We start from the raw sequence: 130,463 nt of genomic DNA on the forward strand, positions 1-130,463 counted from the left end.
CTGCCATGGAGTTATCTAAGATTGGACATATGAGACCGGGGGGGGGGGGTGCATTCTCGCAGATGTTGTGCATCAGCAAGAGATCCTCAGTGTCATCCTTGATTGGAATTGCAGGTCAGAGTGGGGGTGTGGGGTGACTGGACTCAGCCAATGCTGGGAAGCCTGTGGGCTCACATTTGGCCACAGATTAATTCTCTTTTCTGTAAAACTGATGGACCTTTTTAAACTTCACAGTTTCGGGATGTCTATTCCAGCTTGCTCACAACATGTTCAGAAGCAAATGTTTATTGTGAATTTTGACAAATGGTGCTTCTTCACAGTGAAGTTTTTAAACTAACCGGAGGGAGCTAATTGGTAATAGCAGAGTGACCAGCTATTTGCATGCTTGAGCATTAAGTCATAATTAAGTCACATGTATCAGGAAGATGATACAGACGAGTTAACTGACTGGCTTTTAGATGGAAACTAACTGTGCATTATGGTTTCTTGATCAGCATATATATGTTGATGCATGTTGTGATTCCTGCAGGATTAGCAACAACAGAAGAGCACAAAATGGTATGGAAAGGGAGCAGAACAAAACAAAAACCCTCTGTAGTAGAAAAACTAAACTTCTGATGCTGTTTCTCTTTAACTGCAGACCCTGCAACATGGAAACATTCAAGGCACCTTTCTAAAGGTTTCCTATTCACTTCTTCTCCCTGCCCCACACAGAATCTGCATGCCTGTGTATTCTAGCCACCAGCATTTCACGCCACTGTTGCTGCTGCCTGCTGTCCTTATTTGCACATTTATGCACTGGCTGCTGTGCTAAATTGCTGGTTTTTGTGGGCCTGCTAGCTTAGTTTGCTATTTTGCTTCTTTCTGCCTTTGCGTCAAATTAGAATGCAAAGTAAAAATGTAATCTTTTTTTTTGAAAGACGTGGTATAGTTTTTATAATAATTGCCATTGTTCTTTTCTTACTGAACTGAATTTGTAAATCTTTTGGTAGTGTTAGTTCTCTTAAAAATATTGCACTGTAATCGGAGAGTGACTGATATTATGTATGTTGTCTTTAACAGTAACTGGAACTGGAAAACTGCACAGTGGTGAAATAATGCAGCAATGATTTCACTGATAAGATTGAAGGCTTCCTTGTTACTTAGCTATTGCAAAGAATGTGGGCTTTAGTTGCTCTCCTGCCTTGCAGCCTTCCAAGGGTGGGCAGCTTGTGCCCTCCAGATGTTGGTCTGTAACTCTCATCAGCCCCAGCCAGCATAGCCAGAGGTGAAAGGAGATGGAGTTTCCCACTTTTGTTGTACTGGGAAGGAGTCTACCCCATTTAATATCTGGGGCAGTCTTAGTGGAGGCAGTATAAGAGGCAGTAGTAAGTACTTCCTGTGCTTCTGTGATGCACTTGACCACAGCTCTGCTGTGGTGCTGCACGGTTGAAAGATGTCAGAGCCTACATGGGCAGTGGGAGTCCAGCACATAGGTCCTGCATGGCAGCGCACTTTCCTGCCTGCAGCAAGCTGCCTGTGATCTGACAGCGATCCAGAAGAAGGTGCTTGGACTTGATCCAAGTGATTGGTCCCAAGCTGAGATTGCTTTAAAATAAAGTCATACTTCTGGAGTTATGTGTTTTCCTTATGGGGTTTGTTGCCCTGAAATTGGAGGTCCACCTGAGAATGAGCACCATGAACATTCACAGTAGCTAGTATACATGATTTCCCAGTTGAAGTCAAGAGTTGTGACCTTCTGTTTTTAGGAAGAGGCGATCCCTGAGCAATATCTGGGATGGTGCGGAAAAAAGGAGGATGGGTCTCCCATGCCTGAAGTGGTAGTGTGGAAGTGGGCATTTCAGCAAGTGTCATTTGTTATGCATACCTGATGAAATGCCTATGTCAGCACAACTTCTAGTGGTACAAGGAGCCCTGTCTTCTTTTGTATCCAGCCATGCTACCCATATGCATAACAATGGTATGGCTAATATAGGGAACAAAATTGGATGTACTGCTGAAATTGGTCTGAATAGCTTATCCCTTGGCATGAGAACTGGACCTTCTTAGCTGTCTGATTTGGCCTTTCACATGAACAGAACATTCTGAGCTACAGATTACCTTAAAAAGGCTTTTCTTGAGTGGCTAATGTTATAATACAGAGCGGCCCATATTTCACTTCAGTCCAGTCATGGCAAATTCCCATTTAGAAGCAATAAAAGTGATGTTCATTCTGCATGAAAGGCCCCTAGCACTACCAATCAAAGGGCATTATTTATTTGTGTTATTTATTTGTTACATTTATATCCCACCTTGTGCAGCTATTCCATATTTTCCTCAATGGATTTTTTCTGGTAAGAAAAATGACCAGCAGAAGCAGTGGGGAAATATGGGAGGGGCGGCAAATTGGACATCTGGACTCCCTATAGCATTCTGTGAATGAGACGAGAGGATTGTACAATAACAAGTGTGTGTGTGGAAGCACTGTAGACACAGTTAGTTCCAGGTATTTCAGTGGAATGCAAATTGGATTATAACCACTGTATTCATTGAAGGGTATGTGCAACGTACTCACGTTGTGACTGCTCAAATATAGGAGGGAAATATAATAAGCAGGCCCCAAATTTAGACAACATTGTGTTGTTGGTAGAAGCAGCAATAGAACAGGAGTTTTAAAAATTGAGGTGCATTTAAGTGCTGGGAAAAGAGCTAGACTCATTGAACTTGTGTTGCTTAATGCTTTGTTTCTGGTTTTCATCATGAAATGTTGAGGATAGAAAAACTCAATGAAGAAATGGCACTTGATACTGAGAAAATTTGTTCGAGTTGAACTTATTGTCTCATAACTATTTTTTACAGGGATCGATACTGAGGAATGGGGGAAATTTTTACATACAAAAAACAAGGTAACTTTTTTTACAATAACGCTATTAAAATGTATACATATGATTGAGAGAAGTAGGCAGTGGGGCAGAGTTGCTGTCAGCCTACTTGGGAACACAGTGTGCAAACTTGCCTCAAGCTATTTCTGATTCTGGCTGATTGCAATTGATGCTTCAGAGACTTCATGAAACTATATTTTAAGCTTTATTAAAAGTGGTTTGGGGTAATATCTGCATTGAGCCTGGGTGTATTCATCCAACCATTCTCCTTTGGCTTTTTGTTAGAAGTGGCCACCTTTCCTACTGATAGCAACATTTTGGAAGCAAGAAGAGCTTCTAGAAATCAAGTCCTTTCTCCAAAGTTTGACAGGATTTGTACATAAATCAGTGTGGGTCACAGCTTGAGATCTTCTTGTACCAAAATATGCAGATAGGACTCTCAGGTTGCTCCTTCTGGGGCTGTAGAGAAGCTGGACCAAGGAGAAGTGAGGCAGGGATCTATAATCGTGCCTTTATGGAAGTTCATGGATGCCTACTGAGCCCTGCACAGAAATGTATGGTGGGGACATGTAATGGCCCGGGCACATTTCGGGGGGGATGCATTTTAGGTTGCATGGCTGTCTCTGCATAACATATTTAAACTGGAGTTCCATTTATCTCTCCACCCATAGCCAGCAACCATAGTATGCCCCTGGTGGAGCCAGCAGAAACAAAAAAAGCTACATTACAGGGTCTAGCAATCTTCCTGCATATGGATCAGCCATTTTCGGCATCCAGAAAGCGGAAAAGAGCATTTTGCATGAAGAAATCTAAGCTGTATCTTGAGAAACTGCATCCGGAGAAATGTGTCCCATGCTGCTACATTATGCATCAGTGCATAGACCTATAAGGGCATTCTACTCTTAAAGATGGTGGAAAAATAAATTCCCTCTGCTCACATGGCCTTTTTGTTCATAGAAGGAAAAATTGCTGTCTGGATGTTTTGTGTGAGTATGGCCACTCATGGTAGGTTTTCTTTTAACATTGCAGCTCTATACTGACTTCGATGAAATTAGACAAGAAATAGAAAGTGAAACTGAAAGGATTTCTGGAAATAATAAGGTAGGTCTCTCTGCTTGGTAAATTTTTCAGATTATTATTTCTGTATAGAACCTGAAGACCATAATTGGAAAATAGTCATATTATTGACACTATTCATTAAGTCATGCTTATCTAAATTGCCTGGGTCTAAAGTTTTCTAGTCCAGGGACAGAATCTACTGCAGCTATTTCTGTTCATAATATCCAAGGTTACATCAAAGGAAAATCTTGCACAGATGATACAGAGTCATGTGAAATAATGTACATTGTTGCGCATGTTCTGACTTAAAGCTCATTTTTGCCAACCACATTTAGGGGAAAGTAGCTGAAATCTCTGAGCTGTGGAAGGCATCACATACACAAACCTGATCTGAGCCCAGACAGTTAAAGACACACCCAGTCTTCATAGCCTAGATTCAATGGTTGCTTGCTTTCTAAATGTTGTGTTTGACTCCCCCCCCCCAAAAAAAAGCCCAGTAGAAATTAATTTTGGTTACTTTTTTATGGCTTTCTAGGGTATCAGCCCTGAACCTATTCATCTAAAGATTTTTTCACCAAATGTTGTCAACCTGACCCTTGTAGATCTTCCTGGAATGACCAAGGTAAGGAAGAATATCTATCTGTCTATCATTTCTATATAACGAAAGGTTTTGTTTTACAGAAGGTGACAGTATATAAGATAGTGATCTGTAAGGGTCCAATTCACACAGCATGCTAAACTCATTGGAGATTGGTTAACCCATGATGAGATCACCAAGGGTTATTCATGGTTTAATAACCCTTGCATAATCCTCTGTTACAGGGTTATGAAATGCTTGTTTAACTATGATTGTATGGTATACAAACTCTGCTCAGGGACTACATATGTAAAGCATTGTCAGCATGCACCATGGGTAATTCCTGAATTAAAGAACTTATGGTGAGTCAGCCTTGTCTTGTGAACTGACCCAGCAGCCAGTTAGCAGAGCGTTTCAGATGTTTCTTACCAAAGTTCCCAACTGTCCTTCCTTCAGTCTCCAGCCTGCTACTGCCACATCACCTTGCACTATTTTCTGTTAATTTGTTTTGTCTGTCTTTGTTGCTAATTGGCTGTCCTTGTTAAGTAGTAGCTGAAAGTAGGAAACTCGAAGAGCTACATTTCTCCCCAAGTAATTTGAATTCCCTTATCCCTTCCTGTTTCCTTTCTCCTGGGAGTAATTTTAGATGCCGTACTTTCAGAAGCCTGACTGCTTATGAATTGCTATTATTGTATTTTAAAGAAGTTCATCCAGATTTTACTTGCTTATTTTCTTGTAGGTACCTGTGGGTGATCAACCAAAGGATATTGAACTTCAGATCCGAGAACTCATCCTTAGATTCATTAGTAATCCAAATTCCATTATTTTGGCAGTCACTGCTGCCAATACGGACATGGCCACCTCCGAGTCACTTAAAATAGCACGGGAAGTAGACCCAGATGGTAAGGAGCAAAAGCAGCTCATCAGTCTTCTCTCCCTGTCCAGGAAACATTCCCTTATCACAGCTGATGCTGTAACTATTAATCCTGAGGTGGCACCTATTCTTAGATGTTGAAGCCATTGTATCTGAAAAAAATGTACCTTGTGTAATTAAAATGGAAAGATGCCTCTAAATGACTTTCCTAATTGAAGGCAAATCTGAGCCATCTCCTAATAATCACTAAAAACAGCTCTGCAAGTCATTGGCACAATTTGGACAGTGATTAGCTTCTTCCTGAAGCATAATTTGTGGTGCATTGGGCCAAACACTCCTCTGTTTCCTCCCCAGCTTATTATTCTGGTTTGATATTAAGCCCTACCTAACCCAAACACTTAGCTAGAGTTCCAAATTAACCTGATTTGCACATCATGGTGGCAGTGGCAGTTCCTGGGATGTTTAACCTAGGAGTTGCAGGGATAATTAGAGTGCGAGCTGCACACTCATAGTTTCTGCTATTAACTAATATTTCAGGAAATTCCCCATTCCTGGTTTCTTCCATGGTGTTTGAACCCAGAAGGTCTGGGATGTTTAGTCATGGTTAACCCAACAACAAACCATGGACCTGAGAACAAAGAAGGGAAGTGAACTTCTCTTTGCTTTGATGTCCTTGTTCCATGGGTAATCTTTCTCCTAGCTATGAAAAGTTATACCAATTTAATGTCAAGTGACTAATTCCCTGTCACTGTGCTAGGGAGGCGTACCCTTGCTGTTATCACAAAGCTAGATCTCATGGATGCGGGCACTGATGCAATGGATGTCCTTATGGGAAGAGTGATCCCTGTTAAGCTCGGCATCATTGGTGTGGTCAATAGGTGAGATTTCAAACACATTCCTTTTGTGAAATACGCAGGTTAACTCTTATGCATTGTGTATGAGAGGGAGAATTACTGCAGTTTCTGGAATATTTAACATGGTTAACCTCGGTTTGTTACAGGGTTGTACGAGTCTTTTCTAGCCATGTTTGGATGGGCATGTCAAGTACTGCTAATGGATGACATATTTAAAATGTTGCTGGGCATGCACCAACACTCATCCTGGATTAACTAACTCACAGTGAGCCAGCTGTGTCGTGTGAACCGAACGGTTCTGCAATCTTTCTTGGACTTTAACTGGCATGCCTCTAAGGCTACTGCAACAGATGGGCCTGGGCTGGTGGAAACAACAGGTGAAATTGGGGAGAGCATGGAGCTGGGGCTGTGTGCCTCCTCCTAATCTGTAAATCACACTTGCACACTTAATCTTTCAGACACTTGGTGTATAATTGGCTGGCCAGCCTTATGTGCTCAGAGTGTTCTCCACATGTTCCCATAATCCCAGATCCCAGACCCGGATACAGGGTCACCTGGATGGCACTAGGTGGCATGTGATAGCAGTGGATTCAGAAAAAAGACTGACATTTTCAAAGCAGCAATGGTATATTGGGATTGCATTCGCCAAGCTGGAAGAACAGGGTGAACCAAATTTTAGCAGCAAAAGAAGAATATGAAATGGAATGGCAAATAGGACTTTCTCCATGGCTGCCTCCCACTTATGGAATATGCTCCCCAGAGAAATTCACTTGGCACCAACATTATTTCCTTTCCAGTGCCAGGCAAAAACATTTCTCTTTTCCTAGCTATTTTAAGCAATAAAATTTTTTAACAGCTAGTTTATTGTTGTTGTGATATTAATTATGTAATGCTTTTATTGTATTGGATTATTTTATTGTTTCAATGAGTGTGTTATTTTAAATATTGTAAGACTCCTGGGGGAGGCATGGAAATGCAAAAATAAATAAATCTACAGTAAACTGCCCAGATAGCTTTTTTTTTGGGGGGGGGGAGATAATGGGTGGTATAGAAATTAATTAAACACCACCACCTTGATGCCTGGTGTTACTTCTTCAGCATATAAAGTGGATGTGTAAAAGTTAATAATTAAGTTAAAAAGTATTGGCTGCTATCTGATGGAATTTTTTTGAATAAAGTGTGAAGTATAAAATACTGTATTGCAACACGCATAATCATTTGCTAATTTTCACTCTTAACTTTTAGGAGTCAGTTAGATATTAATAACAAGAAGAGTGTGGCTGATTCGATTCGTGATGAGTATGCTTTCCTTCAGAAGAAGTATCCCTCTCTAGCCAATCGGAATGGAACAAAGTACCTCGCTAGAACACTCAACAGGTACAAGAATTTGCTGAGATTCTGAATGGCAACTTTCTGACCCATCCCATTTGTGTTGCAGTAGCTTGCATTTGCTGGTGAACCTGATAAATAAGAGAGAGAAACTTCCAGATTTCTCGATTTTATTTGCAGTTAAACCTTTCATATGCACAGGAAATGAATGGGAAGCCAGCAATTACATGTTCAACTTTTCTGCTAATCAGGTGGTTCGCTTTCATTTGATTCATTCTAGAGATGCCAAGTGTAAAAGGGAAGGCTTATCGGAGTAGAGTTTACATCGGGAAGTATCCAACAATGTCCTTTGCCAAAGAGCCTCTCGCACAGTGGTGGCGAACCTATGGCACGCGTGCCACAGTGGACATGCGGAGCCCTCTGTGTTGGCACGAAAGCCAAGTCACCCCAGCATCGCCCCAGCAACCAAGCATCGGATAACAGCATTACATAGGGGCCATGCGCATGCTAGGAAAGGAGTAGTGGCACCAGGCGATAATGTCAAAAGCTGTTATTCAGTAGCCGTGACTCGTCTGAGCTTTTGCATGGCTGGTCAGTGCACTGCCAAGGACATATATATGTATTTGCTTGGACTGGCTGTGTGTGTTTTTTTCTAAACTGAAACCTCCGTTTTCAGGTTTTATTGCAGTGTTGGCACTTTGCGATAAGTGGGTTGTGGGTTGCAGTTCGGGCACTTGGTCTCTAAAAGGTTCACCAACGCCGCTTCAGCACAACACAAATAGAATTAGCTTGTGAGATGAGATTCCCCAGAAAACCCATCGCATGAGCTCATGCTATTGGTGGTGTGCTAGAGGTGCCTTATTCTGGCATAATATAATTTATCTCCCCGCCCCAACCTCTGCAGTTAACACCATATAACAGGGTGGCTGGACATTTTGGCTAGCATTTTCAGGAGTCTGAGCTGTTTGAAGGGGGATGAGGTAGCAGGAACCTCAACTTTCGGCAGAAATTTGGATCCAGCCCAATTCTAAGAATGAAGTTATGTGCCCAAGCACACATTTCACTAGTCATCGCTTAAGCCTTGAAGTATATGAACCAAATTAGATGTGATGTGGCTAATTGGCAATTAGACTGTCCTGTTGGTATATTACTAATACTCATAAAAAATAGTGCACCTGGTTGCTTTTGAAAAATGGAAGGGGGTGCTCTGGGGGAATATGTTAAACCTTGCCCTATTCTTTCTTTGATCTAAATTGCACCCTGTCTCAAGATGTTAGCTTTGCAAGCAGCTAATACCTGATTTGGAAAAGTCGCAGGGAATAAATTGGACTGGGATGCGGGGGCGGGGGAGGAAACAGTCCTCCCCTCCAAAGGAACCAGGTGCAGCTGCTCAATAAAGTAATTAACACAAGCACATACGTTCCTAATTGCACATATTCTGTATCATATTAAGTCTAGCTCTAATTTGCAAACATTGCTGCTTTTCAGGTATTGTTTGATTAGTTTACCTCTCTATAGAATGGTTTATATGACAGTTATATATATTGTAGTATACTTTTAGTTATGATTTCTTGTGCTCTGTACACAGCCCCAGAATCCATTTGAAATAAATGTGGTCTAGAAATTGTTAAAACAAGTAATATATTTGTTTTTTCCTGAAATCTGTAAAAAAACTTCTTTGTTTGGCTTTTTCAGCCAGCCAGCAGGAACACAGTAATCCTGATGGCTTTTAGGCTGACAAAATGTTAGCCAGTGAAATTTATATTAAGTTATTTCTGTGAAAGAATCCCACGTGTTTACCTGAAAACAATTACTGATGAACATTGAAAATGTGTGAATGAAAATTGTGTCGATTATATGTTTAAATTGTCCTGCCAAATGTACTCCTTGTTCCCAAACTCTGCGTTTAGGCTGCTCATGCATCATATCAGAGACTGCTTGCCAGAACTGAAAACCAGAATCAATGTGCTAGCAGCTCAGTACCAGTCTCTGCTGAACAGCTATGGAGAGCCTGTAGATGACAAGAGTGCCACTTTACTACAGCTAATTACCAAATTTGCCACCGAATATTGCAACACCATTGAAGGGACAGCCAAATACATAGAGACTTCAGAATTGTAAGCACAACTTCTGTTTTTGATTATGACTGTCACTGAGAATGGAGGAAAATCTATGTGATAACAATGCTTCTACAAGTCAAATTGAAATTTTCTGCCTTTAAATTAATCAGGACTCAAATAGAGGAAATATTATTTTGATCTTCTCTTTTCCTCCTGTGAGGAAGATTGAGAGGATGGCAACAGGGGAGAGGGCCTTCTTAGTGGAGGGTTCCTGATTGTGGAACAGCTTTCTTGGCGAAGTTCATCCAGCACTAGCATTGCTATCTTTTCGACCATAGGTTAAAACTTTCCTCTACTCCAAGGCTTGTGGCAGCATAGGTTGATCCAGTGTGGTGCAGTGGTTAAGATCGTGGACTGGGACTCAGCAGATCTGGGTTCTAGTCCCCATCCAGCCCTGGAGCTCACCAGGTGATTTTGTGCCTGTCAAAGTCTCAGCCCAACCTACGTCACAGGAATGTTGTGAGCATAAGATGGAGAGGGCGAGGAGAACTATGTAAGCCACCTTGAGTTCCTTGAAAAAAAATGAATAAAATATAACAACTATATAAATAGAATAACATAAGGTTTTCTTGGGTCCTGTGGTTTTATTGTTGAAAATTGATTTATATTGTTTTGAATGTAAATAGCTCTATATTATGTTGTTACACTGTATTTTAGGGTTTTAATCTTTGTACACTACCCAGAGAGGCTGGCTGTGGGGCAGTACAGAAATGAAATGAATGAATGAAACTCAATTCCCTTTTCTCATTCCCTAGGTGCGGTGGAGCTAGGATTTGCTATATTTTTCATGAAACCTTTGGACGGACCTTAGAATCTGTTGACCCTCTAGGTGGCCTTAATACCATTGATATCTTGACGGCCATTAGAAATGCTACTGTAGGTATTATCCTTTATCTCTCTGTTAAGATGCCGTGTCCATTTCTTAACCTGTGCCCCGTGGGGGATACAGTTGAATTACTTGTTGAATTTACTAGTTGGTGCTGCCCTGAGGAATGACGTTATGCCCTGGTGGACATGGTGATTTTCATTACAATGAAGTAAAGATGGGTCTGTTTCCTTGTGGTCTGACTAGGGTCCCCGTCCTGCCTTGTTTGTGCCTGAAGTTTCCTTTGAGCTGCTAGTAAAGAGGCAGATCAAACGTTTGGAAGAGCCCAGCTTGCGATGCGTGGAGCTTGTCCATGAAGAAATGCAGCGGATTATTCAGCATTGTAGCAATTACAGTACACAGGTGAAAGGAGGCGCTAATGTGCAAAATGTGTATATATGTCATGGGGTGTGCATTTATCCTGGAGGATAGGAAACATGGCGCTGAGACTATTAAGGTATGTTTGGAGTGTCCTTATGAATAGAGGACCTCTTCTGTTTAGAGGACAGCCTGAAAAGTTTAAATAGCACAGTTGTCTGAATACTAATGGGGACTCATGGGATTTGATGTGCACTTGCACACATGTGCATTGTATTAGAGGTGTACAAGCAAAGTGCCTTTTATAGCTTAGTTGTATGTATATGCAAGCATGTATGTGTCCTAGTTTGTTCACTCTGAGATAGACTTTGCAGAACCGTTTCCTTTATCCACTTCTGCCCAAGAGAAGACTCCCTGTTTGGGTCCCTGAAAAATCCCACAGCTAGCAGCGCAGAGCAGAAATGGGAGGAAGGGAACCTGAACTTCTGAAGGCCCCATCTTTTAATATCCTATCTGGGAGTTACTGTTGCAAGGAAAAATGGCCACTGTAATAAAAATCTGTATAATAAGAGGGTCTCTCTGAGAAGAGCACCAAGGTGCTGACTTCTGCAGTTCTTGTATCAATGCTGTAGTGCACAAACAGGAGCAAGGAGAGTGCCTTGAATCAAGAAAGACTCCTAAGGGGCCATCTGGTTCCATGGCACACTTGTCTCTGGGTCCTTGCCTGTTGGTTGTGAACACTAGCATGCTGTGGGAACACCTTACAGAAGCCTGTAATAACATTTGCTGTTTACTGTCTGCAAACGTCATGATTAGGCCTCCTTGGAAGACAGCACACAGTGCTCTGATGGCCATTGATTTGATTGAGAAGGATTGCTCAGTTTTGCAGATGCTTTTGTTCTCCCAACAGAATGACATTCAGCTATAGCTTTGAAAAGCTTTATACCTTTCAAAATACCAAACCAGAATTCTATTTGAATAATATGTATAGTCTGAGACTGTAAATTAGACAGAACATTCACTAGTTCTTGAGGAAAAAGAGTTCTTGCCCATCCCCATTGTTTGTCTTTTTGCATAGATTGTTCTTATAAGACACTCTCGTCTATTCAGTTTGATAATGTATTTTTTTCCTTGTAGCTTCAGAAGACAAACCTTTCCCTTGTTTTGTTTGTATTCAGGAATTGCTGAGGTTTCCTAAACTCCATGATGCCATTGTTGAGGTTGTGACCAGTCTTTTGCGTCGAAGGCTGCCAGTTACAAATGACATGGTAATTCTTGTGCAGGTTGCCATGTGCAGTTGTGTGTTGCTTTGAATGGGCAGTGAGATGATACTAATGACAATAGTACTGGTAAAATCTTAGAGAGGACCAAGGTGAAGCTTAGCTGGAGCATTAAGGAGCAGAAGCTGGAATTCTACCCACACTTACTTTGAAACGAGCACCACTGGAATCAGTGGTGCTTGCTTCTGAGTGAACATGTCTTTTTCATTTATTTAGAAAAACTTTCCTTTATCACTCCACAGTCCCTATAAGGGTTCCCACGATAGTTAATAACATTCAAAACGAAATCTGCTTCAGTAAAAATTGAGAACAGTATAAACCACTATAAAAACAAACCAAACTAAACCAAGTTAGTGTTCAAATAAAACTCATTAAAAGTTTGTTCTCTATCTGCCTGAATTACTATTGCACTGTTGTTTCTTTACAACCAATGGTCTTGAGTCTCTCTTGTCAGTTCTGCATGTTAACCCCTCAAAAGGAAGCAGTATACATACTAATGTATCATCATCTTTGTATCCCATCTTTCTTCCTTTTGAAAGGAACCCAAGGTGGCTCACATACTCCTTGTTTTCTCCTCACAACAACCCTGTGGGGTAGATTAAGCTAAGGCAGTGAGCTTCCTGGCCAAATGGGGACTAGCTCTCCTGAGCCCCAGTCCAGCACCGGACAGCTTGTGGCCCTGCCAATGTTTTGTATTACATCTCCCAGCCCTATCCAGTGGGTGAGGTGTGATGGAAGATACAGGCCAAAACTGAAGTGTTCACCCCTTCTTCAAGAGAGGTCAAATGAGTTGCCTTCAGCTGCACTAGACTTGTCACTTTTAAGGAATGACTTCTTTGCCTTCTTACCTAGCACTGGATTTAATGGAATAAAACATGAAGCTCTGAATCATTCTCTCGGTTTTTCTTATAGGTTCACAATCTGGTAGCCATTGAGTTGGCCTATATCAATACCAAACACCCAGATTTTGCAGATGCTTGTGGGCTAATAAACAATAACATAGAGGTAAGGGAAGAAATTTATGCTCTTTAAGTATTTTTCGCTGTTAATTATGAATGGGTCTTTCTCCTTGTGCACAGATATATTCTATTTCACAGTCTTATTTTACTGAAATAATCAGATTTTCACATCAACAGCTTAGCATGAATTAAAACTCCTAGTTCTGCACTTAATGAGAGTCCCAACTCAAAACCAAAAGAATTACTTAACTTGATATAAGCCAGAGATTTATTTAGCATTGTACATTCTCAAAGAAGTTGATAAGCATGGCAGTACTAAATTGCTCACTACTGGCAGTTGGAGCAGAAGGGTCACATCAGAGGATTGGGAGATGGGCCATCTCTCCATGTGCCAGCTGGTCTGCTCTTGTGAGGACTAAAGACGGGGGAACTGAGAAGCTCATTGTTCCTCTTTGGGAATTCCAACTGCCAGTGCTAAAGATTCTTGTGACTCCTTGCATGTCACCAAAATTTAGAAGGTAGATATTCTGTGTCTAGTGTAGAAGAGGGTTAGCTTTCTTCTTGCATCACTTGGAGCCAAAAAACAAGACCCTAGGATTGGGGTGGGGGGTGTTTGGTTGGCTTTGATTTGTAAACTGCTATCCCTTCCCCCAGTTTTACTCTATTTTATCCTTTTTAGACCTAGTGTCTTATCTTCCCTTCACTCCTATGTTTTACCCTTTCAATAAACTTTATTTCCCATACTTGCGTAGTTGTGTGCTAAATCTGGAATGGAAGGGCCAGGGGATTTCTGGGCGGTATCGAGCCCAGTTGGACAAGGAGAGCATGGGATCTCCATCGGCTTTACCATTACATCTACTAACTTCCCTGGATATAGAAGCATGCATACCTGAGCATGTACTGTTTGTTCCAGTAAAGATATCTGGGGACCAGCACCTGCCACTGTTATCATCTGAGTACAGATGTAGCAAAAAGCAAATTAATCACTTTGCTAAAAGAGCCAAATGGGCATCTTTGGAAAGAGGGGGGATCCCAGCTGTCTTTTTAAAGGCTTGAATATATACCTTTATGCTAGTTAATGCATAACACTAACCATTGATAGAGGTAGTTGCATTCTGGGTTGTTGGGAGGTAAGCCATGAGTTTCTAGGCTGTAAACTCTTGGTGATTTAAATCATGGGATGCCATTACATACAAACCCAAAAAATTAGGTTGTTTATGGGTTCCTAGGCTGGCTACAGTTGTGGTGGGCAAGAGCAGTAAAGAAATTCAGGCACTGTGTTCACCAGTACTACAGTGCCAGAATAGTATTTAGGATATGGGAGGGAGCAGACAAAGGTGGAAGGAAACAATCAGTCTAGGGAATGAGAAAACAAAATTTTTTAATGATCTGCCAGATAAATCCTGAGTAGGACAACAAACCATAGGTTAAATAAACAATAGAGTACAGGTAGTCCCTGGATTACAAATGTCTGGGTTGTGAACAACTTGTACTTATGAACATGTGGACAGCCAGAAACCCTATAGAAAAACTGTGAATATTTCTAGGGAACTATGCGATGCACTTGGCAATGTAGCTCAATAAAGATATCCATGGCTGTTTGTTTATTTAAATACCATTTGACTAGCATAAAGCGAAATATAAACAATAACATTTATTAGAGATATTCATGGCTTTTTACTAGAGACAGTTAAGGCTATCTCTAGGGAACTACATGACACATTTGGCAATGTGTCTTTCAGTGGCTGCATAGTTCCCTAGAGATACAGTAATCATGGCTTTTTGTTCCATGGCGTCTGGACCCTACACTTCAGTGGCAACCCCTCTTTTAGCACCAGGTCCATCTCCATCATCAGTCAATGTCAGGCTTAACGTTACTTCAACAATGCTCTAAATTGTTTTAAGAATGAGTCCACCTAGTTTAGTGCTATCTGCTCCATTTGGCAGCAGCTTTCCAACATCCTGAGAGGAAACATTTCTTAGTTATGTTCCAAGATCCACTGAGGCTGGAGATGCAGGGACACCTGCTACATATGTTATCTGCCCATAGCCTGCAGTCTTCTATAGGAGAGGAGGAGACCATGCACCAGCATTGCTTAACACTGGATCCCAGGAAGTCATTATTGTCTTGGTTTTTCAAAACTCACTGACAAAACTCATTCTCATCCATTGTAGTAGTTGTGCATCAGTGTAATGATGATCAGTTTGCCAATGAGGAGTGCCTACTTAACTTTTCACAGAAATTTACTCTCAGTGACTGACAGTATCAGTCTCTATGGTCTAAGTTACTGTTTGTGAAGCAGTAAAATTTGAATATATCCTAAAAGTCTTTTCCTAATCAAAGCTATAATTTGCTTGTTTTGTTTTTAATTTAGGAGCAAAGGCGGAACAAGCTAGCTAGAGAGATGCCTTTCAGTGGCTCACGAGACAAGGTGAGTGTATGTGTCTGATGTTCTATGTAAAACTGAAGGTATGCTTGGAAGGATTAGAAAAAACCCAAGCAGGTCTTATTGTTACTGCAGTAATTATAAAAAATCCCTTGATCAGAGGTGTTTGGAGGCTCTGTTAAAAAATGCAAGTGCATGCCATCTTCTGAAAGGCAACCACTGAGGGGAATCCAAGAGGTTGAGCTGAAATAAATGGACATGCAACGCTGATGTCATTTTCTGACCATCTTGCTTTCTTTAGTCAGCGAAGCCTCCTGGTGCTTCGGCACCATCTTCCCAGGAGAACTCTGCTGCTGGTTCTGCTGAGGTTGATGGCAAGGTCTGTCTCCGTTTCTTCCTCTAAGCACTGCATGCTCAGTTGTTTTGTGGTCCACCTTGATAATGATTGAACGCTGTTTGTATCAGCTGCTGGTATGCTTGTCTGAACATGTGGCCAGATGTTGAAGGGTTCATTTCATTTCATTTGATTACTGAAGGGTGGTGGGCTTGAAGTTAGATTCTGAGATGCTAGGGCTCCTACACAAGGGAAGGTACTTCAGTGGAAATTTCAGTAATGATAAGTAAGCCTTTCTGGGAGGTGGCTTTATTTCCCATAACCAGTCATTTGCAATTATAGGTGTCTTTGGTAAGTTCCCCAGCTTTCTTTCAGCTTGTACAACACAACTGTGCGGTTGGCAGGCCCATGACCAGTGCTCTGAAAGAGCTGACATTACGCCATAAGACTGATTCCCCATGCTGAGATACTGTGATAGATGTTTGGGGGTCCCCTAGCAGGGACTCAGTGTGGAAAAGTTCCATAAAAGAAGAAACATTGAAAACCATGGGTCTGTAGAGCCTGAGAACAATGAAGTAAAAATATACCACTGGCTATCTATTTGCTTTCAACCACAAAGCCCTACTTTACAATTTCCTACTTAAGCATGTTAAACATATGTGTAAAGCTGCATGTTTTGTGGTCTTATCACAGGGGTGGACAGCCTGAAAGTTGCAAGTGGCCCAGTTCTCCTGGCTCTAGTGCAGACTTAAGATTCCTGAAAGTCTTGTCTCTCTCCACTCACCCACATCAAAAAATATATAAAAATAAAGTGTAGATGGCTAGTTCTGTGCAAGAAGTTGGAAAACATGACAATAAAACGTTCTTGAGGTACATTGCAGATCAACATAAAAGAACACAAATTTACTAGCCTGTCTGCTTCATCTGTGTGTGGAGTCTACAAACTGGTCTTCACAAAGGAATCCTTTCATGTCGAGCAAGTGGCCAACTGAAAGCCTGCAAGCATGGGGCTAAGTTTTCTAATCAAGGCAGGAATTCTGGTGTGCTAAAAAATATCCTGCATTCTGAAACAAAAGAATTCTGCATTTGTACTATTTTTAAATCAGATTTCCTAAATATCCCATAGACCATGGATGTAAAATATGTGACCTCCAGATATTGTACTCCAACTCCTAACAGACCCGCCAACATGGCCATTGGGCAGGTATGAAGGGAGTAACTGTTCAACAATATCCAGAATGCTACCTGTTACCTATACCTGTTGCAGAATATTCTCCATAGATATTTTATAGACTAAAACACAAATACGCTGCACAATTAAAAACCAGTGACACACAAGATTTAATTCCAGGGGGTTGGAGCCTTAGATGGAAGGCTCTGTGTATGAAACTTGCCTCTGTCCAATTTCAGGGATTTCCCTCTCCCCCAGCTTGCTCAATTCAGTAGGGTCCACAGCCACATGTAGCCTTTTCTGGTTGCTGCTGGGGGCATGGAGGGCTTCTATCAGCCTAGTTGCACTCACCTAGCCATTATTTATAATCAGTTCTACAGTTTTAACTACTTGTTGGATGTGCACTAAATAAGCTTAGATCTTTAAGAAGAACCCAAATTGTATGTTCATAAGTTTGGGTATTACGACATGGTACTATTGAATACTCCCCCCCCCCCCGATTTATATCCTGCCTTTTTCCTACAATGGGCTCAAGGCAGCTTACATCTCCTCCTCCATCTTATCCCCACAACAACAATCCTGTGAGGTAGGTTGGGCTGAGAGTCTGGGACTGGACCAAAGTCACCCAGTTGGCTCCATGGTTGAGCGGGGACTAGAACCCAGTTCGCCTGAGTCCCAGTTCCATGCTCTTAACCACTACACCACACTGGCTCTCCAGTGTATACTTGCATACACATCACAGCTTTTATTCAGAAAGAATTTGTGCAGCACACTATAAGCCTCTGTATTTTACACACATTATCTGCTTGAGCATTTTATCTGAATGGGTAGTACTCAGAATGTCAAATCCTACTTTTTGAACGTGGGGAACTTTTTACAGACAGCTTGTCATTTTCAAACACATTCCTGTAGCTGGAGCAGCAATTCTGTCATTCTCTGGTTTTAGTACAGAAGGTCACTTGTAAGGATAAGTGAACAGCTGTATCAAGGAAAAGGAACAAGACAACCACTGTTGGATGATCATTTTATGGCTTAAGAAGCTGAGGTGTGGATCAGCCTTTTAGCTGTGCCCGAAGTGCCTTTAGGTGAATACACCAACAAGCCAGGAAGTGTTCTATTTATTGTAGTCTCCCATTTCACCTGAACGAATAGACTTTGCTTATAAGCTTTGGAGCGAACAAGACTATTGAGACAACTTCAAAACACAGCTTGCTCTGAAGCTGCTAACTGTAATTTCCTAGTTCAAATGAAAAAAAAGGCTTTCCACATGTGAGGCACCACTAGTTTAGCACCTAATTGGATTGGAAGAAAAGAAGCATGTATGCTTGAGCTACTTGGAGGCAGGAAGGGATAAAGAAGCAGTAAACAAAATGAAAATATTTGGAACAGGTGGGTACTGGTTGAAGGACCATGCAGATAATTCATTTGAGTATTGTATTGCTGATTTTTTTTTCCCTTTAGGTAGCCCCTGCGATGGGAGATGGAGCCCCAGAGTCTGGAACAGGCAACTGGAGGGGAATGCTGAAAACCTCAAGAACAGAGGAGGTACCAGCTGAGGAAAAACCAAAACCAGTAACCATCTTACCTGCCAGCCCTCAAAAAGGCCATGCTGTAAATTTGCTGGATGTGGTGAGTTTCAACTGAAGCACAGTTCAATATGACTGAACAAAATTGGACTTTCATTCACATAAAAAAGCAGATTTAGCATCACAAGCATACCTTTGTGTCAGATAATTTTTCTTCTGAGTTACTTTGCCTTTTCTGTGACCATAGCTGCTAGTTAAAAGTTTATCATAGCTAACTATCATTACATTCTTTAAAAATACATTGAGTGACCATTTTACCATTCTGGAGTCATAAGTTGTACAATTTACTTCTTTGAGCAAGTACTTTCTTTTGTTTATTACTCTATTGATATATACAGATGTCAGGCTAAAGCATTACATACCACTAATAGTGTTTTTCAGTTACAATATTTTGTATGAATTAGCACAAGATCTTGCATACTAGGAAGTAAAAATTGTGAATTTCTCTAGATTATTTGTCCAGAGAGCCAAAACACATGAGTGAGGCTGGCTAGTATCAAGACAAAGAGCATGGCATTCCCAAATAGTGTCTAGTCCCCTAGAGATATTTGCAGTTTTTCGCTAGAGATATTCACAGCTTTTCTGCTTTCATGGGGGTCCTGCACCCATAACCCTGTGAATATGGCGTTCTGATCATCAACTGCAGCTAAGTGAAACTGCAGTAACTGAGACAGTGGATATAGGGGTCCTGCTGTATATTGTGAATTCCACATACATGTTTAGGTGATATAGAAATTCATTTCCCCAATATGTAGCAGATTTAAATATTCAAGATGCAGCTGGACAGCCATCTCAGAGGAATGGTTTAACCTGGAATTCTGCACTGAGTGGCGGTTGGACCCAATGGCCTTCTTGGTGTTTTTCAACTTCACTATTCTATGATTCCATAACTGCTATCCTTAATGTATCTTTTTTTCTGGTAGTACATTCAACAGAATAGCATTTTTGGCAGCTGGGTAGGGAAAGAGGTAAGACAAATGAGATTTTGGTAAGCAAATATATGCACCTTGCAGGTTATTGGCTATGCAGGGAAGATGTAGAGTAAAGCGGTTTAACAACACCTCCAAGTCTGTTTGTGGGCTTTTAATGGGAGCTGTCTTTACATCTGAAAGCTTAACTTTCTGTCTATGAAGGTTCGAAAGACTCTTCTAAAAGAAATCATTTTGAAAACCTGTGTTCTGAGATTGTGATGTTTTCTGAATGAGAACAATAACATTAATGCCAACAAAGGAAAATATTTTTGTTAAGATTTGTCAGGAACTAGGACCTATTGCAAGTTGCTCATATTATTGAGAGTGCAAGTAATGAAATGATGCTGTAAGTATTTTCTCCAAGGCCCTCCTCCAGGAAAATTTGGAACTACCTCCCAGGGTTTAAACTTTAAGATCTCTTACTGCAACAACCTATAAAAGAAACTTCAAATCATGCTTACTCATAATTACTTGATGCCACCTTTCTATTTTCTAGCCTGTTCCTGTGTCACGCAAGCTTTCTGCTCGGGAGCAACGAGACTGTGAGGTGATTGAGCGCCTAATTAAATCCTACTTTCTAATTGTGAGAAAGAACATTCAGGACAGGTTTGTTCAACTAAAGCATTGAAATCCTTGGTTTATATCAGTGATAATTACAACTTGCTTATTACTTGAATTTTTACTGCAGAAATCTAAATACGATGAATAGCCCTTTGTGGTTAGATATGAGAGAATGGCTTGCACAAGACAAGTGAAGAAGCTTGTCACTCGATTCTTATGTTGTAAAATGACCCACATGGGAGGTGTTAACTGTGGGTTGTTTTGAACAAGCAGGAGCAAGCATGCTGTCTTATAGCTGTTTTTCCACTGCACTAAACATCCCTGAGATGCTTGACTAAACAACCCAAAGGCTTGAAAAACTAGGTTTTCAGTGAAGATGCATTTCTGGATTGCTGAGCAATGATATGAAATCCTAGTTTTTCAACCCAGACATCATCTCTGGGTTGTTGAGTGCAGCAGGAAAAGCAGAGTGGTCAAGAGCAAGCACATTCACTCTTGGACAACCCACAGTTTGTTTAACCATGGACTGTTATGTTATCTGAACTGAGCCACTGGCTCTTTTTCCTCCACTTTATCGAATGAAAACTGCCCAGAACGCCCTCTGGGCTATGGGGCAGTAAATAAATGTAATAAATATTTGCTACCCCCCGTTAGGTTTTGAAGTGACACATTACATACAGAGAGAAAATAAATAACATGATTGTAGCTTTTGCTATCTGTGCCCAATTTTGTCCTCCCCTTGCCTTCACATTTTAGCTTGTGGGACAGGTTTTTTAAATTGCTATCTGTAGTCTCTGCTAAAGGTGGTTGTCTCCTACTTGAAGCTGACAGACACTTGATTATATAAACTCAGAGGCATACATGATTCCAGAGGATGGAGGGAGGTGGTCTGGCAGCCATTTTTGGCACATTTTGGCCTTCTAGATGAAGTGATACAGTGGGGGAAGGAAGGAAGCTGGAGTACTGTCTGGATACAGCCTAAACCATCAATCTCCTTCCCACTGCCTGACCATGTCCCTTTTCCTCCTCTCGAAGTCCAATTCATAACCCCAAAGAGACAGCCAGTGTAGCTGTGAGGAGTTAGACCTTTGGAGTACCAGCACAGAGGTTACAAGAACTTGATGCTGGGACTTGGTATAATCCTTTGCCTCCCTGCTCAGATGCTGTTGGGAGCTATATGATTATTCCCGTAGTTGCTTAGAAAAGTGTGGGTTTTTTGCTTCTTAATCAGCTACTCTTTAGTACTATTTGGTGTGCTTGAACCATGGTTGCTTGTTTGCAGTGTACCAAAGGCAGTTATGCATTTTCTGGTCAACCACGTGAAAGACACTCTTCAGAGTGAACTAGTAGGACAGCTGTACAAAGCCTTATTGCTGGATGACCTTTTGACTGAATCAGAGGACATGGCTCAGCGCAGGAAGGAGGCGGCTGACATGCTACAGGTAGAGCAGATCTTTTTGTTATAGTAGGAAAGATTACAATATTCAAATGTGAAGAATTATGGATTCAAAGTTTTATACTGTATAGTTTATTTTTATTATGATACAAAGTATGGTTAGATGGGATGTAGTATGACTGACAAACACGTAAGAAACTTGTTTTAATCATTTTATATCCTGCTTTTTTCCTTCAAGGAACTGGCTTACACAATCTTTTCCTCTCTCCAATCTATCGTCACCACAACCCTGTGAGCCAGGCTAGGTTGAGAGTTGGTGACTGGCCCAAAACCATCCAGTGAGCTTTATGGCCATGTAGGGACTTGGATCTCCCAGATCCCAGTCTAACACTGTAACTACACTTTTATGGGTTGCAATGCTTTCAAATTAAGAGGCTTCGTTGCCTATCTCTGAAGCAAGGGCTAGTGCTGGGGAGAATTTGGCTTCTTCTGAAAAACTGCTGAACATTCATTGTAAAGGATTGTCATGTATTATGACTCTCAGGATTCTGTTGAATTTGAATTGTAAAGCTTAAATGATCTCTTCATTTCCATAGGCATTGCAACGAGCCAGTCAGATTATTGCTGAGATCCGAGAGACACACCTTTGGTGAAGAAACCAACGACTTGAGATTGCTAGGCATTATATACTTATGAACTCCTTATGTGTACTGCTGTGTATAAACCCGCTCATGTAAAGACAGTTTGGTCTGGCTTTTTATGGACAGAAGAGCATGCTGTACTTTACAAAACAAGTCATATTTAATCAACATTTTCCCTGCCAGCTTCCCAGTGCAGAGAACAAGATCATTCTCCTAAGAGAGACTGAACTTAATTGAATATGATTCTATGAAGATAGGGAAAGAACCATGTAAAAATTCCAGTGCCTGCCTTGCTAAATGAGTTGCCTGTGAATAGGATGAACAGTGTGTAGTATTGTGATGTAGCTGTTCAGCTGCTTTTGCAGTATCAGTTTTTTAGCCATGAAGAAAGGATAACACAACTCTTATGAATTAAATTGCATGCACTCAAGTCTCATTTAAACGGCACAGTAGCCTTATAATTGTGTAACATGTGGCCTCATTTTTTAGAACTTTAAATGAAATAGTTGGTTAACTTCCAAATTCCATTGGTTAACTTCTCCTTTAACAAGAAAGAGATTCTGCTTAGGGACAGTTTCAACCAAAGAACAATACAAGAGTTGGTAAGAATCTCACTGGTTAGAAACTGCAGTCTAAAAAATGCCAGATTAAAAGGTTCTATGGCAGATCAATTTCTCTATCTTCACAAACATTGAAAAAAGGCAGCTGTATGTCAGATTAACTTGAAAGACCACAACACTTTCCTGTGTTGTCAGGGGTTACTGCCACTACAAGACAGAGTCTATTTCATTGCTTAATTATCATAACCTGTAAAATCCATAGCAATGATACACTTTTCCCTGAAGCATTTTATCATTTTACCCTTGTGCTTAAAGCACACCATATATATGGCACTCATACTATATAGGAAAACAGGTATATGGTCAGGACTGAAGTAGGCGTGAGTATGTTTAGTTTGCTTTGTGCTGCTTATGCTAGAGAATAGATACACTATCTTCTTCAACCAATACTTGTTTAAAAATAAAATCCTTGGGCGTCATACATAGTGTACAGAACTTCTTCCACTCAGCCCTTACACAACAAAGTAAAAAAACAATTTGCTCTAAAACATTAAAAACAAGAATTTTGAAATTTAGTAAGAACATATAATAGTTTGAAAATATTCTAGATTTCTCAAGTATGTCGAAACTTATGTGTCTGCAGTTGGCATCCTCCAAATCTATACCCACAACTAACATAATCTTATATGCTAATAAAACTGTATCTGAGTATTTCTGGGACTTTGGTAAATCTGTTGTGCAAGATGGGTACTGAACTCAATGACCTTGTTTGCAAATAGGCACTCCTACAACAGATTGTGGATTATGTGAGTGTTGTTTAGTTCTCATCTGCCCCCTGCTGACCAGGCTTGCATGACATTTGTTGGGAGCTGTGTATTTTGTAATGGTGGCTAGTACATGCTGCAGCTACTTGAGAGTAAATTGCACAAATTTGTTGTGCAAACCAGGTCAGAGTATGGATTGAATCATGAATTGTTGTGACATGCAAACCCTGCACTATAGTTAAACTATAGCTTAACCACGAACGACCCAGGAAGAGAACTGATGGTTAAACTGTTGAATCATGAACTTTGGGTTGGTCATACTTAACCTAGGTTAACCCATAGTGCAGGGTCTGGCCATAACAAACAGCCCGTACTCTAAGCTTTTATGTATTCAGATCATAAAGAAATGCTACTATCTTTCTGAGTGGTAAGTTATTAATTTCTGTCACTGAGTTTGGTGAATCTTCATGAATGCTTGCTGCTAACTCAGAATCACCTATTTCTTTGAATTCAGCTTTCTACTAGTTATACTTCCCTGATTTCGCCATCTTACCTCCCTCCCTTCACCCTGACAAACCCTTCACCGATGTACGTGGTGTACTGGCCAAACCAGTTGCATCTGTCACATTTGTACCTGCATTTGCTCCACCACTACACACACTTCTGTGGTAAGAGTCCAATGATAGTTGCTCAACTGCTGAGGCAAAGGGTGCTAATGTTTGATTACACTTTAGTCAAAGATGGAATAGTCTAAAAGCTACTGGTTTTTCTGCTTTCCTTTAAACTAACACTACAGACTGTTTAACTGAAGGCTTAATCTGTAAGTGTTAAGAGTCCTTTCCAGAACTGCTTTGATGGAAATACATGGATTTTTGCTGCCTAAAATTTTAAATGTAGTTCATTAATTAATCCTATCTTTAAAGGGATAAAAAGTATACATTGTCAAATATTACTAAATGTACAAGTTTTAATTTAATCTGCTTAAAAGGTGGCAGTTCTTTCAGTGACTTTTATATGTATATTTTGCAGATCTCAGGTGAGTATCCAACTATAGCAATATCATCTATCTGCTCCTGTGATTTTAAAGGGACACAAGCAAATATACAATTGTATTCCCATTCTGGTGCCAGTAGACATGAACTGAAGCAGAACTAGATATGAATGTGTGGGGTAACTGTTATCCTCTAGCATAGATCTCTCTCTCTCTCAGCACATTACTAATGTCCCAACCATGGGCTGCATCACAAAGGCCAAGTATTATCAGTATGAATCAGAGACCAGCTTGCCCTGCAAAAGCTTTAGTTAAATTTTGCTCTTCTAGCTTTTGAAGGGGAAGCCAATATTTACTAACCGAATTCATTCTTAGGCTAGGATTAGACTTGGTAAAGTAGCCAGTTTCAAATTATGTAGCTGCAAATTGTTCAAGTATTAGGAACAGCTGAGAGTAAATTTAAAATGGCAGCTGCTAATGTCAATTCTGTGTAAGCACTTTCATTATTGCTTGGACAGGACAAAAAGCACAACCTTTTTACAAGTTTAGCATGTGATGTACATAGTATGCAATTTGGGGTCATCAAGATTTTCATTTGGAGCAGTTTTTCTTCCTGTCTTCGGTAGACTTCTGCATCTAAGGCAATGGAAGCCTCATCTGACATAGCTGTACATCATGTTTATTTCAAAAATCATTGTCTACGTTTATGATAAAAAAATATAAAGTTGCTGAAGACCTTTAACCTATACAGACAGAAGATCAGATCTCTAATAACAGTACCGTATGTATGTAGTTACTATTGTAAATAAAGCTGATTGTGTGAAAGTTGCAGTTTTACATCAATAAATCACCTTTTGAAGTATGGTCAGTTTTAAACTTCACTTGTCAAAACAACTTCAATGGTCCAACAGTGAGTGAATACCAGGCCACAATTCCAATTCCAATTCTTGCACTTTATAGACTTACAGCAACTACAAAACTGGTTGACTACTAATCAAAAGTCAAAGCAGTTTCTGAATAGGCTACCTTAAAACTTAATTCAAACGTACAAATCCTTGGTGTAAATAGTGTTTTGGAATACATGTTTCTTGAAGTGTTTCTGTCACCCTCTTAAAGGATCTAACCAAAATAAGCTTAGAGTAGTTACAGTTAAAATTGAAAATATCTTGAGAGGGCAGAAAAATCTTAAAATATGCCTGGAAAGGGCCAGGGCTGTTAACTATTTTTCTTGCTGCATTATAGTCCTAGTTTGGTGCTAATCATGACGCTGAAGTCTGCAATATCAGTGATTCTCTAACTGCCAGTACACCTTTGTATGTTTAAACTCTTCCATAAACACAGTTTTACTGTTGTCGCCTTTGCTATCTACCACGACTAGCCAAAAACTGATCAGTACAGAAGCTGACTGGCAGAATGTGCCATATACTACCTAACCCTAGCCTGGCTCTAGCAAACAACATTCAGCCATTGATTTGAAGATAGGTCAACTCAGAAGTAACATCTATTAGTAGCAAGGAAAGCTTCAATCTTATTTGCAAATCTCATGCTCCTGGTCCTAGCTCCTATAATAGTGGCTATACTTGGCTTAAGGAATGAAATACTCCTACAGCAAGGCTTCAGAATGAATCTTGGAATAAAAAGATCGACCACGCTCACTTTCTTTCCTCTAAGTTCTTGCCAATATAAGAATGCAGGAAGTTCAACAGAGCTGATGTGAAGATTCCAGGTTCCAAGATTCCTAGTATAAAAGCTTTATTCTTATACATACATTAGCAGTTAGAGAATTGTACATTGATACAAAATAATTTTGAAGTTTTGTTTTAATGTATAGACCAGGTAAATTTATACAGACATCTTCAATAGTTACGTTCTTTGAATAGAATTAGATTGCAAGCTTGAGCCTGCAAATATTTCATGACTGAAGTATGAAATAAAATACCATCTGTCTTCTGAATACCATACTTAAGCGAATCTCACACAGTGAGCAAAAGTAATTCACATCACAAGAATACTGCCATTCTTGGGAGTTAATAATTCCACATATGTACTTAAGTTTGCCTTTCCAAACATACCTGAAAACCTTTAATATGTTCATTCTTCATGAGACAATTGAAGCCATTTTACAATATAGTAGTTTCTCTTTCCAACCCTCAGGAGTGATAAGCCATTACTGAGTATATGTTGTCCAATTATAAGAACAGCCTCAGGATTATTTACTTCAACATGGTTTATAGTAACTGCACCAACTGTTATGTCACGATACCTTGAAAAAGAAATTGTACAGACCATTATTTCAAATAGACCACAACAGTTCAATCTAGAAGCAGCACACTTCTGTTGGGATACCAAATGGGTTAAACAACTTCCAAAAGGACCTGACTTACACAGGGAAAGGAGCTAACTCACTTTCTGGGATTAGAAAGCTACATGTAAGCGTAACTTGACATACCCTGCTACTGATTTTGCTTCCTGCAAAACATGTACTAAAGCAAGAGAAAGGCAACCCTTCTTGTACTAAAACCTGCAATAGTCTTTCATAATCAAGTTTATCTGATTTTGTACACTGGTTTTCAATGAAGAAAACGGGATTCAAGTTGGCCAACAATTTACCTACAACCACCCCCAAATATTTTTCTGACCCTAGTCATTACATTACCCATGTCTTGGGTACATGTGGTTATTAGGTAATATTAATTGTATAATTAACAAGCTGGCAAATACGCAAATCTGAGTTTGTGATAACACCTGACTAGATACATATGGAAAGCTTGCTTCTGTGGTTTAAAAATCTCACTGAGTTAAGGATACTACCATTTCATAAATAATTTAAAAAAATCAAATTAAGCAATTATTTTCGATGGATAAATATCTAGTGCAAGTTAAATGAAAATAAGCTGTACTTTTCAGAGATGGAGAAAATGCAGCATGGTGCTGTGTGCCTCTTACATTTGTACATTCTTGTGCTGTAGGTTACACATTCCCACAAGATAAGCAGTTCTTCAAGCTTAAGCTTTTGACTTGGCTTGTCAAAAAAACTGTCCCACTTCTTTCCAGCTGTAATCTCAATGGAGCCAGCATAGTGTAGTCATGGTATAATAGCAACAAATGCTCTTTTATAGTAAATGTTTGAGCTTTTAACACAGTACTGTACAGTTCTTCAAATTTGCTCAAGAGTGTAAGACAGAGAGTGTCAGCCTAGCTTTAATCTGAACTATACCTCTGTTACACAAGCATGTTGAATACCTCAGCAGCAATGCTGCTATAACTATATCATTGGAAAGTACTGCAAGAGGCTGAGCACCAACATGTGCATTTTCCAGTGAACTACCCAGTATGACAATCAACTTTCTCAGTCCTGCCTCTCAGCTGCTGAACTTCTTGTTTATTCAACTTTCTGCAGGAACAAACCCAGTATCGGCCACCCCACTTGCAATGACTGAAAAACTGACACTGAAGTATTTGTCACTTAGCTGCTGGTGGCTAGCTTGTTGCAAGTTCATTTTATTAGCTGAAGATGTTCCTAAGTAAACTATCTGGATGGGATGGGAATATTGGATGGTGTATTGGGACTGATAGATTTTAAGGCAATATGGTGTGGATGTGCTTAGTCACTCAAATCACAGACCGTGTAAACTGCAGCTGGATTAAGAGAAACACCAAAGCTGTATAAGGCCCAAAAGGCAAATGAAATTCTTTGTGGAAGAGGAGATCATCATTTTGGTTTATGATCTTGTGCCACCAAGCCCTTCACTGGTAGGCAAAGCTGCAACAAAACCAGTGACACTCATTCTGATTGTGCAATGACCACAAACTTTCTGCATGTATGAATTTTTATTCCAATATTTTTACTGTTTTTTAAAAATGTAAATATGTTCTATAAGCAAAATGTGGCAAAAAGATAAAAAATACTGCTTCAGAAAAGTAACTATTAACTTACCCCTTTGGCCCATCTGCAATAGCATTAGCTTTGCGACACAAATCGAGCACTGTTGTTCCAGGTTCTAGCAGCAATTCAATATATGGTGCTTCAGTAAAAAGTTCCTTTAGTTCTTCATCAGACATATTCTCCAGTGCTGTAATATCACTGTAATAAAGGGCCCTTGTACATCTGGTTAAAAATAGAAGCAAGCAATATTAATATTACAACCAAGACTTGCAAAACTTCCTTCTCCCAATTTAAGCAGAGAAATACTTTCCACTTAAAGAGAATTTGCCTCATATTTATGAAGATGAAAGCTACTACCTGCATTTCAGTTAACATAATTATGATGCAAAAACATCGTCATCTTTACCAAATCAATATTCTTGTACCTCTTGGCAACTTCCAGACCTTCCTTGCCATGAACAAGCTTTGTTACTTCAGCAGCAAGTCGTTTCTGTGGTCCCCACTTCTCAGGCTCTTGAGCATGCATTTCCATTATGTGATTGATTTCCGGAAGAGGAAGGAAAGTGAAAAGTTTCAAATACCTTAAAGGGAAGATAGAAACATTTTACTTCTGTACCAGATAGTATTGATATACACTTATTTCTGCCCCTCAGCCTAAGTTCTTTTGTTAGATTTCCTTAAAACACCATCTTTGAATTTTTTTTAATAATTGGCATATGCTATTACTTAGGAATTTAAAAAAATAAGATGAAAATGACTTTTATTTACTTGATTTATATCCCATTTTTTCCTTACAACAAATGCAAAGTGGCTCACATAATTCTCTTCTTCTTGCTCTTAATCTTATTCCCACAACAGCAAACCTGTGAGATAGGTTTGCCTAAAAATCTGTGACTGGCCCAAAGTCACCCAGCTGGCTCCATGGCTGAGCGGGCACTAGAACCCAGATTGCCCGAGTCCTAGTCCCATGCTTTTAACTACTATACCACACTGGCCCTCTTTTTACAATGTTTTGCTGCAAATACTGGATCTAAACATTTCTGCACTAGTAATAAGCCTTTAGGGTGTAATAAGATTACTGCTACAACAGCAGCATGATCTGGCTTAAGCACAAAGCCAACGCATGGTTTAACTCAGTTTATGTTCCACGTTTCCACCAAAAATGGCACTCAAGGTAGCTTACAGAACCAATTAAAACTGATTGAAATTAACCTGCATTTTGCAGCCTTATCCAGAGTTTGTCTGGCAGATGATCAGACCATCTACAGTTGATAAAATCCCTAAGGCATTTCCCTCCTCTTTCACCCATTCTCTTCATGTGAGCCACATGCTTTTACAACACCACAATACTGCAGGATGGAATGGCTGCTGTTCTGTTTCTTTTACCACTCTGACCTGTAACTTTTGTCGTCTGGTGAAACAATGCACAGTTCTCAGTTCAAACATAACTGTCCATGCTTAAGCAACCCAAAGTTTGCAATTCAACAACAGACCATGGGCTGTACATGTTTAACAAACTATGCTTTGTTCACATGGCTAGGTTAATAACAACCAAGAATTCAACAAGACATATTACAGGTTAGTGTTATGTGCAAACCAATCCAACATGACAAACCCTTTATGCAATACATTCTGAACAAAGTTTCTGCAGAACATAAGAGTATATGGGGACTCCTTAGAGAATATATATGTATCTTTTAGGTACAGTTCATATGGCATGCGAAGAAAATGTTAATTTTAAAAATTGTATGCCAACAAACCCATAAAACGTAGGGCACGTTTAATGTGCTACATGAATAATTCTTCAATTTTAGTTTATTAGAGTATCTGGCTTCTCACATGGAACAGACTGGACAGGACCTTTGGGTATACACAAATATATTCTCATTTATATTCCACCTTTCATCCAAAGAGCTCAAGATAGTATACATAGCTCTTACTCCAATCTGCTCATGACAACAACTCTGCAGGATAGCTTTGGCTGATAAAGAATAACTAACTGAAGGGCACTCAGCTTCATAGCTGAGTAATCATTTCAACTGGATTTCCCCATCCTAGTCTGACAAGCTAATTACTGCAAAACAACTAGTAAAATAGTTCCCTTTCCTTTAACATACTGCATTTTTCTAGAACAGCAAATCCTGCGATGGTGTGGGGGTTGTTTATAAGCATACTTGCCTTTCTATAACTTTATCTGGCTGTCTGACAAAAAACTGGTATAATGCAAATGGAGAGGTCTTATTTCTGTTAAGCCAAACTGCATTACCAGCAGATTTCCCCAATTTATTTCCAGTAGTACTTGTAATGAGAGGCACAGTTATTCCAAACACATCTTCACCTGTCACCCTAACAGAAAAGAAAGATTAAGGTTATGTTATTTGTTAACAGGACACTGAATACATATAGTCAATCTCAGAGTTACAAACACTTCTGTAAGAAGACTCAAAATTATGCAAGTACTCAAAGCTAAGTATTTCTTCACTTCAGCTGTTAAAATCTTTGCTGCCCTGCTCACTCTGCAAAACCTGTTTGTGCCCAGTTCCTTAAGAATCTCTTCACAAGGCATGTGCTGATTACATACCTCCTTATTAAGGAGCTGTATGACATGACTGTAACTCAAGCCAAAGCTTTAAATTTATTGACAGTTTAATTTATTTGATACACACAGGGCTTTAGTGCTATTTATAACCTATTGAAGTTACTATTTCCACACTGCCAAAATATTAATATAAATTGTCATTGATTAATGTAACATGTAACATGATACTTCAAGTCAAATCAATTACTCTGGCCACTCTCTTTCAGTGATGGCAAAAATAGAGGTGGCCATCTCCAGACAGTTACATCTCTGCAGATAGATTGGGCTTGAGACTTGTAGTTGTTGCTGCTTTATTGTATGGCCCATTACAAAGCAGACAAAAAACTACAAATGCAAGTGTTGTGTGTGTGCTGCGACTGGGATGGGATGGGAGGGGAGGGGAGGGGAAACAATCCTTAGGCAGAAGTGGATGAAGTGGCTCTCTTCTTACTTGGAGACAAGCTCGTATCCAGACATGATATTACCCATCTGGTCCGCGCCACCCAGCTGGATGCGACAGCCGTGATGCAGGTGCAAGTGCAAGAAATCGTAAGCCTGCAGGACCGGATACAGGAATTCGGTGAGACCCATGCCCGCGGGGCTGTTGAGGCGGGCCTTGCAGGTCTGCCGGCTCAGCAGGGTGCCCATGCGCAGGTGGCCGCCCACGCTGCACAGGAAGTCCACCACGGGCTGGTGCTGCAGCCAACTGGCGTTGTCTAAAACGATAGCTCGGCCGAGGCGCGCGCCGCTGGAAGGCCAGAAGAGCTCGCGGTGGTGGGCGAACAGCCGCTCGAGCCCCTCGCGCAGCCCCCGCGCATGCTCGCGGACGCGCTCCTCGAGCAGTAGCTCGCGCTCCTTGGTGCGGCCGCTGGGGTCGCCCAGGCGCGCCGTGGCGCTGCCCACCAGGGCGATGACGTCGTGGCCCGCGCGCTGGAAGTGCAGCAAGCCCATGACCGTCAGCAGGTGCCCGACGTGAAGCGAGTCGGCCGTCGGGTCGAAACCGCAGTAGACGGCCACGGGCGGGCGGCCCGCCTCGAGGAGGTCAACGAGCTGCTCCTCAGCGACCTGAGGCGGGAACACCTCCTGGAACAGACCCCGCTCGCACTGGTCGGCCAAGAGGTTCTTGGCCGGCTTCGCCCGCGGCTGGGGTTCCGGCCCTTCTGCATGGAACTGCCGGCTCTCCTCAGAGGCCCAAAGTCGGGGCAGCGTCGTCCTCAGGCCCACAAGAAGCCGGCGATGGCAAGCGAAGAGCGTGGGAGCCGCCATCTTGCTTACGCAAAGATGCGGGAGTGTACAGCGCAAAGCTTCCTGGGAAAGGGGGTGGAGAGGAAGGTCGCTCTAGGAGCATCACAGGGCGTGTCTATGGAAGTCACGCTCCGTGGAGCCTGAAGTTTTCCCTGTGCTTTGGCTGCTGCGTTAAGCGTTGCACTGTTATCGCTGGTGACGGCTGCTGCTGCTGCTTTCTTTTAACCCTGCAGTGTATTTATTTATTCTGTTCTATTATGCATACAGTCCCTCCTTTTTTTCCTGCAAGGTACCTCTTCCTTCCCTCCGTTTTATCCTCTCATCACGGTGAAGTAGGTTGGGCTGAGCGTCAGTGAGTGCTTAGATGTCCCAGTGAAGGACTAGAACCAGGATCGCCTGTGACCCGATCCAACACTGTAAGCAGTACACCACAGTGGTCCTTATTCTATTTCTAGATGGAAGTGAGCATTTACATAATAACACTGGTCTACGAGTTTTGGGAAATTATCGGCCTCTGAGATAAAATGTGCTAATTCTTACCTATTTTGATTAGATGAATTAGAAAACAGGTGATAAAGAAGCTGGTTGGCTAAAGCTTTAAAGATATTTCACAAAGATTTATACACAGATGAGTATATTTGTCTACCAGGAAGGGAGGTCTCGGATTATCATGATGCCTCATAACTTCCCGACGAAGTATGATAGAACAGTGAAAATGGTACCACATGGAAGTGTATAAATTTATCTTCACTTTGAGACTAAAGATTATTACCTAACTGTAATTTATTGTTCTTTTATTGCAAGGTACAGTTTTCTTGGTCAGATCTACTCATCATACAGTTACATCTGGTGGCTTGTGAAAGTGTAATTGCCTAACATTTCCAAGGAACAGGTGCATATTTTTCCTCAGAAGCCAAGATACCTCAAAACTGTGTAAACAATGCCGATAACGTCTAACTTCTAATTCCTAACTAAGCCTTCCTATCCAGAAACATTGTCATCAGACCACCCTGTCAGGGATCCCTTCTCTTGCTATGCCAAAGTTGCTTGCAATAAAGCTGGGTCAGTTCAATGAAGCCATGCATTTGCTTCCTGTCTTCTACCTTTTCCACTGTCTTGGTCTCCAATTCAGGAACAAACAAAATTTCCTTTAAAGCTAGTCATGAAACATGTCTTCTATCATCAGTTGCAAGCAATTAAATATTTATTTAGAAGGAAAGATGCCTATATAAAAAATGTCTTTTAATTTCCCAGTATTTTAATGCTTAATTGGTTTTATCCTTGTTTTTATCATTATTTATTGGATGCAGTGTGTTGTTTTTATTGTTCCTTTGTTCTTTGGTTTTTTTTGTTCTTTGTAAGCCATCCAGAGACTTTTAGTAATGGGACAGCATATAAAAACTTTAAGTAAATAAATAAATCTATGTGCAAACTAAGCCTGTCTCAGCTGCAGCTGTCTGCAGCTTCTTTTATGTGTACCTGAAACTATTATAGGCATATTGGCTCGAACCCTAAGATAGCTCAACTGAAGGAAATTCATGGAAGGAAAGTCTTCCACTCTACTGAGGCTACCTGTGCCCCGAAAAACCTCTCCAGAAGGCAGATAACCTTCTGAACAATGTGGGATGGAACATGGGGGTGGGAATTACCCCAGATTGGGCAACAGTCTAACTGATTCTGTACAGGAAGGATCCCAACCCTCCTAAGAAGGTTGAGGCGGCACAGGTGGCTGCAGTGAGAGGAAGGATGAAAAGCTTTCCTCTTGTGAATGTCCTTCTGTTAACTTCTCTTAGACTCCAGTCTGTTGCACTGAAGCTCTAATCTCTCTCTCTCTCTCTCTCTCTCTCTCTCTCTCTCTCTCTCTCTCTCTCACACGCGCGCGCGCGCGCGCGCGACATAAATTTACCTCTGAATCACTAATTTTGCTGTGTGCTTTCAGCTTTCCAGAAGATGGCACTGTTGCACTTGACCTATAATAATTCCAACCTGCTTTCTCTGTGTGCTGTGCAAATTGAGAATTTATTACACATATTTGCTGAACTTTGGGGAAAGGCTACAAGTGAAATAAAACAAACCTGCCGACATTCTTTTAGTACTCTACCCGTGTTGCAGCATGCTGTTGAGTTGTTCATTCCATGAAGACATGTGTACAATATACAGAGGCTGGGGATTAATATTAGTATTAAAGAATTAATACTTCCTTTTAAACTGCAAATTAGGTCAATGGGCCCTTCCTGGACCACAGTGCAAGTACAGAATGAGGCTCCATTGCTGAAAGTTGGCCCTTTGATGGGGTATGCTTCCCTGCCTTCTGGAATGAGCGGCTGCGGTGTAGTTGTGCGGTCAGGGTCAAGTATGGGAACTCTTTTATTAGAAGGACCAGTGATGTCACCTACACCTGCTCCTCAGTCCAAATTCCCTCTAAGCTTATTTATTTTTTTATTTATTAAAACATTTCTATGCCGCCCCATTTGCCGAAGCCTCGGGGCGGCTCACAACATTAAGTTAAAATACAAACATTAAGTTAAAACATTAACTTAACATTAAGTTAAAATGTTTGTAAAATACAAACATTAAGTTAAAATACAAAAAATAACAATATAAAATAAGTCGTCCTGGCCAGATAAAATCAAATAATATTAACAATTAAAATGACGCTTAAATAAATAAATGACGCTTATTTGCAGTTCTCGTGGTGTGGTCTGGGAAATAGCTTTGCTTGCTTTATAGTTTATTCAAACGTAAAAGTATATGCAAACAGACTAATTAATAATACAGTGACATGTATTACTAATCTAACCAAGAATATGGAGATCGTAATACACTACTATATTAAAGTGCAGTATGGAACCTTTGTTTAGCTCCATTTCCAGCTAATTGGAGGGAAGCCTTAACATCCCTGTTGAGCTTTAGTGCAGAGTGGAAGGAACCATAGAAAAGTTCATGGATTTTTAATGACTAGCTGTGATCATTCCTGGGGGACTCAAGTGGTGGTGGAAAAGTCTGATCTTCTGTTTTCCCATAATTATATTTCAGCATGCATTGATTCAGCTGACATTCAGGTGACTGTCTTACTCATGCAGACATTTGAGTCTGGAAATGGCTCTGTATCATCTCTGACCCCAGGCAATCAAAGTATCTGAGAATTTAGGGATACCACCTGAGCCCAGAGAGCAGCAGTACAGTCCTAGTGCATTTGAGTACATACACAAATAAGACAGTTGTATTGCACCAACTCTATATTGGCAACTGAGCTCAGTTAAGAAATCATTCATAGGATATTGTGCTGGGCTTTCATATTGTTTTTGCATGAATAGTGAGCTTTCCACAAATTAACAGGATTTAAAATCAGATTAATGACAGAAAAAGATACTGAATGATGACAACAAAATACTAAATTATTCAAATAAAGCTCTTCACGCCTGTAGAATAAGTCAGTAGGAATCATTTTTCTACCTTAGATCAGTTGCTAATATAAAATGGTTTTCATTTATTTCATTTTTATACTACTCAATAGTTGAGGCTCTTGGGGCAGTTAACAAAAGTTAAAAAGGCATGTAAAAATTCATTTAAAAGAATGAAACCACAATAGCAATAGCAATTACGGTTTGCACAAAACAGCACAAAAGCATAGCAGCAATACAGAATAACCTGTATTTTGCCTTTGGATTGCTAATCTTTTTTCTTGATTGTGTACCACACTGGCATTTTCTTCAAGGGCCAGACTGGATGCAGTGATGGCAGACCTGCTATGGCATTTTTTGTGGTTTTGAGAAAGCTTGCCCAGCCCATCATTTTAGATCAGGAATACAACACTCAGGGAAAAGGGTCTAACACTTGTTCCCAGCACCATACTATTCCCTCCAACTATTTGCCCTGTGGGGTAAAACTGAGATGCCGTACATGAAAGCAAGAAATGAAAGCTGAAGTCCTACATTTACCTGGTAGTAAATCTGATTTAATCTTAGAGAACTTAACTTCTAAGTCAATCCAATTATGGGTGTTACTTTTAAGTGCAAACAACCACATTATCCTTTACACAATTTATGTTTTTATTGTGTAATAGTTAGCAGACTACATGAATGGATCTGGTTCCTAGCATTTGTGGAATGAGCTAATCTCACTGTAACCAGTGTTAAGGTCAAGATGTCAAGGTTGTAAAACTGCAGTAAATACATCAGATATTTTGTTTAAACGACATGTCAAAACTGATAGCAGTTTTCCTCTGAGCAAAAAAAAAAAAAAAATAATTCCTTGTTTATGGTGCTCTCCCACTTTTAAATGCAAATATTAGTGCAGTATGGTCACGCAAACCTCATCTTGGACTCCTTGCAGATTTCATAAGATAAGTGTAATGAGGCCTGGTCAATGTATTAGTGCTAAATGTCTACAGATGCATTCCAGAAAGATAACACGATACGATGTATGGGAGTAGACAGTAAATTATTTAAGTCAGCACTCACACATGGTGGGAATGGCATATTCTTACACTCACCCTCGAAAATGCATTTTCAGGGGATGGTTGTCTCATCCTTTCCTTCCTTTCTCCATACACCTAGGCTTGGTTTGCACATAACATCAACAACCAGTATAGTTTGTTGTATTCTGGGTTGTTGCAATGTGCAAAAGTGGCTGCAGTAAGAAACCTTTGGTTGTTAACCATGATTAATCCAGAAAGAGAACACATGTATTTATTTATTTATTTAAAACATTTCTATGCCGCCCCCATCGCAACAAAGCCTCGGGGCAGCTCACAAAGAATACATAAAAACTTACATAAATAATAATAATAATAATATAACAATTTTTAAAAAAAAACATCATTTGTTGTTGCCTTGTGAACTCTGGTTTGTTTAAACCACAGGTTGCTGATACATGTGAGGCCACAACTGTGGGCTGCCAATCTACAGAGACAGTGGATAAGAGTGGTAAAAACAAGCAAGCAAACAAGCCCACGTGCTTTACATGTCAACAGTAAAGCACTGCAGAAGCATTTGGAAAGGAATTGAACTGGTGAAAAGGGATGGAAACAAGGAAACTATATTTCTTCTCTTTGTCAACTGCACCTCTTTACTAGTTCTCCACACTTATTTCAAGTCTTACACACTCCCAAACTGCAAAGTGTAATGCTGCATTGTACTATTTGAATTGCTGATCTAGTAACTATTTCTGAATAACCTAAGAGAGGTCTTCCCACTGAATCAGCTTAAAGGACCAGCCAGATTCAGAGCACATGCAGGAATGCAGCCTTCACTGAGGAAAAGTAATGATAAAGAAACATTCATGATGGATTGCAAAGGAGCTGAGTAATCCAAGGCCATGCAGAGCAGATAATTGAATTAGAGAGCGTTAAGTGGGCACCCTGTCATCTCACACTCCTTCAGCACCATGTCCTCCCGTATCTAAAGGTTACAGAGATAGATTAAACCCCATTGCATTGGAGATTGTTTATGCTTGGGTGTGACTTTAAGACTAGTAAAATATTGGTCCAAGATACTATTCACTATTCGTTCTAACCAGATTGTCCACATCAGAAAGGGAGCATTAACAGATATTTATTATGGAGGGAATTTTGTGAAAACTGAATGGAAGTAATTCTAAGGAACTTCTTTTCAGATGAAAGCATGACAAAACAGCTGAGGCCATATTACTTGGATTCCTGTGTGGAGACTCATTTTAATATCAGAATGAAGCCAAGCTGATCCTGACATCTGGCTGCCCCAAGAAGCTTAAGCTTTGCTCTACTGATTTTTGAAAAGTATGTGAGAGAATTGGGTACTTATAAAACCAGGCCAAGTCCACCTTGTGCAAAAGTCAACCCAAGCTGCTCTCACCTTCTTGGAAAGGAGTCAAGGGCTTAATCTTCAGAAGTCGAAGACTTATTTGCATCCACTGTATGGAATGTGATGCAGCAGTGGTATCTTTGCACTGCAAGGCCAATCTTTCATCCACAATTGGATGGCTATTTTCCAGATGAAGTATCACAGAGGTGGAAGAAAGTGGACTGGGCTGCATTTTGAAAACATAAGCCATCTTCCTCACACTGCCTTCCCATCATGCTTGTTTACCTCCTCTCTTATCTGAGATGAGACCTCACAGAGTCAGTCCATGATTTTTTGTACCTTTCCTCTGAGCAGAGCAAGGGAGGACTACAGCTCCTGATTCCCTCCCCCTCCCCATGTTTTAATTTTGTAGATAATACAGGGTTGCCTCAGATGCCTGCATTTGGAGAGGGTCCTGAACTGCAGTACAAAGAGACTTGGATTCCTGCTATGGGTCTTGCCTGAAGTACATGGACAGCTCCATGAAAAGGCCATGTAATGCAGTGGTTAGTACATTGGACCAGGAATCTCCATTATGTGCTGTAGCTTTGGGCCAATTCCTGACAACAGGAGAACCCACTCAACCAGTACTGCGTATGGTTTGAATGTGAGTTATCAATGAATTGTGTGTTACTGTTGAAATGTGGATCTTCATGTCATCTGACCCCAGTTGAGGTAATAATCCACAATTCACATTTCACAACCCACCATGGGTTTTCTTCATAGATTGTTCGTGGTTAACAAGCCATGGCTTATTAGCACAGCTGAGTTCAGACAACAACTCACATTTCAGCAAGGACCAATGCTTTAATGACAACCCATATTCAACTCAATACTGAGCTCTTGAATGTGGGTTATCATACTGTCTGAACTCAATCAATTTCTCTCCGCCTAAAGTATTTCATAGTGTTGCTATGATAACACAGTGGGGGTGAGAAATTTGATCAACTCTGTGGAAAAGCACAATAAAATATAGTGATAACAACAAATATTAGAAAGAGGAAGAAGGAGAAAAGAAGAATGCTATTTTGGAAATAATAAAAATCTAATTTTGTTGTGCCCAGTCCCATACCAGTTTCAACAATTTAAAGCCAATGAGTTTGAGTCAAAAATGGAATGTATAAAGAGTATTCCTGGGGAACTACTGCTTCCTAAATAAAAACAAGCAGAATGGATTTGGAAGTAGTCCTTTTGGTGCTGATTTCGTGAACTGAGGTACAGCTGTGTAAACAGCTGCCATTGTTAGAAGTCAAGTCAACAGGCTTAGTTGGGAACTACTAAGTCTGGATAAGCTCATCTGGAGAGTGCTCTAAATAGGAATTCCTCTTTCAAGAAAAATACTGCTACTTAAGGGAGCCCTTCCATACCCAAGGTTATCTAAAGCAAAAAGCACAATCCAGCAAAGTTCTACTAGTAACAGAAAGTCAGACATGTTGTACTACAATGCCAATCACCCCCAGCTTGCATGGTCTAGTTGTTGGTCACAAACTCATCTTAAGACATTCTTTTGGAAAAAGAAGTCATTGGCTGAATTCAGACAAAACAATTCCTGGTTGCTTTTTAAAGCATTGCTCGTCTGCCACATTGCCCAAACCCAGTCACGGGCTGTGTTCGTACAACCCAGCCAGCAACCCTGCCTGGTAGGCAAGGTTCAGAATTTTTTGCCTAGATCTCCCTGACAGATGATCAAGTGGTGTCTGTGTTATTGTGGTTTCCATGCTCCCTGATCAGTTATTCCAGTGCTGGGATGTATCCCATCAGATACTGTGCCTGAAATTCAGTCCCAAGGTGCATTGCACCCTGCCTATGCCACACACCACTTCCTCATTATTCTGCACATAGAGGCTGGATAGCTGGAGCGGTTCCTGCAGTTGCTGTTCTTTCCAAGGGAATCTGTGGAAGTTGTATACGAAGACCATGGAAACCATGATCCTAGGTTCAGACAACATGACAAGCCATGGTGGTACAGAGAAATCATAGAATAAACCATTGTTTCTTATTGTTCTGAAGTCCAAAGTTAGCACGGTAAAATTCCATAACTGGGATCAGACAGAACAAAAGACCAGCAATGGTAAAAAATTCACCCTGGCTTTTCATGTTGTCTGAATACAACCACTGTGAATGTGATAGTTATAATATTGGTCTGGGGACTTGGGAGATGTGGTTTCTAATTCCCACTCAGCCATGGAGCTCACTGAATGACTTTGGTCCAGTCACTCATTTTCAGCCCAACCTACCTCACAGGGTTGTTGCTGTGAGAATAACATGGAGCTGAGTTCTCACAAGAGGAAAAAAGCAGGATGTAAATGCAGTGTAAGAATAATTGGAAGTTTTGCAGTGGTGGAACAAATGTGATGAGTTTTGCACCAGCCGAATAATGAAGCATCTGCTTGGCTTCTCTGCCACAGAGTTGGCTGCTACTTTGATCTACTCAGTCTTGTTACTCAACATGCATCAGCTTGAATGTGTGAACTGGATTGTCTTGTGTGTTCAGGAGTTCTGAGAGTCACCAGAAGGCATCTCACTGCACAAAGAACGGTGCTTTTAAACTATTCATCTGTATCACCTGATCCCCTGCATCAAGGGTCACAAAATGGTGCCAGTTTTCTTGGCCTACGTGCCCATGCTTTCCCTTGAAATGTTTGCTTGCTGTCAGGGTTTCAAAGCTCTGGGCACCATGTCAAGGCGTTTTATTAATTGCCCCCATGCTTTTAACTGAACACCAATCAAACTTTCTTCCCGCGTCAGAGCTTTATGACTCTATCAGGTTCCTGAGAAGAAGAGAAATCAGGAAGTACAGCCTGTATTGGCCCTGAGATGCCAAAAGCTGCCTCTTTTAGAGTCCTGCCTTTCCATGTACAGCACCTCTGGCAGGGAGAAGGTGACAGTCCAGTTGTGGAGGCTGGAGATGCAGCACCACTTACCAGAGAGGTCTGCAAAGATTACTAGCCTGCAAAAGCCCAACTCTTTTCATTGAGAAAAAAGAGATAACTCTCTTGCCCCCTTGGTCTCCTGGAGGCAACCCTCCTTTACCAGGAACAGTGGTGTAGTGGAGGCAGGAATGCAGCCACAGCCCCTTTGATTAGCAGGGGTGTACTTTGCGCCACGTCAGAAATTCCTTGTTCCCTCCCAGCTTAGCTGAAATGCACATGGTTGCTAGAGAGGAATGAGTTTTCCCAGGAACAGAATTGCCTGCTGTAATATTCCTGTTGTAATGCCCATCCCCAGAAGTAGTAGCAGTAATTATCAGCCATTTCTAACCCCTGCTTTCCTACCTGAGTCCAAGGTCACAGGATGTAATATAGTCGAATGAAGGGAAGGAGCTACTGATTGATGAAAGAGCTCTGCTGGATCAGACCAAAGGCCTATCCCAAAGTAGCTAACCAGTTTATTTAATTTATGCATTTAAAATATTTATATGCCTCCTGTTCTACTTAGGGCATCTCTAGATGGCTACAGCATATCTAGGCTTCTGGGACTCATGTGCCACAAAGAGCACATGAGGGCAATAGTATCCTCGTCTCTCTGTTTCTGAGCAACTGGTATCCAGAATCATGCTGGCTGTGGGACTAGAGGTCGTAAACAGCCATTATGACTAGCAGCCATTGATAGCTTTATCCTCATGGATGCAGAAGGACCAAGCTCAGACCCTGACATTTCCAGTTGGAGAACCACTGGTCCAGTTTGTATGTCATGAGAAGCCACAGTGGGTGAGTTTTCCCATGGAGCTGCTTGTTGCAGTGGTGGCCGCCATTTTGAATATTCAAGCCATGGTGGAGGCATGCTTGGCATTACATGTAAGCCCAGTGAGAGCAAGTTATTTGGAAGGTTGATAAGCTACCCAGAATCCATCGCTGTTTTAGGTGCCTTGCAAGCACTCCAACTCACCCTCACTGGGTTCACACATCATGACAAACTATGGCGCATCACTGCAGAAGCTCAAATAATCAAAATGGCAGCCACTGCTACAATAACAAGCCCCAAGGGGAAATTCACGCAGAATGGCTTCTTGTTACAAATGAAACAGGGCACTGAGGCACTGGGAGAGCCACTGCTCTTCAGCACGCACATTAACAGAAGAGATGGGCAAATATTTTGGCTTGTTGCAAGGCAGCTTCCTATGATCCCAGACAGGAATACGTCCCTTTTCCTGGAAATGTCCAGTTACCATTTCCTGCAAATTGCATGTGTGTGTCCTGAAGGCACTCCCCTCCCCAAGATGCTGCAGTTTGACATTAAAAGTAAGCCTGATTGTAGCTAATTAACAGGGGCAGGAAGCAGAGAATACTGTGTTGCTGCAATCTCCCCTCAACCCAAGCACAAAGAGTTAAACACAGGTAAATACATTCAGGTGACAGAATATTAGACTGAAGACCTTCTGCTATTGTGAAGAATGCCAATTAAATTACAGATCTGTTCATGCAAGTCTGCCATTTGTTCTGGCAGGGTGGTAATTTGTCAGATCCAGATTTCAGAACTACAGGATGCTCTTTACCTTAGCAACATGTTTGCAAAGTTACATGGAACATTTTCAGGAAATGTTCAGCCTGAGGCAGAGATATTGTTAAATGCGGGCTGTCCCTTACCTTTCTCAGGCTCAGTGAAGAAAGGGGCTTTTACTTCAGACAAAAGCTTAAGGGCTCCCATATCCCCACCCCTATGTAATTTAGTGCAGAAAGCTGCAGCGCAGTGCCAGCCTTTCTTTGACAGCTGGTTAACGTCTGCCTAATACTGTTTGAAGTGAGTTTTCTGAAACGATTGTTAGCAGTGGAGGTGGGTGTTTTGTGTGTGTGTTTACACACACTGCACCCCCACCGCCAGATATCAGGATTTGTTGCAGTCACTCCTTATCTCCCTTTTCCTTGCAACAATTTTATGAGATTGGTTAGGTGGAAGATGCAAGTTGACACGCTGCCAAGAAGGTCAGTGACCAGGTATTTTAAAGACGTGTAATGGTGGTCTGCTTGAGAGTGGGAGTGGTTGTACTCAAGAGGAGCTGATAGGGAAAGCAGAACTCTTGCCCATTGCTGCTCGTTTCCTATTGAAATGTCTCCCAAAGTAGCTGTTTGTCCCACAAGACAAACACACAGGCCCTGAGCCCCTCCTTATTAAGATGCCAAGGGTCAGCTAAACTGCAGGCCAGGAGCTAGCCTAAAAGTCCTGAGGGTGGGGGTCCCCAAATTTTTTCATCAGGTCTGCAAGGCTCTTAAAGACAGAATTGTGAATGGTTTTAAATTACTTGTTTGAAAGGGGCAAAAATCAAGGGGCAGAGAAAATTTAAAGGGGAGGCCCCTCCCAGCCCATGGGGGAAGTGTAGCTGAAGGGGGCAATGAGCTGAGCTCGGTGCATCAGCGCTTGCTGCATGTAGGGCTTGTGATGGATGAAGTAGAAAGAAACATTAAACGTTTCTCCAAAATTCTGCATTTTTTTCTGGATATTAACTACAAAAATAGACTTCCCTTGTTTAGGGCACAATTTGGGGCAGGGATGCCCATCACTCTCTGACCTCAGAGGATTATGGGAACCCGATGCAGAGCAGGGGAACATGGAGGTGAAGGTGGCCTCGTGTTCCTCTTGCTCTGCAAAGCAGCCGAAGGGTGTAGTGCTTTCGGGGGAGAGACTGAGGTGCCCCAAGAATCCGTCCTGCCTTCGTGCTGCCAGTCTCCTCCCTTCCCCTCCCCGTGGAAATTACTGCTGAACTGCATGGCTACTCAGAAGTAAAGCAGATTATTTCCCCATGGCTTTTACTCACACCTAAATCACCTTGACTTCAGTGGGAAAGTCCAAGCAGGAGGTGGCTGTATTTGCCTGCATCCCAGTGGAGGGAATGGGGGTGCTGGCCCCACTGGCTTCGCCCCATGGCATTTGGGGGGAGCAGAGCAAGCAGCAGCACCCCTTCTACATCTTCATGGTATTTTTGGGAGAGACAAGAGAAGCTGTCAGTTTTCCTCCTCCTTAAAACATCCCTGCTCTTTTACCTCTTTGTGCCTGTACCTACCTAACTGACTTCAACAAACATACAACAGCAAGGGAAACTCAGAGGCCATCTCCATGTAAGTCACTTTTCCCACTTCCGTGTAAAACAAACACATTTTCTGATATGGCGGATTCAGCAAGTACTCCAGGTGTGATAAATGCCTTTGCATCCATACTGCATACTCATAAATAGAAGGGTTTATTATTTATTTATTTCTATACCGTCCATTACTAAAAAGTCTCTGGACAGCTTAAAAGGAAGAGAAAACTAAGAACAAAACCATAACAACACACAGCATACTTCATCTAAAATAGTAATAAAAACAAGGATAAAACCAACTAATTGTTAAAATACCAGGAGAATAAAAAGGCAGGTTTGCCTGACACCAGAAAGAATAGAGAGACAGTGCCTGGGGAGCATATTCCACAGTCAGGGTGCCACCACTGAAAAGGCCCTTCTCTGAGTAACTACCCTCCTAATTTCCTTCAAAGAGGGTTCTAGTGTAGATCCCTAGGATATACCCATGCACAAATGTGTTTGTTCAGCATGAAAATGTGTGAAGCAGCTCTAACCGTGGGGTAATTTGCCACATGAACAAAAAGCCAAACAACACAACCTTCAAGTTCTCAAGAGCCCATTCCTTCCAATCTGGGGAATTCTCAGAATCTTTGGCAGGGGTATATTGCTTGTTCTCTCAAAGCATAACTCCGCAGGGAGACATAGTCATTCCTTGGAAAAGTCATATCTCTCTCACACAGAAAGAGTCTATTCAGCTTTACCTTTCCCACAGAAAAGACAACTAGGACTTTCCCCTCTTATCAGGCCATTTCCACTTTCTGTTGTTCTAAGGAGTGAATAATGAATTTTGTTCAAACATTTCAGTGAAACCTTATGCAAAACAGCTGGATCCAATTTAAACCCAGCCTGTGCATGGGTGCGGCTCTCCTTGTGTGAAATTTAGCAGGTCATTGTAGTGAAAGCCTTCATGGAAAGCCTCATATGCAGGAATCAGCTATGACTGAGCAACCCCAGATGAATAGTCTATACAATTGCACTTCCCAGTGCAAAATTGACCCTGAAGACAAGTGCAGGGCTATTCCGCCCCAATCCCCTGAAAACCCCAGTGCACAAAGACCTGGCGCTCAGCCCTGCAGTGGGCATGTGCATAAGTGCACACACACAGAAACACATATTTTCATATGCAGATTTCTGTATGCTCTAAAGTTTCCCTCCTTCCCTCAGCCCATGTGTGTCTGTGTGTGTGTGTTTAAAGAACCATGAAAACTCCCAAGAGCATCCTTATTTGTAGAAAAGAGTAGGAGAGGCATTTGATTTCAGGGATTTGGGGGGGATCTTCTGGCAGAAGATTAAATTGTGGGAGTGGGCGGCAGTAGGAAGTGAAGTGCATGTGGGCAAAACGGCAGTCAATCCAGGTGATCAGGTGCAGTGGGGCCCATCAGGGCCTTTGTACCTTTATTTCAGCAGGGGCCCATGGCCAGCCAGGGGCTGGGGCAGGTGAGTCAGGGCTCCAGGTGAGCGGCTTGGGCCCCGGTCCTGCTGGGCTTCTCCTCATGCTTCTCCTGTGGCGTGGCAAAGGCAGGGCTTCACAAAAGAGGCCTCTGAGCTCCATGAGCAAACTTACACCCAGCATAGTTTCTGGTGTCTCCCCACCTAGAGTGGGGACAGATGGAACATTTCAAGTGCAAGGGGGGTAGTGTGCCATGTTCTGGAATGGCAAAGCTCAGGGTGTGATTTAAGCGTATAAATTAATTTTATGAAAAAAGTTGATATGCTCATTTATTTTTATCCGTGTAAGCTCAGAATAGTTGAAATAACTAAAGGGATGAAAAATGTCCATGACTAATAAGATTTCATGAACTATCATATATATATATATATATATGTATGTATGTATGTATGTGGGAGGGTGAGAGAGAGAAAGGGAGAGAATGAATGTGCCCCCTTATGGGGATGTTGGGAAAATTCAGATAAATTTTGGGAGAAAAGGGTTGCTTATGTGCCTTTGTGTTATAAAATACCTGTACCCCTTTCTCAGGAAGCACCCAAAAATTCCAAGCCAGGTTACAGTTTGGCATTTGCTGTTACTTTAAGAAGTGGGACTTGATGGCTCCCCAAGAAGGTGCCAGGGCTATTGTTTTGCTGATCAGTAAGAACTGGCCAGGCTGCCAGGTTAACCCTCATTTGCATGCCAAGACTCACAATAATCCCTGTGCCTCAGTGATCATTATGTTAATCTCCTGCAATCAAATGCCATTGTGCTGAGCCCCCTCTGCAGACCTCCTTATTTTGTTCACCTTATTTTGTCATCAGCTGCCCAACTGCTGGACCCACGTGACTATAAAACACTCTGTGTATGTTCTAAAAGCTTGTAGCTGTGGTGGAGACCCCATGCTACCCAATAGCATGCTGTCGAAAGTAACTGCAGGGGGGCTGGGTGACCTCACCATTAAAAATGCTGGGTTCAAGGCGATTCTGTCTTCCCTGCTGACCCGGGTCATTCTTTTCGCCATTGGTAAAGAGCCTGAAATGGATGAAGAGTGGGCTACACAGATTTAAAAAACAAAAACAAAACAGGTGCGAGTTGGTACAGGAATGCTAGAATCATGTGATCAAAACTTGATTGTTTTTCCAGAGGGCCAGGGGGGTGATTAATGCCTCCTTGTGAGAGGAAGTGGTCCAGGCTACCTGGAAGAGGGAATAGTGAGACTAGTTCTGAAGAGATCTTGCTGGTTTTAGCTTGTGAAGCTACATGGCTTGGGATCATAATACATGACACAGTGCCTGTCCTAAGCTAAATCTACCCATAGGTTAAGATCAGCATCTGAGATCTCCCTCCAAAGGAGACTCGAAGGACAGAAACAAGCAAGAGAACATTCATAGTGGTGGTCTCCCATGTATGGAATCATCTCCCTCTGAGTCCTACCTGGAGCAATGCTGAAATCTTCTGTACCAGGCTTAGGCTGACCTTTATTCCCAGGTTTTTAATGGTATTTAGTGGCATATGATGGAGCATTTATGTCAGCTGTTTTTTAAATCATATTTAGTATTAAAATTATTTTTAGCTTCTTGAAATGTTTAAACTTTGTACATTGACATGTTATGTGGTATTTTACTATTTGTACTTGTGGTTTGTAGAGCTTTGGCAATTGAGCAGTACTGAAATAAGATAATGAATAAATATTTCCTTATTTATTTTCCCTTTGACTTCAAGACAAGGTCAGCTCCCAAGGCAGCTTAGAACCACTGAAATCCAATCCGGAATTATTGCATTAGTGTTGTGTGTGTATGGACTGCAGCAAATCTCTTCTGGCTCGTGCTGCTCTATGAGTTAAGTTGTACTTTATTTAGCCATAGGCCATTACAAAATTTACAAAAGACGTAGTGAAAAGTTAGGAAAATGTGTTAATAGGATGTTAAAGTTGAAAAAATATAAAAGTAAAAGAAAAGCTAATTTAATTGCTATCAATTAGCTATCCCCTTGGATGCCACATTTGATCTTCATAGCTGTCAAAGCAAACAGAGACACTTTATAGGTTACATAAGAATTGTTATCTGATAACATAAAAACCAACTTCTTGGATTCCAAATGTGCATCAATGACAGATAAAATTCTAGCTAAAATTTTATCTCATGGAGCTCTATATAGCGGACTGGATATCACATAATGGGAAAGATTCCCTACTACAGGAGAGCCACAATTACATAGACAATGTTCTATTGGAGTATGAGAATAATGACCCACCAATAGACCCGTTTGCATGGTTGGAAAATATATAGCAGTGAAGGAACATTTGAGTTTATAATCGAGGTTATTGGCTAAATAGCTGGATCTAGAGTGCCTGGCTGCTTTATGATAGAGCCTATAATTGGGGATCTTGATCCCTCCAGGACGTATGGTGGGATGGTGTAACTGGCGTCCTGTGCCAGCAGGGATTGGATTTGATGGCTTTCTTGGCCCCTTCCGACCCTACTATTTTATGGTTCAATGATATGTGGCTGGTCCTTGGGCTGCTGATGGGTCTCTCTGGCGCACATCATTTTGTTAAGTCACCCAAAGAAACTGTGTTATGGGGCAGCATCAAAGTGGAATAGAATAAATACTTCCATTCTAAAATTGTGACGATAAGAGGGCAGGAATCAGACACAAATATGAAGTTGGAGTGGATGCAAAGTCAACGTAATTTGCTCCCTCGCCTTAGGTAGGAGAACCATAAATGGGCCATAAAAGAGAGGAAAAGGGTGGAGTAGGGTAAAGTTTTGCTGAGACCAAACAAAACCTAATCAAGAATTTAGCTACAGAATTTAGGAACCTTCCTTTTCCTGCCCTGCCTGAGTCAGCTTAACACGCCATAGGAATCTAGGAAACTCCTGAGTTTGGGGGTTTCTGAACAGTGATGGTGCAATCAATGGGAATGTGCCCTAAATAAAGATATTTTAAGGAATAGAAATTGTATGGATATAGAAAGAAAATTAACTTTGGATTTTGCATAAGAAACATATCATGCCTATACAAATGAGCTTGAAAGAGTATATATCTTATTTAAGGGATTCAGAGAAGGAATATTTTATTCATTTCTGTAATGTTGCTGCTGCTGTTGCTGTTATGATTATATTACACTTATACCCTGCCTTCCCTCCTCATACAAGGAAGTTTCTCCTCTCCATTTTACCTACACAACAAACTTGTGATGGACATTAGGCTGAGAGTCTGTGATTGACCCAAAGTCACCAGTGGGCTTCATTCCAGAACCTGGAACTCCACAGTCTCAGCCCAAGGCTCTAACCATTATATCAAATAATGATGAGGATGCTAATGATAATAATTTTCATTTCTGTATAACTTACAGGCAAAGCTCTCTGAGCAAATACTGCTATTGTATGTGGAAAGAGAAATTCAGCATGCTTGCACTAGCAGAAACACAACTTAACCGCATTGTTGTTGTTGTTGTTGTTGTTGTATGTAATACACCATGTATCTATTGGAGTGGGGTTATGCCAGGATAAATTTGTTAAGTCTTCAAGCTGCCACAAGACTCTTCACTGTTTTTAAAGAATACAGTCTCCTCCCAGTCCACCCCAACTCTGGGCATATGATACAAATTGGATCTGACTTGGGTCCAAAATCACATATTAATATAAACACAGTAATTGAAAATGGATTATGATTTGGGTGTGGACAGATTCAGGACACTGCAGTAGTTCCAGGACAGGTAGAACAGGTTCACTCTTTCTGTGGTTGGCACTAAAACATAACAGTATTGTTAGCACAAGGATCAGGGCTTTCATGCTGCAGAAAAATAAGCTGTTTTTTCATCAGTGCTGTGTCAAAGACAGACTCAAACCAGCATTAGGGTAGAGGATGGAATGATATGCCCACCAGAAATGCCTTGTGTAGAAAAGCCCACAACCTTGAGAGGAACATTATATTACTATCCCCCAATATAAATGTTCACAAGCAAAAACAAGGCCTTGCTTATTATGCCTCTATTTTCATAACTCGGAGATTTACTTCCCACTATTAGATACTGCCCAAGGCTCTCTACTGTTCACTGTGTTTTCACTTACTCTGCAGTAATTGGTTCTGCTCTGTTTGGAAAGCCAAGCAGCTGTTTGTTCTTTAAGCTAAAGGCACACCAGAAAACAGAACCCTTCTTCAATCAGTTATGAAAAATGTGTAGTGAGTGTGAATGTAGGCCACGTAGGCATTATGTGAAAGCTTCCTTTGGCCATGTGCACGTCTTTGCTTCCTCCTTTGCACTTTGAGCAAACAAATACGTAGGGGTAAACTACACTTCATGTTCAATGTGTAGCTTATCCTATTTAACTTTACTGAAATGTGCAAGGCCCTGATCCAGATTGGGACTGCAACTCACAGGTGAGGGGATGTGGTTAAACCTTCCCACCTAGATCCTTTGCTCCCTAAACAGGCATTTCCCCCCTTCATGCTGGTGTTCCTTTTTTTCCTTTCAGTTCCTTAACCTGATCAATTAATTTCCTTTTTTAGAAGGTTTTTTTCCCTCTGTTTATTGAGAGCTACAAAGAAAAATGTGCAAGCAGTACTTTTGCAACTGTTCACTGAGAAGGAGTCTAGGACTGCTTAGGATCAGTTCAAGCATCAGTCTTACCAAACAAACTGGGACTCGATCTATTTGTGTGTGTATATCCAACTGGTGAGAATGGACCCAAGAATACATCTAAAATCCCCCTCAGGGCCAAAAAGCATGTGATACTAACCACTCAGTTGCATAATTGCTTAAAAAACTGAAAATAGCAAGCTCGTGGACCAGTTTTCTTCCATATCACCATCTCAACAAAAACACCACACAGCTCTCCTAACTGCTATTGCTATGTGGCTTGTAAGGGAAGTTCCCAGAGGCATCAACAGATTTCCTTCCAAACCCAACAGTGGCAGGTGATGATCTCTTTCATGAGACCTGCATTTATTTAATAAGACTGCTCTCCTGCCTTTTTTCTTTTAAAGAACACAGAGCTGCTTACATCATTCTCTTCCTCCTGCCCTCAATCTTCTCCCCACAGCAACAACCCTGCGGGGTAGGTTGGGCTGCGAGTGTGTGACTGGCTCAGGTGACCCAGCTCACCTGTGTGTCAGTTCCATGCTCTTAACCACTGAACCACACTAGCTATATATTCATTTATTTCCTTGCATTGTGGTTCCAAATAGTTTTCTTATTCCTATATAGGGTTCCCCTGCTCTTCGCAATCACACAACTTCAAGAGATGCACACAGTGTCAAATATCATGTGGACCTCACAAGGCGCACATTTTACAGTATGATTGATAATGGCACACAAATTGTCTTTTAGGGAAACTTGTCCATGATTACTGACTGATCTTCTCATTGAGGGACCCCTACTCATCTTTCCAGAAGCTCCAATGTTCCTTTTTACCTAGTTAGGAAACCATTGTATGGCTTTGAATTTGTATTTACATTATTGCTTGGGATGAAATCCTTGACTTGCTCCCCTGTATATACGGCTGGTCAGCGATTCCCAAACTGGTGCTGTCCAGATGTGTTGGACTTCAGCTCCTAGGCTATGTTAGAAAACAGACGTGTGATTGTATCACTGGTCACCAGTCATGTTACAGGCACTGCACAGAACAAGGGGAGAGCCAGAAGAGCCAGAAGGGCCATAACCACGTCATATGAGATTTTTCTCCAACACAAAATGCTGTCAAGCAAAGCGTGAAAAATGTGGTACTCTTTCTTTCCCTGTTGGGTCATTCCAGAACAGCGTTCCCCAGTGTTCTGCCCTCAGGATTCACTGGGTTAACACAACATGACAACTCAGAGTAAGAATCCTTATTGATTCATGTGTTGTATGAACGGTTTGTTAACCATGAGCAACCTAGAATTCACAGCCCATCAACAAACCATGGGTTCTTTTTGTGGGTTGTTTGTAATTAACAAACCATTGCTTGTTAGAGCAGCTGGGTCCGTACATACCTCATGATTCCAGATAACTCATACTCAGGGTTGTCCTGATGTAAAGTGCTGTCCAAAGCATCTATAGGGCACATCACTGGGGGAGGCTATACTAGAATTACAGTTCACATGCAACAAATGTTACCTTTCATGAAATTCACTGTAAGCAATTATTGCAAAAAAGAACAATTTTCATTCCTCTTACTATATTTGGTTCTGAAATAAGAGGAATGCAGAGTTGCATCCTGAGGTTGGAATTCATTCCAAGGGCTGGCTGGACCACATTTTTAAAGGTGTGTACTTGAAACTGTAATGTATGCTGAAGACAAAGTTGTTTTTGGAAAAATATGTATATTATGCAAACATAGTTATCAGAAAAAGGGCAGAATTGGTTGCAGTAGCCAAGGGTATTGTATGCATAGTTACAAACCTGGATTTGCAGCTAGGTTAATTGTGAAAAGGCCTATTATGTAAAAGCACCAGGAAGGGAACTCATAGTCTATTTGAAACCTTGCAAAGTGGGTTACTACTTACAATGGATTCAAGGCATTCTCCCTGGCAAGGCAAGGAAAGCGCTCAACTTCACAGCACTAAACAGAATTTCACAGTAGGATAGAGAAGGTCGCACCCTCTGGTGCCTCTCTTAGCTTCTGCTGGAAAGAATGCATTGTTGGAATGGGTGTGGGGAAGACTAAATAAATCCTGTCCCCTTGCACATACTTCTAAAACAGTGTCTGTAGACAGCCCAAATAGCTAAAAATTAATCAAGTTGCAGGGGAGAGGCTGCCCATCCAGATCCTGACCAGCCTGGCAAAATGTGGAAGATTTAGAATGGTACCCTAAATTCACAGCCCTCTCTTGTGAGATGGCTCCATTCTGTGTCAGATTTGCCACATCAGAGGTACAGACCCTTCACCTCCTGCTGTTCCATGACTATCAAAAGCAAATTGTTTAGAAAACAAGGACACATGCAGTATCCCCAGGAAAGCACCCTGAGAACAAAACAAAACAAGAGAACACCCCAGGACTTTAAAGTGGCTGAATACTGACCTTTGGTGACAGAATAGAAATGTGGATTCTGTGAACTAACACAGCAGTGCTGCTTTCATATAAGAATTGTCTCCAGTTTTTAAAAAGAAAAAAACCCCAATAATCCCAACTTACTTTTGTTTGTTGAAGAACTACTAGGCAACAGTTGTGTTGCCAGTTTCTTCACTTAGTAGCCTGGATCCTGTGCTTTTAAACAGCTGCCCGGGTAAATCTGTTTGTGTTTGGAAATGCAGAGAAAAGCTTCTTTTGATATGTTTTTGTACAGAGCAGCCCTTGAAGCAGAGACATGGAGCAGCCTTACAGGGTTTCATTATCAAGGGAATAAGGAGAATTCCGAGGAACGCTCTCGAGCAAGGTTCATGGCAATGAACAGGAACCATAAAGATGCACCTGTGATTCTGTGCAGCTTTGTTTGCTTTCCATGAGCCAGGAGACGTGTTTGGTGACTTCAGGCTGATGCTTCTTTTATTTATTCAGGCAACAGTGCCAACTTTCCAAGGAATATGATAAAAATTGCGTATTGTGTCAAATGTTTCCTTCAATCAGCAGTACTGGAAAACAAGTGTGGACTCCCCCCCACCCCCCGCCCACATTCCTGCTCCTGTGGCTTTAACACAGTGCACAGAAATGGAGAAACTTAGCTTTTTTGGTTTTTTTCTATACCTGGAATACAGGTAAAGTGATGGAAGAAACCCCTTTGCCTGCTTACTTCCAGAATGCCAGGTTTCTGTAGGTTGCCGACTTTGTAAATGACCTCTGTACCTGTAACTTTAATTGCTGGCTGATATGCAGCAATAAACATGGGAAAGTTTTCAGAGTACAGAGAGAATTTTATCCCGGTTGACTGTTGCAGGTCAAACTGCTCAATAAAGGTAGAGCCACAAATCCTGGATAAAATGTTGGATGCCCCAGTTGTTCAAGGCATAGTGAAAAATGGGATTGCTCACCCAAACAAAGCAAAATGTATTACTTGTGCTACCCCTGCAAGTAGCTTAGAGGCATTACTGGAGTTCCAATGACTTGCCTCCGTGTGTTCCAAGGACGTGTGAGCATCCTGGGCTAGCCGTATATCCACTTGCTCAGTGACCGTGGCTTCATATGGGCACTGCATAGAGCTCCTTGATGCAGGTGGGGTGGGGAGCAGATGCTGGCCCAATTAGCTCACCTGCCCCCTTGTCCGGAGAAGTGCTCTGTGCATATGTTGATCTATGTTGCCCGGCCTTCCCATGTGTGCTGGGAGCTTGCAGAATGAGGAGAGCTGCAACTATTGGGGTGTGCTAGTGGTGGAGAGTGGAGGTGATCCAGAGAGTCCCATGCTCCCCACTCACACATTCCTGGAATGCATCTGAACCCCACTATTAGCAAGCAATAGTGCTCTCTCCAGGGGAGGCTGGTGACTTTGATGTTCGTGGGATTCCTTTCCCATTGCAAGTTACTTCATTTTGCTGGTCAGTTGGTGACCCCAAGAAAAAGGGAAGAAATAATCAGAAGACAAACATAATGTAAAGTAGCAATTTTACAGTGAACTCAGGGTGTGGAAGTCTAAAAAAACACAGAAAGATAATTCCAGGTTTGTTGTTATTTAAAAATAGCTAATTTAGTACATTCTTTAAGTTCCACCATGCTAGAAAATTAAGTTTTAGCAAACACAAATGCATGAGACAATGACAAATTGCTAAATAATTACAACCTGAAAAAATTTCATGTTTCAAGAGAGTCTACAAAGAATTTGTCTATGTATTTATATTCAAAAGACCTGCAGAAATGCTTGTAGATTAGAGACAGTTTTATATGAAGTACCGATTAATAGGAAGTTTATCAAAAACAAAATACATAAAAATATTCAACAGGAATTCACAACTTTTTTCATTATTAGTATCTCATAATATAAAACAAGGATATTGATGTCCAAAGGATTAGTGTCCCAAATTGGATTGGAATAATGAGTCAACTGTTGTCAGTTTCAGACCTTGTACTAAAATTATTTACTAGTTGCAGCTTTGGTTGCCTCAAGATTGACAAATGAGTCTTGAGCTCAAAAGGCGTGAGAAGCAGTGACATAAGCAAATAATATTGAGATGGGGGCACTTTCTTCTAGTCTTCTGCTGCATATATAAAACCAGTTTCCCTTGGATGATGTGATGCAGCTCTTGTTGGGGAACTGATGTAGAAGATATGGCTGCAATGCTGTCCATACAGTTTCTTCCGTGTGTAAGATCTGTGTAGCTTCCTTTTCAGTCTTTCAGGGAATTGTAAACTCTTGTCCGGTTATTGATGAAATCACTCTTCTTTAAATTATGCTTTCAAGGAAAGTAAAAGAGATTGAATTATAATGAAGAACGATGCTGGGCAGAGAGGGTCTGAACAAATAGTGATCGGCTATCAGCAGTGCTTTTTTTGTAAAAAAAAAAAAAAAAAAAGTGATGGAACTCACGTTGACCACACACACACACTCCGCGGAGCAGCGAGCAGCAGGGAGCAGCGTCCCAAGCCGAGAGCAGCCCTCACTATCTCACTATCAGATAGCAGACACAAAAGCAGCCTGCAGGCACTATGTTAATGATGTTTGCTGCTAATCTGCTAAGATTCAAATTCACTTCGTAAAATCCATGGGAAAAAAAAGGTGCTGGAACGCCGTTCCGGTGCGTTCCATGACAAAAAAAAGCCCTGGCTATCAGGCATATTAAAAGTGAAATCTATATCCAGCTGAAGCTACCTTGAAGGAGATGGTTGTTTCTTCATTCACACAAGCATGAACATGTACAGTATTCTATAGATTGTAAGATAATATTCTAGAAGTTCTGGATTGTGACAGTGCAGGGATCTAGAACCTGCCCCACTGCAACAGTTTTGTTGTTCTGCTGCTCCATAAAGCCATCTTAGATGCCCATATTAGACTATTATTTATGTATCTTTAGGGAAAGCAAATAAACAGTGCTACAATCAGATATACTCTGTCTCCCAAAGGGATGTAACCAGCTGTGATAAGAATCAATATTGTAACCAAGCAACTGGCAAAACAGGGAGAAATATCTATTAATCCCAAGTTGGTGTGCATTTAAAAATTTGCTCCTAGCTATTTTGCTAACTTACCTTTTTGTAGGCATTGTGGAGGTCAGTGTGATACCATAAAGAGCGCAGGAGGACTGAAGCAGCTTTACTAGCTTTGCTGAAGAGAGAAATAATAAACGATTATAATATGCAGTATTTATAAAGCTCCTCAAAATGTTAGCCACTGTATAATTACATAGTCGAAAAGAACAAACTGCCCACAGGCTTACAAACTAAAAGAACAAGGCAGAGAAAGAAAGCAAACATTTTCAAATGCTGTTTCAATCTTCTCTTCCCAAAGTGTGACAAAATCCTATCCTATGTACAATTTCCATTGTAGGATTTAGGCATAAGAACATGTATAACATAGTTGCGCTAGGACAATATCACCTGAACAGTAATAAACAATGGCTTCAGATTGGAGCAACTGCCATTTACAGCACAGGACTGTGTTTTGGGTGCCCTCACAAAATGGCGGCCATAGGAGGAGGGCTTGCCCAGTATGTAAGAGTGGGCCAGAAGTGAAATGGCTGTGATATTTATTTTTAAAAAATCTTGCCTGAGATAAAAAACACAACCATCTGCTTGAACTCATACAGGGATGATACTAGAAGCAGCACTTAGCTCTTCATGTTAAAAACAAAATGGTACTAAAACCAGCTAATGCAATAAAATAAAAATCAGAAAGGGAAAGTAGCCTGGAAGGGTATGAATACATGTATAGAAGCATCATGTTGGAGACTCTAGTGGTAAGGAAATATTACTCTCCTTACTCACCCAGTGGAAGGACAGTAATAATAGGCAAATCAAGGTTCAGAGTAAAACCCAGATGGGTTACAGAACTGCTTAGAATGGGACATGCAATGGGATATTGACCTGAAATGAGGTATTTCTCAACCATTGCATGGGAGTCATGGACTACTGCGCAGTGGTAAACTTGTGCCTTCTAGGAGCATACCTGAAAGTGACTTACCTGTCACTCATGCTGAGGTTTATAATCTTAGAGATGCCATTTGAGTTCAAGAGAAGCTGAGCATTCTGGGAGCTGTTTTGAGTCAGGTTCAATAAAGCATAGCAAGCAGATGCTGTTGTCTCATTGGCATCATCAGATGTCGGGGCAGAATCCGGAAGCATGGAAAGCAGATCAGGCATGATTTCTCTGGCTGGAAGATGAATGAGACATGTCCTCATTCTAGTTCTTATGCATAATCTTCCCCACTTGTCTGTCTGGACTATATCTACTAAATACTATCCATCATGTATATAAATTGCTATTTAATGTGACAAGTGTTTTTCCTTGTTTAGCAAGTTTACTCCACAGATATCTTATGTGGTATGTTACTACTGTTTTCATTAGGATGGGTCCAGATTAGGGATGTACGAAGAATCCAAGAGGGAATGAAAATCCGTTGGCTTTTCATGATTTGCCCCCCTCCCTGCCTCCCTTCCAGTTAGTTAACCTTGCACTGGTGCTGACTCACAGTGATGAAAACTGAGCCGGCTCACAGACTTGCTGCTCTAAGACATGGTTTTCATTTATTTTCTAAAACTGCTAATGAAATAAGCACCCCTCTCAAAACAAAACAAAACAAAACAAAAAACCATGTCTCTCTAGCATGATTAGTGCAGAATAGGCTGAAGTGTTCAAATCACAATTTGCACAAATCATGCTTTGTGCAAACTGTACAGTCTGTAAAAGAGCCAAGTGGTTTTCAGGTATGTGTTTGTGCAAAATTTCATTAGCAGCTAAAAAAACATGCACAAATTGCAGTTCAGCCTTGGAGATGAAAGCCTGACCAAGTCTGTTTCTGATCATCCAGCTGAAAGGAGGAAGGAAAACCCTCATGCTCCAACAAGCTGGATGTTGCTGTTTTGGTACATCTGTAGTCCAGAGTTTCTCTTTCTCTAGTCAAAGGAAGAAATGAATCCTTGGATCCAACTCAGCGTCTTCAATTTGATTAACTAATTAATTAATATTCATTCCTATTTCACCATTCAGCTTAAACATATTTGCACTTAACACCTGTTTAAGAACAGCAATAAGAGGCTCCAATGATTAAAGGATGAATTGCTGATATTCAGCTTAAATTCCCCTAGTGGACCAGATTCTTCTCGTGACTTGACAGACATCTTTATTACACTTGCCTGCAAAGAAAAGTAATTACTTGTATTTGTAGCTCTCTGCTGTGTTTAAGTGCTACATGGAATGGAGGATTAGGATTGTGTTGGAACACTACGCCTGCCCCCCATTGCTTTCTCTGATTGCTATGTTGAATTTAATGTTTGCACAAAGGCCTAAACATGGAGCAGTGAAGCTCAGGCTGGACTGAGGCCAGGAGGCGGGGCAGTGGCAAACAGCTCACATCAACATCTAGGCCGACACGGGCACAAGATCACCACTGTATCCTTCTTCACTTTAAAGAACATTTTAGAGGTATAGACGGGCCAGATGGGATTGTACATGTTTGCAGGTGCTCAGTTTTATTTTGACTTTAAAATATGTTGTCCTCATCTACAAAGAATGAGGACATCTTTATTTATTAAGTGTGTTATGAGGACATAACATACTTATTGCATATAAAGTGTTTAGCATCAGAGAGGCAGAAACAAATTTCATGTTATTCCTGTAGCCATGATGGTGTTGCAATTTAAGCAGGTGCAAGGGGCAACACTGCAGATGCTCAAATACTTATTGAATTTAATAGGCCTGCAGTTTGTTTGTTTGTTTGTTTTCTCTAATATATCAAAAATACTGGAGCAGTTATAAGGCATGGAATAGGTGAGGTATGAGAGAAATGTCCATGAGGAATTTTTGAGATAAAATACTATGACTATTACAGTTGAAGGACACATATCTAACTCAAAATACTGCCATGTACTTAACACCAATTCTCTCATCCAGACTTCCATCCCATACTGGAAAAGTTTTGGCCAGCCACTGTATACATTTACCTATTTCGTTCTGCAGGGAGGCATTACGAGACACGTTCTTGAGCAAGCAGACGGCTGTTTTTCTAACACTTGAAGTGCTCACATGTAGCATGTTCCGAATACTCGGAAGGCCATTTGCCTTCTTGACTATCATCTGAGCTACCCCAAATGGCATCTGTCAGAAAACACATAAAGCTGTCAGCTGTGGTGAGATTTCCAGTATCTGCAACATTCTTTTCTATCAGATAGATGATGACGAAGTTAATGGATTGAAGGCTGGTTAAAGCTTGCATGTACCCCATGGCCTCTTCCCTAGGGTGGCTGTGACAGGATGACATGAGTCTCAGAAGCCTTATCCAATCACAATGCCCAGCATCCTGGGGCAGACATGTGGAACCATACTCGTTAGGTGAAGCCCCATAAACAAGAAGGGTACAGTGAAGTTGCAGAGGAAGAACAACAGAATGGAAAAGCCCAGGGGAACATCAACCTCCACCATCACAGCCTTCCCCAAGCTGGGGCTGTCCATTTGTATTGGGCTGCAACACAAATGCAGCCCAGCATACCTGGTAGACACAGGGAAGGTCTGTCTAGTGGTTAGGGATGAGCAGAATACATGAGTTGCACACTTGTAGTTCCACTGTTAATTTCTAGGTTAATTCTGGGTTGATTGACAATCCAGAAACACCCTATTCCTCCTTGTGTATCTGACATGCAATGCTGGGACTGCCTGGTTGTTTATGGGTTAAACAACCTAGAGTTAACCCAACAATTGTCCATGGATGTTTCCTGATGTGCAAATCTGCTACTCTGTGTTGATGGGATGAATAACCTGAGCTAGCTGAACAATTGCCCACTTGCTAGGATTTTTGATGGCATTGTAAGTTATGGGGAAGGTCTGAATGAAAAGCAAAACAGGAGGAGGATACCGTCCCTGCATACTTACTGGTCCAGTGCCAGCTGTGAGGTTCTGCAGAGCTCCCAGGGATGCTTCCTGAGTATAGTTCCTTGTGCTTTTTGCTATTAATGACAGGTATATCCTTATCAGGGTGGAATGCCAGAGTGTCTCCACCCCTCTGGGGACACTCCTTTCCTCAGGCATCAGCAGGTCTTGTTGATTCTAAACATGAAACAGATTAAAGAATCAGAAAGAGGAGTCCAGCCTTGTCTGGCCTGAATCAGTTGGAATGACTTTCTGCCAGTCATGCCAGTCATGCAGGATGCTCAGCAGACCAAAGTACCGCGGAGGAGGACAACTAGGGAAAGACAGAGCATCACCGTACGTAGCAATGACTTGTGCTGAGGAAAGGGTGGGTGTTCCTCCTCTTCATCCAGGGGTTCAGAACCTCTGGGGGCCTGACTGAACTTGGGAGGAGCTCTCGGAGTGGTGGGTGAATGGCATGGCCAAAGGCAACGAATATTTAAAAAGCCAGCCTATTTTAAGCTTAATGCTGTCTGATAATAACTAAGCATTTCAAGGGTGAAAAGGAGTGACTTGCTTTTGGCTATAGCCCTGTGCACTGCTGACTCACAGGCTGCAACAAGCTACCAGTGAGGGAATGCAGCTCTCGAAAGAAAAGTCTTGCCAACCTCTCCTTGACAGGTTGTGGATCTGTCTAAATAGTACGAAACAGTCTCTGCCCCTACCAGAGTGGACCGGATCTCAAAATAAGAGTGGCAGCTTGTAAATGATTATCGTGCATGGGTATGTTTTACAAAACGGTTTTTCTTTCTTCTTCTATTCCTCTCTGTTTCAGTTATCCCCTCCTTTTTGTTTCATTTTGCTCTTACACTGGTGGATGAAAATAATAAAAAGGAGTAACCATCTCCAGAGCAATGGTGGGTGAGACTGGGGAAGATTGATAAAGAAGATCATCCAGTAGTTCCATCCAGGGATGTGCATGGAGTCCGTTTTGTGTGGAAAATCCATTGATTCCCTGGTTTTGGCTTGCTGGACACTGGTCCTCCTTGCAGCAGCCCAGAGTCCGAGTCCCTGGAAAGCAGATCCGGTGCATCCATCCTGGTGAGGCACTTGCCAGGAACTGAGCCCACGCACTGTGTGAGCAGTGCCATTTTCTGTGCCCACCACTGCTGCTGGTAGCAGTGAGTGCGAAAGAAGGTCGCCCACTAGGAATGGCAGCCACTGTGCCCGTTCACGGGGCCCCTTTTCTGTGTGTGCTGCCGCAGGAAGCAGTGAGTGGAGAAGAAGGTTGGCTGCTGGGAATGGTGGCTGATGCACTCGCTCGCAGCTCCCCTCTTTCATAAGCTGCACCCGCTCGACAGGGAAGGTTATCGGTTGTGCAATCAAGGGTCCACAAGCATCTGAGGACTTCCTCTTGGCTCAGTTTGCTTTGCAGGACTGGGCCAAGCATGAGAGGAATTCTGGAGGGATGGATTCCAAAAGAGTTGGTCCCAACCCTAGTTCAACCTCCCAGCTGAAACACAGGACTGTCAGCCCGCCAGCACCTTTTGCTCTCTACTATTCAAGCTATGGAACAGCCATATCATCTGTGTGGGAGGACCTGTGGCAGAAGATCTCAATCTGGATGTTGTCTTGTATGGAGAAAGTGCTTCCAAAAAGCGCTGGCAGTGGCACTCTAGGAAAGTCTTTTCCAGACCTACATGAAGATGCTGAGGAATGAATCAGGGTCCTTCTGCATGCAACGCCTGTATTCTGCCACTGAGCTGTGACGTCTTTGTCAATCCACCATTACCTGTTTGGCTTTCCTGCTCCTTGTTCCAAAGCATCCAATGCTGTTCTCATGAGAAGGAACATCTCTCTTTTGTGTGTAGAGCTTCTGGACGTAACTGCTGGGGAGCTCTGACTCCAGTTGGTAGGAGAGATTATGAAGAATGCACACACAGTTCTCTGTGGCCTGAAAGAATGGACAAATATGCATTATTCCAGCAGTATAAATTATTGGAGGAGACAAGTAAAGACCTGTAATGCAGTTTAGTTTCAGGCATTTAGAAGCCTGGCCTTAGGTTTTAGGTCTCTTGGTAGATTATGAATGATTTTACTATTGTCTTGATTTTCTTTGGGATGAAAACTGCCCTCAAACATTCAGGTCAGCTCTGGATTTTGGATCACATAGGCATGCTTAAGTTTTTAAAACAGAGATTAACTCCTGGCAACTAATGAAAACTATGAACATTTTACTTCATTTCAATCTTTTCAAACCCATTAGTATTAGCCTTTAAAGCATGAATTTCTTGAAATGAAAGTATGAATGTTTTGAATGTTTACAGGGTAGACAATTCCATGCTAATCTTTTGTGTTTAAAACATTTTGAACAAAGTTGCTTTACTATATGTTAATCATTTGTCATATGTGGTTGACTTGTTTTTTAAAGTTACAGGTTCTTTAATGGAAATTTAAATGGAAATTTAGCTAAATTTCCATTTAACCAAATGGAAATTTAGCAAATGAAGTTACAGAGAAATTTATTTTGGAATACAGAAATGCACAAATAGCAAATTGATGAAAGAATGCAAAGAAGAATACACTGAAATCTAAAGAAAGTATCCTAAGCTACATTAGGCTGGCTGTTTCCCTGAAACAGGATAAATATTTGTTTAAGGTATTCAAAGAGGCTGATTTGTCTTTGTGATAATGAAAACAAAGGTGAATGCAAGGGGTGCTGGGTTGCCATATGGTTTTTTTCCCTCAACTAGAAAGCAGTTGTACAGAACAAAGAAAATGGTAATACTGCCTGATCTGCTGTTTCTCAGAACTCAGGGACTATTGGCATGCATTACAAGATGCTGCAATCAAAGCAAATAGAAACTTAGGTGAACTCTGGAAATATGCATATGTACTTTGGGTCCTTTTGGATTCTGGCTAGAGTAGATGTGTTTGGATATCATGCTAAATTGTGGTTAAGCAAGATATGAATGAACATAGCCTCTTTATAGGTTCACTGCCCCTCAAGTACTCTTTACCCTCTTGCATGGTTGGGAGGCAGAGTTTACAGACCTGCTTTGCTCCTGCTTTTCATCAATGGTGGTGTGCCGTTTCACTCAGATAAACAAAATGTGGTTAACATGAACTACAGACATTTTCAAACATGTAGACTTCCAACTACTGTTCTGAAAACTAGCTTGCTTAAACTAACCAAAGTTAAGTTTAAGCACAGTTCCAGAAAAGTGCCAGGTTTATATGACATGGCAGGCTGAGGTTAAACAAAAGTGGAAGTGGAGCTTCCGAGTTCCCCATTCTGGCTATGTGAAAGGGAGGGGATGGGGGGAGTGTTCAAGCTCTGGAGGAGGCAAGCTAAACCATGATTCAGTGTTGGATGCTAGTTTTGGAGGCCCACGTTCAAATTCCTGCTCAGCTATGAACCTCCTGGGTGGCATTAAGCAAGTCAACTGAATATATAAACACAGGAAGCTGCCTTGTACCAGCCCAGAACTTGGGTCCATCTGACTAAGTATCATGTAGTCTGCCTGCAGGTGATTACTCAGAAGCTTAAGTGAAGACTCCTTTCCAAACCCTTCTAACTAAGATCATTTAGGTGGAGATGCTTTATGCATGCACGAAGTCTGCCATAGCTATGAGCTATGGCAAACTCACAGAGTTATGATGGGGTGCTGAGACAGGAAGGAGAGAAATCCACCTTAGGGAGTAAGGAAGACATTTTAACACATTTCCCAATCCTAAACATAGAAAATGCATTTGTTTGCAAGAGTTACCTTGTCATCTGGTTGGTGATCTGCAGTGGTTCCTTGGATGTAATACACAAGCGATTCAATCAACCCATTGCATTCTCTCATCTGTTTCCTCCCTTCAGGGCCAGCAGAGCTCATGTTTCTATTAAAAAAGAATTAAAATCAGTTACTAGGATCTTATATCTCAGGTCCACTTTGTGAGGGGCTTTTGCTTCTGATCCCGGTTCCTGGGAAGGTGGACTCTGACTTCAGGATGCTAGGCAAGCTAGACAGTGAGAGCACCTGCTGAGCAGTTTTCCTTGTGTGTGAAGATGCATCATTGCTAAGAATGCTGGGGCCATCTCCTGCCAAACCCTGGCCAGGTCTGACCCAGCATGGCTCTTCTTAGAAGCAGTTCTCCTGCAGCAGGAAATCTTGTGCCCTGGAAGGAACTTATTTTTCAGGAAGGAAAATGTAATGCTTTGCTTGCACTGATGTATGCGCTCGACGGGCAGCCTGAACCTAGGAAGAATTAATATGCCTAAGTTCACTGCAGGGAGGTGCTTAGACCACCTTGGCTAGAGGTGGGTTCTTAAGTGTCCTACAGAACGGGCTGTAATGCAGGCAGACGCTGTGCAGAGAGCATGCATCTCCTGAGCCAAGCCCCCAGGTCACAAAGTTCTGTTGGCCAAAACAGGGCAGTGGCCACAGAACTGCCGCCGCCACCCATTCTTGGCTACCCTGCCTAACGGTAATTGACCCAATGGGAAGGTCAGCCCTGCCATGAGAAACTTTATTCCAGGTGGCTCACAATTCAACAACAACAAACAAGCATAGAGCAGCCAAAAGTTCTTCTCTGAGGAAGCTACTCTACAATTGGGGCGGCACCATTCAGATGGCCTCATATCCCCTTCGTACACTTCAGATATGAAGGAGATAGTGAGGAAAAGCCCTGATGCAGATGGCAGGTTCATACAGAAGTGGCTCCAGATGTCTAGGCTTTAAGCTAACCTGTGAAGATGGGGAAGGATCAGAATATTATGTCCTGATCTCCTAGCCTTGGCTAAAACCCTGGCTACATATATTCTGCATCAGTTCAGGGCAGAATATCTTATATTAAATGAATCTCTTACAGGGTGATTGCTTTACTGAATACTGAGCCATCCACCTTTTGAAAATGGGCCTGCAGCACATGGGGAAGGGAGGTCTGAACCTCTCCTGCTGCATCACAATCCCATTTATAAAGTGACCACATATTTTTACAGTCCTGTATTTGAAGGGCTACCAGAAGACTGGCCTCTGCTTGAGGGGCTACATAGTCCTGTCCAGCTCTTCAGATAAACATAAAGAGCAGCGAGAAGGAAGAACTGGGCCTTGCCATTCACCTGCACAGCAGACTGAGCAAGGCTCCCGGGTCAACAGCACTGTCTCTTCCACTGCATTCCTATTTAAATTATGAAGATTATTTATGCATTTGCATACTTAACTTAGCACATGTAACTGTTAAGCAGATATTCTTTTTTCTGATGATGCATGTACTCTTTTTTGATAATTCACAAGAGACCACTGTAGAGTCCAATAAAAAAACGATTCCTGTACTGCAAATAGTGAAAAGTCAAGGGAGATTCCAATGGGAGGTTCCCCCCTATCATTATTTGAAGAGCAGGGGGCGTTTTCTGTTGTGGTCATGGTGGCAAGAGCCTTCCCTCCCTGCATGCTGCTTCCCCAGTAAAAACCGCTTCCTCAAAATAAGTATCAATTTCCTTTTATTGATAGCAAGCCTTGCATTTAACTAGTATGCTATTAGGCTCTTAGGTTTCTGAACTGTCTTCATGAGCAACCCATGTCCTTCATCCCTACCACAGAAGGAGACTTTTTGCCTTGTTCTCTGACAACCTCCCAGATCATTACTTTCATTTTTAAAAACCTGCCTATGCTCCGTTTCACTAACTATGACTACACTTGAAAGAACATGTTCTCCTTTTGTCCCTTTGCAAGCCCTGTTGACAGTGGCTTGTTTGCAACAGATTTGCTTATGAGTATAGAAATAGTTTTGTGGATACATGAGAGCTAAATAAAACAAAACAGATAAGGACTGAATTTTCAGCACTAGCACTTGAACCGGGCACATTTCAAAATGGAGTTCATTGCTGCAGTTACCACAAACAGATGTTACTAGATTTTGTACAAACAATGCTGAATTGTTGCTTGGCCATCATGCCTGCCCCGGACTATTGTGTCTTCCTGACCCAGAAACAAGTGAGGGGAACATATTGTGCTTCTCCACTGCAATTCCACTTCCAATGCGTTCAGGAGAATATTAATCTACCAGCTGCTTTTTGAAAACACCCCTTGAGGGCATGTACTGGCTATATGTGGAGCTTTTCTGTTCCTCAGTGCATTCAGTACCACGTCTAGGACATGGTGCTTCTTAAAGTGGAACAGTATGTTACAGGTTCTCAAGTGCATATTTGCCAACAGCACTCTATTGTAGCAGGAGACCGTGACATTAGAACACAGGAGCCAGTAATGGAGGTTGGAGAGTGGAAAAGGAAGGTGAAGAAAAAGGGGGAAGAGCAAGAGAATACAGACAGGAGATGCTATGGACTTGATCTGTCTGAGTCAGAACTGTTGCTATCACAGAGGAAACCTGGGCTCTGCTTCTTCTGAACACGGAAATGGAGTCACAGGACAATTATTTTAATGAGGTGGCAGCGGCCATGCATGAAGACAAATGCAAAATTCTACGAATGCTTGTAGCTGTCTGATGGTGATCCTGCTGTTCCTCAAAATAATTCATTTCTGTCTCTGCTGCAAGTTGTGGGGGAAAAACAACAGCCCCGAGTTATCCAAATGTCTCAGTTGAAAGGGAAATGCCCAGCGATGAACAGCACCTGTTGGCTAACATCTGTGATATCACTAACGCACCACACTCCCGCACTTTCCAAAATAAAGGATGAATGTTTAAACGAATACACACACACTCGCACTTTAAAGGCAAACAGGTCACTTGGTGCTGAAGGGATGAGCAAGACTGACAGCTGTGCTGCCAGTTCAATTTACTGGCACGCATTTCCACCATGCAAGTTTCAAAGCTGGGATTGAAGAACCTGTCAGTAGTGCTCAAAAAATGTTGCATCTGTTACCCAGTTCAGCAGCTGGAAAATGGGATGCAGCTCCCAGCCCCTCTGTTCCCAGTACCAGAACAGACCCATTGGAGTCTGGCATCTGCACAGGAGGGCGAGTGAGCAAGGCACACTTGTTTGACAGCTGTGCAAGAATATCTCTAGCAGGAAAGCACTGGCGAAAAGCCCAACAAGACCCCCAAATTCCTGTGAATGGATATTTCATGCTAAAGAAAAGAGTAGATTCCTTGGTGCTCATAGAAGAACAAAGAATCTTGTGTTGGGAAATCAGGTCACTGATGCAGTAATAATCACAACTTTTAGAAAAGGAAAATGTCAGTCAAGTACTTGGTGTAGAATTACTCAGGGAGTGAGAAGTTGTTGCTCATCAAATTACTTTCAAGAAGGGAAGCAAGCTGAAGAGCAGGACACTACACCTTCAGGAAGTTCACATTAGCAGTCCAGCATCAGCTTACTATTGGCAGCACTACTTGAAGAAACCCAAGGGAAAGCAAATGTAGTTTGATGCTTAATGCACTGGATTAGGTAGAAGGGGACACAGGCTTAAATGTTCTTTCTTGGGTCAGTCATTATATCTCTCAGCCTAATCTGTGCAAGGGAAGGGACTGTGGCTCAAAGGTAGCACAAGTGCTTAGGTAGAAATGTGGGAAACTGCCTCACACTGATGCAGTATAAGATGGAGTCTGTCCTACCCAGTATTGTTGACACTGAGTGAATTGTTCCAGTCCTACATGGTGATGACAGGCAATGGTCTTGGACCTCTGCGTGCAAAATATGTGCCGTACCACTGTGAACGCCCCTACGCCTAGAAGGCCCCGGCTTCAATCTCTGGCATTTCTACTTAAAAGGTTCAGGTACAAGACCTTTCCCGGATACCTGACGCCAGTCCAAGTGCATATTACTGCATCTGATGAACAAATCCGAGGCAGCATATATATATATATCACCGAAGATCCAACATCCTGGAGTAGAGTCTTTAGGGCAGCTTTTTCTAACATAGTCCCTGATCACAACTCCAGTGCTGCTGACTACTGGCCATGCTGGCTGGGACTGATGGGGGTTGATGTTCATAACAGCTGCTGGGTTGGGGAAGTATACGGTAAATACTTTTCTCCTGGACAAAAATGGCTGAGTACAATATCCTTTGAAAAGGCATCAGCAGCGGTTGTCCTGCGTGTAGTATAAGGGATTTTAAAATATTGTCTTTATGGTCAAGGTGGACAATAAAGAGGAGGCCTAAATAAAAAGCTGCTCTTTTATGGACATTAATAAGCAAGACACTTCACTTCTTTAAAACTTTGAAGGAGTAATCAGAGAATTAATCACCCGTTCCTAACACTATATTTAAAGCAATTAGGAGTAAACCAGAATCTTTACTCTATACTTTTATTCAGTTTTTCATCTGCTTTCAAATGTTCTAATCTACCTTTTGATCAAGATAGTTTACAAACATCTATAAAATACTTCTGCAACTTTGCATATGTAAATCAATAGGGTAGGTTTTTATATTTCCAACTTCAAATGGGAAACACAGATGCCTATTCCAAAATGTTTAAACTCCTCCAATAACAATGAGAGAGCTGAGATTGAGCAATGAAACTGTCCAAGTTAACTTTTTCCTGCAGTGCCTCTGGATGGCATCATGTGGGTGTTATTCCAGTGTTATTCCCACTGGGGAATTTTACAGGACTGAAGGACACTGATGGGTCACTCCTTGCATTTCTGCACCAGAATGAAGTGGGAGCAAAGCACCGCAGATTTAAAAATAAACTCTGCCACCTTTTCTTAAGGGCAGGTGCCCTCTTGCACTGAAAATGTCTAAACTTTCAAACCTTCTCCCTTGGATATCTCTGAAACTGTTCCCCAACTTTTGTGCTTGGCACAATAATTTATATCAACACAGGTGAGAAACAAAATCTTAACATAAGATAAAAACAACTGTAGGAGTGTGTGGAAGGGGAACGCCTGCTCATTTCATTTAAACAGGCCTTATCCCTGAGTCAAAGATTATTCATGTTCCTTGAATGTCAGAGAAATACACATTTATGAAACTACCCTTCTTTCTTCTCTTGGATAAATTTAATTCCACTGTCAGTGTTATGACATAATTTTGTACCTAGAGGCCTGTTCCAGCAACTGATAGCTCTAGGACCCCCGAAACAAAACTTGGTTTATAGCTGATGGGGATGAACACCTGGCAATGTGCCTTAAGATAAATCCAGAGGAGCATGCTATTGCCTAACAACTAGACAAAATCGGTATTACTACTGCATGAGCACTTCAAAAGCTTATGTAAAATATGCCTACCATAATCCGCTGTATTTACATCTCTTTCATATGAAGCTGCCTTATACCCATGCACTCTGCTTTGACAAGCAGTAACTCTCAAGACCTTAATATGACAGACCTCTCAAGCAGCGCCTTTTCTGCCCTGATAATCTTTTAACTGGAGGCACCAGAAGCTAAGCTTCGTACTTCCGCCATGCAAATCCTGCACTTTGCCATTAAACGATGACTCTGTGAACAGAGGTCGTAAACAGGTCTAGTTTACCATGAAGCAAATTGAAGCAGTCATGAATGCCAGACAATTACAAGAAAGCACTGCTTTTCTTGCCTGCAGCCCCCCTCCCCCCTCGGTCAAGAAAGAGGGCCAGTGCAGTAGCACCAGGGCTTGGCTTCAAGAGTGAGAATGGCTGGAGGACCAGTTAACAAGCGCTCCTTGAAGTTGCTCCTCCTCTTCACAATTGCAACCTGGTTGTTCATATGTTTCCCACTCCAGCTCAGACTCTTTGCCTGCCAAGCAGGCAAGTGGTAGTGAGGAGGCAGGCTAACTGAGGGAGGGATCCGTATGATGCCCAAAGGCCCTTCAAAACCTGGAAGCAGCTCTGGAGAACTCATCTGGAGCTTTACTTCATGCCTCTGAGCTAATGTCAGGAAAGTATTTCACCTTTTGCTATCCATGGCCCATGCTGTCCATTGAGGCCTGCTATGTATTGTGGACTCCTGAGAGTCCCTTCGACTGCAAAGAGACTGAACCAGTCAATCTTAAAGGAAATCAACCCTGACTGCTCTTTAGAAGGCCAGATCCTGAAGATGAAACTCAAATACTTTGGCCACCTAATGAGAAGGAAGAACTCACTGGAGAAGATCCTGATGCTGGGAATGATTGATGTCAAAAGGAGAAGGGGACGGCAGAGGATGAGGTGGCTGGATGGAGTCACTGGGGCAGTGGGGTGTGCTTGGGTGGACTCTGGGGGATGGTGGAGGACAGGGGAGCCTGGAGGAATGTTGTCCATGGGGTCACGATGGATTGGGCATGACTTTGTGACTAAACAGAACAAAACAAAGTATTCTCCCCAGAGGGGCAGGCATGCTTTCCCCTTCAAATGCCACTGGGGATGAGGTGATATCATGATGCAGCATTGTTCCCACTGGGACATTTTATAGGACTGAGGAATGCTGATGGGCTACATGTTAAAGTCACTGCTGCTGAAGTGGTGTCAAATTTTGTGGGGGGAAAGGGAAGAGAAAACAGGACTTTTACAGTCTCCGCTGTCCCCATCTTTATGGTAAATTCCCCTCACTAGAGGAATAACTGGGATTTTGTCTGTGTCTGAGAAGGAGGCTATGTCTGCTTAACACTTTTGCCCACTCCAGTGCTGAAGCACAGCAGGGCAGATAATTTATCTCTAGACTTCCACAAGTATTATAACAGAGGAGATGTGTTATGCATAGTATACCAGGCAGAAAAGAGACAACTTTTATCTGTAGTACAAGCTGCAGGCTACAGACATCTGAGCAAGAAGGGTGTTGGCGATTAGAAGAGGAGGAACTAATTAGGGATTTGTTTCTGGCAGATGCTCAAGCAGTTAAGCAAATCATTTGTCGGCATGCTTTCCAATGCGTGTTGTCAGCTGCCTCTCTAGATCTTCCTCTCTTTTACTTGTATACTATTAAATCAGAGCTAGCAGGGTTGCAGAAGCTCCAGCCCAGGCTTCCCCAGTGTTTCCTCCAGAGTCCCCAGCGTTCTTTGCTGCTGCTCTCCCTGGCCCCACCCCGAGATCATTTCTAGCCTTTGTGTAATTATCCCCAGACCCCCATAAGGCTTCAAGGAAGTTAAAACACACTGGCATTTTTGGTCCCACCTATTTTTTGCCTTCAGCCACCAAAAGCTTCTCAGAAATGAAATTCAGTCCTTGAGCTGAAAGGAGCTTAAACACCTCTGCTCTACACAAGTCAGCAAAACTCAGGGGTGGTGCAGCTGCCACAAAGCTAGCATGCGGATAAAGGCTGCTGGCGTGTCATCTCGCCTTGTCAGAGGTCACTTATATTGCTCCTATGCTGGATCTAATGTGCCCTTCTGTGAATGGAAGGGGTCCTTCGGTGAATACAGGTGTCTTTGATTCACTGGCAGCTCCCATAAATGGAAGCAGGTGGATGAGAATGCGATTTGCGCCATTCTCCTCTCCCGCCTGTGCTGTTCCCCAACCCTCTGGCCTAGATAGCCAGGGAGAAAATGCAAAGGAATCCTGCCTTCCTCCAGCAACCCTGCATCATCTCCAAGCTGAAACCTCTGCTAGATTCAGGCCCCCTCTGCAAATGGAAGGCAATTATTGGATCCGTCCAATTATATTCTTCGTTACTGCAGTATGCTATAGTTTATTGTGCTCTTGTAGGAGTACCTGTGCAGGCAGCTGTCAGTTCTTGCTTAGCTAGGATATGTTCTTGCTATGAATTACATTTATGAAATGAATTGCTCCAAACTGTTCTAGTTGGATGATGTATTCTCTCTAATTAATAAGGAATTTACTAGAAGTGCTGATGCTGCATTTGCTATGAATTGCTGTTTGTTGTTAACGGCAAGTGACATAATTTTATTGTGAAAACACAGTATACAACTATATGAAGGGCATAATCCTATGCATATTTAGAGGGCAAAAATTCTTACAATTCCCAGCAATGCTGGGAGTTTTGTGACAGTTTTTTTGCATAGGATCATGCCCTAATTGATTTCATTATTAATCAATACCTACATAGCTTAGACATGTGGTTTTCAATATGGTGCTTAATTGTTGACATGGGCATAGCATAAATGCACCATGAACAAAGCAAAGAATAATAACTGAAACTGAAATAAATAAATCTTAAATGTATATTTGAAATGAAGAGTTATAATGAATCAATGCAGCAAACCATCACCTATATCAAAAATATTTGTCAGCTTCATTTGATAAACTAGAGCTTAGATCCTACATATTTAAAAGCTTACTGCTCCTTTAAGGTGCACCGCAAGATCCACTGAACCATCTTTCCTTATGTTACCAGCTCATGTTACCAGCAAAACCTCATGAGAAGTCAAGAAAGGCTTTGCAGTCGTGGCTCTCAGGTTGCAGAACATCTCCTTGGAAGGATTTTCCAGCCTGTCTGTGGCTATAACTAAGCAACCATGCTTTGAGCATCCAAGGAAAAAGTAAAAGGAAGTTCCTTGTTCTTGTGAAGCTTAAGGACGAAGGTTATTGTTTAATGCCTTAGGATACAATATTTAGGACTTCGGTTTGATAAGACTGTAATTCTTCCATCATCTGAAACAGAGCTTCTCCCTGTTTCATTTGAATTCATCAAAGCCACATGCCAATATTCTCTTTTTGAACTGGTTAATTATTTTTTACAGAATGACAGTGATGGCTTTGTAGCACTCTTGAAACTACAGAAGCTTTAACAGAATGCCTTCCTTGCCTTTTCACCCCCAAGTCAGATAGTCCCAGATGTTCCCTTACCTTACAGGAGAATTGCTCCAGTCACTTGATTGGTTGTGCTTTTCTAAACCTTTGTTACACACTACCCAAAGCTTGTCTGTGCAAAAATGGCTTAAGCAGAGATCTACTGCTAAAGCTCTCTATTGTTAAGCTCAACCTGTACGCATGGACAACTGCAGGAATGGGACAAAGTGATGGAAGGAGCGGGATGGAGGGGCTTCCCTCCCATTCTGCTTTTTTGTGAAGAAAATATTCCTTACAATTGAAACTGCTTGAGATGCAACCTTTTTAAGCTTCTCCAGCTTTCTGGAAGACATCGCCTACTGCCAAATCTACAGTTCCCTTTCCCTAGGAATATAAACAGCAACCTTGCATTTTACTAGCACGGGAATAAGAAAAGTATCACCTTTCTTTTCACCTCCTGTGCTACTCAGGGCACAGGAGGGCAACAGTGAAGACAGTGGCAACTGTATTTGACACTGTATAAACTTAATGTGCACAAATTGTTTTGTGACAGGTTTTCAATGCAAAGAGACCAATGCCCTTTGTGACTCTGACCTTTGTATCCCCAGGACATTGCTAACAACACAGTCTGCAAGGCCTAAACTGTTGACTGGCACTCAGCCTGGAAGAACAGCAGTGGCTTGAACAGCAGCAGTTCAAAAGCAAGTTGTCGTTGTTATTACAATTCTGTATCACCCACTGCCTGGGCGGTTCACAACATTTAAGCCACCCATCCAAATTTCACCCAGGCCCGCCCCTGTTTAGCTTCCAAGATTATGCAGGATCAGGCACTTCAGGCTATATGGAAGCTATATGGAAGTCGGCCGCATCATCAGAACACAACTCACCTCAGGCAGCCTGTGGCATTGTAGAAGATATCAGGGTCAGGAACAATGCCTGATTTGGGATAATCTCTGTCAGGCCAGCCCGAGTAAGGAATGAGAACAGTGTTTGTCAGTGGCTGCAAGGCCTCTCGGATCAACACATTCTTTAGCTGGTCGTTGGAGGACAGGTTCCATAACAAACCTGAAAAGGTACAGAAAACAGCACAATAGCACACACAGGGCTTGTCAGTGAAAGGACTGAGAACATACAGAGCGTCCTTCTGCATCTAGTCAAGCATTCCCTTCACCAAGCATGCCTCACGTGTTGACTCTAACAGCGGGAGCTCCAGTGCAACACATCTGGAGCGGGGCAGAAGACTGTTAAAGTGAAAGTAAACTTCTTTTTCTAGTTTAGTGATAAGACCGAGTTTGGTTTCCATTTTATGAAGAGATTATTTGATAATCTGGTAAGGGATCTACTCAGTTCCACTGTTCAGTATAATAATAATGTAACAAGTCCATTGCTTTATTTGTGCTGAAAATAGTTTATTTGGGGAAGGAAACCTGAACTTAAGTTTGGAAATCTGGGCATTGTAAGAGTCCAACCACAATAGCTTAACAACACCTTTTTTTAAGGGTTCGTAAGTATCATCTGGCAATGCATCATGCACAGTGGCTTTGCTCTATATAGAGAACTATTGTTTCTTTAACTAACTGCTTTGAATTCCAAAGCACGTCTTTTGGACCTTAGTTCAATACAGATGGCATTTAAATCTCAGCACAAAACATCTTCTCACCCTTGGCTCACAGATAATCATTCTTTTGTAATATCCAGATACAGTAGTTGCATTGTAATGCTAGCAGAGAAGGGAAAGAGCAGTATTTATGACTTTGGCAGTATTGCAACACCTGTGTGTTATGTTGGCAGGAACTAAGAAAAATCTGAAACTATGGAGCAGAGGGGGCCAAGGCAATGCAGCAGGACAGAATATTGGGGGTTGAAAAACTGAGATTCCATTCCCTGGATCTGACTATGGACCAGTCACTGTGTGTTAATTAAAATTTAAACTGATCAGAGTTGCTAACAGTTAGCAGGCTGCCATTCTACTCATCGTTTTCCATGCAAAACATCTGCCAAGTCCAACATATGTTTCAACAAGAGCCCTATGAGAGAAGTGAAGCATCTTAAAATACTTGGCATGTTCAAGACATACCATGAGGTAGGAGTCAAAAAAGTTATTGATGAAGCAAAATATCACACAGAAATATTTTGATACGACCTTTGAAATGTGCTTATGTGGTATGCCTAGTTAGAGAGCTTAAAAAGCTGTTCCATTTGCTTTGCATTTGAAAACATTTATGTTGGACTTCTCCAGCCATTATTGTATGTATAACCAAGCAAGCAAGCAAGCAAAAATAGCCAAAATTCTGCTGTAAAAAATAATGGCAGCATCTGAGACATGTGTAATGCCAAGTGTTAAGTGTAGTGTAGTGTAGTGTAAATAGTACCAATTATGAACCAAGACAACCTCAACTTAAATTCAGTGGTAAATTTTGTTTCCATAAATTTGCCAGGTTGCTTTAACAGAGTTGTCACATTTTTATTCTGCCTCTGTAGCAAGTATTGTTATTCAAGGGATGGAAATCATAAATGAACTCATCAGCTAATTGTTGCAAATGTAGCCACTGTTAAGAATATAACTATGGGGAACAGGCTTAGAAAAGGGCTGTCCTATTGAGAGAATGGGTATATAGTGCTTTAATCACTAAATGTAAATTGACAATTTTGAGGGATCATAGATGTAAAAAGGCAATTTTGTTAGCACTCCTACTACCATATGGATGAAAAGAAGCTCATGCTGAGAGATGCCTGCTGCACTAGGTCTTCGTACAGTTGCATTGTATGCACAGGGTTTTCAGAGTAATACACTGCTGTGCTTTTCTGTGGTGGAGACTTCACGCATGATAGGCGTGGTTCCCTTCCACATTTGTGTTCTTTCATGACAGAAGTCTGGCCAGGCAGCCAGCCTCTTCTATCCTTCCTGCAGAAGGAATGTTCTTTTATTTCTCAGATGTGTGTTGTATGAGACAAGATCAAGAGGTGAGACACTCCCTGAAGGCTTGGCTGGTTCACTTTCAAAAGCTCATTTTGGCTGCCTAAGCTTTGCTGCTCTTTGTTGCTACTGAGTTTATTCCATAATAAAGCAAGCTTCAGTTCCTGTCAGCCCTGGAATTGACTTTTCTATAGCTCTCCTCCAATTGCCTTTTAATCCCTATAAAGCATTTCCCAATTAAATGGGAAACAAAGCCAGGTCTTACAAAGCCCTATGGCTTTCATTATCTGCATGACCTTGAGAGAGGGATTTCAAGGTTGTAATCCCATGCACACTTGCATGGTGAGTAAAAGCCATTGAATTCAATAGGGCTTACTTCTGAGTAAACCCGCACAAGCATATGCTATGAGTCAGCCTTCCTCCTCCACGGGGTGGCTTCCAGGTCTTCTGGACTGAACCATGCTGGGTCAGAACAAGAGTCCATCTAGTCTAACCATCTGATGAGAGTTGCCAATCAGTCGCCCACAGGAAACCCATAAGCAGGATTCAAGTGAAACCATGTAAAATCAACACTCTCATTTGAACCTGGACGAATGACACACACGACTCCTCTGCCTGCTCCCTCCTTGGATGGACCATCTTGCACCTCCATCACAGCTACTGTGAGCTGTTTTCCAGGTGGAGCACATATTTTGCAAGCAGAAGGTCCCCGATTTAAGCTCTCCTGCATACATCACACATGCATTTGTTTCTGTGAATCATTCTAGTCAATAATTCTATTAAAATCATTGCTTTTCTTTAGTTTTCAGCATAACTGTTCATCTGACAAGCCCACCCTTCCTGGGTTTGGATGATATGACAAACTTCCTGCAGTTACGGTTATCAGGATCACGGAGTGGCACATGCAGGGTGGGAAAGTAAGCGATGCTGGTCTATTTTCCTTCCATGATACTGTGTACCTTGTCAATGCCAATAGGTGCAAAAGGTTTTTTGACTTCATTCTCCCAAGTTCAGTGGGTGAATCAGGAAGTTGAAGTTGGTAAACCATGTTTATTGTAAGAAGCTCTGGACTTTTATATGATGGTGGCCACCAGTTCAGATTACTTTAAAAGCGACTTAAACAGATCCATGGAAGATAAAATCTAGTTGGCATGATGACTATATGACACCTCTACTTTCTAAGGCAATTTGCTCGGAATACCAGTTGCTGGGGAGCAGGAAATTGATTTATTTTATTTATTTTCAAAATTATATGTCTCTTGGTGTCATTCCTAAGGAATCTAGTAGGAAATGAGGTGAAACTACAGACAAGGTTTCTCTACAGCCTTTGGTCTGTTCCAGGATGTAGGTTTTTAGATTTAATCTATGTTTTTAGATTTTATTATTCAGATAAAAATGCACAGTTTTCATTTTAAGTATTGTGATAAAAATGTGCACTTTTCCTAATGTTTTAGTACCGAGATAAAAATGTGTACTTCTCCCATTTGAAATGAAAAAAGTGGTCGCACACAAGAATGGGAGTGAGCTGAACAAAACTGTGATATGGAGTTCAAAGGGTCTCAGGGCCCTCAGGCATTCCTGGTTCTCCCATTCCTGCTATTTAGCCAACTGGGAAATAGCTAACTGGCGTATTTGCTGACATTTGCAGTATCTTCTGCAAGGTTTTCGTGCAAGATTTGCAAAACCCCCAAACTTCTAGAATGCAGAGTTTCTGATGAAGTACTAGTAAGAGACACCCTTCCATTAGCTTTAACCAAAGATGTTAACCTTACCATGGGAAATCTTTAATACCTTAAATGCTAGAAAGGAGCCTTTTGCAGGAGTTATATCAGGTCTTGCCAACCCCCAAACATTCCTAAACAGTGACACAGTCACCACACAATCTGCAGAGGTGTGACCAGAAGGTAACATGATCTCTGCAGCACTTTCCCCCACCAACCCAACTGCCCAATTTGCAGTGATTAAACAGCACAGTGGCTCTCCTCTTTCCAAAGAGTAGGAGAGTTTGGCTTGAGCTCTGGAGCCCGGCCTCTTCCTCTGTTTGTTATCACTGCATTGCAATGCCATTACGTTACAGAGTCATGGGATGCTCCTTCACTGTCTGTAATGGGTGAGTTCAGACCCTGTGACTATTGCTTAGGCAGCAATCTCACGTGCTCGATTTGGCTTCAGAAATTCACAGCTTCATGGAACACTGTGAGTTTTTGTGCAAGTCTGTACAGAGCGGGAGTGGGGATATTGGTGCTGTTGCTGAGAGCTGCATTCCTTGGGGGTAATCTGGCCAGCAGCACAGGCTGCTTCTGGTGGTAGCATGAAGCCAGTGGTAGGTTGGACCAGAGCCCAAAGTTGGTGGGGACCCCTTTCTCTCTTTTTTTTCTGATCCTGTCCCCCTCCTTTGTCCTATCTTGAAGGCAGCTGGGGCAACAGGCTGCTTTTGCCAGAGACCTGAGCTGCTTGCTCAGAAGGCTTTTGTAACCCAGGGTCACTGGCTGCACACCCTTAGTATAGATGAAGGCAAACTTGTACCATAGTCAGCTTTTAAAAACCCACAAATATAAAAGGTAACATGCTAATACTTGTACCTCCACACCAATTCTTATCTACATTTCTCCTTTAAATACCTACAGTCAGAGCTTCCCTTTTCCCTGACCTGGAGACTCCCCAAGTGCAAGGGGCCATTTTCCACAAGGAAACGTATGTGTGAATCCAGCATCCCCACCTAAGAAATAAGCACTGCTCTACAGGCAAAACCACTGCATTCTGCTAGTTGTATGAACTGGTCCCCATCTTGTGACAGGCCTGGTTTGATTAGTCCATGGATTGCTTGTCCTTCAGCCTCCATGTTTTAACCAACTCAGTGACCTACCCTTATGAAAATATGTAATCTTTGAATTTGATATTAATGAAAGATTGGAAGATAGTATTAATGAAACTCAAGGACTGAGTTATGGGACTGTCACATCTTCTGCAATCAGACGCCTTTCTCTGGAGCTCAAGGAGTACACAGAATCTCTCATTGCTCATAAAAATAATCTTCAGACAGAAATTCTACAAAGTTGAATGATAAAAATATGGAACAGAAACAATGTTTTTGACTATGTTTGCTTGAGTTGATGCAAACTGTTATGCAGACTTCTGATATCTGCACCCCCTGAATTATCCCACATGATACTCATGCTCTCTGCCAAACCTCCTTAACTCACTCCTTTCACTGGAGAATGTAGTTCTAGTCAACCCACACAATGTAAGAGATCTATTATTCTATGTAATTAGAACAGGTAGGAGCAGTTGTGACATGTATATTGGTGATTGCCACTGTCAAGCTCTGCAGCTCCCTTGCATGGTCCAACAGAGAAGGCAGCATGGTTCCCCTTGCAAGTAACTGCAGGACTGACATCAAATATGTAAGTACCTTCAAGATGAGAACCAATTGTGCAGACCAGATAGGAACTGCAGGAGGCTGTATAACAGGCTTCTCAGTCCTGCCTAGTCTTACTCTTCATAGTGGCTGTTTTGTGTTCCTGATCTGGCTACTACTTCCAGTCCTGCAATGTCTTTGCCTGTGTCCTAACATCTACCGGTTCCTGACTCTGTTGTGCTGTGCTGGTATCTGACCATTGCTTGTTACTGTCTTTGTCTTTGGCCCTACTTGCGAAATTCCCCATCTACCTCCATTGCCTCTAGTCCTGGTGTTCCAGTCAAGAACACCTGCCTCCTGTGTCCTGGAGCTGGCAGCCAGAGGAAAAAAAAAACCTAAATCTGACTTGAACCACACTAGAATTAAAGTCAGAGTTGCAAGTATCATGTGGCTGATCTGCTGTGGATATCATGGTAGGATGATGACATGAAGAAATGGCATGCCTGGCTGATGTCACAAAAAGCAGGGTTGCTTCTCTAACCTTGGGCTAGAGAGATGACAGGCGAGAGGGGATCTTGGAACTGGAATTCTGAATTATATAAGCAATGCTGTTCCCTGTGTAGCTTGAAGTTAAGCCTATTTTTGAAACTTATTCCAAATAAGTGGGGCACATTTACACCATGCTTGGTAGGCTTTAGCTAGGCTTCATGGGCTTTCAGTTCTCTCTCTGGTGGAAAATGTTGATCTGGATCTGGAACCTTCTGATGGAAAACCATTGGCAAAATGTGTTGCTTGCATTATAGAATGATGCTCTTCCAGATATATTTAGACCTTGGGTGTCCCTAATAAATGAGGACATCAGTTACAGAAGGTCTGTGCATGATGAAGGATGCACTTCAATGCAGTAGCATCTCCGTTACCTGTAATTTGTTTTTTGGTCTCCACATCTCTGGTTTGCTGCAATAGTCTCAGGAGAATAGGGATCCCTCTCAGCTCTGACACTTCCAGTTTGTTGTCATTGTCTTCATACACCAGGTTCCTCAAGGCACCACATGCTGCCCTTTGGACGTCCACATTCTGTGCGTTCAGAAGTTCTATAAGCTTGCGAATACCACCCAGGGAGTAAACCTGTCCAGAAAAAAGCAGAACAGAGCAGAGCAAAACAGGCAGGTGTTTATGCTAAGAAAGTCCATCTGAAAAGATAGCAAGCACCAAAGATAGCCAACATCAGAGAGCTCTCCTGAAGGCTCTAATGTTGGTAATCCATGGCTGAGGCAGAAGTTAAACCAAGGCAATTGCTTTTGATATGGAAATGTTTGATCTTGAAGGGTTATCAGCATGCAGGACAAACAGGGTGACTCCAGATAGGCAAACTGGGTAGATTAGTTTAGAAAGGAACATGAAAAGAGAACATTTTCCAAGGCACTAATGGTTTTTTAGTATTATTAAAAATGCATTTTGGAATGAAGAGCTCATTCAGCAGGGCAATCTTGTAAACCCAAATTCCAGAAAGAGGTTAAACCAGCTTCCAAAGATGGTGCTATTTTTCTTTCAACTTCAGGGCCAGTTTAAAACACAATGGGTCTGTAAAAAAGGAGGGAGGAAGAATTCCTTCATTTGGAATTTTAATATGCACTGACCTAATTCTCGCTTTCTGAACCAAAATATGATTTTTTTTCATAATGTTGCACTTCTCTGAATTCTGCAACACAGTGCTCTGATCAGACTGCATATGCACTGGGGGACTACATTCAAAATACATACACTTAAAAGAATTTTTAAAAGAGCATATGTTAGGGAAAACTGGACATAAAGGTGCATAAGTGGAAATGTAACAGAAAAAAATGGATAACCTCTGGATCAGTTTGAGCAGAATCAGATCATTTTCTTAAAAGCTGAACTGAGGTCTGAGTGGTGGGTGTGACCCTCTCATAAAAGGTATTTCATGCATTGTTTAAAATCTGCTTTTCTATACAAGGATGTCATTTTCGAAGGACTACTTCTGACATTATCTGTATCTGAGGAGACATGAAAGAGTAACTGAAGAAGATAAACACCTATGCATACTTTTGAGAAACAGCATTTAGAGCTCAGCTTTCTTTACCTATGTGCCATAGGAAATATTACTTCTGCTGATCATTTCTTGCCCCTCCTCCTGCCTTCAGGCTTACATTGCTCCCTGATGCTCCTCATGACTACTTGGTGGTATCCCAGTGCTGTCTGGCATGTCTCCTCCTTAATCTTGCGCAGGTGTATGCACACAGCTGTTAATAAGGAAGCGTGCTGACTGGCCCTGGCAAGGGAGGGCGGTGGTGTCGAAAAACAGCAATTGGGAGCTGCACAGGAATGGTGCAGGTGACAATACGGGAACAGGTTTAACCTGATTTAGATGTGGCGTAAAAAGGTATTACCTCAGAAAGCTGGTCCTTAAGTCACAAATAATTTATTGGAAAAAGGCATGCACCTCACTCTTGACAAATGACGCCTACCTGCATCTGAAGGAATGAGTACATGCAGCCTTGTTTTAGAAGAACAGAGAGGGGTATGGTTGGGCTTCTGTTCTTGTTGAGAAAATAGTAATCATACGACACGCCTCGCTTATGAAAATAACTGATAAAAGCCAAGGTGATGGACACTAACTCAGGTGGTTTTTAAAAAGGATTAGGTAAATTCACAGATGGTATGCCTCATACTAGGAACAAAGACCAGGGGAAGAACTTCACCCTAATGACATACTTCTCAAGGTATTGGGAGATCTACCTGGCAGTGCATTAGCCTAGATCAGGGCTCGGCTGTAGGCCGATTTGGGTCTACTGGTGACTCGAGGCAGATCAGCAAGGTGTCCTGACTCCTGAGTAAATTCACAGTGGAGAAAAATAGCTTTGCAACAAAATGCAAGCCGTTCTGGTAACGTTCCTGGATTTAGAATGCTTCAGTTCTGAGTACAACAGGCAAATGTTGGTGAATTTCAAACTTCTGATTTAAAACAAAGCAGACGGCACAAGACTAAAGTATGCCTAGACCAGGGGTCCTCGAACTTTTTCATCAGGAGGCCAGTTGAAAGGTGCCAGTGCCGGACATGGGCTGGAAAGGTGGTGCCAGTGGGGCGCGTGGGCGCTGAGGCGGGGCGCTCTGGCGCAGCAAGGCGCGGGCGGGCACACGGCAGGGGGAGGCGAAGGAAGGCCGGGGCGGGCACGCACCATGACGCTTGCTCGCTTGCAGATCGTTTTCTCCAAGTGGGTCCAAAACGATCTCCTCACGGGCAAGTCGTTGCCTCCCCACACGGCGGGCAAGGTGGGCGGCAGCGGGCGTGCATGGTGCACCGGTACGCGCACGGCGCATTGAAAACCTCTGAGGTGGGCAGGATAAATGGCCGTAGTTTGAGGACCCATGGCCTAGACAATCCTTTGGCTGACAGGGCTCATGCCTTTTCCTCATATTAGCCAGACTATATCTGGGCTTCAACTGTATGCCTGATGCCTAAAAGATTTGGGTGAGTTGTTTGGCACTCATTTCCATCCAGTCCATAAACTGAATGCTGAGAATTGGCAAGTGTCTCAAGAACAGGGAAGCAACATGCACAGATAGGTGAAAAATCCCCTTGCTTATTAAAAGTATTTATAACCCATTTTTCTGCCCACACCACCCTCAATAGCAATACCATAAGATCACTTCACAAAATAAAAGCAGAAGTGGAATCTACTTTCAAAGGAATCAGCATGTAATACTGAATCCATTCCAGGCTTGGCAGAACAGTACCATTTCTGGAGACAACCTAATACTCAGTAAAGATGGAGCCCACCTAATAACCTGCAATCAACATGCTGCTACAGAAAGGAGACATTTAATGCACCCATCAACTTAGCATCTCCTGGCTGTGGGACTGTGAGAAAGACAGCAAATGATGGACAAGCCCATAATTGGTCTCCTAAGCATCTGCTCAAATGTTTCACCTGCAGCACTTATTGCTGTAATTGCAAAACATTACTTTTATGGTGTACAGGAGTATCGTGTGTTGTATATCTTTCTATAATGCTACTTGACTGGGGCTACAAAGTCAATCAAATTGTCTTAAAAGTACATTTAGGATAGTGTAATTGTTCTGAAAATGCACAGAAGTTCTCTCATTCCAAGGAATGTGTCTTTGGCACAAGCCATTTTTTGTCAAATGGCATGTTTAGTTTTGCAAGTAGCTTTGAAATTTTATTTAGCTGTAACTGTTTTTAGTTAAATGTGTTTATATATAATATGATTTTCTTAATAGGTTTCCTATATTCCTTTTATGCTATAAGTCACCTTGAAAAGACTATCTTCTTGAAGGGCAGCTAAGAAATGTAAAATAAATGAATGACTAAATATTCTCCAGGAACAAAGGCACTACAGCAAAAATAAGCCTATTTTAGCATGAGTCTGCCTGGTGGACAGTACTGTTAGCATTCAAGGAAAAGTGGACTGCGCTGGGGTCACTGGGGGAGGCCCGTGTGTTCACGTTCTCAAGGGACCCCAAGTCAGTGTCAGGGCTGAAAAGGTTGTTCACCCTTGAACAACCAGTGACAGTGAACTCCAATATTGATACTGAGTTCAAGTTATTTTGGGTCAGCAAGACCTTTTGGCTGACGTAAGGTAAGAATAATGTTCTGTGCACTACAGACTGTTTTCAGATTAGGGCAAATCGTGTTCTGAGCGAAGGTGCTGATAATAAAAAATAGGGACAAGAATTTGTTTTGGAGAGCATATTTATGGAATGTTCAACAGTTTACTATGATCAGCTTTCCCACTCTTCATCAGCAGCGTAATCAGTACAGATATGAAAGCCAGTAGGAGGTGATTCATACCACAAATATTTGACTCCATGGTCTAAATTACTGTAAGCCCTTATGCAAACAGCTCCATAACTCATTTTCGCTCCTACTGGAATACTAAATATAGAAGTGGAACAACCGATATGGAGTTGTGTGGGCTGGAAGTGTCTCAAAGATTGTCCAGTCTAAACTGCTGAGCAGAGGTGAGGGTAACCTTTCGTAAAATGGATACAGGACCTAGCTAGGACTCCTCTCCTATTATGGTAGGAAGCAGTCAGAGGAGCAGTTTTAGCAAGATTAATTCCCAAGAGCTTACTTCATCAGATAGCCAACTGCTATACAAACAAACGTTAAAGTATCTAAGATAGCAGTAATCCTACTTCGTCCATCTTAGACTATGCCTCTCTAGATGTAGAGAAAATTGCCAAAATTTGGTGTTGTGATGGGCCCAAGCTTGTTCAGGCTGATGCCATTTTAAGTCCTCCTGAATATAAGTGGAGTGACATCCTTTCCCGCTTTGAATACTATATTAACCCTCCACTTTTCATAGAAATTACTAAGAACATGGGAAGAGACATGCTGGGTCCAACCAAGAGTCCCGCTACTACAGCATTCTGTTCATATGGTGGCCAACCATCTGCCCAGTGGACCTGGAATGAAGTGGAATGAAAGAAATAGCCCAACTGGTGTACATTGGCATATGGTGCTGGAGGAGGCATGGATCCTTAATTGATTCAATCCCCCATTAATGCTGTCCAGACTGGCACCCATCACTTCCTTACATGGCTGTGGATTCCATTGTTTAACTATGCACAGTGCAAAAAAGTATGTCTTTTTATCTGTCCAGAATCTCCCACCGATCAGCTTTGCGAGATGATCCTGGTTCTTGTATTATGGGAGAAGAAGAACATCGTCTGTCTCTTCACTTTCTCCATGCCATACATCATTCTGTACACCTCTTTCATCTCTCTCCTTACTTGCCTGTTTTCTAAACTAAACCATCTCAGCTGTTGTAACCTGATAACTGACTGTAATTATTTCCAAGTGTGAATGAAGTAACTCAACTGTGTTAGTGAATAGTTGATGTGGTTTATAAATACAGTAAATGGAATGTGTGTTAAACTTGCTTCCTCTAGGCATTTGTGACCAAAAGCGTGAATGGCTTTTATAGAACATGATGGCTCCCTTCCAGCAGGCTGGTTATGCCCCCTGAGCAACATGTGATCACTCCAACGAGAAGGGAACGGACATGGGTATGGATACAGGCATGAAAGTTTCCCCCACAGGGATGGGAATCTTCATCAACTGGTCTTCCAGGATTCATGGAGACTTATGCATCCACTTAGTTGCATGAAGGCCTTCTTCAGATTGAGGTTTGTGGACAAGGCCTATGTTGATGTCTAGAAGCTACATGACTCATTCTAGGGAGCCCCTTTACCGTTCTGGTAGGCCATGAGCTCTTGAGTCTGGCCTAATTCGAAATGTAAGCCTCTGACTTAAAGTACTGGGTAGGGACCACTGAACATTAAGAAGGGCGTGCAGATAGTTGACGAGGTTTTCTTAGAAAACAAACCTTAAGCTGAGACCAGTCAGAATTTAAGGTGATGTCGAGAGGAGTATATCTTGTGTTTGTTTGCTCATGCATTCATTTTTGCACTTATACGCCAACTTTTCATTCTTCCTCCAGGGAACCCAAGGCAGCTTATATATACGCAACCATGTGGGGGGGTAGGCTGAGCTGTGAGGAGGTGACTGGCCCAAATTCACTCTCTGAGCTTCATGGCTGAAGCTCAGATCTGGGGACTAGAATCCAGATCTCCTGACTCCCAGCCCAACACTCCCACCACTACACCCAGCATGAGACTCTCTTAGCCCCAGTGTTCTGCCCAACTGGTGTTCCAGATGTGATAATTCCCATTCAACAATATCTTTTGAAAGAACCTACAAGTAGAAAGAAAATGGTTACTCACCTTCCTCCTTGCTTCTGCTCTCTGGAAGCTCTCATGCTGAATAAAGACAGTTGCAGCAAGGACTCGGGGGGAAGAGGCATTTTCTGTCTGCAATATATACACCGCACGCTCCAGAGTCATCTCCATTTCTGAATTCCTGGTTGATTAAATGTGCAAACTTAGTAAGCCTCTGGAGCACCACTGGAGCTCCATGGCTGCTCTTCAGCAGACCGTAAATAACTCTAAGCAGTGAAAGCCAAGGAGGCTCTTGTCACACCCCAAAGACTTTCAGATTCGCCGTGGCCTAAGCCTTTGTGTGGACCAGAGCCTGTTTTGCTAGAAGCATTGACTGTTACCGTCACTTGGCAGATAGACGTAAATACACAGGCACAGAGAAGACAACTGCAAACAGTGGGATTCAAAAGCCATGAAAAGCAAAAGATACACACAAGGTCTGTGACATTAAAGCTTAATTTGTACAGACAAAACAGTGTCCATTCACAGTCGCCATAACCAGTGACAACCATCTTTCTAGCTTTGCTTGATCACCATGTGTTGCCATAAATGGCACACCATGGGTTTGCCTGGACACAGCATGGCCTCGTACACCTTACTCCTACCTAAGGGTTGTACTACTTTCTGTCTTTAAGAGGCAAAATGCTGTAAAATATTCAAAATAACTCATATCAAAGTTATGGTGCAATTGTGGTGCTATCTCATGTTTTACTTCTGGCATTGCTGCCGGAAAAAAAGAAGGTAAAAGTTCGCCCCCGTGATTGCATGTCGTAATCACAAACACCAGAAGTCTCCCTTCCCAGGCATGGATGGTTGTGTCTTGTGCATTCAGCCAGTGTGAGGCTCCCACGAGGAACGCGTCTAAGAAGACGTGGTTCTTACACCTTTAGTATTCCAGCTGGCTGTTTTCTGGCAGGGCCAGCCTTACTCAGAATTGTTCCTCCTGCACCCCTTCTTAAGGCCAAACTGAACATTCAAGCAATCACATCTAGTGGAGCTTTGAGTGACAGTTGCCTTTACTTCTGTGTGTGCATGAGCAACCTTGATTTGGATCAGAACCGCCATGGTCTGGAAAAGGGCTGTTAAACATAGAAACAGAGCGAGTCAGAAGTGACATCTAGTCTGACCCCCCCCCCCTCGCTTCAGGTGGCTCTGCTCACAAACCTTCGCCCTGGCTGTTTTTCCTGAAATTTCCTGGGGGCTAGTGCTGGTAAAAAAAGAAAAAAAAAAGAAAAGAAAATTGCCTCTATTGACATTCTTTTCCACTGAGATGTTTTTATTTTTTTCATACCCTTCCCAGCCCTGCACCACCATGGGGAGAGTTTTAGGGAAAAGTTTGTGTGTGGTTTAGACTACCTGTCCCATGCCAGAAGCATCAAAGATCCCATTTAGAATAAGGACAGCACATGCTGATGTGATGATGAAGAAAATGATAAAGAAACCTCCACTATGCATGGTTATCTGGATGTTTAATACAGCTCTGCTCTTGCTTAATTAGCCTGTTGCCCTCAGCTGCATCGCAGGACTCCAATCCATCATCAAGTAAGATTCAGCTACCTCTTCGCTGCCATGCACTGAATGGGTGTGGGTGGGGGGCCACTTTGCCTCCAGGAACTGAACGTCCTAAGCCTGACCATCTGTGGCTAAGAAAGAAGAAAAGGATAATTTGTGCACTGAACTGAATGCTGAAAAACAGGACAGATGAACCAAATTCCAGATTTCCTTCTTCCTGAAACGCTAAGTTGCAGTGTAGCAGTTAGGAGATCTGGAGGCTAAGCCCACTCAGGCATGAAGCTCACTGGATAACCCTGGGCCAGTCACTGACTCTTAGTCTGGCCTACCTTGCATGCTTGTTGTTGTGAGGATCAAACAGAGCCATGTAAGCTGCCTTAGATTCCTCACAAGAAGAGGAATGGTGGGATAGGTTGCATTTCCCCCATTTGATTTGTGCCTCTGCACTGAATTCTTAAAAGGTGCAAACCTATGTAAGTTTTGAAAGAAAGAAGTGCACAGAACACAGCTTGTCCCCAAATGCACCTTAGCTGCAGTGACACAAACACCCCTGGATGTATAGCTGTAAGTATCCTAAGAGGGCTTCCTCTAGAATTGAAGTCACTTATATGAAGTTCAACTCAAATGCTTGTTTATTCATTATTTCTGCATTGCATCTCACTCTTTCTCCAGCACCTTCAGGATTAGAACATTTGGGATTTCTGTTTTTATCTTCACAACAACCCTGCAAGGTAGGGTAGGCTCTGTGGTGCACCTGTGGGTAGACCCTGGGTCCAAAGTCCAGGGAGAGCGCAAATTCTTTCAGCACACGGGTGATGAAGTTTCTAGGGCAGCAGACACAAACCCCATTTTATCTCTGTAGTCAAAACAGTGCTGTGATTGCAGTGAGTTTAAAAAGCAAACACACTCTGTAAATGCTCAGAGTAGTTCTATCATTATCACCATCAGTGTAGGCAAGCAGCTTTGTTATTACTGCTCAAACATCTCTGGAATGTAGTGCCAACTGCAAAAAATGGAATGGTGGTTGGAGGTCTGAAGAGAAATGTTTGTTTCTGCATGTTAATGTATGCTTCCCCATTCTAAAAGGTTTGTATACCTGTCCTACAGAATAATCACTGTATTATTTATACAGTTATATAAATGCTTTCAGCTCAAAGTTGCTGGTATTTTTGGCCCTTCTTCTTTTCCCTGTGGTCTTGTCTTCCATTGGAATGTAGCCCTTGAGAGCATTTCAAATGCTCAGTGGAGCCCATGGGCTGAAAGAGGTTCTCTAGGTGAGCAATAGCAATGGGTCCATGGTTCCCATAGCTCCAAGCGGGAGGTAACACTGACCACTGCACTGCCCAAGATCTCTTGTTTAACCAGCTCCTAAAGATCTTCGGTACAATGAAGGTGCTTCCACCACCTTGGCTAGCTCACCTTTTCTGGCTTTGAATGTCCACTCTAATGTCCTTTATCTCTTTTCTTGTCTGTGGTAGAAAAGAGAAACTGATCTCAAAGCAAGGCTGTCACACAGTGGAAAAAAAGCTTCCCCAAATTAGTTTTAATTTTAATTGATCAATTAAAAGTACAATCCTACATGCGTTCAGACAGGAAGAAGTCCTACAACCTCCAGCTTTCTGAAGGATGAATGGGGAATGCAGTGAATTGCAGGAGTCTGTTCATGTATACTGAGTCTGCAGTATACATGAACAATTGTTCTGAAGGAAGTGGCATTAGATCTTTGTTTTTCAATGAGGAGCTAGATGAGGCACTGCTTTCTTTAAAACCCAAGAGGGAAAATGCCTCTTCTTGTTCTAAAAATTTGTTTTAGCAACTTGTGTTTACAAGTAAAAAGCATTTAGGAAAAGAAATAGACTCCCAGATTAAGTTGAGCCCATAAAGTATTTCAAGGTTTGTTTCATTTAATTGATCAGTGATCAAAACATTGCAGCCCTACTAATTATGCCCCTGCTCTGCCTTTTTAACCCCTTCAGGTTTTCCCAGGTGCTCAGGTGGAAAAGCAAGAGTCCTTCTTTCAGACACGCAAAGGCTTTTGACCTCTCTCCATTTTCTCCACTGCTTCCTGCATGGAGGCAAGCAGAAGGTCTGGATGTTGGCTGCCCCTATTGGCACTGTGCCATCTGGAATCTACCCAGCTTCAGCAAACATTGCAATCACCTGGAGAATTCAGCTGTTCTGTTCAATCCAGTTGATTCCCTAGCCAGAAGCAGTTCACTGTACAGCACTTGTGTTGCCCTGATTATCAGGAATGACACTCTTTCTGTCCTCTGGACATCATATTTCTCAACAGCTGCAAACTTAATTCCTTGCTACCCCAGATCATGCAGTTACACTCAGTGGAAGGGAGCAGGAATTCTAAAAATGAACAAACTGAAAATACATTGTGAAAACAATATATTCAGTGAATAGAAATTAAAAGGAAACTTTGGAATTTAGAGAGAAAGTATACTCTGGCAGCACAATTCTAGGCCTATTTACTCAGCAGTAACTCTTCCTTTTGCTCTACCAACCTAAAAGTTCCTCCTCCATTCATTATCTACCCATAAAACCCTTCCTATCACCTGCAATCACTAAATAAAGCTTCCACATGCAAATTCAGGCAGGTTTGCAAAAACAACGCTGCGCATATTTCTTTCCATAGTTATGCTGCATGGAAATCCTACCCTTTCTATGGAAGTGCATGCTAAGATTATTGATTAAAACGATCAATCAGCCAAATTAAATTATCACCCCAAAATGTATTTTTGAATTTTTCTTCTAGCCCGCCTGCCTGCCTGCCTATCTATCTCTATCTTTGCTTTTATGGTGTGGTGGCAACCGCTACCACAGATTGCTTTGAAAAAGATTTGGCCAAATCCATAGGAAGGAGTCACAGGATGCTGGAATAAAAATGGACTGGACAGAATAAAATATTGCAGAATGCACAGCCCTGTTTTAAGCTCGTGCTCCATCACTACGAGGGGCACATGACAACCAGCAGCATGTTCTTACACACTGAGTGTAACCGAGTGCAGTGAACAACGTACCCATGGCGAAATCCAGTGGTGGCTATCTTTTCTTGCTCAGCGAACGCGCTCCCTGCTGCAGCTGCCATCGCGGCTGTCATTGTCCCCTTCCCGCCTCCCTCTGCCGTAGCGCTGCTGATCGACGCTAGCTGAGAGGCTTCCCTCGTGTCCTGCGACCGGAAGGTGGACTGATGCCAGCTTGACCTCAGAGCCTCCCTGTGCATCTGGCCCAAGGCCGCTCCAGAAGTCAGGTAACTCTCTCTCTCCAGAAGGTTGACCATGCTCCGACTGCTCCTAGGACGCTGATAGACTGGCGCTCCTGGGCTGGTGGGGATGCCGTCCACGGCAGTGCCGTTGGCAGCCCCAATGTAGAACTGCCTCTGAACCCGTTGCCCTTGACTTGCAGCGCTGCGGTTTCTGGAGCTGACGATCTCGGAGCGTGCGTATCTTGGGGGCATGTCACTGGATCTCTTGCTCTCGCCGTAGCGCAAATTTAGCCCCCTGTTGTACTGGAAGCCGTTCTGGAAGTAAGCCAGCTTGTCCGGACTGCCATTAGGTGAAACCTCCAGTCTCTTCAAGGGCTGCCTTTGAGATTTCTCTTCCATCACCCTGTAGTGGTTGTATGGCAGAGTCCGAAGACCCCAGCCATTTTCATAGCTGGTATGGGAGCCTGTTTGCTGCACGTACAAACAAAAGAAACACGGAGAACACTGTGATAGGGCAGTGATGTGGGGCGGAACATTTCCCACTGCTACAGGCTTCTGTGGGCAATGTTCAACTTTTTTTGAAATGAATTTATTAAAATAAAATTAATCAACAGCGTAACGGATGGATGCAATAAGAAGCAAACTGAGGGGCTAGAATGCAATATAGCGGGATCTAAAATCAACTGTAATTCACTTTTGTCTAGTGATTAATCCAAGAAAGCACACATTTCTATGTGGACAGCTCTTCAGACATGCTAAAATCAAAATGTTAAGAGTTTTCATGATATTTCATTATAATATTTCACTGCACATACTATATAGCGCATAATACCGGAAAGAGTTCTGCTTCCTTAGGGCATGCTCTAGTGGCCTTCTCAGGTTGTGTGGAAGGCTGCAGGGTCATTCAGAGTCCCAGCTCTGAGAACCTGCAGTCTTGGGGTTGAGTCTCTGAAGGCTGAGCCCCTGTCTCACCTCAGCATGGAGAGACACATGCCAGCTGCCTCCTCGAGGTTGAATGGCCCCCACAGGGACAAAAGAAGGGTGCTCCTGGGAGGAAGGTGGGACTGAGGACTTGGACTTAGGCTAACCCCTACGGGCATCCCGGCCTCCTCCTCTTCCTCTCACCAGTGCTTTATCTGGACTGCCAAAAACCTCTGGCTAAAAGGCAAGGTGTGGGATGAGGTGGCCATGGAGTGGGACAGAAGATGCCTATAATCCCCCAGATGTAGAGTCTTATGTCCATCAGTGGTTAGGGCACTCCCCATTTCAAACATTCTAGGCCAGATCACCATCCATTTTGAGCAGCATAATATGTTCCAGAAAACCCATTATCACTGTGATGAGGTGCATGTTTGAATAATCTTCTACTTCCAGACAAAAATACATAACTAGAACAGAATACAAATTAAGAAAACCTATTGCAAAAACAGCTGGAAGTCTTGAATTCCCTTTAATTAAGATAAATAGCTAAGGGCCTCATGGGGAAGCAACCTTCATCATCTTAAGGGCCACTGGAGAAAAGGCTTTGTTCTCACACCCAATGACACTCATTTCCTTTTGTGAAAAAGTCCTCTTCTTCCTGAGAGTTTTGATAGACTAAGGAGGTGATCTCTGGGGAGAGAGATAAGGGGCTCAGACTGGGCCTGGAAGCTCAAGAGGAGCACAGCTGACACAACACCAGACAAACATGTTCCGATCTCCTCAAGGCAGGCAGCACCTCGGACAATTTTCAAGGGCAGCTCTGCAAAGAGCACCAGTCGAAATGGTTTGTATGTCTGCTTGCACTTGCTGCAGGCATCTCTTAGGCATTCCAGCACCCTGAACAGGAGCGACAAGTTTATGGAGCCTGTGCGTACCATGTCCTGCCCCATGGCTATCACTGTGTTAACTAGTTCCTGGGATTTGAGTTGTGTTTTCATTTTATTATCGCAGGCATCCTGTGAGGAAGGTTAGGATGAGAGAGACGATTTCACCTGGCCAAGATTATCCAGTGAATTCCATGGGTGGGTGGGGAACCGAAGTCCAAAACTCCACCTGCTAAGTACACTGCCCAACCTAGCAGTTTCCTCTTTCCTGCGTTGACCAACTCTCTCCGGGTTGCCAGCCCCTGGCACAGGTATCCCATCTGGCCAACAGATGGGCCGTGATGTGATTAGTTAGTGAAAGTTCTTCTTGTGTGGTCAGGTTACCCACTTTTCAAAACACCACCCCAGTTGCCAGGGTATTTCAATTGCTTTAAGCTAGCTTGGTATTTCCTCATAGGCTTGTATTACTTTCCCATTCCCCCGTCTTTCCAGAGTAGCTACTTATTGTTGAAACCAAGCATGAAAGCTACATGAAGTTGTCTTCAGTTCTGGAGTATGGGAACACTCAGAGCTCTGTTAGGCAGGTGCAATTGAGAGCGGAGAAAGGAAGAAGGCAAAGCAAGTAATTAGATAAATTCAGACGCTGTAATTAAAAGCTGGGGCGTACTTAACCTAATCCAAACAAGATGGCTTCAGACTGCAGGCTCTATAATGTGTCTGACAAATACAAACAGAGACAATTCCTCTTGGCTCATATACAATCAAAAGCTCTAGCGTCTGAAAGGAGGATTAGGTTCTTTCCTCTTGGTACAGATGTTGCATGTAAGAGTAGCTAGCTCTTTTAAACATTCGTTTCTGCTCCAAAGTGGGGAGGCAGGGCAGTGGTTCCTTTTTCACTTTTCTTTCAAAAGACATGTTCCTGGCTAGGGCATACTGGGGGTTGCAGGCCCTTTTTCTGTCTAAACTTGCATAGGATTACACTGCAAGTCTGTATCCAACCCAAGGAATCCTCTTCATTTACTTTGATTACTTTGGTTTATGGGATCCTAATAACAGTAAAAGGCACACGTGGCTTTTAAACTTAAACCTCACGCAGCAGGTGTTCTTAGAACTGAAAACTAAAGCTAACAAAATATAACCTCGCTATTACTTGTTGCAGCAAAGCACTTCTGAAGGCGCTCATGTGCCAAATGTTTGTCTCAGGAGCGCTTCCAGTAGAGCATTTTAAGCTCCAGCACCCACTTTCTGAAGCACTTTACCAGTTGACCTTAGAGAGGCTTCCATCCTTCTGATTTTCAGATGCCTTGTCAAAACTCACTTTGCACTGGCTTTCCCTGAAGGGTGACCCAGGCAGCTGTGCTTTGTCCCAGGCGGCAGAGAGTGCTGTGCTCTTGCAGGTTCGTTTTAAGAAGAGCGGGCTGCACCAGGCCAGAGGTCCATCTCATCCTGCTTTCTGTTCACATGGTGGCCAACCAGCTGCCCACAGAGCACCTCAAGCAGGATATGAGCACGGCATCACCCCCTGCCCAGTTTCCCAGAAGCAGGTGTATGCAGGGATTCTGCCTCTGATCCTGGAGGGAGCAGTGGTGGAGACATCAGGATAAGCAGCCACTCACAGCCTTCCCTTGCATTAATTTTTCCCATTCCCGTTTGAAGGCCATCCAAATTGGTAGTCTTCACTACATCTCATGGAAGCGAAATCCCACGTGTAACTATGCACTGAGTAATTTGTACTGTGCGTTTTTTGTTGTTGTTTTGATACTATTGTATTTTGTGTTCACTGTTTGGATACTGAAAGCAGGCTACGCATTTGAATAATAAATAAATAAAAGTAATACATCCAAATTCACATATACATCCTTTTCCATGGATGGACAGCCATAATCTAATGTGTTTATGCATGCATGTATGTGTATTCCATCAATATTCCTCACCTGATGAGAGCTGTAAGATGCACTTACAAGAAAAGGTCTTGATGCAAAGTCTGTTTCGACTGCATCTAATTTATACACGTATTCTGGAACACTGGAGGTCCGATGGAGACTTCCTGTAGAAAGGCATGAAAAACAAATTTACTGCACACCACATATGCTAATTTAACTATCATTAAACTTGGCAGTTCAGAGCCAGAGTTTAGCACCAGGGCTTGAGCTGATGTCTAACAGACATGCCCTTTGATCAGTAATTATGTTGCACAATGACCCAAACTGTGCTTGTTTACAATTCACCATTCACGCATGCTCACTTTCCCTTGGTCATTCAGGCCCAAATCCAGGTGCAGAAGAAGGAGTCCCTAAGACTAGCAAAGTTGATTCGTCATGCCTTGCCTTGCCTTATGACACATCTGACCCCAGTGCTCGAGGGAACCCAAGGTTGCAGGAATGCCTTGAGGGGAGGGAACTTAAGAGCCATCCCATGCTCCAAAGCAGCCCACCCAATTTTCTTTCTTTTAAACTGCTGATGCTAAGGATGAAGCACATGTGTTCTATCAAAGAACTTTAAATGTTTTGTCCTTGCTAAGCCTCACACAACCATGCAGTGTGGATGAGGCTGGGAGAGGATTTCCTATCTGGTGAACTTCTAATTTAATATCAAGTGTCTCTATTCATGTGGTACTCTTCATTATTCACAATTGAATCCAGTTCTAAGTCTAGCTTAAGTTCCATTCACTTTGGTAGGTTTACCCTAGAAAGAATAGATCCATTGAAAGGAATGGGATGTAACTTAAACTAACACTGGATGCAATCCTGTATTGCATTTCAGACTTTGCACAGGTATTACACCTTTCAGGAAACTTCAGTTTAGCACTGACATGCCCAAGCTGTAGGAAATGTATGGTTACCTCTGAAATGGTGAGTATATTTCAAGAAGAGCACACTGAGTCCTAAAGGGCTTACCACCCTTGCGATAGCTGAAGAAGTTCACTTCCTCTACTTGGGTCAGAAGGTTTAAGAATTTAGTCAGAATTTAAACCAGAGGGATAGTGCAATTTTTAAAAAGGGAAGCAAGCTGCAGCCACACACAAGGCACTTCATGTGAGTAAGAAATGCCAAGGCCTGCTTCATGGTGTGAATTCTTGAACTTACAAACAAGTACAAATTGAATGCTGAGAAGCAGAAGGTTCACCAAGAGAACTGGGTCTCTCCTGGTGAACGAAACAAATATGGGCGTGGTTGTTTTATGTTACATTAATGGGGTCAGTAATAATAAAAGCAGGAAAGTGGTTAACAAGCTACACCACTGCATATCTCGGAGATTACCAACAGACTTTTCATCAAGATAGTTTGTTAAGAGTAGGCAAGACAACACTTGCCCCGGGGAATCTATTAAGTGCAGAAATTTTTCAGGCATGAGTACAGCAAACCATTCTTGAGCTGTTGGGGCAACTGCAGCCATCTATCTGTCCATCTGCTGCTCATCCTTTCTTGGTCACTTCCGCTGCTTTCCTAGCAGTACCCCACATCTCACAGTTTGGAATCTTGCAGTTAGGATCCAGAGCAAACAGGACTTCCACAATCTTCCCACCAGGAAGAGGCAGCCAGACTGCTTTAAAGGCTATCAGCAATTCTGCAGACTAGAGGAGACATCTGGCAGGAGCCGGGGTTATTAAAACTCCCTATCCATACCTGAAAGTTTCAGTAATCCTACAGAGAATGGGAGAGGGGGAGACCACATAGTATCTCCAAGGTCCCTGGAAGGTTAGGTTATTTGAGCTGTTGCTGTCTTGTCTCCTTGGTTACAATCTGATTTGTCCTAGGGTTCTTTTTTTAATTTTCCCAGTCTGTGTGTCTCACCATACGGTCTGCAGAAAATCAAGTCTGTTGATTAAAATGGATTATTTATCTATGTGCAAGGATGACTGTGGAACCCTTTGAGATTGCAAACACTGCCAGCAATTGCTCTAAATCAGAAGTCGGAACTGGGGAATTTCCAGGTATTTTGGCTTTACTATCAGCTGTGTTGGCAAAGGCTGATGGGAGCTGTAAGCCGAAACATCCAGAGGATGACAAATTGCTCACTACTGCAGATGGTCTTTGATATAAAAAGTTATTTGGTCAACATATTTGGACAGCCATTCTCTATCTGCTGCCCTCTAGATGTTCTGGACTACAGCCACCATTAGTCCCAGCTACCATGGCCAGTGGCTGAGGAGGACAAGAGATGTCCAAAACATCTGGAGGCCAACAGGATCAGGAAGTCTGTCTTGAGGCAAGACCAAAATATTGCAGTGCCTTCCTCACTGGACATTCTGGAAGCTGGAAATGCACATTTCAGGGTAACTGGCAAGCCATTCAGCGGCCTGCGAAGCAATGCATGCTGAAGACACAGCTGCAAGCACCAACAAGCAGCAGCTGAGGAAGACTCATGGCTCTCAGCGCATGAGAGGGCTTGTCTCACGGGCTCCAGGGTTGGCCAGCCAGATACGTCTACTCACAGGTCTCTAATGACCTGTGTATGCAGCTGATATCACTGGTCCAACAGCAATGCGGGAAAACAAGCAACACTCTGGTGCCCAAATGGTGCTCCCACTCCTCCTTGACTTCCCACTCCTAGCTGGTGTTTGGTATGGTGGAGTGTTGTATACAAGCATCAAGACTCCATGCTTATGATTCAGTTGAGGCTCCTGGGCTGTTGGACAAGACACTGCCATTGGCACCAGCTGTGCTGCCTCCTTCTCATTCCCTGGGGTCACCTCCTCCTCCTGCTCCTTGGAATATCTTTTGGGCAGGTGCAGGCCAGCAAGCCAGGTGCAGCCGTGAGGAGGAGGAGGAGCAACTCCAGGGGGCCCTTGCTGGAAGTCGGCCCTCAGCAGGTGCCCAGCCATGCCTGACCTTGATGCTGACCCTGAGGTTCTCGTGCTCTGCGACTGCAGCAGTGAACTGGCCAAAAGGCAGGGTGATAAGTAAGGCCTGGTGACAGGCATTGGGTCGTGCGCACTTAGGCTTGCCATTCCTTAGGCCAGGCAGATTGGCACAGGACACTGTCGAAGCAAGTATGCTCTCTTCACTTCTGCAGCAGCGCCTTTGCCCCGGGCCCCATGCTTTGCATAATACACGAGGAGGAGGATCAGGGAAATCTGGAGTGCCCATATAAACTCTGTGGCATATGTAAAACCAAGCAAGGCCTGCCCTTGGGACTTACTACCTGAAGCCGACACCAAATGGAAGAAGGCTGGAGGAGTAAGGTAGACACATGAGATCAGAGAGAAGAGAACGGGGCACATGAATCACTGCATCGCCGCTTATCCAGTTATTTCACAAGCGTCCATGATTAGCAAGAGAAAAGGTCTGCCCATGACAGACACAATATTGCAGTCTGCTGTGATGGCATTTGTGCTACTTCCAGCATCAGATTAGAAAGTGATAATCCTTAAGAATGGTTTTGCAGATGATCACTTATTAACTGAGCTTTCAATTTAAGGTTATGCAGATTAGGGCTTAAAGCATTCAACTTCTTAATCAGAACCTTATCTCTTACTGAAATAAAATCAAGGCTATTCCCTGGAACCAGCCATCTTATGAAGACAGCTCAACAGCCCCATCGCTTCTTAGCCTCTGAAAAGCAGGCTGATAATACCCCCTGGGCTTCAATATTTTTATTATCTAGAAAAATTCTACCTCACTTTTTGGGCCCCACTTCTGCGCACGCACACACACACCCACAATAACAAAATAAACACAGTAAATTGAGCATCAGAGCAGCGGGAGATGAAGCTCGCAGAGTAACTTTGGTGAGGATAAAATGGACTAGAGGAGGACTGTGCGAGGCATCTTGGGTTCCTTGCAAGAGGGAAACAGGTGGGAGAGAAAAGTAATTATGTACTCATATATCTTGATCAAATAAACAAACCAGCAGTACGAGCAGAGCCTAAAACAACTAGGTCAGTGTCAAAACGCACGAGCTCAGCAGGACAATAGAACAAAAGAGCACAATGGAATACAAACGTTTTTGACAACCGCCTAAAACTCAGCAAAGTATTTCCCCAGTTGAAATACTTTGGGGAGAGAACTCCCCTGGGTGCTGCACCTTCGAAGGCCTGCTCTCCTGTCCCCACCAAGCACACCTTCAGACATGGCAGAAAGAAGGCAGGGGCTCAGATGCCGAATACAGTGTGCAAACAGGCTTATAAGGTGTTCCTCCAGATAGGCTGGTCCCCGCCTGTTTAGGGCTCTATGGGTCGTGAGCGGCACTTTGCACTGTGTCCAAAAATAAGCCAGAAGCAAAGGGGGCCTGCTGGTGCAATGCATTCTCAAAAGTGAATGCTGGAAATCAGCCTGGCATTTTGACTTCATGAAAGAGCCGCAGGACACTTCCGGCGGTGGCGGTGCTGTGGGATGTGGTTCTTCCATGCCGTGCTCTGGCTTGGATGGTGGGGCGGGTTGGAAGGTTCTCTGCTGCACTCCAGAAGGAGGAACAAAGCACACGTGCTGAGCAGGAGCAGGTAGCTAACGGAGCTGTAGAGGCGATTCCAGCGCGAGAGAGGAGGAGCGGGCAAGACCTCTGGGAGACCGCACTGCTGCTTCTGCGCTCCGGCTCAGACTGCTGTGTTTGTTCCTCCTGTAAGACATGCTTAATACAGTTGCTTTTGTGCACCAAAAATTTCCAGTGCATGCCAAACGAGAGTAGTTCTTTCAAGCTACCCTGTACCTTGTGTGGTTTGGGCAAGATTGGTGCAAAGTTGTGAAGTCGGACCAAACTTTGAAATGCGGACAAGTTGAGAGAGCAGCAGGACTTGGGCCTAGAGAGCTCACTGGTAGCGCCCACTGACTCCCAGGAATGTTGCAAAGACTACAATGTTGTTCTGAATTCTATCTAGGAAATTCTATCTCTTCCTATCACCCTCTCTATTAAGAAAACTAAGATCATGGCATCCGGTCCTCTCACTTTCTGGCAAACAGATGAGGAAGAAATAGAGGTAGTGACAGATTTTATTTTCCTGAGCTCCAAGATCACTGCAGATGGGGACTGCAGCCAAGAAATTAAAAGATGCTTGCTCCTGGGCAGGAAAGCTATGGCAAATCTAGATAACATACTAAAAAGCAGAGACATCACCCTGCCAACAAAAGTGCATATAGTCAAGGTTATGGTTTTCCCAGTTGCAAGGTATGGCTGTGAAAGTTGGACCATAAGGAAGTCTGAGCACTGAAGAATTGAGATCTTTGAATTGTGGTGCTGGAGGAGAATCCTTCAAGTCCCTTGGACAGCAAGGCGATCAAACCGGTCAATCCTAGAGGAGATCAACCCTGACTGCTCTTTAGAAGGCCAGATACTGAAGATGAAACTCAAATACTTTGGCCACCTAATGAGAAGGAAGGACTCCCTGGAGAAGAGTCTAATGCTGGGAACAATAGATGGCAAAAGAAGAAGGGGACGGCAAAGGATGAGGTGGCTAGATGGAATCACTGAAGCAGTTGGTGTGGGCTTGAGTGGACTCCAGGGGATGGTGGAGGACAGGAAGGCCTAGGGGAATGTTGTCCATGGGGTTGCGATGGGTTGGACACGACTTCGCGACTAACAACAACAACAGAAAACTTAGGTGGTGGGTGCTGACTGGAGCCAAATAGGGTCACTGAGAAATATATCAGCATGCTTAGCATGATGAAGATGGACACGTGGATGGGGGGGGGGGACTCAGTCCTCTCGTCCAAAAGCACAATGAGTACTAAGTAGAATGCACAGCCAGAGAATGTTCAATCAGCTGGAAAAGAAAAACAACAACAGAGAATTGGAAGGGGAATGGGAGAATGGAGCATTCTGCCTGGAAGGTACAGCTGTCTGTACCCCAGAACCAGAGCACTTCTGCTAGGTGGGAGGTCACGCTGCAACATCTTGTTTTGTACTCCAATTGTATTCAGTTTTCTTATCGAATAGAAACGCATGCCCAATGTGCCATGCCATTCTAGTGCTGCCAAGAAACAACCAGGGCAGGTATTGAGAAGAGCAGATCTGATTCTCAGGGGGTTGTAAACATACACAGTAAATGAAAGCATTGAGGAAGGGCCCTTGCAGCAGATCCCAAAGATGTACACAAATCCCAGTTCTTCTCTGTAAGTTCTCTGATCTAGTCTAAACATCTCCTGATTGCTTTGGGAGCAATATATGGACACTTGGCCTGTATACATATAGATCTAGCAGTAGTTCTGGTTTAGCAAACCTTAATTCATTTGTAAATTAGTTGTGAGCTTCTAATGTCTCTGATCTGATGGAGTAGTGGGGTTACGCAAAGCTCAGTTTGATTAGCTGGCCTGCTCTGCTTTCTCTTGGCAATCAGAGTTCTCAGACAACATCCATTCATTGCTTGTAAGATCTCCTTTGAGGTTTCCTAGGAGGCTGAGCAATTCTAGGGGCAAATTACTCAGCAATTGCCCCAAAGTGGGGTTTTGCAGCCCCTTTATGACCAATGGAATTACGGTGGCACAAGTTTTGGTGGACTAGATTCTACTATTACGGGGAAATGTGAGCTCCAGCTTTCTCAGCTTATGCCCAAATCAACTGATTAATTTTTAAGATGCCATAAAGTCTCTTCTGTGTTTGCTCAGGTTGGTGGTGGCACTTTGTTGGCAGTGGGGAGGGGATTATTTAGAACAATGGCTAAATGGGAAGCTTAGATTTCAAAGTGAGAAGGAAGAGAGACTTATCAGCCTCAAAAGACCTTATCATTAAAGCACAGAGAAGGAAGTGTGGTTTATAGCTGCATAAAGTAGAAGCAATGGTATCTATCAATTTAAAAGAATCCCAATATATTAACTTGGGGATTTGTAAAGTGTTTGTTTTCAGGAGGATAAATAAGCTCATGAAGTTCTCAACTGGACAGCTCCACAGTTTTTTTGTTGATACAAATGCCCAACAAAAGGTTGTAAATACACCACTCCCATTTCATTTTTCCACCCTTGGCTGCGTATTTGTGATCAAGGCAATAATTCTCCTTAGGCTGATTCTGATCCTCAAATATACACGCAGCATGTACACTTCTGCTTGGAAGCCATGCACAGTTGTATGATTTCCCAACAAATGTACAAACAACGAAACAGATTCAATCATCACATGGGATGCACGCAATTCCCAACACCTTCTCCTACATAGGAAATACGTCTTGTATCAAGCAGCTCCCACTAGTGAATAACTTCTGAAAATTCAATGTTGCATTTTTGTTTATGCTCACTGTATTCTCAAATTTCTGCCATCTCAACAATGCAAAAAGCCCCAAGCACCTCCACACTGGAAAAACAAAGTCAAGTACAGTATCAAAATAAAAGCTGTATGTATCTGAACAATGTACCTGCCAGTCAACTGCAAAGCTTTGTATGTAATTTGGATCAACACTGGAGTTTTCACCTTTGTAGTTGTATTTTAGTGCGTGTGTATACATAGACAATGTTCCAACTTAAAATGCCTTGGCTATCTTTAGACAAAAAGACTTTTGGATTAATATTTGTTATGCTATCAGCAAACAGTTGGGCAGTGCTTGGAATAAAACTGAAGACATTGTCTAACAACATCCAGAAATTTTTCTTCTTCCTCTTTTCATAACTGAAAATTACAGGTCCAGGATGGCACAAGACAGACAAATTATATATGCCTTTATTATCAAGCTTCTGTATGGGAAAACCAATATATCACTGCCAGATTGAAAATGCTGTTAAAGCTCTCTGATAAGATGAGAGTATTTATATATGACAACCTCCATTTGTATCAAATTGTATCTAGTATGATTTCTCATCCCACCCCCACACTCCTAGATTAAGAGGGCAATTGAATATGCCGAAATAATCCCATTTATCACAGCTGGTTTCTAAATTCTGTCCAAAAAAGAAGGGCCCATAGACGCTACTGGAGTCTATTCTTATTTATTTATTTAAACATTTTTATGCCGCCCCATTCACCGAAGCCTCGGGGCGGCTTACAACAATAAGTTAAAAAATAATTATAGCATTAAATTAAAAAATATAAGCATTAAGTTAAAAATACAAAAATACCAATATAAAATAAGCCGCCCTGGCCAGATAAAATCCAATAATATTAATATTCTTGTGGATTACCAGTAGCTTTCAAAGTATAATACAATAAATTTCAGATATTTATTGTATTATAGTAATAACAGATTCCTATAACATCTTGAAGACAAAGTAGTTTTTGTAGGCATGGGTCTATTTCATGAGGTGCAGAAGAAAAACATTGGCCTTGTTTACTGAAAACACTGTAATTCTTTTATTATCTTGACCTATAGCTTATTTTGTATTCACATGAAGACTACAGTCATGGAATTGGATCCATATTTAAGCTGGATAAACCACACTAGCAGAAATGGATTCCTTGTTTCCTCCAGCCATGCTAAACAGAGAGCAGCTTTTGAGTAACCAGAAGCAGCCATGCAGAAGTTTCCCAGTGGAGTTCTTGTTCCATAAATGGCAGCTGCCATTTTGAATATTCAGCTGTGGTAGTGGTGCATCATAGCTTGTCATTACCTGCAAACCTAGCAAGAATAAGTTATTGATAAAGCACCTGCAACTCCAAAACAGTCCATGGGTTCTGGGTGGGTTGTCAAGTACCTTAACCACCCACTTTTTCTGCGTTCACACGTAATGACAAGTTATGGCTTAAATATTCAACATGGCAGCCATTATGATAATGAAAATCCCTGCAGGAAAATTGTTCCACAATGTCTTCTCCTTAAGTGCAAAGACTCCGTTCAGAAGGGTGAGCTGCAGTGTGTGTGTTGCAAGAAGGGGTGAACCTCCCAAAATTAAATGGAGGGACCTTCTAAGAGGGGAGCCTTGCCTCTGGAGGGAAGTCCTTTCTTAACTCATGGAAGACAGATATAGATCTAACCCCACATACACTGAAAATCTTGGTAAGGAACATGAAATGCATACCGCTGCCAGGAGCGACACAGTGCTTGTCCAACACACAAGTACCTCCAGATGCTTAACACAAGAACAGCCAGACCAGAGGTTCAGCTAGTCCAGCACTCCATACACGCAGTGGCAAACCAGCTGCCCTCAGGATCCCTCGAGCAGGATAGGTGCCAGACCTCCTCCTGCCCAAGCTCCTCAGCAACAGGTGTGTGCAGGCAGGCCACTTTTGGTGAAAGAGGTGGTGCACAGCCAGCAAGGCTAGTTGCCACTGATAGCCTCCTCCCTCATGGCAACCATTGTGAAATAAGCCAATATATATTCTTCTTTACTGGAAACTTTTAATGCCCCACCTTCCCATATAAATACTCAAGGCAGCTTATAACAAAGAAAAGCACAATGCAAAAATCACAAGATAGAAAGTCATTTTGAAAAAAAAAATCATCAGGAAACTGCAGCTAAATACTCAAAAGCCAGGTGAGGTTGAAACATCAACGGTCGAACAAGCCAAAACCGCCGAAACCACGACGCCTGTGTGAGTTGGCAGGTGGCCATCAGGGAGGGAGCAACTGGTCTTGCTCAGATGAATGCTGCCGTCTAGGTGTGACTAGTGAGAGAGGTCAGACCCACATGTCAGCTGAACACAATCCAGATGTCTGACGGGTATGAAGGAGAACCATTTCCCCACTGCACATCATCCATTCACTCTCTGATGTTGGCGCTCACGAGTTCCAAGCCACACATCAAAGAAATCCTTTCCCAGGGCTACGTTAGCTAATTGCTAGTGAATCCTTCCTTAAGGGCACCATCCCATGCATACTGAGAATTGCTGGACTTTTTTCCCATCCAGAGAGGCATAGGTTTACACCTTAAAATATATATTAGAGGCAGTTATTAAGTGGATCAAGTCTGTGATGTTGGCTGATTGCTATTTATGTTCTCCCTTTCCTCTGAAGTACTCAGAGTGACATAAATGGTTTTCTCTACCCCCCACAATTTGACCCTCCCAAATAGCCCTGAGCTGCAGGTTAAGGTGAGAGATAGTGATTTGCACGAGATTATCCCATGACCTTTGCAGCTGAGATGGAATTTCAGTCTGGATCTTCTTCAGTCCCAGTCTGACTCTCCAGCCACGGCACCACACTGACTCTGTTTATTGCAGCTACGGTAGGGAAACTGACTAGATCAACAGAGGCGGGATAGAGGCAAGGATTTTTAAAACAAGATTTGTTTCCTCTTGGCTTGTTGTTCTGACCATTCACCAATCCAGCACAGAAAGCCCGAGCAAGTGAGGTACAATCTAGCTTCAGGTACAAAGCTCCAGGAAGCACAACTCAAGCACAAGTCACTGGACCCTATCCTTGCATTTTGCAACGCACACATGGTTCCACACCCACAACCCTAAATAACATATCCCAGCAATTGTACACCAGATGTTTTTGGACTACAACACCCATCACCCAGTCTATCATCCATATTGTTTGGGGCAGTTGTGGTTCAAAAGATCAGGAGGACACCGGGTTGTAAAAGGTTGTCTTGAGGTTTTGACTAAGTGACCCATTTTAGCACTTATCTGATAGAAACAGAGTGAGTCAGAAAGGGCTTCCTGGGCCATCTAGTCTGACCCCTGGCTCCAGCCAGCTCCAATCATGACATGCCTTCTATGTGCATGTCCCTCCTATCCTTCAACACCCTCACCGATGGGGCTTCAACCACCTCCTGTGGAAGTCCATTCCATGCCCTAGCTTCCAGGTTCTGCAGCAACTGCTAGCAATCTTTGTGTTCTCCCAGAGGTCTGCAAGCCCTGTTGGGCATAGAGAAATAACCCCTGTAAGCAACAGATTCGATTTGAGACATGCACTGACTGGGTGATTGTCTCTAAAAATGGAATTGGCCATGTCGGATTGATTGACTCTTAAGGGACTTGTAGTCGACAGCACCTGGAAAGCTGCCTACCCCAAAGAAGAATGTCTGCAATGCACCTCCAGGAAACATAAATATGCAGCAGGAAGCAGGGAAGCAAAACAATTTAGGGAAGAAGCCTCAAAGATAATATCTTTGGATGAGTCAGGCATGGGGCCGGGTCGTTTAGATAGCTATCTGGAGAAAGGATTCAGCCACAGGTTACCAGCCCTGGGGCAGGGGTGTGCCTGCCCGAATCTTACACTATACAGCACTGTTGTGTCTTGGAAGGAATGCACATTCCATATAGCCTGGGAGTGATGATAGGTGAGGTTTAAGAAGTTGGCTTCCAACTTTTTCTGGAAATTGAAAGAATACAGATCCCATTTACTTCACTGGGTGGAAAAATCTTTAAATCATTTTGCTTTAAAACATACTTTACAAGTTAGGAACAAAAGCAGCAGCTTTTGAGAATAAATTCTAAATAAATGCTGGTAATTATATACCAAGTGGTTTTAAATTTGCCACAGAGAAGTTGTATCTACACTGGGAGCAGGTCACAGGGCTGACCCTTACCTTATGGGAGCACAGTTGCCATTCTTACTTGACAATGATACTTTGGTAAAGTTAGAAACAAAATTATATGTACACAAACAGAAGATGCAAGTGAATTGTCATACCAATGTTGCCCTGGGGGTGAGCTAAGCTGTTTTTTCTCACAAAACCTCCCACAAAACAGCTCCAATGTTACCGGAGAAGGATGTGCAATCACAGTCACGCTATCTTAGAGTAGTAGTTGGTTTATTTAAAATGATATTTCATTGTGATTTTATGTATTGTGATTGTACCATGCTCTGCTCTATTCACTGAACTAGATATTTTGCTGTTGTAAAGGTAGCATTTATTTAAAAGATATCAAATAACCTATAGTTAAATGTCCTTGTGCAACTACCTCCGTAAAAAAATGTCAGCTGTTATGCTTTGGAAGAAAGTTACTATGGTTGCAGATAGCAGTATGAGCAATAGGACTGACAGAGAGATGCAACACCACTAAACCTCAAGTATTAAAATTGTTGTAACATGCGGTGTTTATTCACGTAACTGTATCATTTAGTGCTTGAAGCAGCAAGAGATTATTTTTAACATATCTGCTCTTCCTGCTTGTCATCCTTTTCCTTCTATGCCTTTTTAAAACTGCAGTTTTGCATTTTTCATTAAACGTTCTACTCTACTCTTCAGCCTCCTTGACCTTTGCTCTCTCATATATATTTTGTGTATAATTTGGGTAAATGTGTTTTTGTATTCAGTTTGTGTTTCTTGAATCAAAAAATTACCACACAAATGTGGCCTTTGTAAACCGATTTTCATTCTTTGTCACAATAGATGGGAAGTTAGGAGAAAACTGTAAAATATCCCTTGCCTTGGGGCCAGATAGTTACATATGTGATGAGATATTATCACCAAGTGCCATGCAAAGAAAATCCTACATATGTTTTGATTTCGAAAAAGTACCTGTCAGGTCTAAGACTCCTGCTAACCAACACTAAAAGTCCTCCGATGTTTTCTGCAGACAGAATTAAGAGAGGCAGCCCTTTAATGTTTCTGATAAGGGATGTGTCCAAAGTTCACAGAAAATTGAAAGAGGAAAGACCAGTAGAGAAGCTACAGAGGAGACACAGAACTGAGCAGGGTTGTGAAGACTGTTTGAAATGCATTCATTCATAGGGTCACCAAAAGTTGGGCAAGAGTTGATAGCACATCGCAACAGCAGTTAATGTTGTACATGATGATTATCATTCTTTTTCCTGTAGTCTGCTTAAAGAGTTCTTTGGACTAATAATGCAGAATATGAGTTAAATAACAACAATTAACATTTTAAGCAGAGAAGCGGTGGAAGGAATGGATAAAGAGGAAGGGGGGGAAAAGCAGGCAGGTGAAGGACCCAGTTAGCTGGAAAATACGTGTAAAGCTGCACTCATTTGAGAGTAAGCCCCATTATGCACAATGATTACACTATAAGTGTATTTACATACTTTAAATATGAATGCAGAGCTCAGTTAAGAATTAAGTATTTTAAAACTGGCAGATTTCACTGGGAGAGAAAGTTCAGGGTGCAACCCTATACTCATGAAGACAGAAGTAAGTCCCACCTTCATCTCAGTGGTCCTAGGGCTTCTTTCTAGGTATACAAAGCACTGCACCCTAAATTCATCTTACGCTGCTAACCATCAGAGCTTTCCAATACGGACAGCTGATGTCCTTTACTCACTGAAGTGGGGGAGGCGGGAGGGAACTTAAGAGTTCCCTGAATTGCAGGTGGGGCCACTGACAAAAAGGGGCCGGAGGGCGCGGGATCCCATTCCTTAATTTCTCTGAGCAGGTGAGGAAAGAAACTTCCAAAAGAAACGCACTCGTTCGCACACAAAGGCGCTGCGAGAATTCAGGGCGGAACGCCTCTATCAGCCCAATTCAAAGATCACCAAAAGCTGCACTTCCTTGCGGGGCGGCGCGGGGGAGATCTTTGCGCTGGCTCAAAGCAGGCACTCCGTCGACGGGACGGCTCTCCTGGTCTTCCCAAGCCAAAGTTGGCTCGCAAGTTGGAGGGGGGCGGAACGGGGCTCCCGAAGGGGCGCTGGACTCACCGTTGACCAAGGAGCCCTTGCTTTTCCTGGCCAGGGTCTCCTCGACCTGTCGCTGGATGCGGAGAGACTTCTGCGCCTCGGCTCGGCCGTGCGACAGCCTGGCAGGCAGCGCCAGGGTGGAGCTGTCCAACTCGCCCAGCACCGGCGAGCCCAGCACCGTGCGGATGTAGCCGGCGTCGGAGGAGAAGGCGGGAAGGGCCATGGTCGCCGCGGCACCGGAGGGAGAGGGGACCGCGGCCCGGGCACGGGCGAGAGCGCTGCTGTCGGCGGGCTGCGCTGGGCTGGGCTGGGCTGGGCGCCGAGACCTGCCGAGGAGCTTGGGCGGGCTCGGCCGGCTCGCCCCCGCCCCCTGGCGGCTGGCCACGCCTTCCCCGCCGGGATCGACGGCAGGGCGCGCTCGCGGCGCCTCACCTCTCGCCAGCCCCGCCCCGGGCGGCAGGGCGCCACGCCTCGGGCGGCTGGGCAGCGCCGCGTCGCCCTCCCCGGGGCCAGCGCGGCGAGATGGCGGGGAGGCCCGCAGGCCAGCCGGGGAGCGCGTGCCCGCGGGAGGGTCCCGGCGGAGCTGCGTGCGTGAGTGTCGGGCAGCCCCTGTGCGAGAGAAGCCCTGGCACCTGAGCCTTCCGGCGGGCAGGTACTCCTGGAATATTTGCTGTCGTTCCTGACCGCCCCGCCCCGTCGAAACGCTCTGCGCCTCTCTCCAGACCCAGGGCCGCGACTTCCCTTACAGGGTCGCTGCATCTCATACCTGGCCTTCCTTTTCGCCTGCCTCGGGTTTTCCCCAAGCATGATTGGTTTCTCCAGGGAGTGTTGCCCTCTTATGATGCCCAAAGCACGACTGCCCTCCTGGAATATCCAGTGGGAGAACATAAGACCCATGCTGGATCAGAGCAGGATACATTTAGCCAGGCACACCATGCAGTGGCCTCTGATCATGGAGGTGGATGTGGCCACCAGGACTAGTGGCCGCTGGCAGCCTTCATCATGACCCTGAACCTTAAAGCAGTCAGAGGAACACAACAGGTGTCCATAGGTCTTTTCCCCAACCAGGTGCTTGCCAAATGTTTTGGATTCCAGCTCCCATCTTCCCCAGGCAGCAGGACCAGTGGTCTTGAAGTTGTAGTCCAGAACATCTGGAGGGCAGCATTTTGGGGAAGGCTGCCTGTACTCACTTTAATGTACTCTACCTAACTCAGGGCCTTTCTCTTCCATCTGTCATCTACTTAATCCTATTCAAATCCTACAGATATGTATTTGCTGAGGCATTAAATAAATCATACTTGATTCCCTCCTCTTCCCTGTCCTCCTCTTTATCTTGTTTCTCCTCCCAGGAATTCCTTCCTACAATCACCTGCTGGGAATTTAGAAGAGACCCCCCGGCTGCTTGTGCTGCTGCCAGAACCGCCAGTGTGTCCTGGCAAAATCATGCCATGCCAGTCCCTGGCTTGCTGCTGGCACCCGCCCTCAACTTCTGTCCAACAGCCAGGCAGCACTGACTCATTTGCAGCTGGAAGGCATGGATGTTGCCCTGTAATAAAAGTCAAAAAGGTGAGAGAAACAAGTTCTGGGTGCCCACACTTCTCTCCAAAGAAGGGTAGCTTCTGTCCTGAAAGTTAAACCACAGGTTGTGCTAATTGCCCTTATCCTCCCATGAAGCTGAGGCTTGCCTTACTCTCATGTAAACATTTGGCCTCGATCCAGATTGGGACAACAGCACTTCAGTGTGGAGGCTTATACTTTCCTCATTCTGCCCTGAAATTGATCCCCATTGAGAGTATTTGTTTCCTTTAAAATATAAGTGGCATCCTCTTATATTTTAACAGAAAAAGATAAGAGCGCTTTTTGCTTAGCTTTGGTCATAAAAGGAGCTTTTCCTGGATCAGACTAAAGGTCCATTCTAGACATGTCTAGGATTGCCTTGTTCATGTCCATTTCCGTTCAAGAATCAAGAAACCTTTAAAAACATGAGCTTCAAGTATCACTGATGTAGCTCTTAACTAAGAGTTTCTGGACCTGTGTAGATAAGAAATTCACTTTTTCTCCAAGGAGTCACTGTTTTAACTATGATGTGATAAAATGCTTTGTACACTTGAGAAACTCGAGTTTGGTCTGTGAGTCAGAACATCTCAGGTAGAAACCCATATTTGGCTTCTCTGGAAGGCTTTAGTGTTTGCTTTCCCCCCTTCTCCAGCCCAGAAGGAATGTATGTTGAATCAGACTGGTCTAGCCCATATTTCTGCTTAACTTGCATTCAAAGAACACCTGCTTCTGTATGATAATTCCCATGACTGAAATTCTCTTTTGTTGAACTTTGCTTATTGTGGAGCTGAGAATGAATGAGCAGGGCCTTAAGCCAAAGAAATGTTTCACAGCCTATGCCTAATAAACACAGGGTATTTTCCTTCAGTTTGCCCCAGCTTATCGCTCTTGAGACCTTTTATTGCTTTACACTTTTTCTTTTGCATGAACAGCATCACCTGTTGTTGATTTAGGAATTGCCAGTTAAGACTTCAGTTTTGCCTTATATGACTTTTGTAGACCTCCAAGAGAACTTGAGGGCCAGTGTGGCGTAGTGGTTAAGAGCATGGGGCTGGGACTCAGACGATCTGGGTTCAAGTCCCTGCTCAGCCATGGAGCCAACTGGGTGACTTTGGGCCAGTCACAGACTCTCAGCCCAACCTACATCACAGGGTTGTTGTTGTGGGGATAAGATGGAGGAGGAGAATGATGTAAGCTGCCTTTATCCCTTTGAGGAAAAAGGGAGGATATAAATTGAAAAATAAATAAATAAATAAACTTCAGGTGGTATTAAATACAGCAGGACCCCTGCTGTAGGTTCCCAAGTCCTCCAGTGGATGCCTGAAGCCACAGTTAATAGCAAACATTGTATGCACTATATACTACACATTTACGTTTCTTTTTTCACAATTTCAGGGATAGAAAGATTCATTCTTACTATACATCCTAGCAACCTCAGCATAGTTTTTTTCCCTTTCCCTATTAAATTAAGATTTTTTACTTCATTAAGAAGTGTTTATGACTTCTCTTTTGGGCCGAGGTCAACTGCGGTTAAATGTGATCATAGTCACTGGACCAGTGGATATGGAGGCTCTGCTGTATTGCTTTATGCCATCTACCCAGAGGAATGTTGTCATTGGGCAGATCCAAAAGACTGATAGATACATAATACATTTCCTGAGGCCAGCGATTGATCCAACAGAAGGTGATACACCTCCAGGCTAAGTGAAGGTACTGAAATAGTCTAGAGACAGACATTGCAGCTTGAATTTTGAGAGAAAGCACCCAAGCACTAAAAGCGAGTGGACAATAAGGCATGTCGGAGGTTGGACATTTTTTCTGTGATTTAGGACTTCTATCTGCTGCGAAAATCTCTGTTTTCTTCCAATATGCCCTGTGTGCATTCTTTTATCTACAGATATTATGTAGATGGTATATGTTTCCAGAGTTGTCTTATCTAAACAAGATGAACACCCCTCAGTATTTTTCCTGTTATGTCTTCTTGGGAAAGCGCATAATTTAATTAGAGCTTTGCAAAAGTCAGAAAAGGTTGTACGTGCATTCATTTTATCAAGCAACTTTAAAGGACGGGGAGAGGGGGAAATCTCATGATTCAGGGCCACAAGTGTAGGTGAATATAAGGAAAGTGAAGGGGGAAAAATCAGTCTATACAGAAGGAAAGTTTTCTGTTTCTGTATTCCATGTTGTCAGAATGAATCTTGGATCACTAAAGTGCCTTTATTGGCTATTGCAAACAGACAGATGGCCCATCATTGCATAACATGAAACCACCTCATGGCAGTGACTAAAGTTCAAAAATGAACATATCTAAAAGATCATAATGATTGAGAATGGACATGATCGTGTAATCTGGAATCAGCTGGTTGCTGCAAGGTACCTTCATAAATTCCCGGGGTAATGCAAAATGGGGTCCCTTATGAGCCCTTGTGGAGGAGCCCTTGGCATTTCCCCCCAGCAGCTTCTGCTTAGCTGACAGTTGTGCAACAGAGCGGCTTTTTGGCTTTTTTAAATGACTTTTTCTTGTCTTTCTCTTTCAATGCCACGTCCTCTTCAGTAGTTCTCCTTCCTGCACACAGCTGTTGGCCCAGCTGACTACAGTTGATGGGGCATTAAGCACAACCCACCCAGGAAGAGAACACATGCCTGGCTGTTGGGCTGTTAAAGCAAAGGGCAGGGTTCCTGTGGCACAACATTCAACAGAACCACTCTGGGTTGCTGTGTGCAAAGCACGTCACCATCTCTGAAGTCTTCCGGATAGTCTAAAAAACTGAGAAAGGGTTTGCTTGATGCAAAACGAGGGTACCTCAGGAGGAAGGGGTTGAGTGTGTGTGTGGGTCAGTGTGAGGGCTTGTGCTGCAGTGGTGGCACCTAAAATAGCTGCTTTATCAGGTGGTTTGGGGAATGGCTTGGAAGAAGGAGCACCTGCACCGAGGTGGGAAACACAGACAGCATTGCTTTAGTTTAAGTAAATAAATGTTTCCCAATCTGATACCTTTTAGACTACAACTCCCACCACTCCTAACCATTGGCCAAGCTGCCTGGGGCTGATAGGATTGGTAGTCCAAGACATCTGAATTGCAAAAGGTTGGGGAAGCTGAATTGAACAGCAGGTCATGTGTGTCAACGTAAAAGCCTCATCTTAGCCGTCAACTTGTGCAGCAGCCGATGTGTGATCCAATAGCCCTTGAAAGTGGGACCTCCTTATACATGGAAGTGGACTCTGCTCCATGAAAGCTCAGGCTCTTTGTTTTAAAGACTTACAGCTGGTTTTGCTGTGGAAGACACACAGATCCCCCTTTGGAAGTCCTCATGCTGTGTTATGGGTCAGAGTTTTGCAATAGGTGGGGCCAGGAGTCCCTCGCCTATGTGTGTCAGACCGCACAGGGCATGCAAGGATAGCTTGAGTAACTCCTTTCACCAGGAAAAGTAGCCTTGGGGGTGATCTGCACAGGGGAGAAGTGGCGTGAATGCCACCCTTGCTGTCCCTCTTGCGTTTCTGTCCCAGGTTGGCACTCCACCTCTGCAGGCTTCCCCAGATCTGCTTACGGGAGTGAGCACACCTCTGGGACCCTATTGGGGCTGCAGGTTTGGGGAGGGAGTGGGGGATTAGTCAGCCCATCCTTCTCCCTGCCTCCCTCCTTTTCATGGGAGAGCTGTCAGCTGCATCCTCCCTTCTGACGTCCAGGAGTGCCACTACACATGACATTAACTCTGCATAACGTCACCAAGAGGAATCTTTCTCCCCCTGCTTTTGAACTCTGTGCACCCGGATCCTTTCCCAATCTAGACCATCATGCATGAGAAAGGGAAGATTAAATCATCTGCTTACTATTTTGCCCCAGGAATTGGCCCTCCAGGGAAAAAAATCCCACTGATATAATGCATAGAGATGAGACAGGCCAGGGGAAATAAATCTGGACAAACTCAGGAACAAAACCATTGCACCTATTTTTCCTCTGAAACCTTCCAGGGGAAAAAATAACTCCCAGCATTTTTCCTATTTATTCCTGGGCCTTTCTAGAAATGTGTGGCTTGACCTGATCTGTGCCTAAAATGCACCCACTACCAGCTTCTTGCTAAAACCTACCAGCACAGCCGCAGTCTAATCTTATGAGTCAGGCAGGAAGCCTTCACACCACAAGGCCAGACCTGGGTGGGAGCCTTCAGAATCCCTGCACCGCAGATAAGTGCTGAGGCCCAGCCAGGGTGCCATGCCTGAGGGCTCGTGCAGGATGGGAACCCGGGCATTTCGCCTTCTCAGCTGAAGTCTAAATGGAACTCCTTCTGGTGGACACTTGAAAAACCCTGCTGTATCATTCAGAACCACTCCTCCTCCTCCTCCTAGGATGGTAGCTGAAGCAGGTCACTTTGTTGTTTGGTAGGGTGGAACTGCCCATCTTCTTAGTTCATGGAGCTTAATCATTAACCACCACACAATGCCGACTATCAGATGGAGAGGCCTTGGTTGTTTCTGAACAATCTGGACAGCTTCTAGGCTACTTTTGGGGTATTCTTCACTCCACCTCCCCAGATGTGCTTATGGGAGCCAACACTGGGACCGTGGGCTTTGGGAAGCAGTGGGGGTTGATTTAGAGCAGAAAAGTCAGCATGGAGGAAGCAGGTTCAGCACACCTTCTGCTGACCTCCCTCTCTTTTGCTGGAGAGTTGTCAGCTGCTTCCTCATTTCCAACATCCAGGAGTGTTGAGCATAATCTTTATCTTCCTGTTTTTTAATTCTACACACCTGGTCCCTTTCCCAGTCAGGACCATCATGCATGAGACAGGGAAGATTAAACCATCTGCCCATTATTTCACCCCATAAATTGGTCCTCCAGGAAAAACAAACTATGTGCAAAATAATATAATCAGATCATAAGCTATGGAAGCAATAAAAGCCTTCAAAACAACTACAGGAAGAATTTTTTTTTAAATCATGGCAACAGATAACGGCATTATTCAATTGTGGTGCATTATTAAAACACTGGAATAAAGTGAGTTTGGGCACCACCCTAAGGCTGTCTTGTCATCACGGGAAAAGGCAGAGCCTGGAGACTGACTCCAGAGGGGTTTCCCTGCACCCTGTCACTTGGAACGTTTTTTCCTGTGCTGGGAGAGGCTCCAAGGACAGAAGCTGGCCTTTGGGACAGGCACTGGAGGGGTGGTTTAGGGGAAGAGGGTGAAGCCATAATCTGGGCGATGCTGTGGGCAGTTCTTGCAAGGAGGGGGAAAATGTTTAGAGGACTGAAGTTGGTCACCTCTCTGTGGCCAGAGAAGTGTAAAGGGGATCACTGCCTCCGTTCCCCACCTGCACTTGATTGAATGCTTGCAACTTTCCAAGTCTGGAAGGCTATGGGTGGCCTTGCAGGACTTTGCCCTGGGTGAGGGTTTTGCTAGAACAGCCTGCATGTCCCTCTGGAGTGGGTATTCCTCAGATTGGGGGATCTGGAGAAGGCAGGCTTTTATTTCTTCCATTGTCTGAGATGATGAGCATGCAGGACACGGCACACTGGATTGTTGCTCAAACGCTCTTACCTGGGGAGCTTCTTTTGCCCACTCACCCTTGGCTACCAGGCACTCCATGAACACCTTTCTGTTTCAGAAGGCAACTGGCTTGAGATTTCAGGGGCAGCCTCAGTCTGATGTTGTTTGGGTTTCTGTTTTCGTGTCCTTCTGGTTTTATTTTGCAAGATTGTGATACGTTTCAACAGCTTCTCAGTTCTGGATTCCAACCCCCCCCCCCATCTAAATATGCATAGGATTGCAACCTGGGCTGCAAATAACAGGCAACATCCAAGGGCTTCACAGTTCTGCTGCACTTGTGGGACCCACAGTGGGGAGTGAGTGGTTCTAAAAATAACCCTGGGAACAAGCGGAAACGCCCATTTCTGAAGCAGGACAGGTCAGCGACACTCCCTTCTGCAGAGCTCCCGGCATGCTCTGAGAGCGTGTTTAGAGTAGGTGCAATCAGCTTTTACAAAAGCACTTTGTCAACAAGATCAAATAGCAACTCAGTTCTTCGCCAATATCACACAACGGACTCAGTAGTAGAAAAGAAGGTACAGTGACACCTTGTGGTGATTTTGAAGAAGTGCACACATGAGAAGTACTCTTCAGTTTAGCATAATGTTGAACAAACATTAATTTTTATCTATTTTATTTACAGTATTTGTATACTGTGCGATATCTAGACAGATTCTGAAGCAGTGAACAGTAAAAATAAAACAGATGCAAATAAAATGTATTAAAACCATACTGATGTTAATTTATAATGTTAAAATCATGGCTCTGTCAGCAAGAAATGCTTTCAGCAGGCACCTCAGACAGGACAATGTTGCTGGGAATTCCATAGAAGTGGAGAATCCAAAGTGAAGGTGCTTTTCCTGCAAGACTCAGTCAGGTCAGGGCTCCTCGTAGGACCACCAGGAGAATATCCTCCATGACCTCAGTGTTTGATGTTATATGCACATTGGAGCAACTCTGCAGTTCTGTAACACACATTTTCATTTGTCACTTTCACCCTAACCTGATAGGATTGTTGTAAGGATAATTAAGACACAAAAGTTAGACAGACACCAGTCAGGGATGCAATAGAAGATTTCTGCATATGAGCTTCTGAATACGAGCTTCAAGGTCCTGTCCAGCACCAAAATTCTCTGATGACTGAGATAATGGACACATAATTTGTCTACTCTTGGCTGCCTTACAAGTAAGTTGCATTTGGGATTTACATAGAAACAAATCCACAAAGCTTCCAAGGATCATTCATTAGAACTGGGTCGCAGATGGTATAAATGTTGGTAACTTTGGTGACTACTGGAGTTTTTTCTTAGTATGCAGCCTTCCCAGGATCCTGTTTTTTTTGTTTTTGTTTTTTTGTTTTTGTTTTTTTTCAGAAACTTCCCAAGAAGTGCTCTGTTTTTTCCAGGATCAGATTCAACTGCCTTACAGAGGGGAGGATAATATCAGGATGGTCCATATGAAGATCATGTTGGCCTGTGCTAGGAATGAAAGAGGAAGTTGTACTTGGCATGAGTTTCAAGGTCAGGAAGGTCTGAACTCTTCAGATGGGGAGGATGGGGCCTCCAGAAGTGGAGGGGCTTATCTCAAGGCCACCCTCTCCAGGGGTTCAGGTGGACTCTGAGGATAGCTAGGGTCTACAACTCCCAGGAGGGGAGATGGAACTGGACCTTCAAGAGCCAGCGGAGCTTGGCACAACTCTTGACCCCTGGGAGAGAGAAGGGTTAGCCAACTAGACCAGTGGTGTACAGAGAAGAGGCTTGCCCACCTCCAAAAAGGCCCTTCCAAAGGAAAGGGTCCCAGGGTACTCAGAAGGAGAGTTCCTGGAAGTAGTTACTAGACAGGGTCAAACAAACTGCTCTGTGCATGCTCAGAGATTCATTTTGTGGTGATTGTACTTTCTGGATGTACTGTGAAGAGTAGAGAGCTTTTGCCAAAGAATGCTCTGTTGCTTTGAAAGTATGAAGGGGGCAACCTAGCTCCCAACAGGATCCTTGGGCAGAGTGAAGTAGTCAAATCCTTGGGCATTTTTTAATGTCGTCATCACAGTGAAGAAGGTAATAGATTACGTGCTCTTACTATGAGCAAATGCCTGGGAAGGTCACTGCAATGGTGACTGGGATATTTTTGCTGACAGATTGTACTTTGAATCATGTGCATGTCTTAATGATGATTTTTATTGCCCTGTTTGTACTGTTTTTAGGGGCCTGTGACTGCACAATAAGTCTTGACTTGGATGCCAGGAAGCACTTCCTGACAGGACCCCAAGGGTGTGGAATGGGCTTCCACAGGAGGTCATTGAGGCCCCATCGGTGCGGGTGTTCAAGGATAGGCTGGACGTCCACATGGTGGGCATGTCGTGAGCGGAGCCGGCTGGTGCTGGAGGTCAGACTAGATGGCCCGGGAGACCCCTTCTGACTCGCTCTGTTTCTATGTTTCTACTTTGGAAAGTGTATTATTAGGCATGTATTATTTGAACAAAGAAAATGGACTTTGAAAAGACCAAAAATGTGAAGGGCCAGAAACGCTCTAAATGAAAAATACATCAAAAAGAGAAGAAAAGCCGGAGAAGTGCATATGCATGGACAACGGAGCCAAGATGACTTACACGGAATATCTGAGGTTGCCTCTTTGAGTGAAGCTGGAGTTTCTCTTGAGAAGTATCTGGCTATCGGAGAAGTCACTGGTATGTACAAGGAAATACAAAAAGACCTGACATCTCCAGTAAACCCTGAGTTACAGGGGAGTCCGACTGGAAATACTGGGCACCATGAGGAAAGTTCTGGAGGACCTTCTGGATCAATTGAGAACATCTGTTAACATTTGCTCAGCTAAAGTAGTACTTGGGGTATGTGTTATGCAGAACAGAGCTGCAAAGAAACTGTAGTGAGAAACCTCCACTCTCTTCAATATTTAATTGCCTTTATGACGGTTGTGCTTCTGTTTCAATTCCTCAGGGAGTCCCTGAAAGAAGCAAGTTCTTGAAAGAGCACTTGATATAACTGGCAATGCTGGAGCACATTGGTAGAAAATGGGCTGCATCGATTATGGAGGATTTCACTCCAAGGATCTGACTTCAAATTTAATTTTTGCTGAAGAGATGCTTATCTCAGGGCTGGCCCAAGACATTCTGTTGCCTGGTGTGAAGAACAAGACGGCACCCTCTCCCAGTCCGCATACAAAAATCAGTTGGATTACCTCTTCAGCACTGACCATGGGACGGCATCCTCCACTGCCTCTGAAGGCAGCAGGTGAACTGATGAGTCACCCCGTGGCTCACAGTTCTCTCCTCAAACACCTGGGCTGCTGCCTCCCAGCATCTGCTGCCTAAAGCAACTGCTTCACTCTTGGTTGGGCCAGATCTGCGTTGACTGGGAGACCTCTACTGGACAAGGTGGTGGATCAGGTCCTCAAGATGTGATGTCTAGGGCAGGGGTTGGCAACCTGCGGCTCCGGAGCCACACGTGGCTCTTGAACCCCCCTGCTGCGGCTCCGTCACTCAAAACACGTGCCGGCACAGCCGCTGATCTGCTCGAAGCTCCACTCAGGAACGCAGCGCTAGCTAGTTAAGTAAATCAGCTAGTTAAGTAAATCGCTACATTCCTCTGCTAAACAAGCTTCCAGCAGGCTCTCATGTTACACAAAACATATTATGGGAAATGCTGCTGAAAAGATTCTTTTTGTCCAAATGTAATCTCCTTCATTTGAATGTTAAAAGCTGCGCTTGGGACCTGTCACAATTCATAGCACTTGACTGTTTATCTGCTAATCAGTCACTAAACACACCTATATCTCTGGCACAGCCGCCGATCTGCGGATCCCGAACCGATTTACTGAGCTCCCCCCCCCCCGCCCCCGTAGGCCAACCATGGATAAATTGAAGAAAAGTTTCTGAAGAAAACCAAACGTTTAGTGATACGTGGGTAGATTCATTTGCTTTTACTGCTGACGAACTTATGGGATTTGCTGTTTAATGCATGCAGCCCTTTAGCACTGACTTTGACTCTTCAGGAAGCTGTTCTCCTATTCAAAATACATGAAAGGAGTCCTACTAGTTTATAATGTAAGATTAAAAAGAACAGTTTTTAGTGACTGAACAAGAGCTGCAGCTAAATCATAATGAAGATATACATAACACTGCATATATCGTTTTTACCTTAATGCTATCTTCATTTTAGATGTCAAAAGGGTTTTGCGGCTCCCAGTGTTTTCTTTTGTGTGGGAAATGGGTCCAAATAGCTCTTTCAGTGTTAAAGGTTGCCAACCCCTGGTCTAGGGGAATACATGAAGCTATGAAGAGCCCACTTTTTATAGTGGCCATTTCCTCATTCTTAGTGGAATCCCTGGCTTCCCTCAGGACACCTACACCAGGTTTCCTGGATAGACAAAGGGACAATATGGATCAATAGTTTTAAGTTAAGACACTACTGGCCAGCCCAAGACCCTCAGAGAATCCTGCAACATTCTTGTTTCATCGTCTTGTTTCATGTTACAGTTCTGGAGCTGGAGAAGGCTTCTTGGGCATTCCATAATATTTGGTTGAGAAATCCATGCTCAGTGTTACCCTTCACTATGAAAGCAGCACTGGGAGAAGCTCAGTAAAGCAAACCAGAAACTCAGGGACTGGAAGTGTTCAATGTACTTTCCATTCCTCTAGAAAGAGGATGTGAAGGAGTGTAGCAACCATAGGACCGTTGCTCCAATTTCCCATGCAAGCAAAGTGATGTTCAAGGTGTTACAGCAAAGAATTTTACCCGCTATGGAGCAAGAAATGCCTGATGTTTAGCTGGATTCCAAAAAAGAAGAGGTGCTTAAGAGCATATCACAGGCAGAATATTTGGAATGACTTAATTTTTTTCAGCTCTCCAGAGAGCCTTGACCATGGGGAGGTGCAGAAATGGAATGAATGAATGAATGGATGTGTCTGTAACATTATGGAGTACCAAGTATTTTCTCTTGTGTCTCTTCAAACATATTTGAAGAACACAAGTGCCCCAATGTTTTTTAAAAAGGCCTTCAATTTAAAACAAAGGCCAAAACCTCTATATGGCCTTTTATCCCACGATCTCTTGAACTGAATTAACTTGATCACTGTTCATGTTTACTGAACACTCATCAATGGTTAATAATGTCTCACAGTGCAATCGTATGCCTGTTTACTTAAAAAGAAGACCACCATATTCAATGGATCTTCCTTGCAGGTAAGTATGCACAAGAGTGCAACCTTAGACTGGTTGTGGAGGGGTGGGCAAACATGAGTAACAATCAAGTTGACTCGGTTCAAGAGGCTGTAGCAGCAATGGCCAGGCGCATGTGGCCAGCTGATGCAATGTGCTAAACTTCATGGATTCATTCTCCAGTTGCTCATCATCAGATGGTGTTCTCCCTTTCCATCTGTTTTTTTCTCTCTCGCAAGAATTATTCATTGGGTATGAAATGTTGCCATCTGTGCTTAGCCTTGTCACCTGATGGCTTCCCATCCCATCTCTTTCTTGTTGCTCAATTTAAAGCCGATTCACTCTCATTTGCAATCTTGAAACACCTTCTGTGCATTGTCAGTTAGTATAACCATTTGAGAATTGAAAAATAAATTTTAAAAATCTGCTTCTTTTATGGCACCTTTTAAAATTCTGTAAATCATGACTTTTTTTAAACCATTGCTTATTTAGGCCATCTGGATTTGATAGTATTAAGAATCGTTCTGTTCTATGAGCTTCTCTCAATCCTGAACCAACAACTGATGAAATTTTGCAAAGCGGGACTTGGAAGGAAGAACATGTCCTCCCTCTTGGGTGACACCAAATAATGGTGGCAATTCACTAGGTCCAAATGTGGACCAGGAGGCCCATATGGAATATTTCTAATTTGCTTTGGCGGAGGCTGGAACACCCGATGTGCACAAAGTCTTTAATGATGACTTACTGAGGCTTGCCATGAACTGATTCGGAGCGGACAATATTGTTTGCTAAATGTGGATGGTGAAATATCCCCCACAATTATTGCAAAATGTTTTTTTAAAAATAAGTGCATCTGGACCAAACTGGATTCATTGAAGAGAGGAAGCAGAATACAGAGAGTGCATTATAAATATTAAAGAAAGTTTTGTTAGTTTTACTGTCTAAAAATGGCAGTACCATTTTAGAAACAGAGAAACATAGAAAACAGAGCGAGTCAGAAGGGACCTCCCGGGCCATCTAGTCTGACCTCCGGCACCAGCTGGCTCCGCTCCCGACATGCCCACCATGTGAACGTCCAGCCTGTCCTTGAACACCCGCACCGATGGGGCCTCAGCGACTTCTCATGGAAGCCCATTCCACACCCTCGGGGTCCTGACTGTCAGGAAGTGCTTCCTGGCATCCAAATGAAAACTTGGCTCCCTGAGCTTGGCTCTGATGGAGCGCGTCCTGCCTTCCTCTGCAGGGGAGAACAGGCCTCTACTCACCTCTGTGTGACACCCCCTCACATACCTGTATGTCGCCAACATATCCCCCCTGAGTCTCCTCTTCTCCAGGCTGAAGAGACCCAGTTCCCTCAGTCTCGCCTCATTGTTGTAGTACATTAGAACAGGATGTAAAACCTGGCACCTGCTCTGTAATTTTTTTTTTTTGGCACCAGGTGAAACCCTTTTATTTCCCCATTATTTTAACAGTTGACTTTTTAACTTTAGTTTTAATATTGTGTTTTATCCTGTACTGCTGTTATACCTCTGTACTGATTTGGCTGCAACGACTATGGTTTTATTGTCTTTAATTTTTTTCTTTCTTGTTTCCTTGTTTTTAACTTTAGTTAACTGCTCAGAAAGCCTGGGATATTGGGTGGTATACAAATGAACCCCCCCCCCTTAAATACAATTCATGGATCAAAATGTTTGCCTACTTCCTTCTTACATTTAGACACAGCAAAACCTAGAGATTGCTGGTAGGCACTTCCAAGGGCTTTGAACATAAAAAATTGCAACATGCCAAATGTAAATCCTGGTCCACCTAGCTCAGTTTATGCAGCATATAAAAAGAGTGCATGTGGTTGTGTGTTATTTTGTGTACTTGTTAACCTCAGCATTCTGGCAGCAGCTCTCCAGGGGTTTTCCGCAGCCCTGTCTGCACACTCAAGGAACTGGAGCTGGGACTTCCTCTATGCAAAATGGGTTTTCTGCAGAACTATGGCAGATCCTGTCCCCTGCAGTCTTCCCTACAGCATGGCATGTGCTGTGCAACTTAACCCCCCACACCCTTAAATAGAAGGTCCCTGAGTGCATTCATGTGTTGCTTTGGAAAGTTCCATCAGTGCAGAAGTGATTCCACACCTGGAGGCTTTCCACTGGGAAAGTGCTGGACTAGGACTTTGGAGATCAGAATTCTAGTTCTCACTTGGTCATGAAACTTGGTAGGTAGCCTTGGGCCACTCAGAGATTCACTCTAACCTACCTCACAGTGTGCTTTCTGTGAGGATAAAATGGAAGGAGGAGAACCTTGTAAGCTGCATTGGGTTTCTTACAAGAGGAAGAGGGACAGGGGGAGGAACAGAACAACAGTGACATCAACAACCCCTACCCCATAGGCAGAAAGGATTGTGTGCTCTTGCTACAGAAATGCCCAGGGAATAAAATGTGACTGGGAAGTGTGCTGATTTCCCTAGTGAGTCGCTTAAGGCTTTTCTACAGCAGGCATTTATTGCATGTTTGCTTTCCATCATTCATAGAAATCTGAGCATTCCTGACATGAAATCCTCCTCCTCTCTGATTTCTGCAGTGTTTTCCAGCCATCTCTGCAGGATTTTTAAAAGACCAAGTATAAATGCAGCATTTTCCTTAAAGACACTACGATATACTACAGAAGCCTTCTGTAAAGTCTAAACTCCACTCTCTACCCTTTGTGCCCTTTGTGTTCTGTAATGCAACATGGAGAAACATATAGAAAGGAAAAGCCCTGGAAAAAAAGACGGTGGGGGATTTCAGGTGAGGGGAAAGTCCCCCATTCAGACCAGCTGCACAGTGTCCAGATAAATTCCTCTTTTCCTCCTCCTCTCTTTTCCACCATGTGATCCCAGGGAGAAGCTGAAGGTGTGGACAGCTGTCTGGTGACAGTGCTGGGGAAGATGAAGACTGACCAGCTGAAATTTAGACCAAGCAAGACAGAAGGGCTGTGGCTTGTGAAATGCACTCATCTGCTTCGAAGTTTAGATGTGGCTACAGAGTGGGTCTCTCTACCATGAAGGATGAACACAGTCTGGCAGCGCTCCTGGGCACAGCCGTTTCTGCAGAGATGCACCTGGCGTCAGCAGTACGGAGCCCTTTTTACAGCCTAGGTTGGTCCACCGATCTCAGCCCTAACTTGAGAGAGTGGATCTGACCACTGGGACACGTGCCTTCATGGCTGCTTTCTCGGCCCTGGGGAGAGAGCCAGCAGTGTTCTTTCCTGGCCAGCTGTGAGAGGGAGAACAGGGCCAGAGTGTGGATTCCCAGCAGCATGGTTGGAGCTCTGCTTCTGACCCCTGATCTGGGAATAGAGATTATTCAAAGACCCACCAGATGATGCCCAGAGGCTATTGATTCACCCTCTTGGATGATCATTTTCTTTTTTTCAGTTATGACTCCTAGAGAACCATTCAACATGATGTGTATCCAGCTATTCAGCACGAGTGTGTTTCAAGTACCCATCTGAAGAATCTTTCTAGATATAATTCAGATTTTAAAAAGACTTCATTACTAAACCTCTTCCTACAAGATAGATATAGAAGGGTTTTTCAGAGGGAATCATTCCTTTCTCACATGGATAAATCTATAAACATGCCACTCCAGCATGTCAGAGGGCATCCCATAATCAACAGTCCATCCAGCTTTGAATTACTGACACTAACTTGCAAAGGCAGGGCCCTCCAGGATTTTGATCAAGAGTTTTATTGCTCTGCATGGAGATGCTGGAATCAAATAGCTGCTCTACCCAGTCCCCTGTTTCCCCCAGCCACCAACTTTTTGGGGGTTTCCTGGCTCCCTGTCCCCAATCTGTAAGGCTGAAATGCCTCTCCTAAGGATTTTTGCAGGAGATTAGAGCGTTAAGCTCCAGTGTGCAGGGTTTGTTTTATTTTCCCCACGCCCTTTGCCTTCAGCCCTGTGCATCTCAGGAATATGGCCCCAGGTGTTTCTCTGAAATCAAATTCAGCCCTGGGGCTGAAAGAGGGTCTCTGCTGTTGTGATGTTTTCTTTAAAAACCTCCAGGACTTTTCCTCTGATAGTATGGTGAGAGAAGGGCTTTTAACATGGAAGCTGCCTTATTCATGGATCTCCATAATGGATATCAAGAAACCCTCCCATTGTTCCATCCCTCACTTCTGCTGCTGTCCAGAAGTTTTACAAAATACAAAATTGGATTATACACTGATGCAGGGTCAGGACTAGCCATTTCAACCCACTGTTTGTCTCATCAGAACTAAAAGAAGTAGAGCTCTCCAAATACCTAGATTTCTTTAATTTCCAGTGAGACATTTTATGGCATTTAGAATGCAAAACTCATTTACATAGTCCTTTGAGTAACTTACTTTCTCCCTGCTTTTGTTTGCTTACTTTTAAAATTACAGCCATGTGATGTTTACATTCGGGGGTAAATGCCTTGTATGCAATAAATGCAGAAAATTCCATCAAGGCCCCTTCCTGCAGATGCATGGAGAAGTCATGGGATGCAGAAACTCTACTGTGACCTCCACTGCTTAATCTGTGCAAACCATTTTCACGTTCTTAAAGGACTTCTCCAAATAGATAGCTCTTGCTGCTCCTTTTAAGATAAAACTCAACATAATGCTTTCCATGCATTTTTTAGTGTGGGGTGATGACTGTTGTGGCTGCATTTAAGTGCCACGGGGCAGAGCCAGTGGGGACCACTTCTCGCAGAGACAGGGTTTGCCCTTGGCTACAGGGGTCCATCCCAGCGAATGCACCCATCACCACCAAAATATTGCTGCCCTTTAGCACAGAAAAAAAGCCAACCGGGCTGCCAAGGGTCATGTTTTCAGGCCTTTACCTTTTACTAACACGACGTTTTATTTATTTATTTAACACATTTTTATGCCGCCCCCATCACAATGAAGCCTCGAGGCAGCTCACAACAGAGACAAAGTACATAAATACATAAATAATAACAATATAACAATAAAATAAAAATTTATTTAAAACCCCAGGAGCATCTCGGCTAAAAATGTAAAATTCTTTAAATACAAACAAGTTAACAATTAAAATAAGTTTTAAATAAAAAGGTCTTGGCCTGGTGCCAAAAAACAAATAACGATGTTGTTCAAACCCAAAGTGTGCCGGTATGGCATGCATGGGTAACCTTGTTTTTTATGCCTTTCCTAATTATGCCTAACATGGAAATTGCCTCTTGCGCAGCTGCTGCAGGATGGGCCCATGTGTTCATCAGGCTGTAGATCTCTCACTTGCTCAGTCACCACTAGCTCAGATCCCACCAGCTGGTACGTGAAGACATATTCTAGGAACATAGGTCCCTCCAAGGAGACTCTGGGGATCAATCCCCGGACCATCTGCATGCACAGCAGGTGCTCCGCCACTGAGCCACGGTGCTTCATGTTTGGACTGCTCACCTCTGTCACCAGCCAAAATGTGACTGGGTCCCCTGACAAGCCACTTGAACGTGATAAAAGCTGAAAGCTTATGCACGCTTCCTGAATAGCGGAGCACCATGAAATCACACTCTTGACCATGAGTTTTCCGCCTAATAACCTCAGAAACTTTCCAATAAGAGTGCAGAATAATTGACAGGAATTATTTCTGCAAACAATAACTAAGGTGGAACCTGTCGCCTGTAAATGAACACAGAGTTTGCATATATACATTTATATGCATGTTATCTTAGACTCTGCAATGCTAATGCATGAACAGGGACTGACAAGCCCCTGGAAGGCTGTTCTGGACTGTATTTTGCAGCATGTTGTTTTAGTATTTATTTTATTACATTTATATGCTTCCCTATAGACCAAAGGGCTTTCTGGGCAGCTTACAATAAAAACAGCAGCAGCAACAACAATAAGAGTAAAAGAATAAAATCATTAAAACAGTACAAGATCTGGCACTCAAGGTGAAGGAGGTCAAAACAAAGCACAGCGATTAAAAGTAGAGCAATGGTAAAAACCAGTACAGCTTTGTTGTTGTTAGTCGCAAAGTCGTGTCCGACCCATCGAGACCCCATGGACAACATTCCTCCACGCCTTCCTGTCCTCCACCATCACCCAGAGTCCACTCAAGCTCATGCCAACTGCTTCAGTGACTCCATCTAGCCACCTCATTCTCTGCCGTCCCCTTCTTCTTTTGCTGTCAATTGTTCCTAGCATTAAGCACTTCTTTAGTAAGTCCTTTCTTCTCATTAGGTGGCCAAAGTATTTGAGTTTCATCTTCAGTATATGGCCTTCGAAAGAGCAGTCAGGGTTGATCTCCTCTAGGACTGACCGGTTTGATCGCCTTGCGGTCCAAGGGACTTGCAGGAGTCTCCTCCAGCGCCACAATTCAAAGGCCTCAATTCTTCAGTGCTCAGCCTTCCTTCTGGTCCAGCTTTCACAGCCATACATTGCACCTGGGAAAACCATAACTTTGAATATACGCATTTTTGTTGGCAGGGTGATGTCTCTGCTTTTTAGTATGCTGCCTAGATTTGCCATAGCTTTCCTCCCAAGGAGCAAGGGTCTTTTAATTTCTTGGCTGCAGTCCCCATCTGCAGTGATCTTGGAGCCCAGAAAAATAAGAAGGCAGCATAGGACACAGTTCAAGTGATGTCAGATATCATAGTTCCTCAAATCAGTGCTGGACAAACTTTCTGTATTTGTGAATTCGTTTCTGCATTGATTTAGGACAAATGGCACACATTTTTAAAATTATATTTATAAGCCATTGTTCATAACATTTTTGATTTTTGCCAAGATGTTTAATCAATGTGCATGACCTAGCTGAGGACTAGTCAATAGGTGGAAGGCCAAGATTCCCACCTTGTTCCAGGCAGGGGATGGTTGTAAATTCAGAGGCTGATGTGGACGGGGCAGAGGAGAGCATGACATGGATTTTGAAGAAAGCAAAACAAGTCCCGGAAGAGTGCCCAAAGAGATCTATCAAGGCTCTTTTTCTGACTTATTCCAAAGGGTAAGAATAACACTTCTAATCTTCAATTTGTTTTGTTGATTTAACAGTTGCTAATTTATACTTTAAAGATGCCTCACTTACTGTCATTAATCAAACACTGCTGCTGTGTCGAAAACACTTAAATTACCTTTACTGACAACATAATGTCAGAAAATTGGAGGCTTTGGGGAACAATTTTGGGAGCCTTTGGCTGAATGGTCTTATAACTTGAATCTGCATTATTGACAAGTTGGGTTTCCTCTGTCATGCAAAGAAGCCTTTTCACATTGGACTAATATAAGGTCAGCTAAAAATATCCTGCCTTCCTCTCAAAATCTTCCTCAACTCTCTGCGCTAGACTCTGGTGCTTTTTGTCCCAACAAACCATCTTCAGTGCTACAGCCGGAAAGGTTTAGACCTTGAACTTAGTGATGTTAAGTGGGAGGAACCCTGAGTTTATTCAGGTCTGCAGTCCACACGCAATATTTTTCTTTATCCCTTCCCATGCTGCTATTCCATGGTTTTACAAGGGCTTCTGCCTTCCTGATACCTTAAAGAAAAACCCTAAAGAAAAAAAAGTTCCCAGCTTCTACAAAAAAGACCCTCCAAGCAGGAGCCATTTTGCATTTTAAACTCACTTAAATCATAGCTATGTCATAAATGCAAAACTATTACAGAGTTTGCTTTTGTTGCCCCAAGCCAGAATACATTCATTTATTCCAACATGTTATTATAACCAACATGTTATTATAGAATACTTTAATGCATAGTGAAGCTTTTTTTAAAAAATGAGGATCTGTAATCATGTACATATTGACCTGGCTGTCCCCTGACCACAAAATGTTTTTAAAATTGGGAGAAATAAGGCCACCTCTCCTCCAATTCTGTCACTTCTCCTTCATGGATTATTTCCTGCATGTATGTTATAAGCTCTTTTCCATCAAGGGTTTATTACACCCTCCGCACATCTTTAATCTGAACTGTGTATTTTAAAAACTTGCATATTGCTTTGGGTGCCATATGACAGAAAGTGCAATGGATCAAAATTATATGTATCACCTCAAATAAATAAAATGGCACACCCTGCTGCAGAGACTTTTCTAGTTATAGATTCCGTCTGTTTTATGCTGAGTTCCCAAAATACACAGAATTCATATCATTTAGAAAAGAAGCAGCAGGCAAAGTGTGCTTTCAGTGCCAGCTTGTTATTTCTAAACCTTGCATCCATCAACTCTTTGTTAAAATGCTACCCTTATGGCCAGCCTTAGCAGCAACAGGCACTTAAGCCACTTTGCTCTGAATAAAAGCAAACTGCAAGGTAGAAGAACCATTTTTATAATACTTCACCCGACTTTTACTATGTGTAAAACCTAAAGCTATTACTCTTTAACTCCTCTATCTTTCCTGCTATTGTAGCCCTTAGTTGGCCCCTTTCATCCTTTTGGTGGGACACTTTTAGGAGAGACTCTGTGTTGCTAACAGAAAGGATAGTGTGAAAATGACAATGTCCTTTGCTGGAGGGAGAAGGAGTGGGAGATGGACCACTATGTATGAAGCTCTTGAAGCCAGAGCTGGGAAAATGGCTTCTCAGAGAAGAGGTGTTCTCTTTCTGAAAGTATTCAAGATGGTTGGCTAGTTAATAAACTGATCTGTCAACCAGGACCTGCAGCAAAGTGTTGCAGACTGGAACACTCAGGCTCGGTGTTCCTGCCAGCCGTGCCTTCTCCCAGGTTACTACATTCCAACCAGAACTACATTCCAACCTTCACTCAACAATCTGTTACTCAGAACTCATTAAGTGTTTGGATTTTTAATGCCTCCTGACCTCCCTCCAAACATAGTTTAAATACTTCTGAACTCTCTGAGGGTCCCTGACCATTGGCTCCTTGGTGGGTCCCTGACCATTGGTGTTCAGTGTCACCGCTTCCTCTAATTTCAACATTTCAGACGTGAGCGTTGTTGCTTATGTAACCAAAATGGTGCCATCCACACACATGAGGGAGATCTGCAGTGATACAGAACTTTAAAAAATCCACAAGGGCCAGAGGGATGGCCGCCCATGCCAACCCTACAAAGCACAACAAACACTGGGCATCCTCAGCGGCCGCACGATGCCGGCTGGCTTGCATGTGGACCAGTAGCAGTGGGAGAGGACAGGGTGGAGTGGAATGGCTGGAACTCTGAAGCAGAAGGATGCCAGCCTTTTGCTTTGTTTTGCTGCAGATTCAACTTAGTATGTATGATGTGAGCACAGACGAGGAGAACATGCAAAATGCTTTCTTATGCTAAATTCTTGGAACACTAAGTACAGGACATTCTCTGGCATGGGGGACCCCCCCCCCCACACACACACTGCATGTCCAAACCGGCATGGGGAGGCTTGTCTCTCTCATGTGGAGGAAAACTTAATACATGACTGGCTCTATCAGCAAATTGCAACTGTTATCAACTGCTATGCAATTATATAATAATGCAAATCTTCTGGGAAGCTCAAAGCAAGGTAAATCCATTTTTAGTATGTGTGCAGGTATGAGCATTGGAGAGGTTTGGTAGCACCTGCACCTTTTTATTCTGAGGGAGTATTTATCTGTACCTTTTATTTTTTATTTTATTTTAAATCCTCCTGTGGAAAAAGAGGGAGGCCAAATATGAGATGACTGAATTCTGTTCAGGAAAGTCACAGCCTTGAATTTACAATTGCTGAGCAGGGTTGTCCAGGACAGAACAGTTTGGAGGTCATAGGGTCCCCATAAGTCAGAGATGAATTGATGACACATCACAACAAACAATTTTGCTGTTACAAGAAACAGTAATCCTGGACCATACCACTGTAAAATCCAAAGGACAGAAACAATTAAAGGGGTTAAACAGAGGCTTAAGAACAGAGAATGTGTTTTCCTGGACAGAACAACAACTTTCCAGATGCATCTGATCAGTTCCTTTCAAAATGAAACGAGGGTGTTTCACTGGCACAACAATGGAATGCTCTTAGAGCCAAAAGAAAGAAAAGCTTTCCAGGCTGACCAATCATGCAGCGTGCAACTTCCACTGAAGGTCATAATAGAGAATATTTGAGCGCTGGAGTGGAGAATGCAAGAACGGTGTCAAGGGTAGCCAGAGGGCCACCTACTCCAGTGATCCTCAATTAAGTGAAGACTGACAACTTGGGTGCTTGCTCAGTCTGCCATGAAAGCGTCTCATGCTGATGGGCAACTTCAAGGTCCTGATTTCTCTTCTCATGGACACTGACTTGGAGTGGACAATCCTTCAAATAGAGGACTGTCCTCCAGAATAGAGGACTATCTATAAATCTATCTATACATAGAGGATTATCTGTAAAGTAGGAAACTTTGCTAGTATGGTGTAGTGTTTAGTGTCTCAGACTACCATCAGGTAGACCATAGTTCAAATCCTCCCTTGACCCTTCACCAGGTGACTTGGGGCCAGTGAGAAGATAAAGTGCAAAGAATAGATCAGGTATACCACACTAGAAGGAAAGGGGGACTATAAGTATAGTAAATGGCTGTGCTGAACCGGTGCCTGGCCGAGGTAATGGGCTGGATGAGGGCCAATAAACTGAAGCTCAATCCAGACAAGACGGAGGTCCTGTTGGTTGGCGGATTGGGCTTCGGAGAGGGTGAATTGAACCTAGTCCTGAATAGGGTTGCACTCCCTCTCAGGGACAAGGTCCGCAGCTTGGGAGTGCTCCTCGACCCGGAGCTTTCATTGGAAGCTCAGGTGACAGCGGTGGCGAGGAGCGCCTTCCTTCAGCTTCGGCTGATCCATCAGCTGCGCCCCTACCTGGAGTACGACTGCCTGGCGACAGTGACACACGCACTGGTGACTTCCCGCCTTGACTTCTGTAACACGCTCTACGTGGGGCTACCCATGAAGACGGTCCGGATACGTCAATTGGTTCAAAATAGAGCTGCCAGGCTGCTGACGGGGACTGGGCGTTATGTTCACATGACTCCAGTCCTTCGTCAGCTTCACTGGCTTCCCATTGAAGTCCGGGCCCAATTCAAGGTGTTGGTGATGACCTATAAAGCCCTAAACGGCTTGGGTCCTGGCTACCTGAAGGAGCGCTTACGTCCATATACGCCCGCTTGCCCCCTGAGATCTGCGGGAGAGGCCCTTCTCCGGGAACACTTTGTGAAGGAAATTAGGAGGGTAGGTACTCAGAGGAGGGCTTTCTCAGCGGTGGCGCCCAATCTATGGAATGCGCTCCCCAGAGAGGTCCGCCTGGGGCCGTCGTTATTTGTTTTTTGGCGCCAGGCGAAGACCTTTTTATTCAAACGTCATTTTAATTGCAAATAATATTAGCAATTAAAATGACGTTTGAATAAAAAG

General features: G+C 43.0%; 3 protein-coding genes across 8 annotated transcripts in view; 1 reads left to right on the top strand and 2 right to left on the bottom strand.

Annotated features, from left to right (window-relative positions):
• DNM1L (dynamin 1 like) overlaps positions 1-25,322 on the top strand; it is a 43,575-nt gene extending 18,253 nt beyond the window's left edge. For 2 of the 6 annotated variants that reach the window (XM_044433952.1, XM_044433956.1), the window contains 18 exons: positions 641-679; positions 2,839-2,885; positions 3,891-3,962; positions 4,456-4,542; positions 5,237-5,399; positions 6,129-6,249; positions 7,471-7,602; positions 9,465-9,671; positions 10,430-10,550; positions 10,747-10,902; positions 12,036-12,125; positions 13,050-13,142; positions 15,472-15,528; positions 15,785-15,862; positions 18,450-18,617; positions 20,042-20,151; positions 21,389-21,548; positions 22,099-25,322. In XM_044433952.1, coding sequence (XP_044289887.1) covers positions 641-679; positions 2,839-2,885; positions 3,891-3,962; positions 4,456-4,542; positions 5,237-5,399; positions 6,129-6,249; positions 7,471-7,602; positions 9,465-9,671; positions 10,430-10,550; positions 10,747-10,902; positions 12,036-12,125; positions 13,050-13,142; positions 15,472-15,528; positions 15,785-15,862; positions 18,450-18,617; positions 20,042-20,151; positions 21,389-21,548; positions 22,099-22,155 — 1,958 coding nt within the window. In that variant the 3' untranslated portion in view covers positions 22,156-25,322. The remainder of the gene's footprint in view (positions 1-640; positions 680-2,838; positions 2,886-3,890; positions 3,963-4,455; positions 4,543-5,236; positions 5,400-6,128; positions 6,250-7,470; positions 7,603-9,464; positions 9,672-10,429; positions 10,551-10,746; positions 10,903-12,035; positions 12,126-13,049; positions 13,143-15,471; positions 15,529-15,784; positions 15,863-18,449; positions 18,618-20,041; positions 20,152-21,388; positions 21,549-22,098) is intronic. The other 4 variants (XR_006415101.1, XM_044433953.1, XM_044433954.1 and 1 more) reach the window with 4 other exon arrangements.
• Positions 25,323-26,193: 871 nt separating this feature from the next.
• On the bottom strand, positions 26,194-32,198 carry YARS2 (tyrosyl-tRNA synthetase 2). Its single transcript, XM_044433957.1, has 5 exons — positions 31,374-32,198; positions 30,523-30,690; positions 28,770-28,925; positions 28,396-28,566; positions 26,194-26,721 (listed from the first exon to the last, which is right to left on the bottom strand). Exons 1-5 carry the CDS (start codon positions 32,186-32,188, stop codon positions 26,550-26,552), a joined length of 1,482 nt encoding a protein of 493 aa, XP_044289892.1. The 5' UTR covers positions 32,189-32,198; the 3' UTR covers positions 26,194-26,549.
• Positions 32,199-53,979: 21,781 nt separating this feature from the next.
• On the bottom strand, positions 53,980-107,222 carry PKP2 (plakophilin 2). Its single transcript, XM_044434007.1, has 13 exons — positions 106,946-107,222; positions 93,483-93,595; positions 89,559-90,214; positions 85,024-85,159; positions 79,172-79,379; positions 72,864-73,041; positions 63,156-63,273; positions 61,178-61,339; positions 59,410-59,583; positions 58,485-58,638; positions 56,506-56,695; positions 55,575-55,650; positions 53,980-54,781 (listed from the first exon to the last, which is right to left on the bottom strand). Exons 1-13 carry the CDS (start codon positions 107,145-107,147, stop codon positions 54,716-54,718), a joined length of 2,433 nt encoding a protein of 810 aa, XP_044289942.1. The 5' UTR covers positions 107,148-107,222; the 3' UTR covers positions 53,980-54,715.
• Between the last annotated feature and the right edge of the window lie 23,241 nt (positions 107,223-130,463).

The sequence above is a fragment of the Varanus komodoensis genome, unplaced genomic scaffold, assembly GCF_004798865.1.
Source record: "Varanus komodoensis strain SLA01 unplaced genomic scaffold, ASM479886v1 scaffold27, whole genome shotgun sequence".
Taxonomy (NCBI): Eukaryota; Metazoa; Chordata; class Lepidosauria; order Squamata; family Varanidae; genus Varanus; species Varanus komodoensis.

Bases quoted from the DNA above. Each gene is read 5' to 3' on its own strand.
- YARS2 (XM_044433957.1), bottom strand. From the start codon at position 32,188: ATGGCGGCTCCCACGCTCTTCGCTTGCCATCGCCGGCTTCTTGTGGGC. The intron at 28,926-30,522 runs GCAAGTATGCTT...CTTCCCTTTAAG, and splicing joins CCAGATAAAGTTATAGAAAG to GTATTTGAAACTTTTCACTT. The intron at 26,722-28,395 runs GTAAGTTAATAG...TTCTTTTTCAAG, and splicing joins ATTGCAGATGGGCCAAAGGG to GTATCGTGACATAACAGTTG.
- PKP2 (XM_044434007.1), bottom strand. From the start codon at position 107,147: ATGGCCCTTCCCGCCTTCTCCTCCGACGCCGGCTACATCCGCACGGTG. The intron at 73,042-79,171 runs GTAACGGAGATG...GTACCTTTTCAG, and splicing joins GACCAAAAAACAAATTACAG to GTTTGTTATGGAACCTGTCC. The intron at 56,696-58,484 runs GTAAATGTATAC...TTCATCTTCCAG, and splicing joins CTCCCTGCAGAACGAAATAG to CCAGAGAAATCATGCCTGAT.